The sequence below is a fragment of the Scyliorhinus canicula genome, chromosome 9, assembly GCF_902713615.1.
Source record: "Scyliorhinus canicula chromosome 9, sScyCan1.1, whole genome shotgun sequence".
In the NCBI taxonomy this organism is placed as follows: domain Eukaryota; kingdom Metazoa; phylum Chordata; class Chondrichthyes; order Carcharhiniformes; family Scyliorhinidae; genus Scyliorhinus; species Scyliorhinus canicula.
In genome coordinates, this window is record NC_052154.1 from 71,542,511 (window position 1) to 71,686,689 (window position 144,179).

A 144,179-nucleotide genomic window follows, 5' to 3' on the forward strand; every position below is an offset into this window, starting at 1 on the left:
TACCCGTAACCCAATAACCCCCCTTAACCTTACTTTATTAGGACACTACGGGCAATTTAGCATGGCCAATCCACCTAACCCGCACATCTTTGGACTGTGGGAGGAAACCGGAGCACCCGGAGGAAACCCACGCACACACGGGGAGGACGTGCAGACTCCGCACAGACAGTGACCCAGCCGGGAATCGAACCTGGGACCCTGGAGCTGTGAAGCATTTATGCTAATCACCATGCTACCATGCTGCAGTGGTTCAAGTAGCTGTCTCACCACTTTGAAGACAGATGAAGCAAAAGCAGGCATCAAACTGGATCAGAATGTGGAATAATGTTAAAATGACCAAGTTAACAGCACACCATCAGAATGCACACAACATTCACAACATAAATGATTTGATGGCACAAGCAGAACCATACAATTTACAGTGCAGAAAGAGGCCATTCTGCCCATCGAGTCTGCACCGGCCCTTGGAAAGAGCACCGTACCTAAGCCCACACTCCCACCCTATGTCCGTAACCCAGTAACCCCACCCAACCTTTTCTGGACACTAAGGGCAATTTAGCATGGCTAAGCCACCTAACCTGCACATCCTTGGACTGTGGGAGGAAACCAGAGCACCAGGAGGAAACCCACGCAGACACGGGGAGAATGTGTGTGGTGAATGCATTGCTGTGACAATTCACCATATGATTATCTGTATTACGCTGTTGCCTATGTGGGCTCCACCTATGGACCATTGTATGGTACTACCTATAATGTAGCATGCTGGGGCCTGTGTGGGCTCCGCCCCTGGCTCCTCCCCTTGAGGTGAGGTATAAAGAGCAGTCGTCCTGTAGGCGGCTTCCACTAGCAGACCAGTCGCAGGCAGGCACTGTTCTAGTTGATTAAAGCCACAGTTTACTTCTACTCCTGGTCTCGTGTGAATTGATGGTCGCATCAATTTAATCAACTACAACGCCACTGTGGAATCGGCCCTCAAACCGACAAGAACTCGAGCCGCAGGCCGCGGAGGCGAAAGAGATTTTTTCGCACTGGCTCCGCTGTTTCAAGGCCTACCTCGGCGCCTCCTCCTCACCTTCCACCTCCGACGAACAGGAGCTGAGTCTCCTCCATGCATGGGTGAGCCATCGAATCTCTGTTCAACTCGAGGAAGCCTTCACATACGCAGACGCCCTTGCGATGCTAGAGAGCCTCTAAGTAAGCCCCGTGAACGAGGTATATGCGCAGCACCTCCTCACCACTCGCTGCCAGCGTCCCGGGGAATCGCTGGAAGAGTACCTATGCGACCTCAAAGTCCTTGCACGAAGCTGCAATTACCAGGCCGTTACGGCCACTCAACATATGGACCTCACCATCCAGGACACCTACGTGGCTGGAGTCAGGACCAACTACGTGAGACAGCACCTACTCAAAAAAGGTGCCCTAGACCTGGAAGAGACGGCAGAATTATCCTCCTGTCTGGAAGTAGCGTTCCAAAGCCTTTCCATCCGATCACGCAACCCCATCGTGGACGACCGACCAAAGAATAACCCAGGCCTGTGCCGCGTGGCAGCCCACTCACCATGGGGGGGGCCTACCCTGTTATTTCTGCGGCCAGCCCCAACACCCCAGGCAATGCTGCCCGGCCCGGAACGCGAACTGCAGTGACTACGGGAGAAAGGACATTTTGCTAAAGTTTGCCTAGCCAGGTCCAAAAACTCTAAATCGCAGGCCCGACCCTCAGACTCACAGACCTGCAGATCCCGTAGTATGGCAGCGTGTCTGCCGGCTCCGTCCCTCCAGATGCGCCATCGGCCTCGTGTTGTCTGTGGGGGCAGCCATCCACAAGCCCGGTCAACACATGCGATTAACGGGGGCCGCCATCTTGGCCATCCTCGCCCACGCGGCCCGCCACATGCGATTCATGAGGGCCGCCATCTTGGACGCCATCTTCCTCACCGCCCGACAAGTGCGACTGACGGGGGCCGTATTCTTGGGACTGCCCCAGCACCTTCGACGACACCGGCTACCCGCAATTCTGTGTGGTCACCCTTGACCAGTCACGACCCAAACACCTCTATGATGACCGTCCGGGTAAATGGACATGAAACGCCCTGCCTCTTCGACTCCGGGAGCACAGAGAGCGTCATTCATCCGGACATGGTAAGACGCTGCTTGCTCCCAATCTTCACGGTGCATCAAACCATCTCCCTCGCCTCTGGGTCGCACTTGGTGCAGGTCCGAGGGTGCACTACCGCAGCCCTCGCAATACAGGGCGCCGAGTACGCCAATTTTAAACTATATGTGCTCCCAGACCTCTGTGCTCTTCTTCTATTGGGACTGGATTTCCAATGTAACCTCAGGAGCCTCACCCTGAAGTTCACCGTTTATAGCCTCGCGACCCTAAAGGTTGACCCTCCCCCTCTCTTTGCAAACCTCACCGCCGACTGCAAACCAGTTGCCACCAGAAGCAGGCGGTACAGCATCCAGGATAGGACTTTTATCAGGTCCGAGGTCCAGCGACTCTTGCAGGAGGGAGTCATCGAGGCCAGCAATAGCCCCTGGAGAGCTCAGGTGGTGGTCATCAGGACCGGGGGAAAGAACCAGATGGTTGTAGATTACAGCCAAACCATAAACTGGTACACGCACCTTGATGCATACCCCCTTCCCCGGATCACAGACATGGTTAACCAGATCGCACGCTACCGGTTGTTCTCCACGGTGGATCTGAAGTCCGCGTACCACCAGCTCCCAATCCGCCGGAGGACCGCCACTACACAGCTTTTGAGGCAGACGGTCGCCTCTTCCACTTCCCCCGGGTCCCCTTTGACGTCACGAACAGGGTCTCAGTTTTCCAAAGAACGATGTACCGAATGGTGGACCAGTATGGGCTGCGGGCCACATTTCCGTACTTGGACAACGTCACCATCTGCGGCCATGATCAGCAGGACCATGATGCCACCCTCCAGAGATTTCTCCAAACTGCCCAAACCCTTTAACCTCACTTACAACAAGGAGAAGTGCGTTTTCCGCACAACCAGACTAGCCATCCTTGGCTACGTCGTGGAAAACGGGGTCCTAGGATCCGACCCCGACTGTTTGCCCCCCCTTCTGCAACTCCCCCTTCCCCACTGCCCCAAGGCCCTGAAAAGGTGCCTCAGTTTCTTTTCATATTACGCCCAGTGGGTTCCCAACTATGCGAACAAAGCCCGCCCACTAATCAAGGCCACCAACTTCCCACTGGCGGCTGAGGCCTGCCAGGCCTTCAGCTGCATCAAGGCAGATATTGCCAAAGCCGCGATGCACACGGTGGGCAAGTCCGTCCCCCTCCAGGTGGAGTGCGACGCATCAGAGCTCGCCCTCGCCGCTACCCCCAATCAGACAGGCATTGAGGAGGTCAGGGCCATGACCGGGGACTGCCCAATCTGTGTGGAGTGCAAGCCGCACTTCTATCAACCGGATAAGGCCCACCTGGTAAAGGCACCCGGCCCTTTGAGCGCCTCAGTATCGATTTCAAAGGGCCCCTTCCCTCCAACAACCGCAACACATATTTCCTCAAATCATCGACAAGTTCTCCCGCTTTCCCTGTGCAATCCCCTTCCCCGACATGACCGCGGCCACCGTCATTAAAGCCCTACATAGTGTCTTCACCCTGTTTGGTTTCCCCACAAAGGTCCACAGTGACCGGGGCTCGTCGTTCATGAGCGACGAACTGTGTCAGTACCTGCTCAGCAAAGGCATCGCCTCGAGCAGGACTACCAGTTATAACCCCAGGGGAAATGGGCAGGTGGAGAGGGAGAATGCGATGGTCTGGAAGACTGTCCTCCTGGCCCTACGGTCTAGGAATCTCCCGGTCTCCCAATGGCAGGAGGTCCTCCCCGATGCACGCCACTCTATTAGGTACCTCCTTTGCATGGCCACAAACGAGAACCGCCATGACCGCCTATTTGTTTTCCCCAGGAAATCTACCTCAGGGGCCTCACTTCCGTCCTGGCTGAAGACACCAAGGCCCGTCCTGCTCCGCAAGCACGTCAGGAGCCATAAGTCCGACCCTCTGATCGAGAGGGTCCAGCTCCTACACTCCAACCCCCAGTACGCATACATCGAACACCCCGACGGCCGACAGGATACGGTCTCCCTCTGGGACCTGGCACCCACAAGTTCCACTACCACCGCCACCCCAACTTACACCGCCCAACCTACGCTGACAAGCACCCACACCCCCTCCCGCCTGTCATTCCCCCTTCACCGACCCACAGGAATGAAGCTCCAGAAGACACGGAGTCCATGTCTGTACCCGCACCAGTGACTTCACTACCGATGCCAGCACGGACGAGTTCGACGCCCGGGCCAGCGGCGACACCGGAGCTTCGGTGTTCACAACGCAAAATCCGTGCGCCGGACAGGCTGAACTTATGAACCTGTCACCCCCGCCGGACTTCATTTTTTTAACAGGGGGTGAATGTAGTGAATGTACTGCTGTAACAATTCGCCATATGATTATCTGTATTATGCTGTTGCCCATGTTGGCTCCACCTATGGACCATTGTATGGTACTGCCTATAATGTAGCATGCTGGGGCCTATGTGGGCTCCGCCCCTGACTCCACCCCTTGAGGGGAGGTATAAAGAGCAGTCGCCCTGTAGGCGGCTCCCACTAGCAGACCAGTCACAGGCAGGCACTCTTCTAGTTGATTAAAGCCACAGTTTACTTCTACTCCTGGTTTCATGTGAATTGATGGTCCCATCAACGTGCAGACTCTGCACAGTGACCCAAGCCGAGAATTGAACCTGGAACCCTGGAGCTGTGAAGCAACTGTGCTATCCACTGTGCTACTGTGCCCCCAATAGAGGTAATTGGGTATGATTTCACTGCCACTATGGAGATGTGGTTGCAAGGTGACCAAGACCAGGAACTGACTTTTTAAGGATATTAATAATTTAGAAAGGATAGACAAAAAGGAAGAGGAACTGGGATAGTACTGTTAATAAATGATGTGATAACCAGAGCCCAATTGAGTGGGTTCTTTCTGGAGGTGGAAGACAAATGTGAACGGTGCCAGGGAGGCCTGGCCAACCACACACACATGTTCTGGGCTTGCCCAGGTATTGGACAAACCTTTCAGAGGCAATGTCCAGGGTTGTGGGAGTGAGGATGGAGCCATGTCCAAAAGTGACGGTCTTCGGGGTTTCAGATCAGCCAGAACTCTTCATGGGGAGGGGAGCTGACACCCTAGCCTTTGCCTCCTTAAACACCCGCCGGAGAATCCTGCTTGGCTGGTGATCGGCAGCACCACCCAAAGCTGCAGACTGGCTGTCTGACCTGACAAAATTTCTCCAACTGAAGAAGATGAGATTTGCCACCCGGAGGGGGTTGAAAGAGGGTTTCCACAGGATGTGGAAGACGTTCATTAACTTGTTCCAAAATCTATTTGTATCCAGCAGTAGAGTAAGGGGAGGGGGGGAGGGAAGAAGGGGAAGACACAAATGAGTTACGGGACAAGGAGGAAAAGGAAAGGGGGGAGGCAGGGGGCAGCACGGGGTGGGGGGGGGGGGGGGCGAAGGCACACAAAGAAAATGGGAGGGACAAAGGACAAAGCCACAGGGCACTTTTGAGAGAACAAGCTGAAGCCCAAACTAGACTGTAAATAGACATCTGTAATTACGTGCTCTGGCCATACTGGGGATGGTAACATATGTATGCCGACTAATGGGGGGTCACGGCCACAGTGTGAGGGAAAACAATTGCCTGTAAATATATATGCTGATTTCTATTTGTCTTTTTTTTCTTTTTCCCTCTTTGGTGTGGTTTTGTAAGATATAACTTATGGATAGTGAAATAAATAATGTGAAAAACCAATAACACTTTAAAAAATAAATAAATAGATGATGAAATTAGTACATTATTGAGAGATGATCTTAGATTGAAGGGTCAAGATATAGAAGCAATTTGGACAGAGCTAAAATAGCAAGGGACAGCAAATATTGGTTTACAAGCCACCAAACCATCATGGTAATGTTGGGCACAGTATAAATCAGAAAATTAGAGCTGCATGTAATATGGGTAATACTGTAATAATGTGCAATTTCAATTTACATATAGCTGGATATACCTAATTAGTACAAATGCTGTGGACGATAAATTCCTGGAGTGTGTATAAGATGGGTATCTGGAGCACTACATTGAAGAACCAACGAAGGATTGGACTATTTTAGATTTAGTATTATTCATGAGGAAGGGCTCATTAATAACCTTCCTGTAAAGGAGCCTTTTGGAAATAGTGACCATAATATGATGGAATTTTGCATTGAATTAAAAAGTGACTTGGTTCGTTCTGAAACTAGAGTCTTAAATCTGAACAAAGGAAGCTATGAAGATATGAGAGGCAAGTTGGCTCTGGTGGATTGGGAGAATGCATTAAAAGATTTGACAGGAGGCAGGCAATGACCCGTAGTTACATAGCTGACAACAAATATGCATTCCTCGAAAACCAAAAAAATCCAACAGGAAAGGCAAATCAACCATGGCTAACAAAATAAGTTAAATATTGCATTGAATCAAAGGTTTATGTAGTTGCCAAAAACATATAAGCCTGAAAATTCAAAGCAAGTTAGGAGCCAACAAAGGAGGGCGAAGAAACTAATGAAGAAAGGGAAAAGAGAATATGAATGCAAGCTAGCGAGAAACATAAAGGCAGATTGTCAAAGTTTCTTTAGGCATGTGAAAATGAAAAGATTCGCAAGGACAAATATGGGCCTATTTTATGTAGAGACAGAAAAATGCAGATTGGAGAATAGGAATACGATGGAGAAACTAAACAATTACTTTATTTGTCATCACAGAGCATGATACAGAAAATGTCTCCGAGATACGAGGGAACCAAGGACCTGGTGAGCTGCATCATAGTGTTGAAAGAGGTAGTGATAGAGATAATGAATGAGTTGGCAGCAACCTTTCAAAATTCTATTCATTCTGGAAAGGTTCATGTGGGCTGGAAAGTAGCAAATGCTACCCACTATTTAAGAAGTGGGGGGCTGGGGAGGGAGCGGAGATAATGAAGAACTACAGACCTGTTAGTTTGTTGTCAGCAGGAGAATAAAAGTTTGAATATTTCATAAAGATGTGATAACTGGGCTTTTGGAAAATAACTATATGATTGGGCAGGGTCAACATGGATTTAAGAAAGGCAAATCATATTTGACACACTTGTTGGAGTTTTTTCGAGAATGTTACCTGTAATAGAAATAAAGGAGAACCAGTGGATGTGGTGTATTTGGATTTTCAGAAAGATTTTGATGAGGTCCCACACAGGAGGTTAGTAAACACATTTTGTGCACGTGGCATTGGGGGTAATGTACTGGTATGGATTGATAATTGGTTATCTGACAGAAAACAGGGAGTAAGAATAAATTCTCATGATGGCAGGCTCTTATTAGTGGGGTACTGCAAGGGTCAGTGCTCGGGCCACAACTGTTAGCAATCTGTAGAAATTACTTGGACGTAATATTTCAAATGTAATATTTCCAAATTTGCTAATGACACAGAACTAGGTGGGAATGTAAGTTGCGAGGAGTAATGAGTATGAACAAGTGTGAAGACATCCACTTGGGTAGAAAAAAACAGAAAGGCAGAGTATTTTCTAAATGGTGAGAGACTGGTAAGTGACTTGGGTGTCCTTGTTCAGAGTTACTAAAAGCTGACATGCAGTTGCAGCAAACAATTAGGAAGGCAAATTGTATGTTGTATGTGCAGGTAAATTGTATGTGCCGGGCCATCTCCCTGCCCTGCGCTCAACACTGGAACACCTAGATAACAAAGATACATATGTCAGACTCCTATTTATTGGCTACAGCTCAGCCTTCAACACCAATATTCCTACGAAACTTATCTCCAAACAGCGTAGCCTGGGCCTTGGCTCCTCCCTCTGCTACTGGACCCTGAACTTCCTAGTCTCACACTAATATGCAATTTTCGAGGTACGCGAGGCATTGGGATCTACCTCCCTTGCTTTGGAAACGTTGGGCTAGCGCCATTCAGTACTTGTCTCCACAAATGGGGACCAGATGGAACGGCACTCGTGGGGGTCTCTCAGTGGATCGCAAGCCTCCAGGTGCATGCCCTTTGGGCAGGTTGGTATCCTGGCATTGCTGCTGCCACTTGGGCAGCCTGGCACTGCCATCTGGGTGCTGTCTTGGCACTGCCATCTGGGGGCTGTCTTGGCACTGCTGAGATGCCCAGATCGCACTGCCAGCTGGAAGGGACACGACCAGGGTGCCAGGTTGACACTGCCAATGTGCCAAGCTGGCATTTCTGTGCACTGGTGATTAGACCGGAGGTGCCATGTGCGGGTTTAGAACATAGAACATACAGTGCAGAAGGAGGTCATTCGGCCCATCGAGTCTACACCGATCCACTTAAGCCCTCACATCCACCCTATCCCTGTAACCCAATAACCCCATCTAACCTTTTTTGGACACTAAGGCAATTTAGCATGACCAATCCGCCTAACCTGCACGTCTTTGGACTGTGGGAGGAAATCGGAGCACCCGGAGGAAACCCACACAGACACGGGGAGAACGTGCAGACTCCGCACAGACAGTGACCCAGCGGGGAATCGAACCTGGGACCCTGGTGCTGTGAAGCCACAGTGCGAACCACTATGCTACCATGCTGCCCTATTGATGTTTGGGGGTTGTTGGGGGGCGCGGAGGGGCAGGGACCCCATGGTGCATTGGGGCTGGGGGGGTTGGGGGTTATGTTTGGGGCATCAGAGATCAGGATGCCATTTTTGAATGGCATCCTGATCTCTCGCGGCACGCAGAAGTTCCGATGAGCAGAGCTCCTCAGTTCACAAAACGGGCCATGTGCAGCCATGGTCGCGCATTCCTCGCTGAGGCCACTTATCTAACATGGGTGGCGTTTTATAGCCATGTGTTTCTCGGTGCTGCGAACGACGGGAAACATGCAACATGCAGAGGGCAGCAGAGCAGAGCTACTGATCAGCTGTTCTGGGGAAATTTGCATACGTGCAGTGCGGTCAGCCTAATTTGAAGGTGTACCTGCGAAGGAGACCCGAGGAGTTTGAGTGAAGGCAAGCATCCAGCAGAGGGCAGCAGAGCAGAGCTACTGATCAGCTGTTCTGGGGAAATTTGCATACGTGCAGTGCGGTCAGCCTAATTTCAAGGTGTACCTGCGAAGGAGACCCGAGGAGTTTGAGTGAAGTCAAGCATCCAGCAGAGGGCAGCAGAGCAGAGCTACTGATCAGCTGTTCTGGGGAAATTTGCATACGTGCAGTGCGGTCAGCCTAATTTGAAGGTGTACCTGCGAAGGAGACCCGAGGAGTTTGAGTGAAGGCAAGCATCCAGCAGAGGGCAGCAGAGCAGAGCTACTGATCATCTGTTCTGGGGAAATTTGCATACGTGTATCCTCTAACCAAAAAAACCCCCACGGTCGTTGGGAAGCGGGAGCAGGGGCCTGTCGTGAAGGTGAGTGAGTGCCTTTAAATTTGCTTACCTTTCAGCGGGAGCAGGGTTTGAGGGAATATCAGGTAAGCTCTTCCTTTCTTTTTCTTGTTTTTTTTTTAATCTAGAGGTGATATCAGGGAAGGCAGTACAATGCTCCTCCTGCAGAATGTTTGAGGTGAGCGATGGTGTCAGTGTCCCTGCTGATTTCATCTGTGGGAAGTGCACCCAACTCCAGCTCCTCAAAAACCGTGTTAGGGACCTGGAGCTTGAGCTGGATGAACTTCGGATCATTCAGGAGGCAGAGGGGGTCATAGATAGAAGCTTCAGGGAGGTAGTTACGCCAAAGAATAAAGATAGATGGGTGACAGTGAGAGGGGCTGGGGGTAAGCAGTCAGTACAGGGATCCCCTGTGGTCGTTCCCCTTAGTAACAAGTATACCATTTTGGATACTTGTGGGGGGGACGTCTTACCAGGGGTAAGCCATGGAGTACGGGCCTCTGGCACGGAGTCTGTCCCTGTTGCTCAGAAGGGAAGGGGGGAAAGGAGTAGAACATTAGTAATTGGGGACTCAATAGTCAGGGGCACAGATAGGAGATTTTGTGGGAGCGAGAGAGACTCATGTTTGGTATGTTGCCTCCCAGGTGCAAGGGTACGTGACGTCTCGGATCGTGTTTTCCGGGTCCTTAAGGGGGAGGGGGAGCAGCCCCAAGTCGTAGTCCACATTGGCACTAACGACATAGGTAGGAAAGGGGACAAGGATGTCAGGCAGGCCTTTAGGGAGCTGGGATGGAAGCTCAGAGCGAGAACAAACAGAGTTGTTATCTCTGGGTTGTTGCCCGTGCCACGTGATAGTGAGACGAGGAATAGGGAGAGAGAGCAATTAAACACGTGGCTACAGGGATGGTGCAGGCGGGAGGGATTCAGATTTCTGGATAACTGGGGCTCTTTCTGGGGAAGGTGGGACCTCTATAGACAGGATGGTCTACATCTGAACCTGAGGGGCACCAATATCCTGGGGGAGGAGATTTGTTAGTGCTCTTTGGGGGGGGGGGGGGTTTAAACTAATTCAGCAGGGGCATGGGAACCTGGATTGTAGTTTTGGGGTACGGGAGATTGAGAGTATAGAGGTCAGGAGCACAGATTTGACTTCGCAGGAGGGTGCCAGTGTTCAGGTAGGTGGTTTGAAGTGTGTCTACTTCAATGCCAGGAGTATACGAAATAAGGTAGGGGAACTGCCAGCATGGGTTGGTACCTGGGACTTCGATGTTGTGGCCATTTCAGAGACATGGATAGAGCAGGGACAGGAATGGTTGTTGCAGGTTCCGGGGTTTAGGTGTTTTAGTAAGCTCAGAGAAGGGGGCAAAAGAGGGGGATGTGTGGCGCTGCTAGTCAAGGACAGTACTACGGTGGCGGAAAGGATGCTAGATGGGGACTCTTCTTCCGAGGTAGTATGAGCTGAGGTTAAAAACAGGAAAGGAGAGGTCACCCTGTTGGGAGTTTTCTATAGGCCACCTAATAGTTCTAGGGATGTAGAGGAAAGGATGGCGAAGATGATTCTGGAAAAGAGCGAAAGTAACAGGGTAGTTGTTATGGGAGACTTTAACTTTCCAAATATTGACTGGAAAAGATATAGTTCGAGTACATTAGATGGGTCGTTCTTTGTACAATGTGTGCAGGAGGGTTTCCTGACACAATATGTTGACAGGCCAACAAGAGGCGAGGCCACATTGGATTTGGTTTTGGGTAATGAACCAGGCCAGGTGTTAGATCTGGAGGTAGGTGAGCACTTTGGAGACAGTGACCACAATTCGGTGACCTTTACGTTAGTGATGGAAAGGGATAAGTATACCCCGCAGGGCAAGAGTTATAGCTGGGGGAAGGGCAATTATGATGCCATTAGACATGACTTAGGATGTGTAGGTTGGAGAAGTAGGCTGCAAGGATTGGGCACACTGGATATGTGGAGCTTGTTCAAGGAACAGCTATTGCGTGTTCTTGATAAGTACGTACCAGTCAGGCAGGGAGGAAGGGGTAGAGCGAGGGAACCGTGGTTTACCAAAGAAGTGGAATCTCTTGTTAAGAGGAAGAAGGAGGCCTATGTGAAGATGAGGCGTGAAGTTTCAGTTGGGGCGCTTGATAGTTACAAGGAAGCGAGGAAGGATCTAAAGAGAGAGCTAAGACGAGCAAGGAGGGGACATGAGAAGTCTTTGGCAGGTAGGATCAAGGAAAACCCAAAAGCTTTCTATAGGTATGTCAGGAATAAAAGAATGACTAGGGTAAGAGTAGGGCCAGTCAAGGACAGTGGTGGGAAGTTGTGTGTGGAGGCTGAGGAGATAAGCGAGATAATAAATGAATACTTTTCGTCAGTATTCACTCAGGAAAAAGATAATGTTGTGGAGGAGAATGCTGAGACCAGGCTATTAGAATAGATGGCATTGAGGTGCGTAGGGAAGAAGTGTTGGCCATTCTGGACAAGGTGAAAATAGATAAGTACCCGGGGCCTGATGGGATTTATCCTAGGATTCTCTGGGAAGCCAGGGAAGAGATTGCTGAGCCTTTGGCTTTGATTTTTATGTCATCATTGGCTACAGGAATAGTGCCAGAGGACTGGAGGATAGCAAATGTGGTCTCTTTGTTCAAGAAGGGGAGTAGAGATAACCCCGGTAACTATAGGCAGGTGAGCCTCACGTCTGTTGTGGGTAAAGTCTTGGAGAGGATTATAAGAGATACGATTTATAATCATCTAGATAGGAATAATATAATTAGGGACAGTCAGCACGGTTTTGTGAAGGGTAGGTCATGCCTCACAAACCTTATCGAGTTCTTTGAGAAGGTGACTGAACAGGTAGACGAGGGTAGAGCAGTTGATGTGGTGTATATGGATTTCAGTAAAGCGTTTGATAAGGTTCCCCACGGTCGGCTATTGCAGAAAATACGGAGGCTGGGGATTGAGGGTGATTTAGAGACGTGGATCATAAATTGGCTAGTTGAAAGAAGACAGAGGGTGGTGGTTGATGGCAAATGTTCAGAATGTAGTTCAGTTACGAGTGGCGTACCACAAGGATCTGTTCTGGGGCCGTTGCTGTTTGTTATTTTATAAATGACCTAGAGGAGGGCACAGAAGGTTGGGTGAGTAAATTTGCAGACGACACTAAAGTCGGTGGAGTTGTAGACAGTGTGGAAGGATGTTGCAGGTTACAGAGGGACATAGATAAGCTGCAGAGCTGGGCTGAGAGGTGGCAAATGGAGTTTAATGTAGAGAAGTGTGAGGTGATTCACTTTGGAAAGAATAACAGGAATGCAGAATATTTGGCTAATGGTAAAATTCTTGGTAGTATGGATGAGCAGAGGGATCTCGGTGTCCATGTACATAGATCCCTGAAAGTTGCCACCCAGGTTGATAGGGTTGTGAAGAAGGCCTATGGTGTGTTGGCCTTTATTGGTAGAGGGATTGAGTTCCGGAGCCATGAGGTCATGTTGCAGCTGTACAAAACTCTGGTACGGCCGCATTTGGAGTATTGCATACAGTTCTGGTCGCCTCATTATAGGAAGGACGTGGAAGCTTTGGAACGGGTGCAGAGGAGATTTACCAGGATGTTGCCTGGTATGGAGGGAAAATCTTATGAGGAAAGGCTGATGGACTTGAGGTTGTTTTCGTTAGAGAGAAGAAGGTTAAGAGGTGACTTAATAGAGGCATACAAAATGATCAGAGGGTTAGATAGGGTGGACAGTGAGAGCCTTCTCCCGCGGATGGAGGTGGATAGCACGAGGGGACATAGCCTTAAATTGAGGGGTAATAGATATAGGGCAGAGGTCAGAGGTAGGTTTTTTACGCAAAGAGTGGTGAGGCCGTGGAATGCCCTACCTGCAACAGTAGTGAACTCGCCAACATTGAGGGCATTTAAAAGTTTATTTGATAAGCATATGGATGATAATGGCATAGTGTAGGTTAGATGGCCTTTAGTTTTTGACTTCCCATGTCGGTGCAACATCGTGGGCCGAAGGGCCTGTACTGCGCTGTATCGTTCTATGTTCTATGTTCTAAACGCGCTTGCAATAGGATGATGTTCCCTTTTAATTGAATCGCACCTTATGTATGCACAGCATATGCTTTGGTGGCTTTTTCAAACCATTTTTTCTTGTTTCCAATACACTTTGCATTTTGAAGATTCCAGACCTGCCGTGCATCATGTGAATAACCTTCTTGTTTCAACTTTCCAGTCAACTTTGCATGAATCCAATCAGTAAGGATCCAATTACTTCAATGGTTTTCATGAGTACTTGAACCATGTGTTGTGGTAATGGCACAAACCAATCATGGAGAGGGTGACAGATCTGATTCCTGGCCTAGAAGGAATTAGTTATTCCAGGCTGAATGCTGACAGCGCTATAATTGCCACTCGGGATGGAGAAATAAAAATATGCTTCTCCCCCACCCCCACCTCTGTGCCCCACCTGACTGGTATAGAGTGACTCCTACTGGATGTGACTTGTACGTCTGACAAGAGAGGACAGATTAGACAGGGCTGGTAATCCCTCCATGATGTATGTTTGGATAGAAAGTAAGAAGTCTTACAACACCAGGTTAAAGTCCAACAGGTTTGTTTCAAACACGAGCTTTCGGAGCACGGCTCCTTCTTCAGGTGAATGGAAAGGCTTGTTCCAGAAATGTTTATATAGACACAGTCAGAGATGCCCCGGAATGCGAGCACCTGCAGGCAATCAAATCATCAAAGATGCAGAGAGAGAGGTAACTCCAGGTTAAAGAGGTGTGAATTGTCCCAAGCCAGTTCAGTCGGTAGGCCTCTGCAAGTCCAGGCTTGTTGGTGGGGGCCGAATGTAATGCGACATGAATCCCAGATCCCGGTTGAGTCCGCATTCATGCGTGCGGAACTTAGCTATAAGTTTTTGCTCAGCAATTTTGCGTTGTCGCGTCTCCTGAAGGCCTCCTTGTAGAATGCTGACCCGGAGATCAGAGGCTGAATGTCCTTGACTGCTGAAGTGTTCCCCAACTGGAAGGGAACAGTCCTGCCTGTTGATAGTCGCACGATGCCCGTTTATTCGTTGTCGCAGTGTCTGCATGGTCTCGCCAATGTACCACGCTTCGGGACATCCTTTCCTGCAGCGTATGAGGTAGACTACATTGGTCGAGTCGCACGAGTATGCGCCGCGTACCTGGTGGGTGGTGTTTCCACGTGTAATGGTGGTGTCCATGTCGATGATCTGGCATGTCTTGCAGAGATTACCCTGGCAGGGTTTTGTGGTGTTGTGGTTGCTGTTCTGAAGGCTGGGTAATTTGCTGCAAACAATGGTTTGTTTGAGGTTGCGCGGTTGTTTGAAGGCCAGTAGTGGGGGTGTGGGGATGACCTTGGCAAGATGTCCATCCTCGCTTCATCCAGACGCACGGAACAGCCATGGGGACCAAATTTGCACCTCAATATGCCAACATCTTCATGCACAAGTTTGAACAGGACTTCCTCACCACACAGGACTTTCAACCGATGCTATACACCAGATACATCGATGACATTTTTTTCCTTTGGACCCACGGCGAGACATCACTGAAACGACTACACGATGACATCAATAAGTTCCATCCCACCATCAAACTCACCATGGACTATTCTCCAAATTCAGTTCCATTCTTGGACACACTCGTCTCCATCAAGGACGGTCACCTCAGCACCTCGCTTTACCGCAAGCCCACAGATAATCTCACGATGCTCCACTTCTCCAGCTTTCACCCGAAACACATTAAAGAAGCCATCCCCTATGGACAAGCCCTCCGTATACACAGGATCTGCTCAGACAAGGAGGAGCGCAACAGACACCTACAGATGCTGAAAGATGCCCTCGTACGAACGGGATATGGCGCTCGACTCATTGATCGACAGTTCCACCGCGCCACAGCAAAAAACCGCACCGACCTCCTCAGAAGACAAACACGGGACACCACTGACAGAGTACCCTTCGTCGTCCAGTACTTTCCTGGGGCGGAGAAACTACGACATCTTCTTCGCAGCCTCCAACACATCATCAGCGAGGATGGACATCTTGCCAAGGTCATCCCCACACCCCCACTACTGGCCTTCAAACAACCGCGCAACCTCAAACAAACCATTGTTTGCAGCAAATTACCCAGCCTTCAGAACAGCAACCACAACACCACAAAACCCTGCCAGGGTAATCACTGCAAGACATGCCAGATCATCGACATGGACACCACCATTACACGTGGAAACACCACCCACCAGGTACGCGGCGCATACTCGTGCGACTCGACCAATGTAGTCTACCTCATACGCTGCAGGAAAGGATGTCCCGAAGCGTGGTACATTGGCGAGACCATGCAGACACTGCGACAACGAATAAACGGGCATCGTGCGACTATCAACAGGCAGGACTGTTCCCTTCCAGTTGGGGAACACTTCAGCAGTCAAGGACATTCAGCCTCTGATCTCCGGGTCAGCATTCTACAAGGAGGCCTTCAGGAGACGCGACAACGCAAAATTGCTGAGCAAAAAACTTATAGCTAAGTTCCGCACGCATGAATGCGGACTCAACCGGGATCTGGGATTCATGTCGCATTACATTCGGCCCCCACCAACAAGCCTGGACTTGCAGAGGCCTACCGACTGAACTGGCTTGGGACAATTCACACCTCTTTAACCTGGAGTTACCTCTCTCTCTGCATCTTTGATGATTTGATTGCCTGCAGGTGCTCGCATTCCGGGGCATCTCTGACTGTGTCTATATAAACATTTCTGGAACAAGCCTTTCCATTCACCTGAAGAAGGAGCCGTGCTCCGAAAGCTCGTGTTTGAAACAAACCTGTTGGACTTTAACCTGGTGTTGTAAGACTTCTTACTGTGCTCACCCCAGTCCAACGCCGGCATCTCCACATCATGGATAGAAAGTGTTCAGTGTTATGTGACCCAGTGAACAAGGTCCAAATGTATAGACTTACTCAGTCGTCCAGTTCAAAATTGCTGATGTAATGTTGGAACATTTTTTGGAGTGTGTTTCTTTGAAAGGATTTTTACACTTAAACCTGGTTGGCTTGTTTTTGTAAAGTTGAAGGACAAAGAATCAGAGAACGATGTAGCCAAAGAGAAAATGTTGGAAAATCTCAGTAGGTTTGGCAGCAACTGTAGGGTGGTAAAAGAGCTAACGCTTTGAGTCCTGATGACCCTTTGTCAAAGCTAAAAGACAGAGAACGTGGGAAATATTTATACTGTGGAGTGAGAATAAAAGATAAATTATAGCCACAGAAACCCAGGGAAACGGGGTGCTAATAGCCACAGAAACCAAGGGGAAAGAGTGCTAATGGTAGTCCCCAGAGAGGACAAAATATGTGAAAGGCCAAACAGCAGAGAAACTAACATCAGAGGCTAAACTGTGACAGATGGAGATGTGGGCGGGGGAGGGGGGGGGGGGGGGGGGAGAAAGGGAAAAGCAAAGAGGAGAAATGGTAAGGAAAGATGGATAAGATGGGGGGGGGGGGGTAAATATATATAAAGTAAGACAAGAAAGAAAGAAATGGTAAAAGACAGTTAAAAGGAAATGGGATGAAAACAAATGGGTCGAGGTGGGGTAGAGCTAACCATCGGAAGTTGTTGAATTCGATGTTGAGGCCGGAAGGCTATAGCTCCAATGTTCCAGTGAAGCTCAATGCAAACTGGTTCAGCATGCAACAGCCTTCCGGTCTCAACATCGAATTCAACAACTTCAGATGATTGTTCATTTTCATTCCACAGTATAAATATTTCTCACTTTCTCTGTCTTTTAGCTTTGACAAAGAGTCATCTGGACTTGAAACGTTAGCTCTTTTCTCTCCCTACAGATGCTGCCAGACCAGCTGAGATTTTCCAGCATTTTCTCTTTGGTTTCAGATTCCAGCATCTGCAGTAATTTGCTTTTATTAGAGAACGATGCAGTACAGAAACAAGTCCATTTTGTCAGTGGTGTTTGTTTGAAAGAGTTATTAATTAGTTCCACTCCAATGTTCCTTCCCCTATAATTCTGAAAAATGTTTTTCTTCAAGTGCTTGTCTAATCCCATTTTGAGTGCTACTATTAAATCTATTACCACAACCCTTTCAGTGCCTTCCAGATCACAACTCACTGCTTAAAAATATATTCTCCTCATTTCCTCTCTGGCCTAAGATCTGTAACCATGTGTCGCCTGGTTGTCGACCTTTGTACAAAGTCCTGGTGAACTATCTTGTAAATGTGTTACGGGTGTGTTTGGAACATTAACGCCAATGTAACTGTTAATGTTGTTGGAGTCTGAAGTGCAGTTTTTTTTCCAAGATTCAGCAACACAGACCACTCCCACGGGTGGGGTCTTGCTTGTGGCGAGTCAGTGGATGTCATTATCCAACCAACTAGCAAAGTCTTCTGTGGCTAACCCTGCTAGGGATCGCACAGAAGATCCTAAACTCATGTACATTGGGTACCTGGTTCCTCATGACCTGTCCTGACTTCAGAAGGCAATAAACATTCCACTCGATGGTGGGAAGAAACTGTTTTTTGGCTGTGTGGATACTGTATCTGGAAGAATGTAACTCTCATGGAAAATAATTATCTTTTCTGCCACAGCAAGAGGCCAAACTTGTCTCCTATTTGTTCACATATGTCCATTGTTGTGGGATTTTTCATTTGATACATTGTATGCTGTGCAACATTGAGGTGTGATAGACAGCTGAGGAATTTGCAATGGTGAGTTCGTTCATTGGAAATGTTGAGGCAGAATCCAGTCCCAGTAGAGAGAAACATCCCTTCACTCTGCCACCTAAAGGTCCTACATGAAACGAGCATTCCAAACCAGCCACCAACAAGTGTTGGATTCTTCGATTTTGAGCTTATGTCCGGAGCATGTGTCTAGTACTACGACCAAAAAGACGGCGGTGCCCCGCACGATGCTCCAGCCAATGAGGGGCTAGCAGCCGCGCCACATGAAACCCCCAGCTTTGCCTGTGATACAGACAGAGGATTGCTGTGCATGCGCATGGCGGTGACCTGCAGACCACACCCCACCAGTTGCCCCAACCCAAGCCTCCTGAGCCATCGAAACGGCTCCCCCCCCCTCAACTGTGGTGCTGCTGGACACATCCGCAGCCGCCACACAAGGTCCCTGAAAACCGAGAGCACAAGTGATTCATGCCGTCGGGAAGTCGGCCCATTGGGGGCAGAGCATCGGGGGAGGGCTTTCAGGTGATTTCCTGAGGCTGTCCCAACAGCGTGCGGTGTACTCACCAATGAAGCCGCTTTGGAGGGGAACGAGCATCTGAAAAACAGTGCCGCCCTGATTTCCAAATGGATTCTCCAGCCAATCGCCGAATGCGATTTTGGCATCGGCAATTGGAGAATCTAGCCCTATGGCTAAGCTTACAGCTATGTTAAATGAATAACCTTACTCCAGGAGTAAAGATGGCTGAAGTAAGAGATGAAAAATATAAAGGACTGCAAGTAGGAGTGAGGATACTCAAATTTCCCTGAAATATCTGGCGGAATTATCAAAATACAGGTAATTTTAAAATAGGAGTGATTTCGCCCCCTCTTTCTTTTGTGCCTTGTAGGTGAAGTCAACAGTTATTCAGCTTTGTTTCAGAATATAACTACATTCTGTTGGAGCTTTCAGTTTACAAGATAACATGTTGATTTCTGATTATTTTTTACATGCTACAATTTATTTTGTATCAAAGCTATTATGAACATTTGCACCAATCAAATAATGCATCCCAGTATCACTTGTCACCATGTCCAGTCAATATTCATCTTCAGTGAATGCTTAACCTGGACTTGTCAAATTAAGTTTTCTCATAAGAATTAATATAATTTTATACCATTAAAAGCACACTGGACATTCCACAAAGAACACATAACAGGAAATTAAATTAAATTGCGTGACATCGGAGCAAACACCAAGACGTAGAATCATCCACAATACAATCAGCCTACACTTGGAATATAGTGTTCAATTCTGGTTGCCACACTACCAGAAGGATATGGAGGCTTTGGAAAGGATACAGAAGAGGTTTACCAGGATGTTGCCTGGTATAGAGGGCATTGGCTATGAGGAGAGGTTGAATAAGCTCGGTTTGTTCTCACTGGCACGACAGAGATTGAGGGGCAACTTGATAGAAGTCTACAAAATTATGAGGAGCATGGACAGAATGGATAATCAAAAACTTTTCCCCAGGGTGGTAGAGTTAATTACTAGGGGAAATAGGTTTGAGGTGCGAGGGGCAAAGTTTAAAGGAGATGTGCGAGGCAAGCTTTTTTACAGAGGATAGTGGGTGCTGGAACATACAGCCGACGGAGATGGTGGAAGCAGGAACAATAGTGACGTTTAAGGAGTGTCTTGACAATTACATGAATAGGATGGGAATAACGGGATAAGGACCACAGGCGTTGAAAAGGTTTTAAGTTAAACGGGCAGCATGTTTGGTGCAGACTTGGAGGGCCGAAGGGTTTATTCCTGTGCTGTACTTTTCTTTGTTATTTGTACATGAAGATAAACATAACAGATATACTCAACTAGGCTTCCACTACAATTCCTTCCAAAAGTATATCAGAATCAAAGAAAAAGACCATAGGCTGGAAATCGCATCCGGCGCCGGGGCGGAGAATCCATTTCCGCTCATGGAATCGTGACTGGTTCCACGATTCTCCGGCCTCTGAAAAGTACGCTACGCCGCGTATCACCTACCTGTGGCCATTGCCAAAGGCCCACCCTCCAATTCTCTGCCCCCGACCGCCTAAAGTCCCGATGGCGTGGATCTAATATGGTCCTGCCGTTCGGGATACTCGCTTGGTGGCTCCGGACTCAGTCCGCGGCCGCCATGGTCGGGGGCGGGCCGATCAGAGCGCAGGAAGGCGGCCTCATACGGGACCGGCTAATTTTGGGCATGAGGTCCGGGTCGGGTGCGCGGCACATCGGAAGGTCCAATTCCTTGGTCTGAGTCTGCCATGGAGCACTGCGCGGCCGCTAGAGGCCACTGCCATGTGCATGCGCGGTCTCTGACCCGGAAGTGCGGAGGCCCGTATCTGCAGCTAAAGCTGCGAGCTTCCCGACAGGTCCCTGCTAGCCCCCTGCAGGACCCTATCCTGGTGAGGAGGAAGAAGCTGCAGACGCAGTTCGATCTGTTGTCCACGGGAAAGGCGGTGAGCCAGTTGCTGCGTTCCAGTGGGGAGTCCTTTCTGAGTGTGAGGAGAAGGCCAGCTGTCTGTTCACTCATCAGTTGAGGCAGCAAGCGACCTCCCAGGAGATTATTCAGGTTAAAGACACGAGTGGCAGCATGGTTTCCACCCAGATAATGTTAATGCTGCGTTTGAGGCTTTTTACGAGAATCGTATAGGTCGGGGCCCTCAGTGGGGGGGGTTGGACATTCGACATTTTTAGATGGGTTGGAGATTCCAGTGGTGGGGACGAGAGGCAGGAGGAGTTGGAGGCCTCTTAGGCCCTAAGGAGATTGTGATAGGCATTGTGCAGATGCAGACAGGTAAAGCTCCCTTCTGTTGAAGAAGGATAAGGATCCCACGGAGTGTGGGTCATACCAGCCTATTTCGCTGTTAAATGTGGATGCCAAGATACTGGCCAAGGTGTATTAACTCTTACCAACTTTTACAGATGCACCATAGAAAGCATCCTATCTGGCTTTATCGCAGCCTGGTATGGCAACTGCTCGGCCCAAGACTCTTCAGGGAGTCGTGAACACCAACCAGTCCATCACACAAACGTGCCTCCCATCCATTGCCTCCATCTACACCTCCCACTGCCTGGGGAAAGGGGGCAGCATAATCAAGGACCCCTCCCACCCAGCTTACTCACTCTTCCAACTTCTTCCATCAGGCAGGAGATACAAAAGTGTGAGAACACGCACGAACAGACTCAAAAACAGCTTCTTCCCCGTTGTTACCAGACTCCTAAACGACTCTCTTATGGACTGCCCTGATTAACACTACACCCTTGGTGGTGTAGTCCCAGTGAAAATATGGAATCAGTTGAGGAGGCATTTTAGTGTGGAAGGGAGGATGTTTGTGCTAACGCCACTGTGCAAGAATCATGGGTTTGAGCCCGGGGGGGAGTGGATAGTGTATACAGGAGGTTGAGGGAAGTGGGGCTGGTCAAGGTGAGGGATCTGTATATGGAGGAAGGGTTTGCCAGTCTGGAGGAGCTGCCGAGGGGGAGTGAGTTAAAGTATTTGCAGGTTAGGGACTTTGCGCAAAAGATCTGGAGGGGGTTCCCTAGGTTGCCGGGATAAACCCTGCTGGAGCTACTGCTGCTTCGAACCCAGGTCTTCAGCGCCACAGTCCCAGTGCTAACCACTGCGCCACATGCCGCCATTTGGTGGCAATATTTGGGGTTTCAGAGAAGCCAGAGCTCATGGAGAAGAGGAAGGACATGTCATGGTCTTCACCTCTCTGATTGCACAGTGGCAAATGTTGCTGGAATGGTGGTCGGCACTGCCACCGGGGGTAGCGCCTTGGTTGGGTGACCTGCATAACTTCCTGCGATTAGGTATGAGTTCAGAGACTCTTCAGGGGAGTTTGAGGAAAGGTGGGGGATGTTTGTGACCGTGTTCGAGGGGCTGTTCGTTGTGGGGGGGTGGAAAAGGGGAACAATCTGTACTAACTGTATAGTTGATTGTTGGGAAGTATATTTCCCAGTGTGTTTATTCGCTGTTACCTGTTTTGATACATGTTTGTAATAAAAAACACTACATCCCTGCATGTTCATCTGATGCCGATGTTATATAGTTCCACTGTGTACCTTGTATTGCCCTATTATGTATTTTCTTTTAATGTACTTAATGATCTGTTGAGCTGCTCGAAGGAAAATACTTTGCACTGTACCTCGGTACATGTGACAATAAACAAAATTCAAATCCAAGTATTGCGGAGGATCAGACAGACTTTGTTAAGATCCGGCAATTGTCAGCTGATAATCCGAGGCTGCTGAATGTTGTTCTCTCCCTGTCCGTTGGGCCCGGGCCGGGGGAGATTGTGGCTTTGGCTGCCGAGAAGGCAGTTGATAAGGTGGAGTGGAGGTACCTTTAAGAAGTTCTGGAGAGATTTGATCTAGGGCCAAAATTGATTTTGTGGGTACATTTATTGTACTGGGGTCCCCTCGGCTCGTGTTCATACCAACGCCTTTAGCTCAGGGTGTTTCCAATTGAATAGGAGGACAGGAAGAGGGTGTCTGATTTCCCCCCTCCTATTTAAGTTAGGGATTGAACTTTAGCAATTCAGGGTTTTGGGTAAGTGGAAGGGGGAAAAGAAGGGCGGGGTGCAACATAGGGTGTCCTTTTATGCTGATGATTTGCTGTTTTATGTTACGGACCTGGTTCACATTATGGGTGGAATAATAGAGCTACTGAGGAGCTGTGGCTCTTTTTCAATATGGAACCGAGCCAACTTGGGGGTGCTGCCTTTTTGCCTGGCCAACTGTAGCTTCAGGTATCTGGGTATCCGGGAGGCCCTTGATTGGGCCCAGCTCCATAACTTCAATTACGCAAGTCTGGTGAGTAAGGTGAAATCCTATTAGCAAAAATGGGATAACTTTACCCTGTCCTTGGCGGGTAGACTGCAATCTATTAAAATGAATATTCTCCCAAGGTTTTTGTTTCTTTTTCAATGTCTTCCTATTTTTCTCCCGAAATCTTTTTTGTGAGGGTTAGTAGGTTGATCTCATCCTTTATATGGGTGGCAAGACTCCGCAGATCTATAGAGTGGTTCTTCAAAGGGATAGGCAGTCAGGGGGTGTAGCTTTGCCAAATTTGTTTTATTGTTATTGAGTGGCCAATGCTAAGAAGGTACTGGGGTGGTACAGTGATTATGTTCCATATGGGGACAGATAGAGGCAATGTCGTGTAGGGGATCTAGTTTGGGTACACTGGTGACGGTCTCGCTTCCGGTTTCTCCGACAAGGTACTCCTTGAACTCGGTAGTCACATCCACTCTGATGATATGGAGACAATTCAGGTAGCACTTGGTTCCGTATTGAGGATGGCCCGTATTAGCACCAATCAATTATTTGAGCCTCTGAGATTAGATGCCATGTTTGGGGGGTGAGGACGAAAAAGACTTGAGAGATTTTGGAATTTGTCTGTGGAGGGACAGATTGCCAGCTTGGAGGAATTGTTGACAAAGTTTGGGTCTTTCCGTCGAACTCTCAGGTACCTCCAGATACGGAATTTTGTACGACGGCCTTCCCAACATTTCCTGCAAAGCTGATGTCCCTGATGGTGAAGATCCTCTTGCAAACGGGGTCGGAGGAGAGTAGCATGGCTGGGATTTACAGGCGGATTCTTTCAGAGGATTCGGACCCTGTGGAGGAGATGACGGAGAAGTGGGAGAGGGAGCTGGGACCTACAGTGGATGATGTAATGTGAATGAGGTCCTTCGTAGGTTGAACTCCACATCTTCATCTGCGCGGCTTGTTCTGATCCAGCATAAGGTGGTGCATAGGGCACACCTGACCAACGCTAAGATGAGTGGCTTCTTTCAGGATGTGGAGGACAGGTGCAAACGGTGTTCCGGGGGATGGCCAGCCACACGCACATGTTCTGGTCTGGTTCCAAACTGATAAGCTTTTGGGTCTCCTTCTTTAGCACCATGTCAGCGATTCGGAATATTGATCTGGAGCCTTGTCCTCTCGTGGCCATTCTTGGGGTGTTGAACTCACCGGGGCTGCAAGCAGGGATAACGGCAGATGCCCTCGCCTTCGTCTCATTGATTGTCCAGAGGAAAGTTCTGCTGGGGTGAAGGTCTTCTACTCAGCCCAGTGCTTTGGGTATGGTTAGGTGACTCAATGGTGACTTGTACCTGGAGAAAGTCAAGGACACCGTTAGGGAGTTGGTTGAGCAGTTTTACCAGAGATGGCAGCCATTCAGTGGCGACTCTAAGGAATTGATCACCGCCAGTTGTATGGGGATGGGTGGGCGTTAGGTGATGGGAGTGGGGGGGAGGGGGGGGGGGGGGGGGGGGGGGGGAGGTTGTTTTTTTTCTCCCTCCCCTTTGTGGATGAGGTGTGTACCATTGGTGGGGTTTTTGTTCTGCTGGTTTCGTGTAGCATCTTCTGTGGGTAATGTAGGTTTGGTTACAAAATTTATTGTAAATGGAAAATCTTTAAAAGTCACCTTTCACACAGAAGGTACAGTGACTCCATGTGCCAGCCAAACAAAATGTAGCCAAACACCCCTTGGCATAGGGCAGCATCAGAAATCTGCTGCCCGGACCAATCTCTAGATGGAAAAACTGTAAAATTGGAATCCAGAAATGGACTCAGGTAAGATCATTTAAACTCTAGGCTTGATGCAGATGACCACACCTCACACAAACATCTTTAAAGAATCTGATGGAATTGGCGATTGTTCACTATACAATTGCAAAATGCTTAAAGTGTTAATGCAGACTTATTTACTGCAACATGCTTTTCATAAGTACAGCAATAAATATATATCTCACTATAATAAAACCAGAATGTTAGCTCCGTCTCTAAATAGCATTTAGGAAACCATTCAATGTGTAAAATGAAAAGCCCCATAATGGGAGGAATCGTCTCTCTTTGCCAACGGGTTTAGATTTCACTGGAGAGGAAAGGTTTTGGGACTTGTATGTCGAGTAAAGGTTTGCCAGCTTCAGGGAGCTGTTGGAAATATTTTCAGATTTGTGATTTTCCGCACAAGGCTTTTCCCTCTTGGCACCACCCTCCTTCTTCCTCCCTGTTGAAGAGGATTTTGTCTTTAGCCGCGTCTAGGGGGGAGAGCACTTCATATATTTATGGTCAGATCCTATCAGCGGAATCAGCCCAGTTGGATGAGGTGAAGGCGAAATGGGAAGGTGAATTGGGTCCTATTCTGGATGATGAGGTGTGGAGTGAGGCTCTTCACAGGATCAACTCCACGTCCTCTTGCTCTCGGCTTAGTCTGATCCAGTTCAAGGTGGTGCAAAGGGCCCATTTGATGAAGGCGAGGATGAGTGTTTTTTTCTCTAGGGTGGAGGACACGTGTGAGCATTGTTCTTGGGGGCTGGCTAACCACACTCGTACATAGAACATATAGTGCAGAAGGAGGTAATTCAGCCCATCGAGTCTGCACCGACCCATTTAAGCCCTCACCTCCACCCTATCCCGTAACCCAACAACCCCTCCTAGCCTTTTTGGGCACTAAGGGCAATTTATCACGGCCAATCCACCTAACCTGCATGTCTTTGGACTGTGGGAGGAAACCGGAGCACCCGGAGGAAACCCACGCAGAAACGGGGAGAATGTGCAGACTCCGCACAGATAGTGACCCAGCGGGGAATCGAACCTGGGACCCTGGTGCTGTGAAGCCACAGTATGTTCTGGTCTTGTCCCAAATTAGTGAGCTTCTGGGTCTTCTTCTTTAGCGCCATGTCGGAGATGTCAATCTGGAGCCATGACCGCTGGTAGCCATGTCCGGGGTATCAGACTCGCTGGTGCTGCAGATGGGGGTGAAGGTGAGTGAAGGGTGGAGCTCCTGGTAGGGAATGTAGGGAGGCCTGAAGAGGGGCTGGGCCCTCAGGGACCCCATAATGAAAATGGAACAAAGGTACATAGCAAGCACGTTTAGCCGCGGTTTCCCAGCACTCGCCAGCACACAAAAAATATTAGCTTGGCACCTTGGCAGTGCCAACCTGGAAGTGCTCCAACCAGCCAGCAGTGCCACATGAGCATCTTGGCAATGCCAGGCTGGCACCAAGGTTGCACTGCCAGGGTGCCAGTGTACAGGTGGCACCAGCAGTGCCGGGGTGCCACCCTGCCCAAAATGCATGCACCTGGAAGCCTCCAATCCCCTGGGAGACCTCCACAATTGCTGTTCCGTCTGATCCCTGTTTCTGGAACAGGTACCAAATGGCACTCACCCAAGGTCTCCAAAGCAAAGGAGATTGATCCCACGCCTCAGGTAACTCGGGAATTTGCACATTAAAGTGAGACTAGCTATCGCGCATTAATATGCAGATTTGCTAAAATGTTACATTGCAACATTTCGTGAGATCACATTATATCTTGCGAGGCGTTGCAAGTTGGGTAGATCCCAGGAGCGGGGTCCCCCGGCTACTATTGGCCACGTTCCGCAATGGCAAGATGCTTTTCAGCTGCAGCGTGGCCATAGAATCGGTTCTTAGAAACCTTTCCGTTAGATTGCGTCCAATGAGTTTGGAGGTGTGGGAAGTGGGGAGCATTTCAATGAGTGTGAGTGTACTGGGTGGGGACCTTGCCACATTCCCACCTCTGCCCGATTATGTCCAGGGTGGGAAAGCTTATAAGGCCTTTATGTGGACAAATAATTTCCTGCTGGAAACCTGAACGGCAAATGCTTGTTGGGTTTCTGTGGTGAATGTATTGCTGTAATAATTCATCATATGATTATCTGTATTACGCTGTTGCCCATGTGGGTTCCACCTATGGACCATTGTATGGTACTGCCTATAATGTAGCATGCTGGGGCGTTTGTGGGCTCCGCCCCTGACTCCACCCCTTGAGGGGAGGTATAAAGAGCAGTTGCCCTGTAGGCGGCTCCCACTAGCAGACCAGTCACAGGCAGGTACTCTTCTAGTTGATTAAAGCCATAGTTTACTTCTTCTCCTGGTTTCATGTGAATTGATGGTCGCATCAGTTTCGTTGTGGGCTGCCAGGGAGGGTACCTCGTTCAAAAGCACTCGGTACTTCCCTTCCCTCCAAACCGCAGCTCCCATTACCCCCATCCCAACCTGTCTCACCTTTGGCCGTGGGTACTTCACTGATCTCTGGGCATGTGGTGGGTGCATTGCTGGTGCTGCCACCACTCCCAGTGGTACTGCCTATGATTGGTTGGGTCGGGGGAGGATTGGGGGAAGCAGATTTCCTTCCCTAATGAACATCCATGAGCAAGTTGGGTTTTTACAACAATCCAAAAGTTTCATGCTCACCGTTGCTGCTGATCCTGGCTTCTTAGTTTGGATTTTATTTAATTTACTGAATTTAAATTTCCCCACGTGCTGTGGTGAGGTTTGAACAGGCATCTCTGGATTATTGGTCCATTAACATCGCGACTATGCTACTGAACCCAACATCTTAAAGACAGCATCCTGTGGCAGTGCAGCACTCCCTCAGTACTGCAGTGAAGCATTGGCCCAGATTTTGGGATCATGCCTCTGGAATGAAATCTAACCCTCAAAATCTGACGCAGAGGCAAAAATGTTACCCAATGGCAGCCTGGTCAGTTATCCTGCAAGGAAAGACCGAAAATAAGATCAGTATTGTGGAAAAAAAACTTTTAAAAGTCATGCAACCAAGACAGGAAATGGATGCATTTGCAATCTCGCAGTGAAAGTCCTATCTTTCAGTTTAGAATCAGTGATGGAGTCCTTTTGACTACAGAGACTTCAGGGACTCTCCTAGACCCATTTGGGAGTTCTCCAGTATTTGACTCTGTGGGAAAAGTGCATTTAAAACATTTCTTTAACTTTTTGCGGTTGGCAGCATTTTACTAAGTTCTTTAATTAGAAAAAAGCAGCTGGTTCCAGTGAGTTCCAACTGGGACAACCTCTGACAAACTCATAATTACTTCAACTTACTTTATTGGGAAAATGTGCTCAGGGCTGTAAATCCAACTCTGACGCACAAGCAAAATGCTGTGGATGCTGGGAATCTATAATAAAATTGGAATCAAAGAATCCCTACAGTGCAGAAGGAGGCCATTTGGCCCATCGTGTCTGCACCGACTCTCTGAAAGAGCACACTACCTAGTGTCAGGCCTCCACATTATCCCGTAATCTAGTCACCCCACCTAACCTTTTCGACACTAAGGGCAATTTAGCATGGCCAATCCACCTAACCTGCACATCTTTGGACTTGGGAAGAAACCAAAATCACACCTGGAGTATTGTGTGCAGTTTTGGTCTCCTTATCCAAGGAAGGATACACCGGCCACAGAGGGAGGGCAGCAATGGTTCACCAGGCTGATCCCTGGGATGGTGGGATTGTCCTATGAAAAAGGATTGATTCTGGGCCTGTATTGTCTCGAGTTCAGAAGAAAGAGAGGTGATCTTATTCAAGTGTACAAATTCTTACAAGGCTTGCTGGGATAGATGCAGGAAGGATGTTTGCCTTGGCGGGGGGGGGGGGGGGGGGGGGGGGGGGGGGGGATGATCTAGAACCGAGGGACACCGTTTAGCAGAAGGGGCAGGCCATTTAGAACAGGGACGAGGAGGAATTTGTTCACTCAGAGGGTGGTGAATCTTTGCAATTCTCTACCCCAGAGCAGACTAAGTCATTGCCAATGCTCCAAACAGAGGTCAATAGATTTATAGTGCGTTCATGAGGAACGTGACTTCTACTTTGAAATACCAGACGAAGTATGGACTTTTATTGAAGAAAAGAGGCTGGAGGCGAATTAAAAGACACTGAAGCTTTGGAGAAGTACTGTGGCGGTGATTTGTTGTGCTGGGCTGTATAAGTATAAGTAGTGCTTTGTGTAATAAGGGGCTGTTTGGATGGCTAAAGGTAACTTTGTCTTGCAGGGAGCTGGTTAGAGGGGGGATGGTCTTTGGGGTTGGTTCTGTTTTTAGGGTGTTTTTTTTTCTAAAGTGGCTGTTTCTTCACTTTTTTTTCTGATGTTTGTTTACTGGGGAATGTGATGCTTTTAATATGTTTGTCCAAGTGGGGGGAGAGGGGAGGGAACAATAGGGAGACAGACTGCTTGATGCAAGGGGCGGACACTATCAACTCAGCATGGGCCAGCTGACTTTCGGAAGCGCAGTGGGGGGTGAGCAGGTGTTAAGCTGGAGCTTGACTTGAGGGGGTTGGGTTTCTAGTGTTGCTGCTCAGGGTGGAGGGAGAGGGGGGAGATGCTTTGCTGACAGGGGAGGAACTGTTACTAGGGGACAAATGGGAGGTTGGGAATGGTGAATACCCGAGGGGGGGCTCGAGGAGGCGGAGGGCGTGAGTTAGAGGCTGGCCTAAAAAGGGTGATGGCTAGTTGGCGGGGTGGGGGTGGGGGTGGGGGGGGTGGGGGGGGGGGGGGGTGGGGGGGGTTGGGCTGGAAGCCCCCGACCAGGCTGATTACATGGAACGTGAGATGATTGAATGGGCCGGTCAAGAGGGCTTGTGTGTTTGCGTGTTTGAGGGGGCTGAAGGCGGATGTGGCAAAGCTACAAGAGACACACCTAAAGGTTACAGACCAGATGAGATTGAGAAAAAGGTTGATTAGCCAAGTATTCCACTCAGGGCTGGACTCAAAGACCTGGGGGGCAGCGATATTGATCAACAAACGAGTGGCATTCGAGGTAGGGAGAATCATGTCAGACAAGGGAGGTAGGAACATAATGGTGAGTGGGAAGCTGGAGGGGATGTGGGTGGTACTCGTGAACATATGCGCTCCGAATTGGGATGATGTTGAATTAATGAGGCGGGTTTTAGGTAAGATCCCAGACTTAGAGCCACATAACCTGATCATGGGAGCAGACTTCAACACAGTCATTGATCCGGCATTGGACTGGTCAAAATCCAGGACGGGGAGGCGGCCGGCTGCGGCAAAGGAATTGAAGGGGTTTATGGAACAGATGGGGGGATAGACCCATGGAGGTTTGCACGGCCAAGGGCGAAGGAATTTTCCTTTTTCTCACATGTCCATAAGGTATTCTCTCGCATCGACTTTTTTATTCCGAGCAGGGCGCTAATACCAGAGGTGGTGGATACTGAGTACTTGGCAATCGCAGTGTCGGGTCATGCCCCACATTGGGTGGATCTACGGGTTAGTGTGGAGAGAGGGTAACGTCCACTGTGGAGACTGGATGTGGGGTTGCTGGCAGATGAGGCAGTCTGTGGGCAGGTTAACAAGTCCATCCAGAATTACCTAGAAACAAATGATATGGGGGAGGTCTCTGCAGCGACGGTTTGGGAAACTCTGAAGGCAGTGGTCAGAGGGGAATTAATTTCGATATGAGCCCATAGAGAAAAGGCAGAACATTGCTGAGAGGGATAGGTTAGGGGAGGAGATACTGCAGGTGGACAAGAGATACTCGGAGGACGCGGGGCTACTGAGGGAGCGGCGGAGTTTGGGCTGTTGACCACAGGGAAAGCGGTGGAACAGTTCAGGAAGGCAAGGGGGGGGGGGATTTATGAGTAAGGGGTAAAGGCAAGCATAATGTTGGCGCACCAGCTCAGGAAAAGGGAGGCGGCCAGGGAGATAGGTAAAGAGTACTGGTGGGAATACTGTCCTGGACCCAGTGGGGGTGAACGAGGTGTTTAAGGGCGTCTATGGTAAATTATATGAGTCGGAACCCCCGGCTAGGGTGGCGGGGATGAGGTAGTTTTTGGATCAGTTGAGGTTTCCGAGGGTAGTTGAGGATCTGGTGGAAGGGCTGGGAGCCCCAATTGAGATTGAAGAAATAATCAAGGGGCTGGAGGACATGCAATCGGGCAAGGCCCTGGGGCATGATGACTACCTGGTGGAATTCTAGAAGAGGCTTTCAGAGATATTGACTTTTGGTGAGGACATTTAATGAAGCAAGAGAGAAGGGAGTCCACCCCCCAACAATGTCGCAGGCCTCGATTTCATTGATCCTGAAATGGGAGAAGGACCTGGAGCAATGTGGGACATACAGGCCAATTTCTCTACTGAATGCGGACAGCAAACTGCTGGTTAAGATCCTGGCCACAAGCATAGAGGACTGTGTCCCGGGGATGATAGGGGGAAGACCAGATGGGATTGTAAAGGGCAGGCAACTCAAGGCCAATGTTTGAAGGCTTTTGAATGTTATTGTGATGCCCTCAGAAGGAGGGGAGGTGGGGGTGGCGGTAGCGATGGATGCGGAGAAGGCTTTTGATCGGGTGGAGTGGAATTACCTGTGGGAGGCGCGAGGAAGGTTTTGGTTTGGTGAGGGCTTTATTGACTGGGTGTGGTTGCTCTATCAGGCACCAGTTGCGAGTGTGCGTACGAACCGGCGAAGGTCGGGGTACTTTAAACTACACCGAGGGACGAGACAAGGGTGCACCCTCTCCCCGTTACTGTTTGCTCTGGCCATAGAGCCATTGGCCTTGGCGTTAAGGGGCTGGTTTAGCTCACTAGGGGCTGGTTTAGCTCACAGGGGCTGGTTTAGCTCACTAGGGGCTGGTTTAACTCACTAGGGGCTGGTTTAGCTCACTAGGGGCTGGTTTTGCTCACCAGGGTCTGGTTTAGCTCACTCGGCTAAATCGCTGGCTTTTAAAGCAGACCAAGGCAGGCCAGCAACACGGTTCGATTCCTGTACCAGCCTCCCCGGACAGGCGCCGGAATGTGGCGACTAGGGGCTTTTCACAGTAACTTCATTGAAGCCTACTCGTGACAATAAGCGATTTTCATTTCATTTTCTAGGAACTGGAAAGGGCTGGTTTGGAGGGGGGGTTGGTGGAGCACTGTGTCTCGCTTTATGCAGATGACCTGTTCTTGTATATATATTTCAGACCCGTTGGAGGGGATGGGGGAAGTAATGCAAATCTTGGGGGAATTTGGCAATTTTCGGTTATAAATTGAACAAGGGAAAAGCGGGATGTTTGCGATCCAGGCAAGAGGACAGGAGAAGAGACTGGGAGAGCTGCCGCTTAGAATGGTAGGGAAGAGCTTTCGGTATCTGGGAATCCAGGTGGCCCGGGAATGGGAGGCACTGCACAACTTAAACCTACCCCGACTGGTAGAACAAATGGAAGGGGACTTTAAGAGATGGGACATGCTCCCGCTATCACTGGCAGGGAGGGTACAGACTGTGAAAATGACGGCCCTCCCCAGATTTCTGTTTGTCTTTCAGTGCCTCCCCATCTTCATCCCAAAGGCCTTTTTAAAATGGGTAAATAAGGTTATTTCGGGCTTTGTGTGGGCTGGTAAAACCTCGTGAGTGAAGCTGGAGCGCAGTCGGGGGGAGGGTGGGTTGGCGCTGCTGAACTTCTGCAATTACTACTGGGTGGCTTACATAGCCATGATTAAGAAGTGGGTTGTGGGGGAAGGGTCGGCATGGGAGAGGATGGAGGTGGCATCATGTAAAGGCACCAGTTTGGGAGCACTGATAACGGCACCTCTTCCGTTCTCACCGGCCCGATACTCCACATGTTCGGTGGTGGTGGCAGCTCTGAGAATCTGGGGGTCATGGAGGAGATACAAGAGTGGAGGGAGCATCGGTTTGGACCCCGATTTACAATAATCATCGGTTTGTACCCGGTGGTAGACGAGATGGTGGGTTCCAGAGATGGCAAAGGGCAGGAATTAGAAGGATGGGGGATGTATTTATAGATGCAAGCTTTCCCAGCTTGAAAGCCTTGGAGGATAAATTTAAATTGCCAGCAGGAAACGGGTTTAGGTATTTGCAGGTGCAAGACTTCCTGAGAAAACTGGTGCCAGCCTTTCCGCTGCTGCTGCCACGGGGAATATAGGATAGAGTAGTTTCCAGTACCTGGGTCGGAGAGGGGAAGGTTTCAGATATTTACCAGGAGCTTTAGGAGACGGAGGAAACTCTGGTGGAGGAACTTAAGGGCAAGTGGGAGGATGAGCTAGGAGGAGAGATAGAGGCGGGGCTTTGGGTGGATGCCCTAAGTAGGGTTAATACCTTCTCATCATGTGCCAGGCTTAGCCTGATACAATTTAAGGTAGTCCACCGGGCACACATGACAGCGGCTAGGATGAGTACGTTTTTCGGGGAAGAGGATAGGTGTGCGAGGTGCGCGGGAAGCCCAGCATATCATGTCCACATGTTTTGGGCATGCACGAAGCTCAGGGGGTTTTGGCAGGGTTTTGCTAAGGCAATGTCCACAGTGCTAAAAACACGGGTGGTGCCAAGTCCGGAGGTAGCGATCTTTGGAGTGTCGGAAGAGCCGGGAGTTCATGGCGAAAGAGGCTGACGTCTTGGCCTTTGCCTCCCTGGTAGCCCAGCGACGGATCTTATTAATGTGAAGGGATCGAAGCCCCTGAGTTCAGAGACCTGGGTTAGTGACATGGCTGGGTTTCTTAGTCTCGAGAAAATTAAGTTCGCCTTAAGAGGGTCAATGGTAGGGTTAACCCAGAGTTGGCAGCCGTTCGTCAACCTTCTCGGGGAAAATTAAAATGTCAGCAGAAGCAGAATTCTAAAAGTGGGGGGGGGGGGGGGGGGACTGTTTTTGTTCTTATTGATGGGGGTGTGAAGATTGGGATGGGGTGGAAATGCTTATTGTACCATGATTATGTCGCTGTTATTGTTATTATTATAAAAACCTGCAAATACCCTAATAAAAATATTTTTAAAAAAAGTATGTTTAGAGAAAGACAGATTTTTAATCAGTAAGGGAATCAAGGGTTATGGGTATAAGGCGGGAAAATGTAGTTGAGGATTATCACATCAGATCAATCATGTTCTCATTGAATGGTGGAGCCGACTTGATGGGCTGAATGGCCTATTGCTGCATCTATATCTTATGGATCCTGGGTTCAGAAACTGAACTGGACCTGTCATATAAACACTGTGGCTATTAAAACTGGTCAGAGGTTAGTTACTCACTCTGGGGTGAATAATTCACTTCCTGACTCCCCAATGCTTTTCCACCAGACACAAGTCAGCAGTGTGATGGGGAGTACTCCCCACTTGGATGAGTACAGGTCCAACAACACTCAAGTCGTGTGGTACCATCCAGGACAAAGCAGCCCACTTGATTGGCACCTCAACCACCACATTAACTTCCATTCCCTCAACCACTGGCACACAGTTGGAAGCAGTGTGTACCCTCTACAAGACGCACCGCAGCAACTCACCAAGCCTCTTTCAACTGAGTCTGCAAACCTGAGTCTTAATTCCACCTGTTCAAAGGGGCATGTGGACATCATCATGGCCAGGTATCTACTCCAAATCATATTCAATCCTGACCTGATGAAATGTCACACAGTTCCTTCATGGTGGCTGGGTCAAAACCCTGCAATTCCCCATAACTGGACATTAAAGAGGTGGGGGTGGGATGGCAGGCAGCACCCGTTTCCTGGATGTCGGCTCTTTCTCCACGGGCGATGCAGTCTGCCCTCCACCACACAGTGGATTGAAATTCGTTACATGGTGGCGTGCAGTGTATCCATCTGCACTGGGACCTTGGTCTGTAACTTCTGGCTAGTGGCGGGAAGCCATGGGCTGCCAATTTCAATAGAGAAATCTGCACACTTACCTGGGTCAGATGATGCGTCCAACCTTCCTTTCTCTTCAGCAGGCTCCAGCGCGGCCCAGGAGTGCAGCCCTGCCTCATTATGACGTGGCCAGCTTGGGAACATCCGTTGAGGGCAGACATTTAAACAATAGATTTAGAAAGGAAACAACAGACAACTTTGTTTACATAGAACATAGAACTAAGTGTTTTAAAGATATGTAGACTTTTTTTGCTCTTTCTTTTAAACAGACATTACAATTGTTGATGCTTTTAAAGTAATTTTAATTTTTTTTATGATTAAAGGTGATTTTTTTTAAGTGACCATCGGCTTGGTTATTTGTTTTAAATCTGTGAAACGGTTTAAATCTGCACTATATCATTATATAACTTTACGTATTGCATGCTTAAAAATGTTCGTATGTTTTAGATTATGGTCAAAGAACAAAGAATAAAGAAAAATACAGCACAGGAACAGGCCTTTCGGCCTTCAAAGCCTGTGCCGACCATATTGCCCGTCCAAACTAAAATCTTCTACACTTCCGGGGTCTGTATCCCTCTATTCCCATCCTATTCATGTATTTGTCAAGATGCCCCTTAAACTATCGTCCCTGATTCCACCACCTACTCTGGCAGCGAGTTCCAGGCACCCACTACCCTCTGAGTAAAAAACTTGCCTCCTACATCTCCTCTAAACCTTGCCCCTCGCACCTTAAACCTATGCCCCCCTAGTAATTGACCCCTCCAGGGTAGGTTTTAAGCCTATGTGACCAATTTCATCAAATTGGGCCCCCGCACCTTAAGGGGGCCCCGCGCCAGCGGCGACAGAGTTACCGTTTGAAGCCTTTTCTGTATTCTAAGAGGAACTATAGGGTAGTTTTTACTTTTGGGGAACGCACCGCATTACCGTCGACAAATCCTTCAGCCCTGCGCCGCCAAATCCTTCTGCCCGGGTAAGTAAGTTTCAAAATTTTAGTATATCAAGCATTTAATGTTTTTTTTTGGTTAAAGACGAGCATACTACACGAAATATAAACATACATAAATTTTTACTTTTGTAGAGTAGGGGCCCCGCCATCACTTTTCTAATTGGGCCCGCAATTCCTAGCACCGGCCCTGGACCCCTCTACCCTGGGAAAAGTCTCTGTCTATCCACTCTGTCTATGCCCCATATAATTTTGTAGATCTCTATCAGGTCACCCCTCAACCTCCGTCGTTGCAGTGAGAACAAACCAAATTTATTCAACCTCTCATAACCTGGTCATAAGATTTTAAAAGCGCCCCAGGGCTTTTTGCTGTCTCTGTCCTTGTAACATCTGATTTTTAAAAATTCATGTTTATAGAATTATTACAGTGTAGAATAAGGCCATTCGGCCTATCAAGCGCGCACTGACACTCCGAAAGAGCACCCTACCCAGGTCCACGCCCCACCCTATCCCCACCTCACCGTTGGACACTAAGGGGCATGTTATCAAGGCTATTCCACCGAACCTGTGCATCTTTGGACTGTGGGGGGAAACCGAAACACCCGAAGGAAATGGCGGCGGTGGCAAAGTGGTTAGCACTGCTGCCTCACAGTGCCAGAGACTCAGGTTCAATTACAGCCTTGGGTGACTGTTTGTTGAGAGTTTGTACATTCTCCCTGTGTCTGCGTAGATTTCCTACAGGTGCTCTGGTTTCCGCCCACAGTCCAAAGATGTGCAGTTGATGTGGACTGGCCATGCTAAATTGCCCCTTAAGTGTCCAGGGATGTCCAGGTTATGTTCCGGGAATAGGGCAGGGGCATGGACCATGGCAGGGTACTCTTTGAGAGGGTTGGTGCAGATTTGATGGGCCGAATGGCCACCTTCTGCACTGTAGGAATTATATGGTTCTGTTCCATAGTTCTAGGAAACCCCCATGCAGATACAGGGAAAATTTACAAACACCACAGTCACTCAAGGTCTAAATTGAACATGGGCCCTGGTGTTGTGAGGCAGCAGTGCTAACTAGTCTGCCACCGTGTTATTTGTGTTAAATATGTATCTGCCTTCTTTACTTAAATTATCGTATTCATTCATAATTATGCCATAATTAAATGTTGTGTTATGATGTTTCAATAAGACATTGTAGAAGCTTGTAAAGTTTAATGTAAAAGATTTAACAAAATTTATTTTATAAATACAAAACATTGAAACCAGTTAACATTTAACTTTATCAGTTGTGGCCGCATTCCTGGCCTGGAGGTGGGGGGCTTGATCATGGAGGGGGGACTTCAATACGGTGCTGGATCCCCTACTGGATTGTTCTAGTTCAAGGACAGGCAGGAGGCCAGCGGCGGCCAAGGTATTGAGGGGGTTTATGGACCAGATGGGAGGAGTGGATCCCTGGAGGTTCGGGAGGCCGAGGGCTCGGGAGTACTCCTTTTTCTCCCATGTGCACAGGGTTTATTCCCACATCGATTTCTTTGTTCTGAGCAGGGGACTGGTCCCGAGGGTGGAGGAGGCCGAATATTCGGCTATCGCGATTTCGGACCATGCTCCGCATTGGATGGATCTGGAGATGGGGGAGGCGCGGGACCAGCGCCTGCTTTGGCATCTGGACGTGGGGTTGTTGGCTGATGAGGAGGTGTGTAGGAGGGTTCGGGGATGTATTGAGAGGTACCTCGAGGTCAATGATACTGGGGAGGTCCAGGTGGGGATGGTGTGGGAGGCTCTGAAGGCAGTGATTAGGGGGGAGCTGATCTCCATCCGAGCCCATAGGGAGAGGGGGGAGAGGGAGAGACTGGTAGAGGAGTTGTTGAGTGTGGATAGGAGGTATGCGGAGGCCCCGGAGGAGGGATTGCTGGGGGAACGGTGTAGCTTGCAGGCCAAGTTTGATTTATTGACCACCAGAAAGACGGAGACACATTGGAGGAAGGCGCAGGGAGCGGTCTATGAGTATGGAGAGAAGGCGAGCAGGATGCTGGCGCACCAGCTGCGTAAGCGGGACGCGGCTAGAGAGATTGGTGGAGTGAAGGATAGAGATGGGAATGTGGTGCGGCAGGGGGCAGAGGTCAATGAGGTCTTTAGGGACATAGAACATAGAACATAGAACAGTACAGCACAGAACAGGCCCTTCGGCCCTCGATGTTGTGCCGAGCAATGATCACCCTACTCAAACCCACGTATCCACCCTATACCCGTAACCCAACAACCCCCCCCCCGCAAACCTTACTTTTAGGACACTACGGGCAATTTAGCATGGCCAATCCACCTAACCCGCACATCTTTGGACTGTGGGAGGAAACCGGAGCACCCGGAGGAAACCCACGCACACACGGGGAGGACGTGCAGACTCCGCACAGACAGTGACCCAGCCGGGACCCGAACCTGGGACCCTGAAGCTGTGAAGCAGTTATGCTAACCACCATGCTACCGTGCTGCCCTTTTTTTTTTTTTTTCTTTTTTTTTTTTCCCTTGTAGCAAAACCAAATACTTTATTTTCATCCAAAACACTGTTTTGTTCCTGTCTGTCGTATCATCGCCATTTTCTTTTCATAAGCCAGCTTCCAGCTTTCACAGCGCAAGTGAAATTAACAGTAACATAATTAAACATTTTTCAACCAAAGATTCCTCTATTGTTTCCCGGACTATGAATCCACATTTCCCTGATCGATTATGGTCATTAACCCCCATGCCTCCATTCGCAAAATGCATTTCTCGTAATACACACAGTTGTTTCTCATCCCCTTCCTCCTGACTTGCGAAGCGGTTCCAAAAAATGTTATCAGTCGTTATTCACGCGCAGTTCATACTGTTCAAAGTTTTTCTGGAATTGCAAAAGGGACTTTTCAACTTAAGACTGATTTTATAAAGAAGTTAATTTTGATGCCAGGTAATGTGGAGATCCCAGAGCTGCATCTATAGGGACTTCTATAGGGAACTGTACCGGTCGGAGCCGCCGGCGGTGGGAGGGGGAATGGAGAATTTTTTGGACAGGCTCCGATTTCCAAGGGTGCAGGAGGAGCAGGTGGAGGGACTGGGGGCGCCGATCGAGTTGGAGGAGCTTGTCAGTGGGATTGGCCACATGCAGTCGGGGAAGGCACCGGGACCGGATGGGTTCCCGGTTGAATTTTATAAGAAATATGCGGACCTGCTGGGCCCCCTGTTGGTCAGGACCTTTAACAAGGCATGGGAGGGGGGTGTTCTGCCCACGACGATGTCTCGGGCACTAATCTCCCTGATCCTGAAGCGTGATAAGGACCCCTTGCAGTGCGGTTCATACAGGCCGATTTCACTGCTGAATGCAGACGCCAAGTTGCTGGCGAAGATCTTGGCCACTAGAATAGAGGACTGTGTGCCAGGGGTGATACATGAAGATCAGACGGGTTTTGTGAAGGGGAGGCAGCTGAACACTAACGTGCGAAGGCTGCTTAATGTGATAATGATGCCGGCAGCAGGAGAGGCGGAGATTGTGGTGGCATTGGATGCGGAGAAGACCTTTGACAGGGCTGAGTGGGGGTACTTGTGGGAGGTGTTGGAAAGGTTCGGGTTTGGGGTGGGGTTTATTAAATGGGTGAGGTTGCTGTACGAGGCCCCGATGGCGAGTGTAGTGAGAAATGGGAGGAGGTCCGAGTACTTCAGGCTCCACCATGGGACGAGGCAGGGGTGCCCCCTGTCCCCCTTGCTTTTTGCGCTGACAATAGAGCCTCTTGCCATGGCTCTCAGGGAGTCGAGGAGGTGGAGGGGTTTGGTGCGAGGGGGGGAGGAGCACCGAGTGTCGCTGTATGCGGACGACTTGCTGTTGTATGTAGCAGACCCGGTGGGGGGAATGCCGGAGGTGATGGAGATTCTTGCTGAGTTCGGAAGTTTCTCGGGATATAAATTGAACCTGGGCAAGAGTGAGCTGTTTGTCGTGCACCCGGGAGATCAGGAAGAGGGGATTGGTAGGCTCCCGCTAAAGAGGGCAGTGAGGAGTTTTAGGTACTTGGGGGTTCAGGTGGCTAGGAGCTGGGGGACTCTGCACAAGCTCAATTTTACTAGGTTGGTGGAGCAGGTAGAGGAGGAACTTAAACGGTGGGACATGCTGCCGTTGTCGTTGGCGGGTAGAGTACAGTCCGTTAAAATGACGGTGCTCCCGAGGTTTTTGTTTTTGTTTCAATGCCTCCCCATTTTTGTTCCGAGGGCCTTTTTTAGGAGGGTGAACAGCAGCATTCTGGGATTTGTTTGGGCGCATGGGACTCCGAGGGTAAGGAGGGTCTTTTTGGAGCGGGGCAGGGATAGAGGGGGGCTCGTGCTGCCCAACCTCTCTGGGTACTATTGGGCGGCTAATGTCTCGATGGTACGCAAGTGGGTAATGGAGGGGGAGGGGGCAGCATGGAAAAGGATGGAGATGGCGTCCTGCGGAGGAACTAGCCTGAAGGCACTGGTAACGGCTCCTTTGCCGCTCCATCCAGCGAGGTACACCACGAGCCCGGTGGTGGCGGCCACCCTCAAAATTTGGGGGCAGTGGAGGCGACACAGGGGGGAAGTGGGGGGCTTGGTGGAGGCCCCGTTGCGGGGGAACCACCGGTTTGTCCCAGGGAACATGGATGGCGGGTTCCTGGGGTGGCACAGGGCGGGCATTAGGAAGTTGGGAGACCTGTTTATTGACGGGAGGTTCGCGAGCCTTGGTGAACTGGAGGAGAAGTTTGAGCTCCCCCCGGGGAATATGTTCAGGTACCTTCAGGTCAAGGCGTTTGCTAGGTGACAGGTGGAGGAGTTCCCTTTGCTGCCCCCGTGGGGGGTAAGGGACAGGGTGCTTTCGGGGGTGTGGGTCGGGGATGGGAAGGTGTCTGACATCTATCAGATAATGCAGGAGGTGGGGGAGGTGTCGGCAGAGGAGCTGAAGGCTAAGTGGGAGGTGTTGCTGGGGGAGCAAATTGAGGAGGGGACATGGGCGGACGCCCTGGAGAGGGTGAACTCCTCCTCTTCATGTGCGAGGCTTAGTCTCATCCAGTTCAAGGTGCTGCACCGGGCCCACATGTCCGGATCTAGGATGAGTAGATTCTTTGGGGGCGAAGACAGGTGCGTCAGGTGTTCGGGGAGTCCAGCGAACCATGCCCATATGTTCTGGGCATGCCCGGCACTGGAGGAGTTCTGGAAGGGGGTGGCGGGGACGGTGTCGAGGGTGATGGGATCCAGGGTCAAGCCAGGTTGGGGACTCGCGATATTTGGGGTTGGGTGGAACCGGGAGTGCAGGAGGGGAAAGAGGCCGATGTCTTGGCCTTTGCGTCCCTAGTAGCCCGGCGGAGGATCTTGCTGCAGTGGAAAGATGCGAGACCTCCGAGTGTGGAGACCTGGATTAATGACATGGCGGGATTCATTAAGTTGGAAAGGGTCAAGTTCGCCCTGAGGGGGTCGATACAGGGTTCTTTAGGAGGTGGCAGCCTTTCCTCGACTTTCTGGCTCAACGATAAGGTACTCGGTCAGCAGCAGCAGCAACCCGGGGGGGTGGTGTGCCGGGGGGAGGGGGGGGGGGGGGGGGGTTTAGGGGGATAGTGTTTAAGTTAATTTGCTTATTGTGAATTTATTCTGTTGTTTATTGGGGTTGGGAGGTGATGGGGGGTTTGTTATATGCGTTGTTACGGGTGCCGGGGCGGGTTTATTATTATTATTGTTATTATTGTATTGTTCATATATATTTTTCAAAAAATTTCAATAAAATTATTTTTTAAAAAAAACTTTATCAGTTGAACAATGACATAAAACTACAACAACTGTTACAAATTTATTGTAATAAAATATATTTTCTCACTTAAACACAATGGTTTCATCTATTTATATAAAATTATATAATCTTTATTGTCACAAGTAGGTTTACATTAACATTGCAATGAAGTTACTGTGAAACGATTGGATTGGACTTGTTTATTGTCACGTGTACCGAGGTACAGTGAAAAGTATTTTTCTGTGAGCAGCTCAACAGACCATTAAGTACATGGGAAGAAATGGGAATAAAAGAAAATACATAATAGGGCAACACAAGACATACAATGTAACTACATAAGCACTGGCATCGGATGAAGCATACAGTGTGTAGTGTTAATGAGGTCAGTCCATAAGAGGGTCATTTAGCAGTCTGGTGACAGTGTGGAAGAAGCTGTTTTTGAGTCTGTTCGTGCGTGTTCTCAGACTTCCGTATCTCCTGCCCAATGGAAGAGTGAGTAAGCCAGGTGGGAGGGGTCTTTGACTATGCTGCCCACTTTCCCCAGGCAGCGGGAGGTGTAGATGGAGTCAATGGATGGGAGGCGGGTCCGTGTGATGGACTGGGTGGTGCTCACGACTACTGAAGTTTCTTGCTGTCCTGGGCCGAGCAGTTGCCATACCAGGCTGTGACGCAGCCCGATAGGATGCTTTCTATGGTGTATCTGTAAAAGTTGGTAAGGGTTAATGTGGAGATGATGAATTTCCTTAGTTTCCTGAGGAAGTATAGGCGCTGTTGTGCTTTCTTGGTGATAGCGTCGACGTGGGTGGACCAGGACAGATTTTTGGAGATGTGCACCCCTAGGAATTTAAAACTGCTAACCATCTCCACCTCGGCCCCGTTGATGCTGACAGGGGAGTATACAGTACTTTGAATCCTGAAGTCAATGACCAGCTCTTTAGTTTTGCTGGCATTGAGGGAGAGATTGTTGTCGCTACACCACTCCACTAGGTTCTCTATCTCCCTCCTGTATTCTGACTCGTCGTTATTCGAGATCCTGCCCACTATGGTCGTATCGTCAGCAAACTTGTAGATGGAGTTGGAACCAAGTTTTGCCACGCAGTCGTGTGTGTACAGGGAGTAGAGTAGGGGACTAAGTACGCAGCCTTGCGGGACCCCGGTATTGAGGACTATTCTGGAGGAGGTGCTGTTGTTCATTCTTACCGATTGTGGTCTGTTGGTCAGAAAATCGAGGATCCAGTTGCAGAGTCCTAGGGATTGGAGCTTTGATATGAGTTTGGCTGGGATTATGGTGTTGAAGGCAGAGCTGTCGTCAATAAATAGGAGTCTGATGTAGGAGTCCTTGTTTTCGACATGCTCTAGGGATGAGTGTAGGGCCAGGGAAATGGCGTCTGATGTGGACCGGTTGCAACGGTATGCGAATTGCAGTGGATCAAGGCGTTCTGGGAGTATGGAGGTGATGCGCTTCATGATCAACCTCTCGAAGCACTTCATTACGACTGAAGTCAGGGCCATCGGACGGTAGTCATTGAGGCACGTTGCCTGGTTCTTCTTTGGTACCGGTATGATGGTGGTCTTCTTGAAGCAGGTGGGGACCTCGGAGTGGAGTAGGGACAGGGTAAAAATGTCTGTGAATACCTCTGTCAGCTGGTCCGCGCAGGCTCTGAGTGCATGACCAGGGATCCCGTCCGGGCCCGTCGCCTTCCGAGGTTTCACTTGTAGGAAGGCCGATCTGACTTCGGAAGCCGTGATGGTGAGTATGGGTGAATGATGGGCTGCTGGGGAACTCTACAGCGGATTGTTGGTTACCTGCTCGAACCGAGCATAGAATACATTGAGTTCATCGGGGAGGGGTGCTCTGCTGCCAGAGATACTGCTCGGCTTCGCTTTGTAGCCCGTTGTGTTGTTTAGGCCTTGCCACAACCGCCGAGAGTCTGTCTGTGACTCTAGCTTGGTTTGATATTCTCTCTTGGCAACTCTTGGAAAAGACCCTTGTCGCCACATTCCGGCGCCTGTTCCCACGTAGATACAGGGAAAACGTGCAGACTCCACACAAACAGTGACTCAAGCCAGGAAGCGAACCTGGCACCCTGACGCTGTGAATCAACAATGCTAACCACTGTGCTATTACGACGCTCAAAGAGAGGGAGGGAAGAGTGAGGGAGGGAAGAAGGGAGGAAGGGGAGGGGTTTGACATATCAATCATTGATGTGACCTCAACGTTCGAAAGCAGCAGCTGCCGAAGTTCAGTGTCCAGGCACAAATTTCCTCTGACATTGTTTTGGGATGTCCTTTGGCAGTACACTCTTCGGGGTGGGTGATTGATTCGCTGCAATACCTGTCAGAGAGATAGTTCACATTCGCTTACAGGAGGCTTGCATATATCAACTAAGGCATTAAACTTTATTAAAGCATTTGAAGTAACCACTGAGGCTTCTAAGGACGAGCACTACATCAGGTAGACTTGGATTGTACACTCAGCTTAAAATACATTGCAAACTCCAAATGTACTTTAGCTCTGAATCAGCTGGGAGGATAAGTCATGTTAACATTAGTGTCCTTGAAAGAGTCAGTAGAACCAGTATTGAAGCTATGATCATCCAAAACCAACTCTACTAGGCCGTCCATATGCGTAGGATGTCAGAGTCCTGACTGTCAAAGCAAATCTTCTTCACCCAACTCAAGGAAGGATCCCGAACAAGAGAATTTTGATTTGATTTATTATTGTCACATGTATTAGTATACAGTGAAAAGTGTTGTTTCTCGCATGCTACACAGACAACGCATACCGTACATAGGGAAGGAAGGAGAGACTACAGAATGTAATGTTACAGTCATAATTGGGATGTAGAGAAAAGATCAACTTAATACGAGGTAGGTAGATTCAAAAGTCTGATGGCAACAGGGAAGTAGCTGTTCCTGAGTCGGTTGGTATGTGTCCTCAAACTTTTGTATCATTTTCCTGACAGAAGAAGGTGGAAGAGAGTATGCCCGGGGTGCGTGGGGTTCTTAATTATGCTGGTTGCCTTTCTGAGACAGCGGGAATTATAGATAGAATCAATGGATGGGAGGCTGGTTTGTGTGATGGACTGGGCTACATTCTCAACCTTTTGTAGTTTCCTGCGGTCTTGGGCAGAGCAGGAACCATATTAAGCTGTGATACACCAGAAAGAATGCGTTCAATAGTGCATCTGTAAAAGTTGGTGAGAGTCATAGCTGACATGCCAAATTTCCAGGACAAAGGAAGTTCTTCAAAGATACCTTATATGCTTACCTCAAGAAATGGAACATAGATGTCAATGCATGTCAATGACTTTTGCTCAGAAGAAACCTACTTGGATGAACCTCCTGATTGAAGGGTCACAATTCTTCGAGAACACCCAACGACAAGAGGTGTCCCCAAAGGGAGAAAAGGAATACCTGTGACCTAGCATCCAAGGACCAATCCCACCTTTTGGAAACTTCAGCCAAGTGAGTGATTGATGATTTGGCTCTAGGATTGGGCTCATCAGCGACGCAAGGACCCAGAGAGCCCATGACCAATTACATTGAGTATCTTCGGTGGACAATCACACCGGTTAGGAATAATCACCGCATTCTATCCATTATACTTCCTTTAATGGAATTAATTTCCTCCTGACAAATCAAAGTTAAAAAAAATAACTTTCACCTTCTGTGACTTCAAACTCACTTTATACAATAAAGAACGCTTTTAATGGAATTAACAGTGTGGTAAACCACTATATTGTATTGTACTGCTGTATTGTTACATGCCTGGGCTTGTCTCTACTGGCTCCCCCTGTGGCTCCTCCCCTCGGGCTGATGTATAAAAGGTGGCCAACCTCCAGCCCTCCCCTCATTATGGGACCGTCTCCAGGTGTCTTTAAGCTGATTAAAGCCAGTTTTTCTCCTGACACCTTGTCTGTTGTCAATTGATGGTACATCAAACAGCCTTGGGACAAAGGAAAGTTTTAAAAACATACCTTCCTTTTACTTTATTCGCATTTTGAACAAATCAATAAAAGCTTAAACACTAAAAATATATGATGTGGACATGCCGGCGTTGGACTGGGGTGAGCACAGTAAGAAGTCTTACAACACCAGGTTAAGGTCCAACAGGTTTGTTTCAAACACTCACTTTCGGAGCACTGCTCCTTCACTCAATCACCTCACCTCAGGAAGGAGCAGTGCTCCCAAAGCGAGTGTTTGAAACAAACCTGTTGGACTTTAACCTGGTGTTGTCAGACTTCTTACTGTACTAAAAATATAAAGCATTAACCAACCCCCAAAAATGTCTCCCGATGCGTGGTGCCTCTGCTGGACTGAAAACTACCAGTGCTGACAAAGAGGTGTAAAAACTCACCCACACGCCGGTTAAGTGGCCCAAGATGGCGCTGCAGCTGGATGCTTCTGAATGGTTCATTTCCGCCGCTCCAGCGCGCGCCTTCAAGCTGTCAAAACAAAGAGCGGCCGGCAGTTTGGAGACGGCGCGCGCTCCCGGCGCGCATGCTCAGCGCGGCGGCCGGAGAGGAGGTCACGGCACTTTGCTCCATGGCTCTGCGCCGCGTTCTGCACTGGCAGCTCCCGGCCCTCGAATACGCCGCAACCTGCTGGCGAAAACACCGGCTGCAACCCCAGGTACAGGGTGGACGGGAAATCCGGACCAACGACCGCGGTGTTCGTCATTCAGCCCCGGCAGTACGTAACTGGCTATAGCCGTGCTTTCTATCCCGAGGGACATTAACCGAACCACCCTCCCAGGTCCCGGCAAAGATGTCTTAACCTCCTTAAATCCGGGAGATTCTCAGGCTACTGTTTTGTAACTAATGCAAGTTTAATTGCTTCATTTGATGTGTAATCCTTCATTTACAATTAAAATCACAATCACAGGGCGCGATTCTCCGCACTGACGACGGGGTGGAGAATAGCGGGCAGCGCAAATTTTTACGGCGATGCTGGTCCGACGCCCTCCTGCTATTCTCCGAACCCCACACAAACTCCGAGTCGCCATTCCCGCCAAACGCCTCTATTACGCCCCCTACACGACCAGAATCGCTACTTATTGCCCCCCCCCCCGCTATTCACCGGCCCGGATGGGCCGAAGTCCCGACTTAATCGCACACTGTTTACACGGCGTGAAACACACCTGTTTTTTAAGTTCGTCAACCAGTCGTGCTGGCTGACGACAGCTTGGAGGAGGTTAGCGCACCGCTCAGCGCACCGCTCAAGTCTGGCCACAACGGGGAAGGCATCCCTGAGAACGGGAGGGGGGTCCAGAGCGGGGGGGGAGTGGGGGAGACGGAGGGGGGAGTGGGGGAGACGGAGGGGGGAGTGGGGGAGACAGAGGGGGGAGTGGGGAGACGGAGTGGGGGAGACGGAGGGGGGAGTGGGGGAGACAGAGGGGGGAGTGGGGAGACGGAGTGGGGGAGACGGAGGGGGGAGTGGGGGAGACGGAGGGGGGAGTGGGGGAGACGGAGGGGGGAGTGGGGGAGACGGAGGGGGGAGTGGGAGTGGGGGGGGGTGTTAGGTAGAGAGTGAGCGAGTGAGCCGTCCAACCCCGTAACAAAATGTCTGCCACCATGCCATGGCGTGCCGGTCACAAGGACAAGGCCGCTGTTTGCCCTGTGGCTTACGGCCACAGGCCACTGACGCACCCGTGAGGAGGACATAGTTTACTGGCCGTTGGATGCAGAAAGTGACCAGGGGTTAGGCTGCCCGCGTGTCAGCAGCGCGTCCAGGCTACCGGGACACACAGGTATCCCGTGGCTGGCGGCTGCCGAGTTGTCGACTAACCTCCGTCTAACATGTCCCGTTTCTCTGCCCCCACCACCCTTCTGTAGGTTAGCACAATGTCTGTGAACAGAACGGCTATGTTCTGCGCAGTGGTTGGGGCCGCTGCACTGCATTTGGCGATGCAGCAGCATCCACACCCACAACCCGCAGTGGATGCAGGGCCAGCTGCAGCAGCAGAGGGAAGGGCCGAGGAGTTGCCAGTCGTCGAGCAGCATGGTGAGGAGGAGGAGGAGGAGGAGGAGGAGGAAGAGGAGAGAGTGAGGGTGCAGTCACGGCGCCAGAGGCGACGACCAAGGCCGAGGGTGTACCGGGTCCGGGTCTCTTTCCTAACAATGACGGACATCACCTGCAGGAGGAGACTCCGGCTGCGTAGGCGGACGGTGATACATATCTGTCACCTCGTGGCGCACCTCGCCCCACGTGGAACGGGGGGAGGACACGCGATCCCGGTTGCCATCAAGGTGACGGTCGCTCTTAACTTCTATGCTACCGGCTCCTTCCAGTCTCCGAGCGGCGACCTCTCCGGGATCTCCCAGTCATCGGTGCACAGGTGAATCCGGGATGTGACCGACGCCCTCTATGCCATCGCTGACATCTACATCACCTTTCCCGAGGACGAAGCAAGTCAAGACTCACGAGCTCGTGGATTTGCCAGCATGGCCGGGATACCGAGGGTGCAGGGGGCAATCGATTGTGTTCATGTCCCCATGCGCCCGCCTGCAGGGGACAGGGAGGTCTTCACAAACAGGAGGGGGACATACTCCATGAATATCCAGGTGGTATGCGATCCCCACATGAGGATCATGAACATCTGTGCAAGGTTCCCAGGGAGTGTGCATGACTCCTACATACTGGCGCAGTCGTTCATCCCTGCCGTGTTTGAGGGACGTCCCCCCCGGCTGAGGGGCTGGTTGCTAGGCGACAGGGGTTATCCGCTGAGGTCTTGGCTGATGACGCCTATACGGAGGCCTCAGACCAATGCGGAAACACGATACAACGAGGCCCATGCAGCAACCAGGGGTGTGGTGGTGCGCTGCCTTGGCCTCCTGAAGATGAGATTCAGGTGCCTGGACCGCTCCGGAGGGGCCCTGCAGTACCAGGCCGAAAGGGTCGCTCGCATTGTTGTGGTCTGCTGTGCGCTGCACAACATCGCGATGCAGAGGGGAGATGACCTGCTGCATGAGGCGGAGGGAGAAGCCAGTGGCAGTGGTGCCAGCACAGAGGAGGAGGAGAGGAGGAGAGGAGGAGAGGAGGAGAGGGAGGAGGAGGCTGGCGGAATGGTGGGCGCAGCACGCAGACACGACCCAGGTGCTGGTGATGTCCAGGAGGCGGCACGACGGATCCGGCGAGGACGGCGGGCATGCGACGCCTTGGTGGCAGCACGGTTCACGCGTCGCATGTGACGTCCCCGCTGAACACCAAACCACCACCTGCATCGCTAGTCGTGCAGAGGGTCAACACACAACTGCCACCACCACAGCCGCCCCCCCCCACCACACCCTCTCAGTGTACAGTGCTCCACTTCGATCTCACCCTTACCACTGGGTCCAGACGGTATGGCACAACATTGATGGCTGTGTCAGCGGGTGTGATCAGTGCCATGTGGAATGATGACAGCCCGCTCTGTGAAGAGCTGTGAGCTCAGAATCGTTAGAGAGAGTCTGACCCATGGCAATAGCTGAACCATCCACCTTGGTGGCCGCTGAGATCGTCACGGACACTCTATCACGTGCCCGCGTGGGCTAGCTGTGGGAGGCGGTGGGGGGAGGGGCAGGGACTGCACACCCGGCACCGATGTTTCACCGCTCGTCAACCCCAGCGACACTCGGTCACCATCACGATTCCTGTGGCTGTGGAACAATCACACGGTATTACAAGTAAGGTGGAACAGTGCGTTTAATGTTAACAATAATTTACAGGTGCCCTAGCCCCTACAACTAAACTGTGCCCTTCACCCGTGCCAACTTACTCAGTGTCTATCTTAGTTGCCTTACGGGCCCTACCACTACGTCTAAGTGATTCCCCAGATGATACAGCAGGAGTGGAGGAGGACTGCTGCGAATCGCCCCCTTCGACTCGTTTCCCCTTCGGCAAGCCTTTCCTGGGGCGACCCGGCCTTGATGGGCCAGGCTGCTCTGCGGGCGTCTCGGGTGACGTTGTGCCACCCTGCTCTGCCTGCTGCCCACCCGATGCACCAGGGATGGGACGGGGGGAGGCCGAGAATTCCGGGACGTCCTGTGATGGAGTTAATGGGACGGGCCCCGAAACCTCCTCCTCCCTCGGGGAGCCCGGTGGCCCCCGGGCCTCACTTTGGGACAGAGGTGTGAGCGGGGAGGTGCCCCGTCGTGCCGCCGACACCTGGCGATGCCAGTCCTGGAGGCCTGCAACGGTATCGACCAGGATCTGAAGGTTTGCAGACACGGAGTCCAGGGAGTTAGACATGCCCGCCAGGGACTGTGCGACCTCAACCTGTGAGTGCACGACGCCATCCAGCACATTTGTCAGGCGGTTGATGCTCTCGGCGACTGACTGCTGCGACTGGGCCATGACCTGGTGAGACTGGGCCAAGGCCTGCAGGGCGCCGGCAATGTCGTTTTGCACATTGCTGCCTGTGAGAGGGCAACCCTGTCCAGGGCCGAGGATGACGCGTGCACATTAACCCCAACGCCTTGCATAACCCGACCCATCGCAGAAACCGTTTCACCTATTGCCTCCACCGCGGATGCCACCCGTGCGGTGTCGGCCTGGGTCTCTGCCATGAGCGGCACCACTCCCTGCTCGTGGACGCGGTTCGACTCCTCTAACAGCGTCTGCAGAGTCTGGAAGACAGCCCTCATCCCGTCATTGTTTCCCTGGGTTTCTTGAGGCATCGGCTGTGCGGGTGGGTTGAGAAACTCCAGGAACTCCGAAAACGTCTGGGAGCCAGCTGCGTGCTGGGCCTGGTCTGGCCTCCGCGAGTCCGGGCCCTCGGTTGCTCCGACCTCCACCTGCTGTACCTGCTCAGCTGTGATGTGCGAACCAGACTGTGATCTAGGAGACTCATCACTAAATAGGCTCGCCGGGGTGAGTGTCTGTGGGATGATGGATGGTGTGGGAGATAGCAGTGCCGCAAGCCCGAGGTTGTCGCAATTTAGCGCCTCCTCTATGGTGTGGGGCCGCTCAGAGTCCGGAGGGTTATCGCTGGCCATTTCTGTGGCTTGTGGTATCACCACCCTCTGGGCGTCCTGCTCCGCAGATTGGGTTGGGGAGGATGGGACTCCCCGCTGATCAGGCGCCCTCTGTCGTTCGTCCCCAGGTGAGGTGGGGGCAGATGCCTGTGTCCGTCTGCAGCCAGACGGCCCTGGTCGTTCGGCATCACGTCCTAGGGAAGAGAATGAGACAGGTTATTTAGATTTGCTCGACAGGTTATTTAGATTTGCTCGGCAGGCTGCTGGACAGTCCCAGTGGGCAACGTGTGAAGGGACAGAGGATGGGGGAGGTGTCCAAGTGGGCAGGGTGTGTGAAGGGACAGAGGATGGGGGAGGTGTCCAAGTGGGCAGGGTGTGAGAAGGGACAGAGGATGGGGGAGGTGTCCAAGTGGGCAGGGTGTGTGAAGGGACAGAGGATGGGGGAGGTGTCCAAGTGGGCAGGGTGTGTGAAGGGACAGAGGATGGGGGAGGTGTCCAAGTGGGCAGGGTGTGTGAAGGGACAGAGGGTGGGGGAGGGGTGGGTGTTTGTCAAGGAGGGTTGTCTCACTTGCTGCAGATCCGCCAACCTTGCATAGCGCGACTTCCCGGGTGCCAGACCCCTCCACAAGGTCCAGTGCCCTCAGCTCAAATGTGGTGAGTGGGTGCAGGTTGGGCGAACCCCCTCCAGTCTTGTGCCGCTCACGGGTGTTGTGAGCGGACTTGGCCTGTTGGGGGAGGGGACATAGGTATATCGTTACAATACAGCAGGTATCAGCAGTCCGTTCAGATACTGGCACAGTTTGGGGGTGAAGTTGTCATAAGACCATTGCATCTCTCCACGGAGGCCAGAGCGCTGGGTCTGTGACAACTTTGTGGACCACCCTCAAATAATTCTGCCCCAATCCCCCTCTCTCTTCCCCCCCCCCCCCCCCCCCTGTGCCAGTGGGGCAGGTGGGTGATTAAGTTAAGGGGGGATGGATGGTTGTGACCAGGGGGCACCCTCTTGGCACTTACCCTGGCAGCCCTGGTGAGGTCGTGCAGCTTTTTCCTGCATTGCTCTGCAGAGCGAGGGGTCTGCCCCACAGCACTAACGGCAGCAGCCACCTCACACCAGGCCTGGCGTACCGCGCTGGCAGGTTGGCGATGCCCTCTACGCGGGCAGATGATGCCCCTCCTCTGCTCGACGGCATCGAGCAGTGCGTCCACATCAGTCTCTACAAACCGAGGGGCAGCTCTCGTGGGCTGCGACATCATGGCCGACAGATTCTGTGCTCGCCCGCGTCTTTTTACGGCGTCGGGCAGCGTCACGTGGGCGTGTTCGTGTCGTCGCCACGTTGCTTCGTAATGGCGCACGTAATTGACGCGGCCGCGTTCCTAGCCCATTTCCCGGAAGTGAATACGTCGGGAAATGGACCCTTCCCGACCGTCGTGAAACGCGGCCGTTTTTCCCGCCGATTTCGCGATTTTTCGAGAGTCGGGAGAATCGCGCCCACAGTTCTTATCAAATGTTTTTTCAATATCCATGGACGCCACATTCACTGCATTTTATTTACTTTCAAATAATTCTATAAGGATTGCCAGGAATAGCCAAGCTGTTCGCGATCTTATTTACTATTCTGATAAACTCCCTAACTTGGGCAGTATCACCCTCCCATTGCCCTTGGTGGCTGATTATCCTTTCAGCTTGGAGTTACCTTAACAGTGAGCCAGTGTATGAAGGTGAGATGAGAGCGGGGCATTCTGAAAGATACATTCAGGAAATATTTGTATAAGACAAGTCATTTTCAAACTTAGGGTCCTAAACTGTGGGTGACTCGCAGGTGGATGTCGGGAGGGTCAAGGGGCCATCCATCAAGGCATTCCCGACCGTGACTTTTTAAATGTCAGCCATGACCGGCTTTCTGAATGTCGGTTGTCCTGAGCAAGAGTGCCCCATCAGCAGTGTGCAGTTCTGGAGCCCAGCAGGGCAGACTGTCTCCCCCTGACGTGTTATTCACCCTGGGGTAACACAGACTGCAACACAATGCAGTTAAATGATAAAGCACACACCCAATGTAGGCATTGGTTCAATAAGATTTATTAAACTTCAGTAAGTAAACTATCACTCACTATCTGGACCAGGCTAGCTGTGATCCACGTGTAGAAGGTGTTGAATGATTTGTGCACCCTAACTGTCACTACAGTTGTCACCAGTGGAAAGAGGCGGAGTGCTGATGCCTCCTGAAATGAAATGAAATGAAAATCGCTTATTGTCACGAGTAGGCTTCAACGAAGTTACTGTGAAAAGCCCCTAGTCGCCACATTCCGGCGCCTGTTCGGGGAGGCTGTTACGGGAATTGAACCGTGCTGCTGGCCTGTCTTGGTCTACTTTCAAAGCCAGCGATTTAGCCCAGTGTGCTAAACAGCCCCTGTGCTTTATAGTTGGAAGCCCCCCCCTGCTGTTCTGACTGGTGATTGGTTGTGTTCTGTTCTGTATGTTGATTGGCTCACCTGGGTGTCTCACTGCCTGCTTTTACCTCGTGATGTGCATGGGTGCATATTATGACATCCCCCTTTTAAAAAAAATTGTAGGCTGCCTAGAGCATATGCGACATATTTACAAAAGTAACTATTTACAGCAATTGGTGAGTGAATGGATATGTACATGTAAGGTGTCTAGCATGCAGAAACATAACAGCATATATACAAAGGGACTATTTATAGGTCCAGTCGTTGGGGCTGTCATCGGATTCTTTTGGACCCCCTGAGAGGTGGAGGTGGGCACGATGGTGTCTTGACAGGTTGGCATGCAGCCAGATTGTTGGCCTTGTGGAACGAGGTGTCCGGATAAGGAAGAACGACACCTGGGAACGTGCGATCCGGTGGTGGGCAGGCAAGTGTGCGTAGTGCCCTTCTGTGGCGCCTGACAATGGATCCATCAGCCATGCGAACCACAAACAACCTGGGAGCAGCCTGTCAAACAACAACAGCTGGAGCTGACCAGCCTCCACCAGGCAACTTGATGCGAACAGCGCCGTTCGGAGAGAGCACGAGCAGATCAGTAGCATGAGCATCATGTGTCAGCTTTTGTCAGGTTCTGATCTGCCGCATCTTTTGCAGCACTGGGTGATCCAGGTCGAGTACATGAATGGCCGGAACAGTCGTCCTCTGGATCCGTGACGGGATCAGGTTCCAAATGCAGCAGCCCTTGCTGCACACTTCGAACGTGTCTGCGTTGGAACTGGGATCAATGGCCCCCCATCGGAGGTGCAGATCTGCACAAAGCAGCATAATGGCCATGCTTCTTGCAGTTGAGACATCGCCTGCCTCTTGCAGGGCATTGCTGCTTTAAATGGGTGGTGCCGCAGTTGGGGCACGTCATCACGTCCATGTTGTGACGCTCGGTGCGTTGTCATGTGCACAGTGCAGTCAGCCGCCGCTCGCACCTGCGCAGTGTTGTCTTCGGCAGCTTCGTTCTCCCGACCATGGTGCGCATGCGTGGGACCCCTGGAAACGCGGGCGAAATGGCCGCCTTCATCGATGCTCAGGCGCCGCATTCGGGCGATGGACTGTATACTTTCAGCCTCGTGGGAGGCAAGTTGGTCCTGCTCTGCCAACTTAAGGCGGGAATAGCGACACTTCGCCTGTTTGTCGACTTTGCACGTCTCAATGCCTACTGGCAGTGTCATATTTTTTATTTTTAGGAGCTGCTCCCGCAGGGTGTCGGAGTGGATGTCAAACACTATCTGATCCCTGATGAGGGAATCAGCGGTGTCCTGTCGTTGCAGGATTGCACTAGAATGCGCAGGTGAGTGAGAAAAGACTGGAAAGACTCATCCTTAACCTGAAGGCGCTGCTGGAAGACATAACGCTCAAAGCTTTCGTTCATTTCGACCTCAGCGATTGTCGAATTTGGCTAAGACGGTCTGGAACTTGGTCTTGTCTTCACCGTCGGCAAAAATAAGTGAACTGAAGATTTGGATGGCCTGGTCGCCCGCACTCGACAGTAGCAGAGCGACTTTTCGGGCATCGGACGCACTTTCGAGGCCTGAGGCCTCAAATGTATTGACTGAATTTCTGCTTGAAGACCCGCCAGTTGGCGCCAAGGTTCGCAGAGATCCGGAGCTGTGGAGGTGCTGGATCTTTTCCATGCCACTGGAAGGCAGTTGCTGGTCGTCAGTGAATTTTATTTTCTAAGGTTAATTACTTAGAAGCAGTAGTCACTCCTGGTATCATGTCGTGTTATTCACCCTGGGTAACACGAACTGCAACATGATGCAGTTAAATGATAAAGCACACACCAAATGTAGGTGTTGGTTCAATAAGAATTATTGAACTTCAGTAATGAGAAACACAGATGTCTGTGGGTTGACTCTCTACTCCTCTAAGTAAACTATCACAAACTATCTAGACCAGGCTAACTATGATCCACGTGTAGAAGGTGTTGGATGATTTGTACACCCCGACTGTCACGACAGTTGTCACCAGTGGAAAGAGGCAGAATGCGTATGCCTCGTGTGTTTTATAGTTGGAAGCTGCCCCCCCCCCCGGTGTTCTGACTGTGATTGGTTGTGTTCTGTTCTGTATGTTGATTGGCTCACCTGGGTGTCTGTCACTGCCTGCTTTTAGCTCGTGATGTGCATGGGTGTATATTATGACAGACGTTACCTGGGACCTTCCTGCCTGGAATGGTGACAGAGAGCAGGTCATGTGCTGTTGCTCGTTTTGGTGAGTGTGCTTTACACTCAATTGGCTCTGTTTTATAACCTTGCTCTAGAGTCGCCAGGTATCTTTATGATACCACCACGAGGTTTAAGTTCAAGTGCTGATCAATAACTCAATACACCAGTTAGTAAGGTTCAAATCAAAACACATTTATTATATACACAGTCAATCGCTACTCATGCATAAATACTACAAAACTAGACTACTTCTACCGCTAAAGGCCAATACTTAGCTTTTGGAAAAGGAACCCACTGGGTCAGGGAACAATGGCCTCTTGTTCGGTCCTGAGACTGCAAGCTTCCAGCTGGTATGGACTAAGGTTTAGGAGCGCCTATCTCGTAGCGTGCGTTGACTGGACACTTGTTGGTGCAGCTGCTAGGCAGGTCTCTGTCAAGGGTTGTTTCGAACTGCTGGGAGACCGTGCCAAAAAGGACGATTTAAACTTGGGGCCTCTAATTTATAGGCCCCAGGGGCTTCGCGCCCTTTTGGGCGGACCCCGTACCTGACTCCAATCGATTGAATCGTGTACCAATCGATGGGTTTGAATTCCCCAATACTGGGGCTGTTTCCTGATCGCTGGGTGGTCCTTGGGTGCTCGTTAGCATCTTTTGTCTTGGACTCCTGCTGGCGCCGAGGAGTCTGGCTTTACCTTGGTCACCCTTAATTGTATCTATTGTGCCCGGGAATTGCTCATTTAATATGTATGGCTGCTGGTTTCAGTGCTGTCTGCTTTCTGCAGGCCGAATACACAGAAGAACTCTGCAAACTGCTTGTTTTCTGATACTGTCCATTTTCCCCTGCATTCTTTGCGAATCTCCATTTTAACTCGGGAAGTGGCCAACCCAGGTGGCTACACTGCCCCATACACTGATGTCACGTGCCCTGGGCTGAAGATAAATTCCTCCATTTTGTTAGCAGCAAGCAACAGGCCTGCAGAATTTAAAATGGATCGGTTTGTAATGAGGAAGAGTGGGCCAGAGACACAAACGGGCCAGACTCTCACAACAGAGAGTGGCTCAGAAGAATCCACAGCAGGCCAAAACCGTGTTGGTGTGAGGTCCAGGGCCTCTGGTGAACAGCCCATTAAGAAGAAGCTGAAATCTGGAACAAAGCAGTGTAAAGATGTTTTTTTTAAGAGATGGCTTTATTAATTGTGCCAATGTAAATCCAGACCATGGGCGGAATTCTCCGCTCCCGGGAAAAATAGGGAAGGCCGTCGTGAACTCGGCCGAGTTTCACGACGGCCTCGGCGGCCGCTCCTCTCACCGTATTCACCCCCACCTGGGGGGCTAGGAGCGGCACTCCGTTATTCTCGGCGGCGCGCCGCGAATTACGCAACGGCACGCCTATGTGACATTGGCCGCGCATGCACAGGTTGGCTGGCTCCAACCCGCGCATGCGCGGCTGACGTCACGACGGCTGCCGGCTCAAACCCGCGCATGCACAGTTGCCGTCTTCCCCTCCACTGCCTCGCAAGACATGGCGGCTTGATCTTGCGGGGCAACGGAGGGGAAAGAGTGCGTCCCGTTGAGACACCGGCGGACGTTCGGTGGGCACCAATCGCGGGCCAGTCCCCTCCCGAGCACGGCCGTGGTGCTCACTCCCCTCTCCGCCCCCCACAAGCCACAAACAGGCCTTTGGCGCCCATGTTCACGCCGGCAGCGACCAGGTGTGGTTGCCGCCGTCATGAAACGGTCGCGAATGGCATGCCGCTTGGCCCATCCGGGTCGGAGAATCGGCGGTCGCCGTGAAAAACGGCGACCGCCGATTCTTCCGAGCGGGGGGGTGGGAGAATCGCGGGGGGCGTGAAATGAGTCGCCCGGCCCTCCCGCGATTCTCCCACCCAGCGTGGGGAGAGGAGAATCGCGCCCCATGTGTGTTACATGCAGACAAATACTGGAAAATGAAAGTTTAAAACCCTCAAAACTTCAAAGGCATTTGAGGACTCTTTTGATTTTTTTTCTCCAACGGCTGCAGTGAGAACTTAAATCGTCAGCTTAGTTCCTTAGCAGAAATGTAACATTGAATGACAAAGCAAGTGAGATTGTGAGGACCAAGCAGGCTCATCTGTCGCATTAAAGGTAAATTGAAATGGTGGTCGCGAAGGTCGGCTGGCGTGGGTCCAAAAGGATGGCCAGTGGTAAAAATGGGTCCCGGGCAAAAACGTTTGAAAAACATGTGTAAGCAATCCCCAGTTAACACTTTACATTGAATTGGCAACAGTCGGGAGACAGTGGAAGAGGGTAGGTGAAGATATTTGTGTTGTGCTGCTTAAAACGAGTGGATTGTATCAAGATCGAGATGAAATGAAATGAAAACTGCTTATTGTCACGAGTAGGCTTCAATGAAGTTACTGTGAAAAGCCCCTAGTTGCCACATTCCGGCGCCTGTTCGGGAAGGCTGGTACGGGAATTCAACCGTGCTGCTGGCCTGCCTTGGTCTGCTTTCAAAGCCAGCGATTTAGCGCAGTGTGCTAAACCAGCCCCTAGATCTGAAAAATATGGAGTTGGCACTGTTACTTGTAAGTTTTTATTTGTTCTCCTGAAGGTGCTACCTGGACTATGGTTCAACAGATGCCAGTTTCGTACCTTTACTAAAGTGTAATTTGTCATGTGAGCAGAGACGATGACTCCCAGTAGGCTGTTCAGCTTGGGGAGCATCGCAGCTGTCTCTGATTGTTATGGGCAAGGGCTTAGAAACTCCAAAGTGTATTATGAAGCTCACCTGACCTCGAACTTTGATGTTGAATTTGGCTATTTAACATATATAAAACTCTTAGCAAGAACTTATCAATTACAAAAAATACACAAGCTACAATTATCTATGTATATAACTTTTAATGAATCCCCCCTAGTAGCTGTTCTAATTCAATATAAAATTCAATAAAACCAAAACCCCTTTCAAGGGCATGGCCCAGGACACTAATCTCACTTGAATGGGACTGATCCTTTCCCTGAGATTCTGGTCCAGTTTCCAACCAGCAGATTCAAAACTCCTTCAGCAAAGCAACAGTAGCTTTAAGGTTACCAAGGCAGTTTGCCACACCCACTGCCACACCCAGTGTGCTTTCAGTTCACTGGAACAGCTTTAAAATAAAACAGGGAAAACTCCTTCAGCTTAACAGTGCCTTTCAACATATATTCCTCATCTTCATGCTTCATCTTCTGCAGTCCACACGAATAATCCAAAACTTAAACTCTGTTTTGTTATGCTCTTGACATAGCATAAGCTGCTTCCTTGATGTGCACTCTGACAAAGGAAGGTTCAGAGGAGATAGCTTTAACACATTTATTAAACAGTTAACAATTTTCCTACTTGGATTCGACTCTCCTGTTAATCCTGCTATAGCTACTCAGACTGACTAACCAGTCTGCTACAATCCACGTGGGGGGTGTGATGTGTTTCAATTAACCCTGTCTGTACTCACTGTCTCCACGTGAAAGAGAAAGATCATGTGTGCTGTGTCCTTATATATGGGTGTGTGTAATGCCCTCCTGTGGTTGTATCACCTGTGTATGTGTCTTGAATGCCCATTGGTCGTGTCCTATCTTACTGACCTATTGGTTGAATGTCTGTGTGTCATGATGTCTCTGGTACTCCCTCTAGTGTCTATCTAGATGTAGTGTGTTCACATTAACCCCTTGTGTATTTACAAAGATGCATATCACCACAAACCCCGTCTCACCTGACAGCCACAGCCCAGCTCCAACCACAAATATCATCACTGAAGTTGTGCTGCAAGATATGTGGTAAAACAAACCCTTTCTTAAAGGGACACTCGCAAGACACTGATGCAGACTTGTGAACCACTATTTAGAGAACCAAGAGTGGAAAATGTGGCTGATTTCCACCCCAGTTTGGTTCTTGGGGGTTATTTGATGGCTGACAGGATGGCCATCCACTAAATGAATCACGGTCTGTAAATCCCAGCAGTTTCAAAGTTCGCAGTACATTCACCAACTGTTATATTGGAGCATTGGTGGTTTGAAAGTGCAGAGAGAATTACAGAATCGTATCTCAGGAAAGAATATTGTGAATCAGTTGAGAAAATATTGGAAAGAAAATGCAAGCACTGCCAGCTAGTGATTTTTGAAAATAATTTGCCAAATGTTTTGTTCTCACTCCTCAGAGGGGATTGCATCGTAATATAATTGAGGCTCTGCAAGTAGCAGCAGGGTCTGAAAACGTTTCCACGACAACTGCTGTCCGGGAACAGCATGGAAAAGATGAATCATACCAAAGGTAAGAACTTTTGGTTGGAGGATACTGTAGTTTAAAGTCCCTCTAAAGTCACCTCAACATGATTTGAACATTAAAAGGCTTCCATTAGGATCTTGCTCATTCCCTTACGATGCTCTGGAAGGTCCCGCAGAGGAAAGGGCCAGAAAATCCAGCCTGTTGTGTTATACACAGAGATTCACAACATATTGTAATAAATTTTAGTTTTAAAATGTACTATATTCCTTAAATCTAACCTACTCTAAGGAAATTAATTATTCAAACATGCACCATGTGCATTTATTTTTATATTCATATATTGAAAGGCTGCTTCTCAGTTGTGTTCTGGGACCAGAGGCAAGATTTGGATATTTGTTTATGCGGCAAATTATTGAGATCTGAATGCACAGACGGAAATGGTGGTGGTAAATTCAATCATAGACAATACTTTATTAAGGCATTTATCATTTTAACAATTTTAATAATCCGGTATCAACTAGAACAAAACAATATAACCAATACCCCCCCGCGCCCGCCGTAACAAACCGTAGCCAACATGGCTTACACAAACAGGACCCCGCCCCGCTAGCTGATAGCTTAATTTTCTCGAAGAAAGCAATGAACAGCTGCCACCTTCGAGCGATCCCCTCAAGGTGAATTTGATTTTCCCGAGTCTGAGAAATCCCGCAGTGTCGCTAACCAATTCCCCCGGTTTTTGGGGTTCCGAGTCCCTTCATCCCAGTAGGATCCGTTTCCGGGCCACCAGGGATGCAAACGCCAGGACGCTGGCCTCTCTCGCCCCCCCTGGGCTCCCAGATCTTCCACCTCTGGACTCGGAACTACCCTCACTTTTAATACTTCTGACATGATGTCAGCAAACACCTGCCAGAAACCCCTCGGCCTCGGATCAATCATAACTTTCAAAAGAACGGCAGCACGGTGGCCTAGTGGTTAGCACAACCGCCTTACGGCGCTGAGGTCCCAGGTTCGATCCCAGCTCTGGGTCACTGTCCGTGTGGAGTTTACACATTCTCCCCGTGTCTGCGTGGGTTTCGCCCCCACAACCCAAAAATGTGCAGAGTAGGTGGATTGGCCACACTAAATTGCCCCTTAATTGGAAAATAATTGGGTAATCTAAATTTAAAAAAAAAACTTTCAAAAGAAAATCGGATAAATATTTTGCGGGGGAGGGGGCGGGTGGGAGAATTCAAATGGCTATGGAGACTGAGCTAGGAAATGGGACTTCTTAAAATTTGTTTTACAGGCTGGTAGCACAGTGGTTAGCACTGCTGCCTCACAGCACCAGGGCCTGGATTCAATTCCGGCCTTGGGTGACTGTGTAGAAGTAGTATGTTCTTTCCGTGTTGCGTGGGTTTCCTCCAGATGCTCTGGTTTATTCCCACAGTCCAAAGATGTGCAGGTTAGGTGGATTGGCCACGCTCAATTGCCCTTGGTGTCCAACGTGATTTTGAAAACTCACCACTATTCTTAGAATTCCCCCTATCCCAAAAAGGGCCGACATTCTAAGTGGTGAACAGGGATTCTCACTTCCTGACTCCGATGCAGGCTTCGGTGAGTGCTATTCAGGTCAAACAATATTTTCAAGTTATCCCCCGGTATAACCCATACCTTCACCGAAGATTTTATCTACTTACCACTTAGTAACATCGATGTCCTGGGTCCTGCATTGCTAAGTAAGTAATGTAGACTTTAGGAATAATCACTTTTTCAGTTTAAGTTATTTTATTATTATATTTTTTCTTTTAAAAGCTGAAAACACTTTCTTTACAGAAAGGTAAAAAGATCTTGCTTCTGGATCCTGCTGGTTGGTTGAAGGGACCTTCAGGCCCACCTTGACAATCAATCTTCTTTAACGTCTGGTCTTCTTTAGATGTATTTGCCGGTTAGCTCCGTTGCTGTGTCTTGTCGATCCCATGTATTGAGCTACAAGAGCTAGCTCTGCTAGCTATCTCTCAGCTGACTCTGACTCCTGTTTAAATTCTAGTCTTCCTTAGATATATAGCTGTTTAAGCTCGGCTGCTTGTCTTGTCTTTCCCATGACCGAGCTGTGAAAGCTGAATATGCTTCTCTCCTCTCTCTGAGTTCTCCTCCCCTTCCCTTATTCTGGTTCTACTCCCTGGGTTTATATTCTCTTTCTAACAATTATTAAGATTTTATTACCTTATTGTCAATTAACTTATTTCTACTTTGATTGTTAAAAAGTATCCTTGATCTAAACATTCTAATCCAACTAAGTATTCATTTTGGGCATGGCCTCACCTCTCAGATCTGATTACATTGTCCTTTGTGACGTTCAAAGTTCCCTTGTGATATTCAAAAAATGCTTTGGTTTCAAGAGGTGTTACTTTTAATTTCTGTCATTTGAATAGTTTAATTTTCCAATTGTCCCCAGCTCATAACTTTGCCTTTGATTTTGACTTTAAATTATGTTTCTGATAGACAGGTTGTCTCCAATTTTCTTTAATTTACTTGATGTTAGTAGAATTTCACACTTAGAATTGAAACCAAATTCAACTGAACATCATCCATCCTTTCCAGCTGTTAACTAAGAGAGTTAATTTCAATGAAGGTGTGAAACCTTTGCTTTTAACTGTATGCTAAAATTTCACTTGGTTATGACTTGAAAGACCTGCCTGTTTTAAACATTCGTCACTTAATTCAATTGAAACTCTCATCCATGCTTTTCCAGATGCTTCCTAAGATAGTTCAATTCAATGAAGGTGTGAGCCATTGTTTTAGCTTAATACATGAATCCTGTGTGTTTGCTAAGCCTGCTTGTGAGAAATAATCTGCATTTTATAATCCTGCTGTTTGCAGCTGCTATTAACCTTTTGTGGGATCTTTCCCTGTATCCTCTCATGTTTCTCTCAGACCAGATATTGCCAGACTTCCATGTTTCAAATGACACATTTTTCTGTATTTTCAAGAACAAACGGTTAGGTAGGACTACGGGAATAGGGTGGCAGAGTGGGCCTAGGTGGTGGGCTCTTTCATAGGATCGGTGCGACTTGATGAGCTGAATGGCCTCGTTTTTTACTGAAAGTTTCTATTCTGTGAGGATGTGGGTATTGTTGGCTAGTGCTTTGTATGTTTCCCTTTATCATCTTCCATTGACATAGGTTGCAAGGTTTGCAGTGGTCAGTGAGTGACCTTGATGAAGCCAGGCTTGAGGTGCCAATCATTTGACCAAAATGCTGCAAGTGTACCAATATCAAGAGTGTGAGCTCCATGGCTAGTTGTTTCAGTGAAGGAAATAGACCCTCATCTGTTCAAATCAAAGCTCACATTGACCGGGTTAAAGCTGGTTTTATCTTGCACCAGACCTGCAATTGGGGGTACCAATTCCTCGTAACAAAAGCAAACTTGTTGCAATTCATTCAGGTAGGTGACCAGTGTTTTCTCCAGACCATGTTTATTGCTCAACCAACATCACTAAAACAGATTATCTGGTATTTCTGTTTTGTTAGTGAGTTCCTGCTCTATACAAATTGGTTTGGGACATTCTGAGGTCATTAAAGGCACTAACTAATTGTAATCCTTTCTCCTGCTCTCACAACTGTTTTAAGAGGCTGCCCTGTAACTTGAAAAATGGCCCAAGCCGATTTTGCGTTTGATATATTTCAGGCATTCATGAGAAGCAAGGCATTAGTTTCTGAAATGAGATCTCGCTGCCCTATTTTAAGGCCTTCCAAATGGGTGCAATGAGGGCCTATGCCTGTAGCTTCAGGATCATTTTTCTTATGGTTTAAAGGGTCTTCACAACAACATCTTGCCATTATAAAACACCCTTTAATACGAGTAAAACCCCCTAAGGACACCTAGCAAACGAAAATATCGGAACAATCAAGTGATGCCTTCAAAGAGAAGAGATTTAGGGGGGTTTTCAGGTTGAGGTTTAGCCTGCAAATTCTGTAATATCTATACTGGGGCTAACCACATAAGGGCTTATCAGATTGTGTATCCCTGAAGGCAAAAAATATTTTATTTCCTCTTAAAATGTAATATCTGTCAATATATTAAATTGGATTGACAAGATAGCTTTGATTCGTATTTGGAGTATTGATCTGCAGAACCCACGCAACATAATCCACAATATTCCATTCTGTGTGAAGGTGCAAACCTCCTGACGCAGTTGTGTGGCCACAGAATGTGGAGCAAGTGAGCAGAATGGCTAGGATCTGCTTTGAGAATAATGTCCCCATCATCCCTTTTGGTACAAGCACAGGGCTGGAAGGAGGAGTCCTCGCCATGAAGGTAGGTGCAGCTATGTTCTCAAAAACAAAAATCCTTTCCCCGCTTTCAGGTTCATGGTAGCTCATAAAGCCCTGATGTGGCATTATGTGATTGTTCAAGATTAAGGTTTTGTTTTCTATGGATTGTTTAGGTGCTAAAGAGCCCCCAAGAGTGGTCAAGCTGGGTCTGGGTCTCCAATGCTGGCTTGCCCGGGTTTGGTTGATGAACGCCATTTTGGTAAAGGAGTTAAAGCTAGTGCTAGAAATAGCGTCCCAGAGAATTGATGAAGAGATCTGATTGCCGCTGAACTTGCCAGCTGGCTTTCATTAAATAGGCTGCATTGCCTTTTACTAGATAGTACATGAACTATTGTCCTCAATAACGAGATAAATGAGTCTTTTGCTGAGGATTTTGAGTCCGGATGTAACTTTCAGTGTTCACTTGATGCTGCAGATTTGAAGTGGACTTTTAAAACACTCCGGATACCCTCTCTGATACTTTGCCAAAACCTCACCAATATTCTGTCAACGTTTATTTCAGAAATTCAATGTGAGGAGAAAGAGCATGTGCTGTACGACTTTAACTTGTTGGACATCCTGTAGGAATCAGCAGGCGAATGGCTCGGTCATGGCCATCTTGCTTGGGATCACTTTGGGTCTGCAGGAGGAATGGGAGGAGGGCAGGCAGAGCAGCCACAAATGCTGCGGGGAAAGGGGAGGAAGCAAGAATCTCATCTGGACTTCCACCACTAAGATCTCCAGTGCTGCCTCTGAGAACCCATATGAGTGCCTTGGTCCCTGAGCAATCCTGAAACATGCCATTATGCATTCCCATGGAAATAGTGCTTGGGATTCATGTATACTGCTGTGTGGAAATTGCTTTAAATAAGGGCTTGAGTACTAAACTTGCAGCCGTCTGGTTTAATGCCTCCAGGCAAATTCGATTTAAGGTAAACAGCAATCGGGCCCAAAATTGTGTGTTAAAACCAGACTTTCAAACAGACATGTCTCATTCACATAGCCTCCATTTCCCCCTTTCATTACAACATTCCACAGAATCACCTGAGTTCCATTACTGATCCTTAATTGTTGAATTGTAGGATTTGTTTCTAACAGTTTTCTATCATTAATGAGTGCGGTAGTGTAGTGGTTATGTTACTGAGCTAGTGATCCAGAGCAGTGTTCTTCAAACTTTTTTTCCGGGGACACATTTTTACCAACCGGCCAACCTTCGGGACTCAACCTAGCCGACCTTCGTGACCCACACCGGCAGACCTGCGCTAACCCACAATTTTCTCTCGCCTTGTTTGCTACTGACAAAAATGGAGGAAATGGTTTTGGGTCCCTTTGGCCCTCGTACACGCTCCTCCAATGGAACCTGTTGGATGAAGGTGAAGCCTTCCAGTGTCGGAAAGCATGGAGTCTCCATCTGTCCAAAGTTCTTCATATTTTTCCTGTAAATTTTTATCAAATAATGGCCTGAAAGGGTTGTCCCGTCCATGACCTGGTACCCCATGTCGAGTAGAGGATCCCACACCATGGTTCTCCACCCTCCGCCTGTTTCCATTTGCTGTGCCAATTAACCTTCCAGTGGTCATAAAATTGGCTCGAAGGGGCAACATGTGGTTAATGTTGCAGCGTCACGACGCTGAGAACCCGGTTCGATCCCGGCTCCGGGTCACTGTCGTGTGGAGTTTGCATATACTTCCCGTGTCCGCGTGGATCTCATCCTCACAAGCCAAAGATATGCAGGGTAGGAGGATTCGCCAAGCTAAATTGTTCCTTAATTGGGAAAAAAATCAAGTGGGTATTCTAAAATGTAAAAGCAAAATCGGCTCGGTGTGACTCAGCCAGAGGGCCATATGGACACGTGACTAAGGTCATTGCAGATGTGGGTTCAGTGGTACCCAGTGGAGTGCTCCGCCTCCCTCTCCGTGCTTCACCTCAGTTGCTGCGCCCCTCGCCGTGCTCCGCGTCCCCTTGCCGCGCTCTGCCTCCCGCGCCGCGTTGCTCTCCGCCTGCTGCGCTGCCCTCCGCCTACCGCGCCGCGCCCTACCTGCCGTGCTGTGCCCTGCCTGCCGCGCCCCACCTCCCTTTCCGCGTGCCGCGAACTGCTTGCTGCGCTCCGTCTCCGTCTCCTGCGCTGCGCCTCGTCTCCCGCACCGCGCTCCATCTCCCACGCCCCGCCTCCCACTTCGTCTCCCGCCTCTCGCACCGCGCCTCCCGCGCCGCACTCTGCCTCCCACATTGCGCTCCGCCTCCCACGCCGCTCTCCGCCTGCTGCGCCCTGCCCCGCCTTCCGCGCTCCGCCTGTCACGCCCAGTCTGCCTTGCGCCGCCTCCCGCTTCGCCTCCTGCGCCGCGCTCCGCCTGCCGTGCTCCGCCTCCCGCTTTGCCTCCCTCGCTCCGCCGCCCGTGCTCCGCCTCCCGCGCTGCACCCCGCCTCCCGCACCGCGCCTCCCGCTCCGCACCCCGTCTCCCGCGCTGCGCCGCTCCACACCCCGCCTCCAGCGCCGCCTCCCGCGCCGTGCTCCGCCTCGCGCGCCACACTTCGCCTCCCGCGCCGCTCTCCGCCTGCCGCGCCCACCCCGCCTACCGCACCCCACCTTCCACGCTCCGCCTGTCGCGCCCAGCCTCCTGTGCTGCGCTCCGCCTGCCACGCTCCGCCTGCCGCGCTCCGCCTGCCGCTCCCACGCCGCGCTCCAACTTCCGGGCACGCTCCGCCTCCCGCGCCTGTACAGGCTTCAGTCATGCGTCTATATGGCTCTCAGTCCAGTTGTAGAAAAGGAATAACTGTTGAGTCCAACTCAACCATGTCCCTTACATATGGAAACCTTTTTGGGGATGGGGTGGGGAGACTGGGCATACACTTACTGGATAATGAGCAGAACCAGCTTTCAGAAAGCCTTTTCAGTTTAGGAGTGAAGTGTACTGGCAAAGAGAGATTGGTGACCGGGTTTGGGATTTAACATAGATTAATTTCTCCGTGGCAAAGTGAGGTTTTTGACTGCCCATTTAATGCCTGCAATAGCTGCATTTCCTGAATGTGGAATAGTATGCAATGCAAATCACTCTGGCTCTGAATGCAACCATGACACCAGGCTCAAGGGAGGTGAGTGACTGGAGTTAATCTGGCCATTACTTTCTCTGTTCTTATGAGTATTTACTTTCTTCTCAGGGAGGCGTGTGCTTCGACCTCACAAAAATGGATAAAATTGTGGAGCTGAATACGGCAGACTTTGATGTGACAGTTGAACCAGGTGTCACCAGAAAAGGCCTCAATGACTACCTTCGAGGCAGCGGCGTCTGGTTTCCAGTTGGTAAGTTTGGTGTAACTGATCCCAAAATACTGACCTTTGGGGCCTAGCAGAGGAAACTTGACCTCATTGCCTTGTACGGGTGATAGCAATCTGTAAAACTGATATAATGTTCCAATGACCCGCCTTCTCACTCCCACCCCCCCTCCCATCGAGCCTCCTACCCTTCATAACAGGAAACGCACTTGGGCATGTGACTCTCCTCTCTTGAGGAGTTCACGCCTTAGTGCTAATAAATGGGGGCAGTGGGGGAGGGAGGAGCCCTCAGGCTGAATCAATACAGTTCCAAAAAACAAATAGCAGGGCAGAGAGTAAAGAAATAGTCAGGAACCCAACTTCAAGAACTGCGGCTAATGGCAAAACTACAAGAAGTAGAAAAAAGTAATAGACAAACGAATAAAGCATCAGTGCTGGAGAACTGAACTTTTTTGCCCTTTTTTTGGTTCCCTGGGTTGTTTCTGCTTGGAAACGTATCTTCGTTATCTAGGTACAGTTCCCTCCTTTATTTAAATATCCAGTAAATATAAGGATAAGAAAGCTTCGAGGAGTAACTCGTTGATTTGAGTCTGAAGCTTCTCGAGGCTCGATGGCAAGTAAGATGGCGGAGTCGGAATATAACTCCAACCAGTCCACTAACGGCCGAGGTCCTCACCAATATCGTGCAGAGAGAATTTGATGGTCAGGGACAAATTGTGTCGGAGGAGCTTTGAAGATCAATCGATTGGGGCCTTGGCCCCTATTCGTGTGGCTCTGGGAAAAACTAACGAGATCCTCAAAGTCCAGGGAGCCACGGTCAAGGGTATGGAGGTGGCTTTGTCAGCCCATAGTGAACAGATTGCCGTACTGGAAATTATTCCACCCGGCTGAGAATAACATTCGAGGAAAGAGATATTTTTTTGATGTGTCGGGAGATGCGGATGCTTTGTTAAAAGGCATCAGTTTTGTGCGGTGTGATGTTATTCAGCCTCTATCGACGGGCATGCATTGGTTGTATTTATTGTTCTTGTTTTTTTAACTTGTCCGTGTTGGGTTTTTGTTCTTTATATTAATATATGGTTAACTTTTCTTTTTTTTAAATGAAGGAAGAGGAAGAAGAAAAGTTGTTTGGTGTGACTTGGAGTCGTTGTTGAGGCATGCAAGTTGAATGGGGTTTTCGTAGTCTTCTATTTATTTTTCCTTTTCTTCAGTGGGAGTCTCCCTGCTAACTAGGGAATTAGTTAACAGGAGTGGTTTTGAAGGGTTCACTTCAGCTCATTAGTGTTTTTAAGAAACTGAGCTTGGAGTTTTTTTTCTGTTTGGTTTTGTTTAATGTAGGTTTTAGTTGTACAGTATGTTTCGGTTTGCCTCGCTCTTATTTTGGGTGTGGTTACACTCAATGGCGATGGCGTTGTTAGGATGAGGGTAGTTTACTGATGATTCTGTCGGTTTTTCTTTGTCCAGTTTTCTGACTTGGTTCGGTGGTCATCTTGGGTGGATATTTTTGTTTTACCTTTTCAGTATCCCTTGATTAATATATTTTGGTGGAAATGGCTGACTCTGGATTAAGGGGGTTGAGAGAGCTCCCAATCCATTTGGCCACCTGGAATGTGAGAGGTTTGAATGGCCCGTTGAAGAGATCAAGGGCAGTTGCCCAGCTGAAGAATTTAAAATCTGATTTTTTTTTGCAGGAGACCCACTTGCAGGTCAGGGATTAGACCCCACCCAGTGTCCACCCTGGAGGTTAGATACTATTCTGTCAGCTGTTAAAAAAAAATTGTGAACTATATCCATGGCTATAGACTACTATATAAAATCAAATAGGTCTGATTCAATCTCACAATTCACATTGTGGGAGATTCTTAAGGTGGTCCTCAATCTCCTTCAGGACATATGTGTTGAAGACGGCTAGGTTGGAGTAGCAGAGGCTGGGAGATTCCATTCTAGAGGTGGATCACCAGCACTTGCGTGATCTTATTCCGGAGCTATTGACAAATAGGAAACAATTGTAGACCCATGTGAGCTATTGTCTACTGGCAGGGCGGTACGTCAGTCACAATGCTCCAGGGGTACTTCTGAGTATGGGGAGAAGCCAGTCGTCTTCTGGCTCACCAACTCAAATGGCAGGCGGCCTCTCGGGAGATCACTCGGATACGCGAGTTGGACGTTTCCGCCCCTCCCCAGGTTAATGCAGCGTTGAGATGAATAAGAAGAGCGAGTTGGACTCCTCATTAAGCCTCAACGAGATTTTAAAATTTATTGGGCTATTGCAGTCTGGCAAGGCCCCTGGTCTGCATGGCTTTCAAATTGAATTCTACAAGAAGTTCTCAGAACGCTTATGCCATTATTAATAATAATATAATAATCGCTTATTGTCACAAGTAGGCTTCAATGAAGTGACTGAGAAATGCCCCTAGTTGCCACATTCCGGCACCTGTTCGGGGAGGCTGGTACAGGAATTGAACACGCGGCTGCCTTGTTCTGCATTACAAGCCAGTACGGGAATTGAACCCACGCTGCTGCCTTGTTCTGCATTACAAGCCAGCTGTTTTGCCCACTGCTAAACCAGCCCCATATGGACATGTTTAATGATTTGTTATCCCGGAAAATACCTTCAGCTCCTTCTTGGGTTTAAAAGTCAATGTTTCCCAGTTAACCCCCATGGGAGGTGAGTTCAATTGGGGATGTTATCTGTTTGCCTTTCTAGGACAGGTTTTTGCTACCTGAGGATACCTGCTACCTGGGCCCATAAAAGGGCTTTACTTCACAACTTGAACTACACGTGTTTGACTGCACGAAACAGGTTTGCAGGGTTGGAATAGCCTTCCTCTGTCCTTTGGCGGATAGGGTTCAGCCTATTAAAATGAATGTGCTCCTGAAGTTTTTATTTTTCCTTCAGTGTCTTCCCGTTGTACTCCCCAAATCCTTTTTTATCAAGGTCAATAAATTGATATCCTCTTTTATTTGAGCAGGTAATAGTCCTAGAATCTGCAACATTCTGCTACAAACGGACAGTCGAAGGCTTGGCGCTCCCCAGTTTATTGTTCTGTATTTGGGCTGCTAACATTCAGAAAATACTGTTGTAGATTAGTAATCCTGAATCTATTTGGGGACAAATGGAGGCTTGTTCCTGCTCTGTTTCTTCTACTCTTGCAGATAGTCACTGTACCATAGCCCTTCTTCCCTGCTAGATTTTCCTCAAACCCAGTGGCGGCCTCCTCTCTTAGGATATGCAAACAGTTTAGACAACATTTTAAGCTCCTTTCCCTTTCTTCACTAGCTTCTATTTGCAACAATCACCGTTTCCTGCCATCTGGGTTGGACCCAACATTTAAATCTTGCACAGTGAAGGATCTGGAGTGGTTTGGGGACCTGTTCATGGAGGGGAGTTTTGCCAATTTTAGGGAGTTAACTGATAAATTCCAGTTGCCCAACTCCAGCCTGTTTCAGTATTTTCAAGTTCGTGATTTTACATAAGGTTTTTCCTTCCTTTCCTCTGGCACCAACTTTTTCCTTGATGAGGAGGTTTTTGCCAGCTCGACCTGGCAAAGGGTATATTTTGGATCTATATTGCCATAGTCTGTCATTGTATTCTGCTCTGTTGAAGCGATGTGAGGACGAAATGGGAAAGTGAATTGGGCCCTATTCTTGATGGTGAGGTTTGGAGCGAGGCCCTTCACAAGGATAAGTCCACGTCATCATGTGCCCAGCTCAGCCTGATTCAGTTTAAAGTCCTACACAAGGAGCACTTGACTAGGGAAAGAATGACTGGGTTCTTCCCAAATGTTGAGGATAATTGTGATCGTCGCCTTGGCCTGGCTAGCCACATGCCTATGTTCCGGTCTTATCCCAAACTTGTCGGCTTCTGGGCTTCATTCTTTACTACCATAATCAGAGAAACTCCATGTGGATTTAGAACAGTGTCTATTGCTGGCCATATTTGAGGTGTCTGATTCTCTGGTGATCCAGTCTGGGTAGAGGTGGATATTGTCGCCTTAGCTTCGTTGATAGCCCAGAGGTGAATATTTCTTGGTTGGAGGTCTCCCACTCCATCCAGTGCCTCTGCCTGGTTGGGTGTCTTGATATCAATCCTGCATTTGGAGAAGGTCAAATTCACCATCAGGGGCTTGGTGGAGAGGTTCTACCTAAGATGGCAACCTTTTATTTCCTTTTTTAAAAAGTTAGTCACCATCATTTGTTAGTGGGTTTGGGTTAGGTGTTTAAGCTAATTATGGATTGTGTCTTTTTGTTTTATCTTTATATTTGATTGTGATTTTTTTTCTCTTGTTTCTTTTGTTCTGATTTGTATTGATTATCATGAAAATATTTAAAAAGATAATGGGAAAATAGTAGAACAATTATTTTCCCTCTGTATTTACAGTTGAAAAGGAGGATAACTTGCCAGAAGTTCTTGAAAAAATTATAGTTGATGGAGGACAGGGACGTAATACAATTAACGCAAGTACAGCATTAGTAACGAGGAGATTAATGGAACTAAAGAGTGACAAATCTCCAGAATCTGACGGTTTCCATCCGAGGGTGTTAAAGGAAGTAGGAGAGCACATTTTGGATGCCCTAACTATAATCTTCCAGAGTTCCCTAGATTCAGGAGTAGTCCCTCTGGATTGGAAAATTGCACAAGTCACTCCCCTTTTTAAGAAGGGTGAAAGGGGGAAACCGGGGGATTATACACCGGTTATCTTAACATCTGTGGTGTGAAAATTGCTGGAGTCTATAATCGGCGGTAGGGAACTGAACATTGTGAAGAAATTCAGTCAATCAGGGAGAGCCAGCATGGATCCGTGAAGGGAAAGTCATGTCTGACACATCGCATTCAATCTTTTGGATGGCAGGAGAGTAGGAATAGGGTAAGTGCTCTAATTGGCAGGATGTGACTAATGATGTACCACTAGAATTTGTGTTCGGGCCTCAATTATTCAAATTATTCATTAATGATTTTGATGGCATAGAAAGTCATATGTCCAAATTTGCTGATGATACAAAGTTAGGTGGCATTGTAGATCGTCGAGCTGATAGCATAAAATTGCAGAGAAATTGACAGACTAGGTGAATAGGCAAAGTTGTGGCAGATGGGATTCAGTTAAAGCAAGTGTGAGGTTATCAGTTTTGGACCAAAACATGATTGAGCAGAGTACTTTCTAAATGGGAAGAGGTTTATTGAGACCAGATTTGGAGCATGGTGTACAGTATTTGCCTCCTTATTGGAGCGCAACAGACACCTACAGATGCTGAAAGATGCCCTCGTACGAACGGGATATGGCGCTCGACTCATTGATCGACAGTTCCACCGCGCCACAGCAAAAAACCGCACCGACCTCCTCAGAAGACAAACACGGGACACCACTGACAGAGTACCCTTCGTCGTCCAGTACTTTCCTGGGGCGGAGAAACTACGACATCTTCTTCGCAGCCTCCAACACATCATCAGCGAGGATGGACATCTTGCCAAGGTCATCCCCACACCCCCACTACTGGCCTTCAAACAACCGCGCAACCTCAAACAAACCATTGTTTGCAGCAAATTACCCAGCCTTCAGAACAGCAACCACAACACCACAAAACCCTGCCAGGGTAATCTCTGCAAGACATGCCAGATCATCGACATGGACACCACCATTACACGTGGAAACACCACCCACCAGGTACGCGGCGCATACTCGTGCGACTCGACCAATGTAGTCTACCTCATACGCTGCAGGAAAGGATGTCCCGAAGCGTGGTACATTGGCGAGACCATGCAGACACTGCGACAACGAATAAACGGGCATCGTGCGACTATCAACAGGCAGGACTGTTCCCTTCCAGTTGGGGAACACTTCAGCAGTCAAGGACATTCAGCCTCTGATCTCCGGGTCAGCATTCTACAAGGAGGCCTTCAGGAGACGCGACAACGCAAAATTGCTGAGCAAAAACTTATAGCTAAGTTCCGCACGCATGAATGCGGACTCAACCGGGATCTGGGATTCATGTCGCATTACATTCGGCCCCCACCAACAAGCCTGGACTTGCAGAGGCCTACCGACTGAACTGGCTTGGGACAATTCACACCTCTTTAACCTGGAGTTACCTCTCTCTCTGCATCTTTGATGATTTGATTGCCTGCAGGTGCTCGCATTCCGGGGCATCTCTGACTGTGTCTATATAAACATTTCTGGAACAAGCCTTTCCATTCACCTGAAGAAGGAGCCGTGCTCCGAAAGCTCGTGTTTGAAACAAACCTGTTGGACTTTAACCTGGTGTTGCAAGACTTCTTACTGTGCTCACCCCAGTCCAACGCCGGCATCTCCACATCCTTATTGAAGGACAGGTGTAAATGTGTAGGAAGCAGTTCAGTGAAGATTTACCAGACTCGGTACCATAATCGGTGGATTATAAGGAAAGGTTGGACAGGAGACCTTGTTTCCTGGAGTTTAGAAGAGTAAAAGGCTACTTGATTGAAACATATAAGATCCTGAAGAGTCTTGAAAGTCTGGATGTGGAAAGGATGTTTCGTCTTGTGGGAGAATCCAGAACTGGGGTCATTGTTTACAAATAAGTGGTCTTCCATTTAAAATGGTGATGTGGTGGAGTCTTTGGAACACTTCTTGAAAAGGTTGTGGAAACAGAGAGACAAATTCTCCTCCTTCCCAGCCGAGTGCTTCTTGGTGGAGAGCCTTTTCTGGCAGTGGGATTCTCCGTTCCATTGGCTGGCCACTGGGATTGCCCATTGTAGCCATCCCACGCTGCTGGGAACCCCACGGACAAGGGTGCACTGCTGGCAGAACGGAGAATCCCACCAGCAGAAAATTCACTCCAGAGTCTTTGAATATTTTTAAGGCAGAGGTGGATGGATTCTTAGTAAGTCAGGGGGTGATAGGTTAAGTCAGGGGGTGCTAGGTTATCGCGGATAGGCAAGGTGCAAATTTGAGGTTGTTATCTTATCAGCCATGACCTTATTAAATGGCGGAAAAGACACGGGAGGTGGGGGGGGGGGGGGGGCTGAATGGCCTACTCCTGCTCTTTGTAGGTTCATATGCTCAATCCTACAGCCGGATGTAGCACTATTCTGTAATACATTTAACACTTATTTCACAATCCTCCATTATTATGTGTAATTAGTGTGTATTGTGCAATTGTGGTTTCCTGTTTATATAAAGCGAGCACTGAATCAGAGAATTGCATCATAGAATTCCTACAGTGACTTGGTTATATGATCGGGACTCACCGATCGGCGGGCCGGTCTCTCTGTCGGCAGGTCTCTGACGCCGGTCACGCACTCGTTGATGGCGCCCCCTAGCACATGGCGCCCCGGGCGACTTCCCGAGTTGCCGGTACCTTGAGCCGGCCCTGATTGTTGGTTCAAGTCCCACTCATAACATGAGTGTGCAAGCTTGGCTAACACTGGTACAGTGCTGATGGAATACCGTACTGTTGGCAAGGTACTATTTTCAGCTTTGATTTCTTTTTTTCTGAAGTATTTTTATTCCAAATTTTCAACATTTTTACAATTTACAACAAGCACAAAAACCCCCAACAAATTAAGCCCTGCACGCCCTCCCTCTGCAGTCATGGGTAACCAACTCCCCAAAGTGCAAAATGAACAAACCACAACTATTGTAGAACCCATCACCTGCCCCAGAGGAAATTTCACTTTCCCCAGGGCTAAAAACCCCAGGTCCCCCCGCCACACCGAAGCACAGGGTGGAGAAGCTGACCTCTACCCCCAACAATACCTGCCTGTGAGCAATCAGCGAGTCTAAGATACCTGCCCCTGCACCCATCTGTAACTCCAGCTGGTTTGACACCCCAAATATGTCTTCCAGGGGACAGGGTTTCACATCAACATGCAGAACCCCTGAAATGGTGATGAAAACCTTCCTCCAAAACCTTTCCAACTTCGAGCAGGGCCAAAACATATGTACATGTTTCGCAGGGCCCTCCTGCATCGCTCACAGACATCCTCCACCACCCCTCGAGCAGCTGACTCATTCTAGACTTTGTAAGGTGGCTACACTTCAGATGTTTCAGCCCAGCCTTGTACATGTAGTCAAGGCTTTTACCCTCTGCAGCACCTCACACCACAATCCCTCCTCCAGCGCAGCCCCTATCTGTTCCTCCCACTTTGCCGTAACCCTTTCCATGGATGCCCCATTCTCCTCCAAAATCCTGACGTGAAATTTCCGGAACCTCGCATCTCACCTCCCTGGCTCAAACACATGATTTCCTCCTAATTGCCCCCAACCCCGCTCCTAAAATGCTGCCAAAACTGCATCCAAATCTTTAGCATGGTCACCACCACTGGATTTACCGAGTACTTCCCTGGGGCCATCGGGAGCGGCAGCCTCCCAATTCTCTCAATTCCCAACTCTCAATTCCGTTTCTGAACCTTATTGTCCCACCCTATAATACAACATCAAATTCAGCAGGCTGAGATCCCCTGCTTGCCATCCCCTCTGCAGTATCACTTTCCCTATCCTTATTCCTTATTTCAACCACTATTCATACCTCCCAGTTCCATTGGAACCTGTTCGACTAAGCTCCAATAACCGCAGCCCCTCCCCCCACCATACTATTGTTCACTAGGCAACCTTTGTTTGCTAGAGGGGTGGCCCTGCCAGAGCCGCTCCTCCTCCCCATCCCCTCCTCAGTAACCCGGCCCCACATGCCCAAAACCTATCTCTCTCAAACCAAGAAACAAAAATGGAATCACAACCATAAGGAAAAACAAAAACACATGTAAATAAATCCCTTCCCCATTTAAGAGACAGAAGCAAAACCCTAATCCAAGTAGAAAACCCTCAATAAGAAAACATTGCCCTTCCCCACCAACCAAGTCCAGATCCCAACTTTCATCTCAGTCCGAGTTCTTCAGCCTTTGGAAAAAAAAAATTTTGAGTACCCAATTCATTTTTTCCAATTAAGGGGAAATGTAGAATGGCCTACCCTGCACGACTTTGGGTTGTGGGGGCAAAACCCACGCAGACATGGGAGAATGTGCAAACTCCACACAGACAGTGACCCAGAGCTGGGATCGAACCTGGGACCTTGGCGCACTGAGGCTGCAGTGCTACCACTGCCCAACGAGCTGCCCTCCAGCCCTTCAACCTTAACGAACAGCACCACTGTCACAAAATAAAAGTCCCTTTAAGTTATGAGTCACTCTCAGCTTCACTGGGCAGACCACTTCGAACCTCACTCTGCTGCCCTACATTGCTGCCTTGACCCGTCCAAAGATCGCCTGCCTTCTCTCCAACTCTGCCATCGTGGTACCAACTCCTTCCCACTTCACATCTCGTCTCTGGTTCGGCCAGCTCAAAACCTTCTCCTTCACGTGTTAGCTGTGGAAGCAGACCATGATCGTTCTTGGTGGCTCATTCACTTTGGCCTGAGCAACCGATGTGACCTGTCCAACTCGTGGCGGGAGGGTTCTTGCCTCTCCCCATCAACTCAACAAATATCTTTGCAAAGTACTCGGTCGGCCTTGAGGTCTCCATCCCCTTGGTCGGTTCCGCAATCCTCAATCTAGCATGGCCAATTCACCTAACCTGCACATCTTTGGACTGTGGGATGCAACCGGAGTACCTATGAAGACACAGGCAGAACGTGCAAACTCCGCACAGTCACCCGAGGCTGGAATTGAACCCGGATCCTTGCCTTTGTGAGGCAGCAGTGCTAACCACTGTGCCACCCAGCCCGTTATCACCATCCTGTTTGTGGAAGCTTGCTGTGCACAAGTTGGCTGCTTTTCCTCCAACATTACTAAAGTATCTATTTTGAGATTTTTCCAAGTACTGATCAGTTAGTCTGCAGTCATTGGGTATTTACAGAGCACATGGCTTTGGTCTCTTCATGTCCAAAGTGTTACATTAACTTTTATCTCATTTGTCATAATAGTACTGAAACATTTACCAGCTGAGATTAATGCCTACCTGATTAATTTTTCTTTAAAAAGACAAATAGGACAGCACGGTGGCGCAGTGGGTTAGCCTGTTGCCTCACAGCGCCGAGGTCTCAGGTTCGATCCCGGCTCTGGGTCACAGTCCGTGTGGAGTTTGTACATTTTCCCCGTGTTTGTGTGGGTTTCACCCCCACAACCCAAAAGATGTGCAGGCTAAGTGGACTGGCCATGCTAAATTGCGCCTTAATTGGCAAAAATGAATTGGGTACTCTAAATTTATTTTAAAAATTAGTAACTCTTCCTTGCTTGCTTTTACTATAACTCAACCTCAGCCAGCATTAAATTATCATCAAACTTGTAGTCCTTTGCGAAATAAAAATGCAAAAGTTCTTCTGCCAGTTGTTTTGTGTCAAGAGGGGTGAATAATCCGTGGTCCACTGGCATCGGAACGTCATGCAGAGGTCAAACTCAGTACTGTCTGGATAATAACAGAAAATTCTGGATAAATTCAATAAGCGGGCAGAGGAGTGAGCTTAGGTGGGAGTGAGCCTAGGTGGGGTAATTTTTCAGAGGGTTGGTGCACACTCGATGGGCCCAATGGCCTCCTTCTGCACTCTAGGAATTCTATGCTTCTAAACCTGGCAGCATCTTTGGAGAGAGACCTGCTGAGTTCATCCAGCAGCTTCTGTTTTCATTTCAAAATTCCAACATATGCTGTATTTTGCTATTAGGCTGGATAATAGATGAACCGTTTGAAGTTTCAGAATTGAAATGAAATGAATGAAAATCGCTTGTTGTCACAAGTAGGCTTCAATGAAGTTACTGTGAAAAGCCCCTAGTCGCCACAGTCCGGCGCCTGTTCGGGGAGGCTGGTACGGGAATTGGAAACAGAAAAGCAGCTGCTGACCGATGGTCTTGATTTCAACTCTCAAAGGATCAAGTGAATTATAACGTATAAATTTGTAATGATGCACTTTCAGAGATTTAATTTGTGAACAACAAAGGATTTATTCACAAAGATCTACAAAAGCAGTAACATTCCTGCAGCTAGTCCTGGAATGTCTCTGGCAGCAGCGCACCCCTCCCCGATGAACTCAATGCATCAGCAGCGCACCCCTCCCCGATGAACTCAATGCATTCTATGCTCGGTTAGAGCAGGTAACCAACAATCCACTGTTGAGTGCCCCAGCAGCCCATAACGCGCCCATACCCACCATCACAGCTTCCGAAGTCAGATCGGCCTTCCTGAAAGTGAACCCTCGAAGGCGACGGGCCCGGATGGGATCCCTGGTCGTGCACTCAGAGCCTGCACGGACCAGCTGGCAAAGGTATTTACGGGCATCTTTAACCTGTCCCTACTCCACTCAGAGGTCCTCACCTGCTTCAAGAAGACCACCATTGTACCTGTGCCACAGAAGAACCAGGCAAAGTGTCTCAATGACTACCGTCCGGTCGCCCTGACTTCAGTCGTAATGAAGTGCTTCAAGAGGTTGATCATGAAGCGCATCACCTCCACACTCCCAGAACACCTTGATCCACTGCAATTCACATACCGTCACAACCGGTCCACAGCAGACGTCATTTCCCTGGCCCTACACTCATCCCTAGAGCATGTTGACTACAAGGACTCCTACATCAGACTCCTATTTATTGACTGCAGCTCTGCCTTCAACACCATAATCCCAGCCAAGCTCATATCAAAGCTCTAAAACTTAGGACTTCGCTCCTCACTCTGCAACTGGATCCTCGATTTTCTGACCAACAGACCACAATCAGTAAGAATGAACAACAACATCTCCTCCAGAATAGTCCTCAATACCGAGGCCCCACAAGGCTGCCTACTTAGCCCCCTACTCTACTCCATGTACACACACAACTGTGTGGCAAAATTTGGTTCCAACTCCATCTACAAGTTTGCTGACGATACGACCATAGTGGGCCGGAACTCGAATGTCAACGAGTCAGTATACAGGAGGGAGATAGAGAACCTAATGGAGTGGTGCAGCGACAACAATCTCTCCCTCAATGCCAGCAAAACTAAAGAGCTGGTCATTGACTTCAGGAAGCAAAGTACTGTACACACCCCTGTCACCATCAACGGGGCCGAGGTGGAGATGGTTAGCAGTTTCAAATTCCTTGGGGTGCACATCTCCAAAAATCTGTCCTGGTCCACACAAGTCGACGCTACCACCAAGAAAGCACAACAGCGCCTATACTTCCTCAGGAAACTAAGGAAATTCGGCATGTCCACATTAATCCTTAGCCACTTTTACAGATGCACAATAGAAAGCATCCTACCGGGCTACATCACAGCCTGGTATGGCAACTGCTCGGCCCAGGACCGCAAGGAACTTCAGAGAGTCGTGAACACCGCCCAGTCCATCACATGAACCTGCCTCCCATCCATTGACTCCATCTACAACTCCCGCTGCCTGGGGAAAGCGGGCTTACTCTTCCAACTCATTCTTCCAACTTCTATCCAACTTCCATCGGGCAGGAGATACGGAAATCTGAGAACATGAACAGATTCAAAAACAGCTTCTTTCCCGCTGTTACCAGACTCCTAAATGACCCTCTTATGGACTGACCTTATTAACACTATACCATGTATGCTTAATCCGATGCTGGTGCTTATGCAGTTACATTGTATACCTTGTGTTGCCCTATTATGAATTTTCTTTTATTCCCTTTTCTTCCCATTTACTTAATAATCTGTTGAGCTGCTCGCAGAAAAATACTTTTCACTGTATCTCGGTACATGTGACAATAAATAAATCCAATCCAATCCAATTGGAATAAACCTACCAGACTCGCCCTGCAACAGTTTAAAGGCGATCCTTTATAAATTTGATGTCCAGCTTTTGGCTAATGACATTAAAGCTCCAGGAATAATCAAGCCAGGGATGAACATTGCACATAGAACACTAACACGCTGACTATTGACAATCAAAGATGGGAACAGCCTTGCTTTACCAGCACCAATGGCAGTTTGCATTTATACAGTGCCTTTAATTGCCCAAAACATTTCAGGAATATTATCAAACAATAATTGACACTGGATCACATGCGGAGGTATTAGCGACCAAAAGCTTCATCAGAGAGGTAGGTTTTAAGGAGCATTGTCAAAAATGAAAGTGAGGCAATGACGCTTAGAGCGCCAAGGGGTTGACGGGTTAGTGCGGATGGGTGGGGGGGGGGGGGGGTGTGTGTGTGGAGCATAGGCTCTCGCTGTATGTGGACGATCTATTGCCCTATATATCAAACCCACTGGAAGGTATTGGGGGGATTATGGGCATACTGGAGGAATTTGGGCAGTTCTCGGGGTACAAATTGAACATGGGGTAGAGTGAGGTTTTCCCGATCCATGAGAGGAGGTTGGGTGAGTTGCTGTTTTAAGGTAGTGGGGGGTGAGTTTCAGGTATATGGGCATTCGAGTGGCGCAGGGGTGGGAGTAGCTACACAAGTTGAATTTGGCCCGGCTGGTGGAGCAAATGAAGGGGAATTTTAGGAGGTGGGACGTGCTTCCACTGTTGTTGGTGGGACGGGTGCAGTCTGTGAAGATGACGGTACTCCTGAGGTATCCTATTTGTGTTCCAGAACCTCCCGATATTTATTCCAAAGTCTTTCTTTTAGGAGGGTCAGTGCACTGATTTTGGGATTTGTCTGGGTGGGTAAAGCCCCACAAGTAAAGAAGGTGCTGCTTGAGTGGAGATAAGGACCGGGAGGGGTCCATGGTCAGGTAGTGGGGGAGGGGTCGGTATGGGCGCAGATGGAGGCAGCCTCTTGTAAGGACTCGCGCTTGGGGGCACTTTTGACAGCACCTCTCCTGTTCTCGCTGACCAGGTACTCCAGAGGTCCGGTGGTGGTGGCAGGCCTGAGGGTGTGGGGACAGTGGCAGCAGCATCTTTGGCTGGGTGGGGCCTCGGTTTGGGCACCGATTTGCGGGAATCATAGGTTCGCTCCGGTGGGCTGGATGCGGGGTCCGGGGGTTGTGATAGGTGGGGATTGAGCGGCCTGGGGACCTATTTGTTGGGGGCAGCTTCTCGAGCTTGGAGGGGTTGGTAGAGGAATTTGAGCTGCCTGGCGGGAATGGGATGAGGGATTATGTTTGGACGTAGGTGCCGTCCTTTCCCGAGCTGCCACCCCCGGGGCTGCAGGACAAGGTGGTGCCGAAAACACGGGTGGGTGAGGGCAAAGTGTCAGCAATCTATAAAGACCTAATGGATTGGGAGGTCACCCTGATAGGGAAAGTAAGTGCAAGTGGGAGGAAGAGCTGGGAACGAGGCTGGGCTGTGGGAAGAGGCTCTGAGGAGTGTGAACGCATCCTCTTCGTGTACGAAGCTTAGCCGTATTCGGTTCAAGGTAGTTCACAGGGCACATATGACTGTGGCCAGGATGGGTATGTTTTTTGAGGGGGTGAGGATAGGTTTGGGTGGTGCGCGGGTGTGCCAGCGAACCATGCTCACATGTTTTGGGCCTGTCCGAAGTTGGAGGGATTCTGGCGGGGGTTTGCTGACATGTCTGAGGTGCTGAGAGTGAAGGTGGTCCTGAGTCCAGAAGTGGCAATGTGTGGAGTGTCGGATGACCCGGGAGTCCAGGGGGCAAGAGAGGCCAACCTTTGGCCTTTGCCTCCTGGTAGCCCAGGATGGATCTTATTGGAGTAGAGGGACTCAGGATCGCCCGAAACTGGGGGTTTGGGTAAGTGACCTCGCGGAATTCCTCAGGTTGGAAAAGATCAAGTTCGCCTTGAGAGAGACTGGAGGGGTTTGCCCGGAGATGGCAGCTGTTCATCGACTACTTTGAAAACAGTTGAGATGTCAGCAGGAGCAGGGTGGGGTTGTTGGGAGTTAAATAAAGGAGGTGAGGGAGTTGGAGGGCAGTGTCCGGGAGAAGGGACGGTGGAGTGTTATATATTTATGTATTTGGTGTGGGTGTGTGTGTCCCGACTGGGATGTTGCTCTGAATTCTGGAACTTCATACAAGAGGAGGGATAAAATTAAAATGATTGGATGATGAGGGTTCTTCAGGTGACTCCAGAGAAGACTCTGATTTGTTTTACAGATCCAGGTGCTGATGCCTCTCTGTGTGGAATGGCTGCCACCAGTGCCTCGGGTACAAATGCGGTGCGATACGGGACCATGAGGGAAAATGTGATAAACCTGGAGGTGGTGCTTGCAGATGGCAGGATAATGTATACAGCAGGACAGCAGCGAAGGTTTAGGTATCAAAAGCAGTTTATCCCTCAAATACCAGTTCTTTTTTTATAAACATTTTATTGAGTTATCAACTATGAACAATATTATACATTTTACTAAAAATATACACACGCTTTAGATTTCAACAATAACCTACCCCTCTACCTTTCTTCCCCCAAGCCCTCCAGGTCCTTTAAAGAAAGAAATGAACGGCTGCCATTTCTGGTAGATCCTCCCCACTGACTCTGATGGTATACTTGACTTTCTCCAGATGCTTGACCGATATTAAGTCTTCCATCCAGGGTGATGCCTTGGGTGGAAAGGAGGATCTCCAATTGAGCAATATCTGCCTCCTGGCTTTTAGGAAGGCGAAGGCAAGAACATCCAACCTCACTTCTGAGTAGAAAGACGGGGAGTCCGAAACCCCAAATTTTACAACCAGCGGACACGGTTTTAAGGTTGTCTGCAAAATTTTGGATATTGTGTCAAAAAATGAGGTCCAGAATCCGGCAAGCTTGGGCAAGACCAAAACGCTTGCGTGTGGTTAGCCGGTGTAAGTGAACAGCGGTCACACTTATTCTTCACATCCTGAAAGAATCTACTCATCCTTGCCTTTGTCCATTGTGTTCTATGTAGCACTTTGAACTGAACTAAACTACGTTGGCACAGGATGAAGTGGAATTCACCCTGTAGAGGGCTTCTCTGCAAATCTCACTAAGCACAGAGCCTAGTTCCTCCACCCATTTCACATATACTCTATTCAAAGGGGCAGGATCCAAAGATAGGATGAGGCTGTACAGATTTGAAGTTGACCCTCTCCCCTGCTGTGCCGAGGTCAGTACTTTTCCAGCAGGGAGGAAGAGGGAGCCCGGGTGAAGGACGAAAAAAACTTATGCGCAATCCCGATTTTGAAAAAAACGGAAAAGTGTATCTGTCTGTGTTGAGAGTTTTCCCAAGGCTGGCAAAGCTTCCATATCCGAATAAATCCCCAAACTGCACCAGGCCACCTGTTCTCTAGGACCTGAACGATGGGTCCAAGCTCAAAGGCACAAAGAGATGGTTGTCATATATTGGGGCAAGTGAGGACAGTAAGAGTAGATTGAAGTGCTGCCGAAACAGCTTCCAAACCCTGTGTAATGAAGTCACCACCGAGTTTGACGAAAGACCTACTGGGGAGAAGGGCAATGGGGCGATAATTATGGTGTGTAGGGAGGAGGTTGTGGCACAAGGCCATGGCGCAATTCTCCGACCCCCACGCCGGGTGGGAAAATAGCGGGAGGGCCTCCTGTTATTCTCTCCCTCCCCCACGCCCGACCCACGCCACGAATCACGGCGAGCGGCGATTCTCCTGGGCCGAGCTGCCGGGCCTTCACGCCCGTTTCAACATGGCAGCAAACACACCTGCTCGCTGCCGTCGTGAAACGGGCGCCAGATACCCGTTTGGGGCATCTGGGGGGCCCGATTGGCACGGCAGTACCATGGCCGTGCCAAGGGGGGCATAGGCCCGCGATCGGTGGGCACCGATCGCGGGCCGTGCATCCGTAACGGACGCACTCTTTTCCCTCCACTGCCCCGCAAGATCAAGCCGCCGCGTCTTGCAGGGCGGCTGAGGGAAAAGACGGCAACTGCGCATGCGCGGCCGATGTCATCGGCAGCCGGTGTGACGCTTGACGTGCGGCCTTGACGACCGTCGTCAAGGCCGCGCCGCCGTGACGCGCGGGGCCGCGCTCCTAGCCCCGCCCAGGGGGGAGAATCGGCCCTGGAAGTGGGCGTGAAGGCTGCCGTGGGTCACGGCCTGTCCCACGGCAACCTTCACGATTCTTTGCATTTGCGGAGAATCTCGCCCCATGCCTCTAATCTACTCCAGTTTGATTTCAGATAATGATGTGGAGACACCGGCGTTGGACTGGGGTGGGCTCAGTAAGAAGTCTTACAACACCAGGTTAAAGTCCAACATGTTTGTTTCAAACACTAGCTTTCGGAGCACAGCTCCTTCCTCAGGTGAATGAAGATGTATGTTCTAGAAACATATATATATATATAGACAAAGTCAAAGATGCCAAACAATGCTTAGAATGCGATTGTTTAGAATTGTTTGGCATCTTTGACTTTGTCTATATATATGTTCCTGGAACATACCTCTCATTCACCTCAGGAAAGATCAGTGCTCCGAAAGCTAGTGTTTGAAACAAACATGTTGGACTTTAACCTGGTGTTGTAAGACCTCTTACTGATTTTAGATAAGACAGCCATTGTAAGGTTTTCTGCATGTTGGCAGCTCAGTAATAAAACAGGATATTCGGGAGGGCCAAGCCTCCTGGTCCTCTGTCTCTGAAGCAGATCACTGCAAACTCTGGGACTCTTACTTGTCCTGACAAACGCCAATATTAATTTGTGACTGTAATACAACATGCTTTGGTTTAAAAAAAAATGGGGATATTTTGAAATAAAAACAAATCTTGCTTTTAATTTTGCTGATGAGCCTTGAAAAGTTCAGATTGTGGAGTAAGTCCCAGTTATGTGCCACATGGATCCCCAGATATCGAAAATTAGAGGGCGACAGCCGAAACAGCATCAAACCAAGCTGAACCCCTCTGGCCATATAAGTTCACTGGGAAACACTCACTTTTACTGATGTTTAATTTATAGCTTGAGAATGTGTCAAATCTTGACCCTATACTAAAAGTTAAGAAACTTCATTAATATTATTCAAAAACAAGAATTTCACATATAACAATCCCGTGGTAATAACCACAATATATAAGAACAATATATATAACACTGGTAAAATGAGAGAAAAAAGGGAACACTTCAACAGTAATAACTTTACAGTGTAAATCAGACCAGTAAACAACAATGATATAACTTCTGAACATACAACAATTTGACTTTTAAACAACAATAGTGAAAGACTTATACAGAATTCAAACCCAGTTTCTTAACAGTAGTATTTGCCTCTCCTGGGGATTCGGAAGAAGTGTTCCTTTCCATCGACCGAGACTCAAAAGGTGGACTGGGTAAAGTAGCCCAAACCTTCTTGAATAGGGTAGATTTTGCCCCATTAAACACGGCTCTTTTCTTCGCTAATTCTGTGCTAAGGTCCTTATAAAGGCGGATCGAGTGACCCCTCCCCCCTAACGACGTGGTGCTCCTGGCCCATTGCAAGATCTGCTCTTTGACTTTGAACATCGCCCAGGGCGGGTTTCTATGCATGAGGTCTTGGTCGCAGTATGTGATGAGCCCTGTCCAGCTCCTGGAAAGGGAGGGGAGGGTGGGGGGGGGGGGGGGGGGGGTGGTTTAAGCACCTTCGCGCCCGACATTTTAAAGAGCATGTCGGCTATGAATTCTGTGGGGGTGTTGTCCTCCATTCCCTCCTGCAGACCCACAATGCAAATGTCTTGCCTTCAAGACCTGGTCTAAAGGTCTTTACCTTATTTATGTCCAGGACCAAAAACATGTTCTAGTGCCATGATCCGCTCACTGTGGTCGGTGACAGCCACCTTCATATTCTGGACCTTGTCCCACACTTTCAATTTTTTTTCATCCACTCTAACTTGCTTGAGATTTGAGTTAGGGACTTGTCCACTGACATTTTTATTTCTCCAGCCAGGCCCCGATGGTGTTTTTTTGATTCAGCTGCCACAATACGACTGATGGCCCCAAGGTTGCGTGAGGGGGAGGGGTGCATGCCGCCGCCATTTTGTCTCCTGCCGACTCCAACGAAGCCCGAGTCTGAGGAGCTCATTTGGCTCTCCCTTTCTTGTTCTTGTTTTTTTCGGCATGTTAAGGTACTGGGTGTTCCCCTGATCTTCTGTTAAAAAATGTTCCTGCTAACGCTACTTAATTATGCGCTGGTCGGGTCAGAGCATCTCCCGGTACATATCCTCTGCTTACCTTCCCTGCCGAAGTCCCAAATACCAGTTCTTATTATGACTTTTAAAATAAATTTTTATTAAAATATTTTATTCAGGCATTTTCATAAAAAACAAACTGAAGCAGAGGCAAAGTTGTATACATCATTATAAATAATCAACCCTCACTGCCACCACCCCCCCCACCCCATCTCCCCTTTTGCTGACTCCTCAATCCTCCTTAAAGAAGTTAATGAACGGCTTCCACCTGCAAGCGAACCCATCAACCGACCCCCACAGGACAAACTTGATCTTCTCCAGCCTCAGGAATTCAGCCAGGTCACTTGCCCACACCCTGCTTTCTGCAGCTCCGATTCCCTTCATCCAATTAAGATCCGTCTCCGGGCTATCAGGGAGGCAAAGACCAACACGTCAGCCTCTCTCGCCCCCTGGACTCCCTGGATCTTCTGACACCCCAAATATCTCTACCTCTGGACTCGGGGCCACCTTTACACTTTGGTGGACATCATGACCGCATACCCCTGTCAGAACCGCTTTAACTTCGGACATGCCTAAAACATGTGGATGTGATTCGCGTGCCTCCCTGCACACCGCCCATGCCTCCACCTCCTCAAAAAACCTACCCATCCGTGCTACTGTCATATTTGCCTTGTGAAGTACTTTAAACTGAATAAGCCTTGGCCTAGCACACAACGAGGATGCATTCACCCTCTGCAGGGCCTCAGCCCACGTCCTGGCCTTCACCTCCCCTCCCAGCTCCTCTTCTCACTTCCGCTTTATACCCCACCAGGGCCCCCTCCCAATCCATCAGCTTGTAGACCTCAGACACTTCCCGTCCCCTATCTCCCCCTGCTACAGCACATTGTCTTGCAACCCTAAGGGTGGTAACCCAGGAAAGGACGGCGCCTGTCTCTTCACAAAATCCCGAACTTGCAGGTATTTGAAACCATTTCCCCATGGCAGCTCATACTCTTCCTCCAGGTCCTCTAATTTCGCGAAACTCCCCCCCCCTACAAAATATTATTTTACATTATATTTTATAACATTGTTAGGTGAGTTGGGGCTTTGGGGGTGTCCGGTGGTCAAGTTGAGGGGCCGGGAGATCGGAACACCTCTCCTGCACTGGGGAGTTCCAGCGAGCAGAGCTCCTAGTGCAGGAAACGGGACTAAGTGCGATCTCGGCAAGGCATTCACTGCTGACGCCCCAGATTGCAATAGAGTCCAGTTAGATAGCGAATGTTTCTCAGCACTGTGAGCGCTAGGGAAACCCCCCCCCACCCCGGGTTAAATGAGCTCGACAAGTAACTATGTTGTAATTTGGTTAGATCAGGCCCTTGTTTCTAAGTATCACTTGGACGTCAACCATAGCTAAGTTGGTGGTTCAAGTTCTTCTCCAGAGACCTGAGCATGTGCTGTAAGTCTACACACCGGTGCAGTACTGAGGGAGTACTGCACTATCTTTTGGGTGCGACACTAAACCAAGGCCTCATCTGCCCTCTCAGGTGAACATAAAAAAATCCCAATTTGATGAGGAGCAGGGGACTTTCTCCCCCATAATGTCCTGGCCGCTTATCCCACAAACCGTAACTAAAATCAGTTCACCCCATTAGTTATTGCATTCCAATTAGTCTGGCTTTGCTACACCACCCTGTCTTTCCTAGATTGCACTCTTGCTGCACTTTAAAAGCACCTCATTGGTTGTGAAGTGGTTTGGGATCCGCTGAAAGTTGCTTTATAAATACAGGTGTTTACTTGTTCTACTTCAGTCAGTGACTGATCTCAGAGTGTAACAAACTCATGTAAATGATGCAAGTGAGTCTTCACGGTGAGTACTCGCACGACTCAAAGCCTTGACTTTCCCAGTGCGGGTACAGTGTTCAGTCTGTCAACATGTTTGGCCAGCGCGGAGAAACGTGACATTGAGCTAATGAAGGATAAAACATGATAATACTCTCTGCTACAGGAAGACGTCTGCTGGTTACAACCTGACCAACCTCTTTGTTGGCTCTGAAGGAACTCTGGGAATAATCACCAAGACCACGCTGCGTCTCTATGGAATCCCAGAAGCCATGGTTTCTGCAGTCTGCTCATTCCCAACAGTAAAAGCAGCCACGGATTGCACTGTGCAAATATTACAGTGTGGCATCCCCATAGCAAGGATAGGTAAGCTTAATATTTAAAATATAATGTTCTACCTAAAGTACTAATAAAAAGAGTGAGAATCAGAAGATGGGAATGAGTGAGATTTCTGTTGTGTTCAATTTGCAAATAAGCAGGATGGATAAAGGCACCAATTAGTTATTTTATCTTTCATCCTGGAGTGGTTTGATCCATCCATGGTCTCTATGCGGGCGGCACGACCTTTAGATGAGTAGAGCCCGGTTTATGCAGGGGTACAGTGTCACTTGTACACAGACGAGATATGACTTGTACACGGGTACGGGATGACTTATACACAGATGTGCTATGGCTTATACATGGGTGTGATTCAGTTTGTACACGGGTGCTGTTTGAATTGTACATGGGTGATGTATGACTTATGCACAGGTGCACTATGACCTGGGCGGGGTTCTCCAGTACGCCAATGCATGTTTCTCGGCAGTGCGCTGTTCGCTGGCGACATCATTATCTCTTCCCGCTGACTGTCAATGTGATTTCCTACCATAAACATCCCACGCTGGCGGGACTGCGCCACCAGTGGGAAAAATGAATCGCAAAGACTGGAGAATTCTGGCCCTGTATGAAGGTGCAGGATGAATAGTGTTCGCAGGAGCCTCTGCAAAGCGCAATTTAAATGGTTCACCTGACAAAGAGATTGGATTTTGAGTTGGATGGGGCCAAGTGTCTTTAGCTTTTCAATGTTAGTTATCGATGTATAATGGAATCTACAATCAATGTGCTAGAGGAGGTGGTGGCATAGTGGTATTGTCACTGGACTAGTAATTCCGAGCCCCAACGTATCGTCCTGGGGAGCCAGGTTCAAATCCTACCACAGCGGATGGTGAAATCTGAATTAAATAAAAGTTTGGAATTGAAGTCTAATGATCATGAAACCGCGATTGATTATCGTAAAAAAACAATCTGGTTCATCAGTGTCCTTTTATGATGTGGAGATGCCGGCGTTGGACTGGGGTGAGCACAGTAAGAAGTCTTACAACACCAGGTTAAAGTCCAACAGGTTCCTCCTCAGGAGGAAGGAGGTGTGCTCCGAAAGCTATTGATTTGAAACAAACCTGTTGGACTTTAACCTGGTGTTGTAAGACTTCTTAAAATGTCCTTTTAAGGAAGGAAATCTGCTGTCCTCATCTGGTCTGGCCTGTATGTGACTCCAGACCCACAGCAATGTGGTTCACTCTTAAAATGTCCACTTAGTTCAAGGGCAGTTAGGGACTAACAATAAATGCTGTTATGTGAAACTTTTGTTTACAACAATGTCGCCAAATTAGTATCTTCTATTTTGATGATAAATTAGCTTTTTTTAAAAAAAAGCAGCAGCATCACTTTACTGTAGATAAAAAAAGAACAGGAATGGAAAAGTACCCCAGGCACAGTGAACAGCAAATGATCTTCACAAGGTGGGTTTTTGTTTGGAAATGACTGCTGCATTGTTGAATATGCTGGTTAGGTCTGGCATACAGAACAGTAACTGTTCAAACAATTGGACCGCAAAAACAACTTACATTGGTGTACAAACATCTATTCCTCAGAGTTTCTGGACGATGTGATGATGGATGCCTTCAACAAATACAGCAAACTGAGTTATACTGTCTCATCAACATTATTCCTGGAATTTCATGGCACTGAAAAAGGTGTGGAAGAACAGATCGAGGCCGCAGGTAGGCTCCCGGTCTCTTTTTGGAATTTTCCTCTCTCTATTTTCTCTCTCCATCTCTTTCCACACCCACCCCATTTGCACAAGTTGGATTTCTTTTTTTGCAGCCATTGACCCTGACATGGCCACTTTACCTCCATCATTTTATTTCACTGACAAATCAGAAAAACATGTCAGCAACATTAAAGGGAAGTGATGTTGTGAGATGAAAGACCATAGATGGCCTTTGTACACAAGGCAGAAATGGCATCCATTGTCTCGACTATAAGAACAGAAAATGGCTTGGAAAAGGTTCAGACTTCTTTCTACCAAGCCCCTTAACAGAATCTCCACCCTGCCCTTTCATGGTGCATTTACACTGCATGTTTCCACACTGCTGTGAACTGAGTTGCACTTAACATCAGTGCTGAAATGCAGTGTAAATTCAGAGTGAGGACCCTTTTGAATGAGATTCCTGAATATGCTTGTCTCACCTCGCTTCTGCTGACATTGTGCTGTGACGATTAAGTGCAGCATGAAGAATGTGGGTGTTCGTGACCACCTTATGAAACTTTTGTTATCTTGATTCCAATGTTATAGAGCACCAAACTCTAAAAATTTTCATTTCTAACATCGTTCTGTCATTCATTGGAACATAGGACCAGCTATGATCCATTCTGCCCCTCAAGCCTGTTCTGCCACTATTGCTTAACAATAATCTATCTTTTCTCTAAATTTCAGTTTTCCCAAATATTACTGCCTTTTGGGGAAGAGAGAGTTCCAAATTTCCGTCACCCTTTGCATGAAGAGGTTCTTCCTCGCACCATCCATGAGGCCTAGCTCTCACTTTGAGATTATGCCTCCTTGTCTGGATTTTTCCACCAGAGGAAATTGTTCCTATTTATTGGATTAATTCTTTTAATTATCTTAAACACTTCAATTAAATCACCTTTTAATCTTCTATATTAAAGGAAATAGTCCATGCGGCCTCTACTTGTATTTAAAACCATTTTTAGTCCAGGTGCAATACTGGTAAATCTGCACTGCATCTCTTTTCAAGACTAAAAACGCTTGCGGAGATGTGGTTCCCAGGTCTGAATGTAATACTCTAGCTGGGATCTAACCAAAGATTTCGATGCAATAATCCAGCTGGGGTCTAATCAACGATTGGCACAGCTCAATTATATTTTCCATTCCTTTATATTCCAGTTTTCTTGAGGTAAAGGACAGCATTCCCATTCATCTTTTCAACTATTTTTGTACATATCCACTAGCTTTTAGTGATTTATTTAGTTTGATCCCTAAATCACTTTTCCCATCACAGTTCTTAGCTTCCCACCATTAAAAAAATTCTGTGGTCAATTTCTCAGATGTGAAGTGGGTGCCGTTACACTTATCCACATTGGAATCTATCTGTCACTGTTCTGCCCACCCATTTGCGCTGTTAATAGCCATTTACAACCTGCTGCTTCCATCTACATTATTTACTGTGGAGGTTAGTGTGTTGTTACTCGTGTCTTAATAAAGCTCGTAGTCTCAAATGTGGAGAAGATGCTTTATTGTGAGTTTGTTCTCTCTTCAGAGCTGTTTCCTAAGGTTACCTTCAGTGCTCCCAGCTGGTGTGGGTGTATGTGTCCTGCTTCCAGTTCTGCTCTCTGTGAAGTGTCCTCACTTCCTGTCCCCGTCTATTTATATGGCTCTCCCGTGCCCCCTCTAGTGTTTGCTCAGTTGTATTGCATCTAGTTAACTTGTGATCACCACATCCCCCTTTTTCTCTTTACATATTTTCTGTACATCGTTAAAGAAAATTGTACATCCTGTCCCGGTGTATTTATAGCTCTCCCTCTGGTGTTTGCTCAGTTGTTTTGTATCTAGTAAATCTACGATCACCACATCCCCCTTTTTCTCTTTATATATTTGCTGTACATCGTTAAAGAAAATTATAGAAAACAGTTACTTATGATATGCGTATCTATACAGGTGATGGTGCTATTGCATATTGTACAAAGCCAATGTAGTTATATGTCCAATCTTAATAAAAACATTTATGAGTCCAAACTTGATGAATTTGTTCAGAGCTTTTTTTTTTCTTTTTGTTGTTGATGACGTGGTGATATTGATATTGCAAGTCCGCTGTGAATGTTGTTGGTGTTCCTTGTTATTTTAAGTACCCAATGCATCATCCCGAGGTGTTTGCATGGTCACCTCACTGATGTTGACTGGCATGGACTTTTTTCTGTGCTTGTGGTGTTGATTTATTGTCTCATCCGCCTTGGATGCTGGTGTGCTTGCTCGTTCTGGAGCAGACGTGAGTTTGTGCGATTCGTTGTCATCCCATGACATGTTTGTAGTCTTGTCATCGTTTTGCAGTGCGCTGTGGCATTGTCCTTCATGTGCCGAGTAGTACCATTGTGTACAAGTCGTTGTTTCATTGCTGTTGTTTCTGTCGTTCCTGTTTTTGTTGTTTTCGTTGCCGTTCGTGTTGCTGTTTTTGTCGTTTCTGTCTTTGGTGTTGTCGCTATCTTTGTTCCTGACTTTGTTGTTTTCGTTGCCGTTCTTGTTGTCTCTGTCTCTGTCGTTGTCGCTATCTTTGTGCCTGACTTTGTTGTTTGTCTTGTCGCGCTTCAGGTTGCTTTTGTTCTTTCTGTTGTCGTTCTCGTTTCTGCTGTGCTTCTTGCTATTGTTGTTGGTCTTGTCGCGCTTCATGTTGCTTTTGTTCTTGCTGTTGTTTGTCCCGTTTCTGCTGTGCTTCTTTTGACTTTTGTTTTTCTTGTTATACTCTATTCGTGTCCCGAGTGGATAATTTGAGTCATTGAGCATTTCGTCTCGAGAGTGGTGCGAATGATCTGATGTTGCATCGGTGCAGGTGACCTCAATCATTTGTGGAGAATTGGATTCCTCATCTTTGCTTTCTTGGTGCTCCTCTTCCGGAGTCAAATTCTTCTCGATTTCATTTGACGCGGTGTCTCTGGATTCTTGGCGCTCCTCTTCTGGAGTCAAAACCTCCATGATTACAATTGACGTGATGTCTGTGGACTTCTGGCGCTCCTCTTCTGGAGTCCAAATCTGCATGATTTCAGTTGACGTGGTGTCTCCGGACTCTTGGTGCTCCGCTTCTGGAGTTGAAATCTTCATGATTTCTGTTGATGTTGTCTCACTGGACTCCAGGTGCTCCTCTTCTGGAGTCAAAATCTGCATGGTTTCTTTTGGCTTGGTCTCTCTGGACTCCAGGTGCTCCTCTTCTGGAGTCAGAATCTGCATGGTTTCTTTCGGCGTTGTCTCTCTGGACTGTTGGGTGGCCCGACTCTGTGCTTCTGTACAGACAAGCTGAGAACTGTCAGTCTCGCTGTGATCCTGTACGTCGAGTGCGATCACCTTGTTACTGTTTTCGCTCTGTGCTTCGGTACAGACAAGCTGAGAACTGTCAGTCTCGCTGTGATCCTGTACGCCGAGTGTGATCACCTTGTCACTGTCTTCGCATGCAGTGGGTAGAGGTGCATTGTCTTCTTCTTGTTCATGTGAGCTTGTTAGACTTTCATAGTCTGCTTGTGGTTGCTCAGATACGGCAGGTTGACCTTCATGGTCTTGTGCATGCATGGTGTCAGTGGTTAGATGTACGTTGTCTTCTTCTTGTTCCTGTGAGCTTGGTAGACTTTCATAGTCTGCTTGCGGTTGCTCAGATACAGCGGGTTTACCTTCATGGTCTTGTTCATGCATGGTGTTCGCCAGGGAGTGTTTGCTTGCATCCCTTTTGGAGTCTTTCATCACTCGCACTATGGAGCCTGTCATCGCTCGCTCTGTGGAGTCTTCCTGTGCTCTCTGTGTGGCGTCGTCTTCGTCTAGGGTATTGCTGTCATCCAATGTATCGACGAGCTGCCATGGCATCATGGTGTTGGATTCATCTACCATGAGTAGAGTCGTGTTGAGCTTTGCAACGGTGTCGCTGATGCTGTGATCAGCATGTCCAAATAACTCCTCCATGTCTGAGTAGTATTCTTTGAAACCCATTTCATCTTCGTTGGCTTCTTCTACCACGAGTTGATTCGTGTTGAACTTTGCGACCGTGTCGCTGATGCTGTGATAAGCATATCCGACTGACTCAGCTGTGTCTGAGTAGTATTCTTCGAAAACCAAATCATCCTGGTTGGATTCTTCTACCACGAGTTGATTCGTGTTGAACTTTGCGACCGTGTCGCTGATGCTGTGATAAGCATATCCGACTGACTCAGCCATGTCTGAGTAGTATTCTTTGAAAACCAAATCATCTTGGTTGGAGTCATCTACCACGAGTTGGTTCGTGTTGTGCTTTGCGACCGTGTCGCTGATGCTGTGATAAGCATGTCCGACTGACTCAGCCATGCCTGAGAGGTAATCTTCGAAAAACAAATCATCTTTTGTTGTTTCGGAATTCTTTTTGTTCTCTTCACTTTGGGTGGTGCAGACTGCTTTTTTCAGGGTGTTGTGCAAGTTGTTTTTAACTGTTGGTTTAAGTTCAGGAGTTTTTCTGTGTTCTAAGGCAAGAAAATTTGTGTTTACCACTTTAAGTGTCTCGTTTTCAATTTTCGGGCATTTCCCTTTTAAGTGGGCGTGGTCGGGATGCTCAGACGTCATGACGTCACGCGCAGGAATGCATTGCGCATGCGCAAATCGGCCTTCTTCCTTCACTGTGCGGTTTTGTTTCCATTGCGCATGCGCGGCTTGCGCATGCGCATTACGATCCGCGACCGAAACTTTTTTTGACTGCGCATGCGCGGCTTGCGCATGCGCATAACGATCGGCACCGCGATATTTTTTAAACTGCGCATGTGCGGCATCCGGTTCCGGCGCATGCGCATAACGATCGGCACAGCGATATTTTTTAAACTGCCCATGCGCGGCTTCCGGTTCCGGCGCATGCGCAGACGCAATTTGTAGTTCTTTGCTTACCGGAGACTGCAAAATGTGCTCCGACGCCATTTTTTCGCGGATTTCAGCGATTTTTCTGTCCCATCTGGACTGGATTTCTAAAAGTTGTAAGTTACCTTCTCTTCCCGATCTGGACTGGGTTTCAGCGTTTTGGCTTTGTGATAAATTCGTGTTATTTCTTCTTTTTGATCTGTACTTTTCATTCGCGATTTCTTGTTCTTTTCGTTATTTTTTAAGTTTTGCATCACTCAGTCTCTGTGCAGTTTGGACTCTGAGCATGTCTTGCTGTTCAAATTTCTCACAGTACTCTTCAAATTTGTTTAGTAACGTTTGTAAGCTGTATCTGTCTTCATCTTTTGAGTATTTAAATCCATTATACACGTTCCTATTTACAGGCCCTGCGGTGAGAATTGCTATTTTAATGTTGTCGGAGGCTTCTTGTACCTCATTAGCTACGAGATCCAAATCAAACATTTGTTTAAACCTTTTCCAGACACCTCTTTCATTGCCAGTCAGGTCTAGCTGCTCTGGGTATCCAAGCCACATCCTCGAATTAGCGATGTCTTCCCAAGTCAAATGTCCAGTAGGAGATTTCCATGCCATTTTGAGCTTTCTGTGTCTGCCACTGAGTTGTCCTGTAGTAAGCGTCTGAAGCCACTCCTGGGTACCATGTGTTGTTACTCGTGTCTTAATAAAGCTCGTAGTCTCAAATGTGGAGAAGATGCTTTATTGTGAGTTCGTTCTCTCTTCAGAGCTGTTTCCTAAGGTTACCTTCAGTGCTCCCAGCTGGTGTGGGTGATGTTGTCTCACTTCCAGTTCTGCCCTCTGTGAAGTGTCCTCACTTCCTGTCCCCGTCTATTTATATGGCTCTCCCGTGCCCCCTCTAGCGTTTGCTCAGTTGTATTGCATCTAGTTAACTTGTGATCACCACAGTTAGAATACCCACCAAGTCAGGCAGTGTGTGTGGAGAGTGAAACAGTTAACGGTTCAGGTTGATGAACCTTTGTCAGAGCTGGAGGAAGTTAGAGCTGTAACAGGTTTTAAACAAGTACAGAGGCAGGAAAAGGGAGAGGGACAGGAAGATCAAAAGGGAAGGTTTCTGTCGGGTGGAAGACAGGAGAGATTAAGCGACAAAAGGAATGATGGTGTAAGGGAAAAGACGATTGGTGTATTGGGACAGGAACAAAAGCAAGCTATGGGTGGAGAGAAAGTGCGAATGGGAAATTGCAGAATCCTCACTAATAGCTACAGTGGGCCTCACGGTAGCATGGTGGTTAGCATCAATGCTTCACAGCTCCAGGGTCCCAGGTTCGATTCCCAGCTGGGTCACTGTCTGTGTGGAGTCTGCACATCCTCCCTGTGTGTGCGTGGGTTTCCTCCGGGTGCTCCGGTTTCCTCCCACAGTCCAAAGATGTGCGGGTTAGGTGGATTGGCCATGCTAAATTGCCCGTAGTGTAAGGTTAATGGGGGGATTGTTGGGTTACGGGTATACGGGTTACGTGGGTTTAAGTAGGGTGATCATTGCTCGGCACAACATCGAGGGCCGAAGGGCCTGTTCTGTGCTGTACTGTTCTATGTTCTATGTTCTATGTTGTCTGAAGACATGAAGTGCGAATGGGAAATTGCAGAATCCTCACTAATAGCTACAGTGTTGTCTGAAGAAATGAAGTCAGAGGTTAAAATGTGAAATTGTTGAACTGAATGTTGAGTTCTGTAAAGTATTGTAAAGTAGTGAATGCATTCGATATATGGCTCTCTGTTCCTTCATCTATGTCACTTATGCAGTGAAATGTTATGGCCCCAGTACAGATCCCTGGAGAAACCTACTGGACCCATCCTGCCAGTCTGATTTCGTACCCATTCTCCCATCTCTATCTCCCAATCCAAGCTACCGTACTTTCCGGACTATAAGCCGCGACTTATTTCACACGTTTCGAACCTCGCGGCTTATACAACGACGCGGCTTATTTATGGATTTTTCCCGCTTTCTTTTCACTAAACCAATGAAATTGCGTAACGGGTCAAGGTAAAACAATGTAACTTTTTAGTTTACTGTTTAGATTAAATCGAGCGCGCTCAAACATCCCATCATTCTGATTACGGTAGTCATTTTGTCACCCTCATCATGGCAAAGACACGGAGAAATGCATATGATGCAGCTTTCAAGTTGAGGGCGATCGATCTGGCTGTTGGGAAAGGAAATAGAGCTGCTGCACTAGAGCTTGGTCTTAATGAGTCGATGATAAGACGTTGGAAACAGCAGCGTGAGAAATTGACTCAGTGCAAAAAGACAACTAAAGCTTTCAGAGGGAAGAAAAGCAGATGGCCCGAACTAGAAAATGAGCTCGAAGACTGGGTCAACATGCAGAGAGCAGACGGCCGAGGTGTTTCAACTGTACAGATCCGACTGAAAGCCAAAACAATCGCCACCGCAATGAAGTTTGAGAATTTTAGAGGTGGACCATCGTGGTGTCTCAGATTTATGAGACGTAAAGGCCTGTCCATCAGGGTACGGACGAGTTTGTGTCAGCAGCTCCCTCCCGACTACGAGGAAAAAATTTCAAACTTCCGCAAATTCACTGATGCAATGATAGCAGAGCATTCCATTGGCCCACACAATATCATAAATATGGATGAGGTTCCTCTGACATTTGACCTACCTCTCACTCGGACTGTCAACAGGAAAGGTGAATCATCCGTCATGCTGAAAACAACTGGGCATGAAAAAACGCACTTCACCTGTGTTCTGAGTTGCACGGCATCGGGAGAAAAGCTTCCACCGATGGTGATTTTTAAACGCACGACGATACCAAAAGAAAAATTCCCTACAGGAATTGTTGTGAAAGTCAACAAGAAAGGATGGATGACGGAAAGCCTAATGCATGAATGGCATACGGAGTGCTACGGCAAGCGACCGGGAGGATTCTTTCACAGGAACAAGGCATTGCTCGTTTTGGACAGCATGAGGGCCCACATAACAGATTCTGTGAAAGAAGCCATCAAGAGGACAAACTCAATTCCAGCTGTGATTCCTGGGGGCACAACAAAGTATTTACAGCCACTCGACATCAGTTTAAATCGTGCATTTAAGGTGGCGCTTCGTGTTCAGTGGGAGGCTTGGATGACAAGTGGGGAGAAATCCTTCACTAAAACGGGCCGCATGCGAAGAGCAACTTATGGTCAAGTCTGCCAGTGGGTCCTGACAGCGTGGAGCATTGTTAAAAAATCCACTATCATCAACGGGTTTCGAAAAGCTGGATTGCTGCGTGTTGAAGAGGGCAGCATGAGCTCAGCGGGAAATTTGCCTCCGGATGAAAGTGATGAGAGCGACAATGAAAACAATCCAACATCGGATGAAGCAATTCTGAGGCTATTCAACTCTGACACTGAAGGAGATGACTTCAGTGGTTTCAGTGCACAAGAGGAGGATAGTGACTCTGATCACCTGGGTTGGTGATATCTTGATTACGATCAGTAATAAAATACTTCTTTTTACACATGATTTATTTATTTTTAATGTTTCAAACTGATGATTCTATGTTAATCTTAAGAGCTTAATCGGATTGATTTCGCTCCACAGTGACCAATGACTTTCTTGGTAGGCTATTCTTTACCGCTAATTTTTTATTTTTGTTACAAGCCGTATTTCGTTAAAGCCTGTGTAAAGCTCATTTGTTTCAATGTACCGGTAAGCACCTGCGGCTTATATACGTGTGCGGCTTATTTATGTTCAAAATAAAAAAAAATTTCAAAATCAGTGGGTGCGGCTTATAGTCAGGTGCGCTTTATAGTCCGGAAAGTACGGTAATCGTTTGCCTCCATTTCCACGTACTGTGATTTTAGTTCACAGTTTCTTAATGTGGATCCTTGTCGAATGTCTTCTGGGATTCCATTCAAATGACACACTGTTACCTATCATGCTAATTGCCTCCTGAAAACATTCAACTTTAGAATTAGAATTAGAACAGTACAGCACAGAACAGGGCCTTCAGCCCTCGATGTTGTGCCGAGCAATGATCACCCTACTCAAACCCACGTATCCACCCTATACCCGTAACCCAACAACCCCCCCCCCTAACCTTACTTTTTAAGGACACTAAGGGCAATTTAGCATGGTCAATCCACCTAACCCGCACATCTTTGGACTGTGGGAGGAAACCGGAGCACCCGGAGGAAACCCACGCAGACACGGGGAGGACGTGCAGACTCCGCACAGACAGTGACCCAGCCGGGAATCGAACCTGGGACCCTGGAGCTGTGAAGCATTTATGCTAACCACCATGCTACCGTGCTGCCCCCTTTAATGAACTTAGTTCATTAAATATGATGTAACTATTACAAAATCCATGTTTGCTTTGTTTTTTTAAATTTAGAGTACCCAATTATTTTTTTTCCCAATTATGGGACAATTTAGAATGGCCAATCACCTACCTGGAAACTCCACACAGACAGTGACCCGGGGCCGGCTTCGACCCCGGGACCTCGGCGCCATGCGGCAGCAGTGCTAACCACTACACCACCATGCTGCCCTGTTATCTTATTCTAATCAGCTCATAATTGTTCATGTGTTCAGTCACTCTGGCCCTAATATCAGATTCTAGTAATTTTTCCAGAATTTGTGATAGAATAATACACCGAAATGTTCCTAATTTGTCTCTTGTATCCATCTTAAGCAAACGGGTGGCATCTAAGGGAGAATTTTCGAAATGAGAGCGTTTTGGAAAATCATGACCCAGCAAAAATTTCCTGACCTATTTCTTTCAGTACGGTATTGGGGATTGGCTTCTAATAACATTAGCTTCTCCTTCACCATTACAAAAGATACTGAATCTAGCTAGTTCTCCCTTTGATTCCCAGGCTTACTTCCTCGTTTCTTTCGCCCACTGCAGAATCCTCCCCTTGTCCAGATATCTCTGCATTTGTGCAACCATCGTTCTCGACTGATCACGCACCTTCGGCGACCTCCTCAGCGCCCTGTGCGCTCGATCCACCTTGGGGGGGGGGGGGTCAGTCAAAGACCCCCCCCCCCAGCTTCCCAAGCATGTTCGCTACATACTTAGTGGCCTACGTTCCCTCACTGCCTTAGGCAACCCCATAAACTAGAGATTCTGCCTCCTTAACCGATTCTCCAAATTGGCCACTTTCTCCCTCAGCTTCCTTTGGCTCTTGCCACCAATGTAAACTTTGCCTCCAACAAGGTCAGCCACTGACTCTTCTACTTTTTGGAGTGACACGCTACGTTCCTCCAACCTCTGCTTAATTCTCTCAATGGCTGCCCGAATCGGACCTGCCATCTTAGCCAGGCCCTCTGCAGCTTCCTGCGTTTGCTACCGGAACTTTACCATCAAAATCGCCACCAATTGTTCTGTGGACCACTGAGTGGACAACAATGCCACAAGAGTTTCCCTCCATCTTTCCTTCAACCGCACTCCTTGAAAGCTGGTTTGACTGTTGCCCTTTACAGTTGCACTCCTTGTTTGACAGGGCTGACATAATCCTTAACTCTGTCTGTTCCTGTACTTTGTACCACCAAATGCCCCCACCGGAAGTTGCTCTAATTCCAGATTTTTATTGAATTCAAATTTTACCATCAGCCATGCCCCATGGCACATTACCCTGGGTCTCTGGATTTATAGTTTAGTGACAATGCTACTGCACTGCCACCTCCCCAAAGTGACAACCTGTGTCTCTCATTAAACGACCCACATTCCCCTTAGCGAAACTCTGTCCTTAATGTATTTGCAAAAACCTTTAGAATTTTCCTTGACATCTCAGAGGCGAGTAATCCTGCGGTGAGTAACTCATCTCCTGACTCCCCAAAGCCTGTCCAGTATCTGCACGACACAAGTCAGGGGTGTAATGGAATACTCCCCACTTGCTTGGATGAGTACAGCTCCAACAACATGAAGCTTGACACCATCCTGCACAAAGCAGCCCGCTTGATTGGCACCCCATCCACAAACATTCACTCCCTCCCCCACTGACACACAGTAGCAGCAGTGTGTACCATCTTGGAAGATGCACTGCTGGAACTCACCAATGCTCCATCAGAAGTACCTTCGAAACCCATGACTACAACCACTTAGAAGGACATGGGTAGCAGCAACCACATGGGAACACTGGGTGGCACAGCAGCGCAGTAGTTAGCATTGCTGCCTCACGGTGCCGAGGACCCGGGTTCGATCCCGGCCCCGGGTCACTGTCCATGTGGACTTTGCACATTCTCCCCATGTCTGCGTGAATCTCACCTCCACAACCCAAAGATGTGCACGGTAGGTGGACTGGCCTTGCTAAATTGCCCCTTAATTGGAAAAATTGAATTAGGCACTTTAAGTTTAAAAAAAACACACATGGGAACATCACCACTCGAAGTTACCCTCCAAGCCATTCTCCAGCCTGACTTGGAAATATATCGCCGTTATTTCAATGCTCCTAGGACAATATCCTCTCTCACAGTACTGTGGGTGTACCTAACCACATGGACTCCAGCGATTCAAGAATGCAACTCACCACCAAGGACAATTAAGGATGGGCACTAAATGCTGGTCTGGCCTACGACGCCGACATCCCATCGGGCAGCACGGTAGCATTGTGGATAGCACAATTGCTTCACAGCTCCCAGGTTCGATTCGGGCTTGGGTCACTGTCTGTGCGGAGTCTGCACATCCTCCCCATGTGTGCGTGGGTTTCCTCCGGGTGCTCGGTTTTCTCTCACAGTCCAAAGATGTAGGTTAGGTGGATTGGCCATGATAAATTGCCCTTGGTGTCCAAAATTACCCTTAGTGTTGGGTGGGGTTACTGGGTTATGGGGATAAGGTGGAGGTGTTGACCTTGTGTAGGGTGCTCTTTCCAGGAGCCAGTGCAGACTCGATGGGCCAAATGGCCTCCTCCTGCACTGTATATTCTATGAAATTCTATCCCAGGAGTGAATAAAGAAAGAGTCCTCACTTTGACCGGATGTGATGTATTAGTCACATGACTTGTAGTCAATCTGCAAGCAGCAGTGTTAAAAATCAGATATACAAAACAGAGTCAACACTATATTTTTCTGTTTATAAAGAACCCACATTATTGTTTTACCAATCCTTGTGTACAATTGGCATGTTCACGTTGAAGAGACAAAGAACATAATATATAGGTGAGAAAAGCCCACCCAGGCTGATTAGTGGCCTGACAGCTGCTGCAGGTGAGGTGACCAATCAGAGGTGAGCTCACCACTGGGGGCTTCCACCCCCAGTGTATAATTCAGCCTTTCTTCCAGAAAACTGACCTGAATTCTCTCAATTCACTGCTTTTGTGACTTGAGCTGTTCTGCTTCTCCTGATCTCTGTAGAAATGAAAGTCTCTCATTATAACGACTCTGTTTTGGAACAAGCTTCTCTGAGTTCCATGTTTATTTATCCCACTATTTGATCCCAGGTCTCTAGCCAGCTATAAACAACTCCCATCAATGTCCGGCCTCCTTTTCCATTCCTCAATTCTGTTCATAGAGCCTCTGCTTCCAAATTTAGTGCACTATGTTAAAAAAATAATTCTGATAATCTTTACTCTGGCTTGAGGTTTCTTAATGTAAACATGCAGAGATGGTTTTGCCTTTGTATCCTCATACTCTCTAATTGGAGAACAGTGAAAGGATTTAGAGGCTGATCCAAAGTTTTTACATTCTGCCAGGTTGGTCACTCAGCTGCTCTCCCGGAGTCCCGCCACCCGAGTAAAATCTCCGGGCTATCAGGGAGGCAAAGGCCAAAACATAGGCCTCTCTCACCCCCTGGACTCCTGGATTTTCTGTCCCCGAATATCACCACCACTGTACTCGGGACCATCTCCACCCCCAGCACCTCGGAGAATACGTCTACGAACCCCTTCCAGAACTCCTTCAGCCCTTCGACATGCCCAGAACATGTGGACATGATTTGCGGCATCCCTGCACACTGCTCACACCTATCCTCTATCCCCTCAAAGAACCTTTAAACTGGATGACGCATTCTTTCTCTGCAAGGCCTCTGCCCACGTCTCGGCCTCCACCTCCCATCCTAGCTCTTCCTCCCACTTGCGTTTTATGCCCCCCACCAGCGCCCCCTCCGAATCAAAGAACAAAGAAAAGTACAGCATAGGAACAGGCCCTTCGGCCCTCCCAGCCTGTGCCGACCGTGCTGCCCGTCTAAACTAAAATCTTCTGCACTTCCGGGGTCCGAATCCCTCTATTCCCATCCTATTCATGTATTTGTCAAGATGGCTCTTAAACGTCACTATCGTCCCTGCTTCCATCAGCTCCTCCGGCAGCGAGTTCCAGACACCCACTACCCTCTGTGTAAAAAACACTTGCCTCATACATCTCCTCTAAACCTTGCCCCTCGCACCTTAAACCTATGCCCCCTAGTAATTGACCCCTCTACCCTGGGAAAAAAACCTCTGACTATCCACTCTGTCTATGCCCCTCATAATTTTGTAGACCTCTATCAGGACGCCCCTCAACCTCCGTCGTTCCAGTGAGAACAAACCGAGTTTATTCTACCTCTCCTCATAGCTAATGCCCTCCATACCAGGCAATATCCTGGTAAATCTCTTCTGCACCCTCTCTAAAGCCTCCACATCCTTCTGGTAGTAAAACGACCAGAATTGAACACTATACTCCACGTTTGGCCTAACTAAGGTTCTATATAGCTGCAACATGACTTGCCAATTTTTATACTCAATGCCCCGGCCAATGAAGGCAAGCATGCCATAAGCCTTCTTGACTACCTTCTCCTCCTGTGTTGCCCCTTTCAGTGACCTGTGGATCTGTACACCTAGATCTCTCTGACTCTCAATACTAAATTCCATCAACTCCTTATAGACATCGGACACCTCGCCCCTATCTCATCCCCCGACGTCACTTTGTCTTGCAACCTCAGGGGCAGCAGTCCTGGAAAAGATTGTACCTCTCTCCTAACAAAGTCTTGAACCTGTAGGTACCTAAAACTGTTCCCCCTGGGCAACTCGTACTCTTCCTCCAGGTCCTCGAACTTTGCAAATTTGCCCCCATGAACAGAGAGGCACCCTCCAGGCCCAAATGCTGCCTCCATTGCCCCCATATCCTTTGGGCTGACACTACCACTGGGCTCCTGGTGTACCTGACCGGCGCGAATGGCAGAAGCGCCGACAACAAAGCCCTCAATCATGTTCCCCTACACTTCCATCCGACCCCACACTGACCCCTCCCCCATTGCCCATTTCGTAACCTTAACAGTATTTGTTGCACAGTCCTAATTCATCATGTTCTGTAGCGCCAGCCCGACCCCCCTGTTCCAGAAAAGCTCTCTTAACCCGCAAGGTCTTCCCCATCCACACAAACCCAGAAATCAGCGCTTTGACTTTCTTAAAAAACGATTTGGGGACGAAGATGGAGAGGTTCTGGAACACGAGCAGAGACCTTGGCAGCACCGTCATTTTTACTGTCTGCACCCACCCTGCCACTTCTTGAAATCTACTTTCATCTGCTCCACCAACTGAGCCAGGTTCAATTTGTGCAGCTGCGCCCAGCCCTGTGTCACTTGGATACCCAAATATCTGAAGCTCATCCCACCACCTTGAACAGCAATTCCCCTAACCTGATCTCCTGCTCTCTAGTCTCAACGTCCAGTCTCAATCGAGAACACCTAGCTCTTCCTCATATTCAACTTGTACCCCAAAATCACCAAATTCCTCTAAGATTCCTATGATGCCTCCGATACTGCCCAACAGGTCTGAAATATACAGCAACAGGTCGTCTGCATACAATGAGACCCTGTGCTCAATGCCCCCTCCCCACCCCCTGCTCAATCCCTCTCCAGTCCCTCGATGCCCTAAGTGTAATTGCTAGTGGCTTTTTCGCCAAGAGAAAGAGCAACGGGGAGAGCAGGCACCCCGATGCAGCCCAAAATGCCTCTAACTCACTTGATTCGTCCGCAAACTCGCGACCGGTGCCTTATACAGTAACCGGACCCACTCTACAAACCACTGCCCGAACCTGAACCGCTCCAACACCTCCAGCATGTACTCCCACTCCACCCAATCAAACGCCGTCTATGCATCCATCGCCACCACTACCTCCACCTCCTGTATCTCCAAACGCATCATGATTACATTAAACAGCTTCCTGACATTCCACTTCACAAAACACGTTGATCTTCGCCTATCACCCACGAGAAGCAGTCCTCGATTAGCGAGGCCAGCACCTTTGCTTGACGTCGACATTCAGTAACGATATCGGGCAGTATGACCCACACTGCTCTGGATCCTTATCCTTTAATACCAGGGAGATGGAAGCCTGCGACAACGTAGGGGGCAGTTCCCCTCTCTCCCTTGCTTTATTATATGCCCTCACCAGCAATGGCCCCAGGTCCGATCCAAACTTTTTGTAAAACTTCCCAGCCTGCATCATTTCCATATTGTCCATAACCTTCCTCAACACAATTGCCCCACCACCTTTCCAGTAAACATTTGCACAAACTCCGGCACCTCCATGTATCACCTTTCCACCTTCAAAATCCTGTCCACCAGTCTTACCACCTCCACCTGCTCTGCTTTCTCCCTGTGTGCTCAATTGAAATGAGCTCCCCACTAACCACCGCCTTGAGTGCCTCCCACAGCGCGGCGGCATGACCTCCCCCATATCGTTTAGCTCCACATACAGCCGAATGGCAGCTCACACCCACTTGCACACCACCTCCTCAGCCAACAGCTCACGTCCAGCCTCCACTGCAGGCGCTGGCCCCCTCCACCGCCAGGCCACACGCAGATCCATCAAGTGTGGCGCGTATTCCGAGACCCAAATCAACAAATACTCCAAGTTAACCACCCCCACCAGCACCGTCTTATCTAGCACAAAAATATCAACCCGATGCACATGGGAGAAGTATGAAAACTCCTTCGCCCTTGGCCTCCAAACCTCCAGGGGTCCAACCCCACCCCCCATGTACTCCATAAACCCCTTCAGCTCATTCACCACTGCCGACACCCTTGGGACTCGACTGGTCGAAGCTTGGTTCCATAACCGTGTTAAAATACCCCCCATAACCAACCGGTGCGAGTCCAAGACGGGAATCTTCCCTAACACCGGTCCCATAAAATCTATATTATCCAGTTTTGGGGCTTTGTTTACCCGAACCACTGGCATCCCCTCCAACTTACCATGAACCGCCTCATACACCTCCCCATTCACCAACGTCGCCAGCCTCATATCCAGCCCTGAATGAAACACCTTTCCCACTAATCCATTCTTCAACCTCGTCTGGTCCCCTATCTTTAAGTGCTTCTCCTGCAAAAAGGGCACGTCTGCCTTCAAACTCTCTAAAGTGTGAATATGCAGCCGTTTAACCGGCCCATTCAACCTCCTCACGTTCCACGTGACCAGCCTGGTAAAGCGGCTCCCTGCCCTGTTCCACTGCTGATCAGCCATATAACTTTTGAGCCAGCCCCAGCCTGTGTCACGCAACCCTTCAGGCCCTTCCCTCGGCTATCCACCATCATCGATCCCTTTCCAACTGCGCCAACCTCACCCCTGTCAGTAATCCTCCTCCCACCCCTCCCCAACAAGAATTAGCCCCATCACCCCCCCCCCCCCCCCCCCCCCCCCCCGGCTTCCTGGCAGCCCACCACTAGCCCACCCACTTAGCATGGTGGGCTAAGGCCTCCAACCTCCCTCAGCTCTCTACCCTAAACCATACATCTTTAAGAGTAACAAGAGGTGCACTCACCATCGTTGTTCGCCCGTGAAAAGCATGCCCTCCAAACGACCCACCATCAAAAACTTTAAAGAACACACAAACTCCTCCAAAGTTCAATGCCCTCACTCTGCTCTCAGTCCATTGTCCCTCACAAACTCCATCGCCTCCTCTGGCATACCTAAGTAACACTCTTAACTCTGGAAAGCCGCCCACAGATGGGCTGGGTACAACACTCCAAACTTCACCCCCTTTTTAAAGAGAGCAAGCTTCGCCCGATTAAACCCTGCTCTACTCTTCACCAGTTCTGCTCCCAGGTCCTGGTACACCCGCAGCTCGTTCCCTTCCCATGTACATTTCTTGGTCTGCCTCACCCATCGAAGAATCCTCTCCTTGTCCAGAAAGAAATGCAACCGCACCACCATCGCCCTTGGCGGCTCACCCAGTTGCGGCCTCCTTATCCGCGTCCTGTGCACTCAGTCGACCTCCAGGGGCTGGTCAAAGGCCCCCTCCCCCATCATTTTTTCCGGCATCTTTGCCACTTACACCCCAGCCACTATACCTTCAATGCCTTCAGGCATCCCGACAATCCTGAGGTTTTGCCTTCTGGAGCGATTCTCCAGATCCTGCACCTTCACCCTCCGCTTCTTCTGCGTCTCACTCCCATCTCCACCACCAACGAGTCCAGCTGCTCCTCGTGCTCCCTCATCACCTCCTCCACTTTCTGGATCGCCAGGCCCTGGGACTCCAGCCTCTTCTCCACTCTCTCAATCCCGACTTAACCGGTTCCTCCACCTTGGCGAGGTCTTCCAGGGCCTCTTTCCTCGACTGCCAAAACTTTTCATTGAGGAATTCTGTCAACTGCTCCGTCGACCATTGGGCTGTCAGACCAGCCCCCTTGCACTCCGCCATCTTATGCTGAGGCGCACCACGAAGACTCTCAGATGCAGTGCAATTAAATTAAATGTGAAGTTTGGTGTGAAAAACTGAAAGGAAGAGTATTATATACATGGTATATATTGGGAAGTGTGGATGTACTTAGGAATCCAGTTGTCCTTGTACACTAGTCAATGAAAATGGAGAGGTAGGCTAGGCAAACAATTAAGAAGGCAAATGGTATGTTGGCCTTCATTGAAAGAGTATTTGAGTTCAAAAGTAGGAATGCATTCCTGCAGTTTACAGGGCCTTGATGAGACCACACTGGGAGTATTGCATGCAATATGGTCACTGATATCAGGGTTGGCGGGACTGTCCAATGAGGAGAGATTGGTTCTACTGGACCCATATTCACTGGTGTTTAGAAGGATGAGAGGAGATCTGATTGAAACACAGAAAATTTTAATAGAAATAGACAGACTGGATGCAGGGAGGATGTTTTCCCTGATTGGGGAACCGGGGACGCAATCTCAAAATATGGGATAGACCATTTGGGACTGAGATAAGGAAAGATTGTTTCACTTAAAGAGTAGTGAACCTGTGGAATTCTCTATCATAGAAGGTTGTGGAGGCCAAGTCACTGAATGTATTTAAGAAAGAGATAGATAATTTTTTTAGATTTTAATTGCATCAAGGGGTTTGTGGGGAAAGCGGGAATATGGCATTGAGATCGAGGATCAGCCATGATCGTATTGAATGGCGGAGCAGGCTCGAAGGGTCGCCTGGTCTACTCCTCCTAATTTCCATGTCTCCTGACAATGGAACACTCCAAAACGTTTGAATTATTCCATTGGAATTTTTGATCTAAATTTCGTAAAACAATTTTTGTCAACCATTGTAAGCATGGACAATCCTTTTTCTTTGAAGATGCTATGAAGGAAACCTGAAATGTTTTGTTCCGATTTCATCCACTTTTCATTAGAAAAGCTATACAACCTTGGTCATAGCCATATCTCATTTATACTTATTCATCCTGAATGTCACATAAATACGACACTGGCGATTCAAATGAGGTTTTGATTTTTAAGCATACATCACCACCTGCTCCTACAAAATAATTGAAGAATGAATTACTGAAGTAAATGTGGGTTAATGCTGAAATAATTTTTTTCCTATTTTATAATCCTTTTTCATTTGTTTTATATCTCTACAATGTTTCCTTCACTTGAGCTGGGTTGCAGAAGACTTTGTTATACTTTTAATATTCAGTTATATGAAGCCCCTCCATAATATTCATCGTTGGTAAACGGGATTTCTTTACATTATGTTGATAAGCATTGAGAGGAAGTGGGGGTGAGCCGATGGGTAAAATAGATTTTTAAAAACACAGCTATTTTCCTAGCAAGTCAAACTGCAGCGACACAGGAAGGGGATAATACCAGCGGCACTAAGTCACCACACTGCCATCTGTTGCTGCTTACAAACATAGAGCAAAATAAAATATTGTTTTGGTACTGATCCAGTGTCCACATCCATTGTACCAGTGGCTTTATTGTTCAATGTAACCCCCTTCTGGGCTGGCAAAACTGTTCAAACTGTCTGAGGCAGGTTTACACTGGAGACTACCATCAACAGGAGACTTCCTGTCCCATTAATGGAACTTTTACAAGGGTTTGTAAATTTATCTAAAGCTGTGATTGGGGTCTGGATGTATTTAATGATTTTGCTTTTTCTCCTGTTAATATAAAGTCAAACAGGGCAGTAAAACTACTCTTCATCCCTTCATTCAGTTTGGTATTTCTGCCCATATTTCTTTGTTGGATTGCCACCCTGATTGATTTTGGTTCCCTTACAGAGGAAATTGTGAAGATGAACAGTGGCTCCGAATTTGCTTGGGCAAAGGATCAAGAAACCCGGAACAAACTGTGGCAAGCACGACACAGTGCGTGGTACGCTGCTCGGGCCCTGTACCCAGGCTATGAGGTAAGGTGGCTCTGGCCTTTATTTCAAGAACTTCAAACAATCTTTTCAAACTAGTTGCACTAAGAGACAAAATCTCCCTCATTCCGAAGGGGTACTCAACAGATGTGTGCGTCCCAATATCTAAGTTACCTGAAATCATTGTGGCTACGAAAGAAGACTTGGTGAGGTCAAATCTAACAGGTTAGCTGTAACTAATGATTGTATTTAACTGTGATTCCTGCATCTGCTGCCGGACTTTACGTCTTCAGCTGGGATCGGTGTGAGCCATTGTTAGGGCAGCACAGTGGTTAGCACTGCTGTCTCACAGTGCCAGGGACCCAGGTTCAATTCCAATCTTCAGCGACTGTCTGTTGTGGAGTTTGAACACTCTCCCTGTGTCTGTGTGGTTTTCTCAGGGTGCTCCGGTTTCTTCTCACAGGCCAAAGATCTGGAGGTTAGGTGGATTGGCCATGCTAAAGGTTGGGTGGAGTTATGGGGGTGGGGGAGTGGGCTGAGATAGGGTGCTCTTTCAGAGTGTCCGTGCAGACTCAATAGGCCGAATGGCTTCTGCACTGTAGGGATTCTATGATTCTATGTTGGTACTCAATGTCACATTGGATGCTGTATGTTCAATCTCCTGGGTCAGTCTGTGACTTTATTCCAGGAGATAATCTGTTAAATAGACTGACTGAAGACTCTGAGTACAGTGCAGAATATGGGAACTTCTGCTTCTCAGATTGTTGCTCATTCCTACCACATTTGCACATATCTGTCAGGTACTCACAGAATGGCATTGGTGATGAAATATGCAGTGCAGACTATCTCACTGCCTCAGGAGTGGGAGGCATCATAGCGGATACGTTACAATGAGAAGTGATTGTCAGCCACAATTGCACATTAGAATCTGTGAGACCTAATACCTGATTTATTTTTTAAAAGAAACTTACATTGACCTACATAGTAATAAATAAATGGGAAAAAACATAGAAACGTAGCAACTTCCCCCTTCCCCATTATTTTAATGATAGACAATTGAGAGCAGATTTTCTAGAGCAGGTACACTGAAACTGTTCCCTCTGGTGTGGGAAACCAGAGCAAGAGGGCTTCATTTTAAAATTAGACCTGGGCCCTTTCTGCCCGATATCAGAAAGCACATTTTCCACAAATAGGGCATTGGAAATCTTGAATGTTTTCTTCAAAAAGGGATAACTAAAGCTTCCCAGACTGAGATGGGTAGACTTTTGTTAGTTAAGCACAAGTTGAGCATCCCTTATCCGAAATTCAGAAGACATTCTGAAACCTGCATTTTTTTTTCGAGCCTCGACATGAAGTCACGAGTGGGAAATCCCACAAGGCTCCAGGACGATGCTCAGTTCCCAAGGTGCATCTCACATGCTCAGTTCCCAACGCGTGCTGCACATGTGCAGTACCCAACGTTCTGCACATGCACAGTAACCAACATTTCCCACATGCGCAGTTCCCAGCGTTCCCCACATGCGTAGTTCCCAATGTTCCGCACATGTGCAGTTCCGGGCCTTCCCACACGGGCAGTTCCCAACGCGATGAAAATGCGCAGTACATTCCGAAATCTGATACGCACTCACCTCCAAGCATTTCGGATATGGGGCTGGCTTCTCGAATTCTGAGGCTATGTCTTCACGCCGGTGTGGGAACTGTGGCGTTTTACACCAGAAAAATGGCTTAAAACGGCCACCGATTCCCCATTGTGTTGGTGGATAGCATGCTGGCAGTATAGAGCACTCAGCTCTAGCTGCCTATACGGTCCAGGGAATTGCTGGGTCCGTGGCCGCGCATGCACACGGCGGCGGCCGCGCCGTGCTACATGACGGAGGCTGCTCGCGGACCCACCCCATGAAATAGTGCCTCCCATTTAACCGGCTTGCGCACCCCAGACCACCCCCCCACAGTGCCCCCAGCCCCATATAAAGTCCTCCCTGCCCGCAAATAGGCCCTCCCCGACTGCCGCGGTGCTGGACTGAGTCCACAGCCGCCACGCTGAGTTCCCGATGGCTGAGACTACACGCGACTGACGCTGTCGGGAACTCGGCTGTTCGGAGATGGGGCATCGGGGAGGGGCCTCAGTTAATATCCTGAGGCTGCCGATACGTGGCGCAGCGTACCCGAAGCATCGCGAAAGTGGTTCTGCCCCCAATTTGGTTGTGAACTGTGATCCTGCCCAGGGGTTTTTCAATCTGTAGTATCCATAGGTAGATAGAAAAATGGGAAGAAGCTTAAGGTAATTATCATGATTTAACTGAATACTAGAGCGAACTGAGGCTGAATTGATTAATATTTGTGTGTTTTAAAGGGAATAACAAAAGGAAGAAGTGCTTAGACTTCTGACCGCCATGGTTTAAACTGTGGCTCCTTTCAGTAACTTTTATTCCTAGCTTATTGGATATGATTAAATGTGGTTAGGTCTTCAAATGGGCATTTTTAAATGCATAATAAAAACAAAATGCTGGGAAAACGCAGCAGATCAGGCAGCACCTGTGGGGGGAGAAACAGAGTTAACGTTTCAAGTCTGTCTGACTCCTCTTCAGAGCTTCTTCAGTTTCATACGGACTCGAAACGTTAACCTCTTGTTTCTCTTTCCACAGATGCTGTCAGACCTGCTGAGTTTTCGCAGCATTTTCCGTTTTTATTTCGGATTTGCAGCATCCGCAGTATTTTGCTTTTATAATTAAATGCATTCTTGTTTTCTAGAATCTGTTTATTGAATCTGTTATGAACCACCTCATCATTTGTTTTGTTCAACTCAAGGACCTATTGTCGGCCACGTAGGAGATGGCAACTTCCACTGCTTAATGTTTGTGAACCCAGAGAGTGAGGATGAAGGGAGGAGAATGAAAGAGTTCACGGATAGATTAGCCAGGTACAGCGATATTGTCTTCCAACATATGAATATTGATTTTTTTTTTAAATGTATTTTATTACAAACATGTATCAAAGCAGGTTACAGCCAATAAACACCCCAGGAAACATACTTCCCAACAATCAACTATACAGTCTGTACAGAGTTTTCCCCTTTTTCACCCTCCACCCCACCACCCAACCCCCTGCGATGGACAGCTCCTCAAACACGGTAACAAACATCCCCCACCTTTTCTCAAACTCCCCTGCTGAGCCCCTTAACTCACACTTTATCTTCTCCAAGCACAGGAAGTCGTACACGTCACCCAATCAAGCTTCCTATCCCCGGTGGCAATGCCGACTGCCACTCCAGCAAAATTTGCCGCCATGCGATCAGAGAGGCGAAAGCCACAACATCAGCCTTCCTCCTCTCCATGAGCTCCGGCGTCTCTGAAACCCCAGATATCGCCACCAAAGGGCCCGGGTCCACCTCCTGCTCCACTACCCTGGCTAAGACCGCGAACACTCCCGCCCAGAATCTTCCCAATTTTTCATAACCCCAAAACATGTGCGCATGATTCGCTGGCCCCTGCCCACACCTCTCACATCATCTGTTACCCCCTGGAAGAACTCATTCTCGCCAGAGTCATATTCACCCTGTGCACCACCTTAAACTGTATCAAGCTCATCCTTGCACAAGAGGAGGTCCCGTTTACCCTCCGCAGTGCCTCACTCCATACTCCCAATTGATCTCCCCTCCCAACTCAGCTTCTCATTTCTCCTTGATCTTCACCACCCGCCCACCTCCCTGTTCCCCCAGCCACTTTTATATATCCACAATTCTTCCCTCTCCTTCCACATCCGGAAGCAGCAGTCATTCCAGCAGTTGTGTATCTCTGCAATCTAGGGAACCCCCTCCAGACCTTTCGCGCAAAAGTCCCTAACCTGCAGATAACTGAACTCTATTCGCCTTGGCAGCTCTACCCTCTCCCTTAGCTCCTCCAGACTGGTGAATCCTTCCTCCAAATACAGATCCCTCACCTTGACCAGCCCCACTTCCCTCCACCTCCTTTATACACTATCCATCCCCCCCGGATCAAACCCACGATTCTTGCACAGCAGCCTTCGCACCAACATCCCTTCCATCCTAAAATGCCTCCTCACCTGGTTCCATATCTTCACCGTGGACTGCACCACTGGGCTTGCTGAATACCTACTCGGAGCCATTGGCAACGCTGCCTTCACTATAGCCTTCAAACTAGATCCCTTCAAGATTCCTTTTCCATCCTAATCCACTCTCCCCCTTCTCCTTCCCACCAGTGCCACATCTTGTCCACATTCGCCGCCCCATTGTAATGAAGCAAATTCGACAACGCCAACTCCCTTGCTGCCTCTGCCTCTGTAGCAGGATCCTCCCCACCCTCGGCACCTGCCCCTCCCATACAAAGACAGAGATGATCGTGTCCACTTTCCGAAAAAAGGCCTTTGGTATAAAGGTCGGGAGAGCCTGAAAGATAAACAAGAACCTTGGCAGAATATTCATTTTCACCACTTGGACCCTCCCGGCCAACGTTAAGTGCAGTGTATCCCTCCTAAGATCCTCCCTGGCCTCCTCCATCAGCTTTGTTAAGTTCCCTTATGGTGCCCCGTCCATTCCCTCGCTACCTGAATCCCCAAATATGCAACAATAGTATCGGCAAGGTCAAATCTAAATACAGGCAGCAGATGTTATTGGCCTATTTTAACTCAATCATCTTTAGCAATAATAAAAACTTTGCAATTCTGTCAGGTCATCCAACTGGCTCTTAAGTTTATCAAAGCCTTTTGCCTCCTTACCCTCCCTGGGAGCCCATTTCAAATGTTGGTCACTTTTTGCATAAAAAGCCATTTCTAAATTAATCTTTTGCGTATTTTAAGCTATGCGCCCTATCCAACTGTCATAATTAATTATCTTATGCTAAAGATTGACCTTATCTGTACTATTTTAGATCTTTCTCTCACACACAACTTGCATTTATACAGCATCTTGAAGGTAGTAAAACATCTTGAGGCACTTCACAAATAAATTGGCAAAGAGCTAGAGAAGGAGATCTTAGAACAGATAGCTAAAGCTTGATCAAAGGTGCAGGTGAAGGAGGTAGGAGAGGTGGAATGCAGAGATATTTAGAGAGGGAATTTCAGAGCTTAGGGCCTAGACAATTAAAGGCATAGCAGGTGGGGCAAAGACAATCAGAGACAACTAGAGGCTAGCGCTGGAAGAGTGCAAGGTTTTCGGAGTATTGTGATACTCTGGACCAGCATCCTGGTTCTATACGCTATCCAAAATAGGACACAGCACTTAAGGTGATTAGAACACTGTTTATATTCTATTTATTTAGCAATAACTCTCTTTGCTTTGTTTATTGATGAACCTGTGATTTCACAATTCGCACCGATTCGATTAACACCCCAAATCTAATGGTTAGAGTACATAGAATGATCATCAGTCTTTCTAACTTTGCAATGGTATTAATTTACTTATTAAATTTTATCTGACACTGTTGGCCCATAAGGGCAGCACGGTAGCATTGTGGATAGCGCAATTGCTTCACAGCTCCAGGGTCCCAGGTTCGATTCCGGCTTGGGTCACTGTCTGTGCGGAGTCTGCACATCCTCCCCGTGTGTGCGTGGGTTTCCTCCGGGCGCTCCGGTTTCCTCCCACAGTCCAAAGATGTGCAGGTTAGGTGGATTGGCCATGATAAATTGCTCTGAGTGTCCAAAATTGCCCTTAGTGTTGGGTGGGGTTACTGGGTTATGGGGATAGGTTGGAGGTGTTGACCTTGGGTAGGGTGCTCTTTCCAAGAGCCGGTGCAGACTCGATGGGCCAAATGGCCTCCTTCTGCACTGTAAATTCCATGTAATTCTATGTAATTTATGTGTTTTAGTCAACTTCTCACACTCAAGGTGCCCTCCTCAGGCTATGAAGCACTTTCCTGACCTCATCCTGAGTGACAATCCCCTAAAGTGAGTGTTGCACATTCCCAAAGAATTTTTTTCCATTACTTCAAGCTTTCTTAGAAATCTCTGTTTCATTGATGTCAAAACGAGCATGTTTGCTCGGATTGTCTCTGTTAATGTAGAGCCTGTTACCATGGTAATTTGCCCCTTCATCAAATGGAGAAAACTACAATCAGATTCTCTCAGTGAATGCTGAAAGAGGTTGAGTAGCTCCATAATAACGTTGCATCTACCCAATTCAGATACTTCAACCAGTTTATTTACTCAAAAGGTTTTACCCAGATGTCTTTAATAGCAAGAAGAATGAAGCACAACACAAGTATAAAATTCAACCAATTTTATTGAACAATCACAATATTAACCCTTAGATAATCCCACACAAAATACTAGAAATAGCCAAGATTCGGTTATACTATCCGCAAAGATGGTTGAACCGTGGTCTGATTCCCTGAGTCTGTCTGGTCCATCATCACAAAGGCTAGTCTCGCTGGCAGCTTCCTGCCTTCCTTCCTTGGTCAGTCTTCTGGATGGTCGCGGTCTCCTCCAAAGGTTGTCAAGAGGATGACAGTTTGGCTATCATCTCCGGTAATTGCATTCGGGCAAAACAATTATTGCATCTGCTCTATATACTGCGACCAATCATCAACATCTGCGTCAAACGCCTCAAGCTTCCAGATGTGTGGCATATCTACGGCTAGTATGACAGACTCTAGATGCCTGTGCAGAGGGGGCCGAGTTTGAAGGAAATGACGCCGCCTGCAACTCACAACAGTGTTAGGTTCAGAAGCAGTGACCACACAGTAGTGTATGGGAAAATAACACAAATTTAATAAACACAAATACTCATTAGAAGTTCACTCCCCGAAGGCACTTCCGCGCCCCGACCCACCTCCAGGTCAGGGTTTTTATATCTGGGTTGATCCCACCTATTGAGGGCGCCCCAGCCTCATGGCAGGGAAGTTCCTATTCTTCAAGGGTCACAGAGAGCCTGATACATCCGGTCCTGTGACTCTCGTGTACGTTATAATAGTGTGCCTAGCATTGTTCCTCTGGTTGGGCGGGGCCTCAGAGCCAGCAAACCCAGCGACACGGCACCCCGATCAGCGAGAACACTGAAATCCCTCCCAGCCCCTCACGACCATGGAGGATCCCCCACACAATCTTTGGAATGACCGCACCCCCCCAGCACAGATATAACGGGAGACGAACCCCCCCCCCCTCCCCCCCCCCCCCCCCCCCCCCCCCGCCGGTCCATGCGTCCGCTGGTGCACACCCCTCACCAACCACAACCTCCACCACTCCTCCACCACACAAAAGGTGATGGCCCCCACCTCCAATGGAGAAGGATTTCCCCCTTCAGTGCCACCTGCCACTACAAAGATGCCAGGGGAACTGCTCAGTCTTGGCCCTCAACCCAGGGGCCTTCAGGACTATCACCCCCCGGCATGGTCATTGTGTCCAGTTTTCGATTTCAAAACCAGGAGTGAATTGCACCAGCATGGCGTAACGGCCCCGCTGGTGGGCCACATCACATAGGGCTGGAAGGTACGGCATGAAGCCATTTAATTACATTTAAGTTAGGGCGGCACGGTGGTGCAGTGGTTAGCACTGCTGCCGCATGGCACTGAGGACCCGGGTTCGATCCTGGCCCCGGTTCCATGTCCGTGTGGATTTTACTCATTCTCCCATGCAAAAAAATTGCATTCATATTTCTGGGTGTGAACCTGATCATGTCACCAACGGGTGGCCCTCCCGTGATATTAACGGCCATAATAGGATTTGTGCGTGCATCGAATGGATCCAAAAAAAATCACACCCGTAGAGTCGTACAGTTTTACGGCACAGAAAGAGTTGAATGGCCAAAATATGGAATTGTAACTGGTTGTAAATCTGTAACTAAAATCTAGAGTCATTCAAGCATGTACCGAGGTGGTTGGAGGCATTTCTATGAAGGGATAGCTAGGTAGGTCAAATAGACCATCCCGCTGGAGAGAAAACATCCCACTGGGGAGAAAACATCAGTATCGGTGATTAGAAAATGGATAGGAATATTTAGATAATCTCTGTACACAGATAAAGTTGCTCAGTGCACTGACCCATTGCGCTGCAGAGATGAGTTCCCGATCTCATCAGGGAGTTGTCAGGGAGCAGACTTTCTCACATGCATCACCCTGCAGCCACGAGAAGGGCTGCATTGTTCAAAACTGTGACTACTTTTTCAGTCACATAACCAGTTACAGGTTGGTGTGGACGAAGGTTACAGAAAGTATTTGAGAAAAATAAGTTTTCGTTAGTACTGCTGTCTCAGTTCCAGGGTCCTGGGTTCAATTCTGGCCTCGGGTGACTGTGTGGCGTTTACACTTTCTCCCCGTGTCTGCGTGGGTTTTTTTCCTGGTGCTCCAGTTTCCTCCCACAGTCCTAGGATGTGCAGGTTAGGTGGATTGGCCATGCAAAATTGCACCTTAGTGTCCAACAGTTAGGTGGAGTTACTGGGTTATGTGGATCGGGTGGAGACATGGGTTTAAGCTTATGTAGGGTGCTCTTCCCAAGGGCCGGTGCAGACTCGATGGGCCGAATGGCCACCGGCACTATAAATTCTATGATTCTATGAATTGGCATCTACCCTTCAAAGACTTGAGTGGCATTTATGTTAAAAGAACGGAATAAAAACATTTTTCATTTTTTTAAAATAAAATTGACAATGTGCATCTCTGCCAGCCAGGGAGCAGGCAATATCTCCAAAATCGGACGTATAGATACAGTATACAAATGTTACAGTCTTTTGGAAAAGGGCGGAACAAGTTCCTGAGGGAAAGTGACTCCATTGGATTCAGAGTTTCTTGTATTGCTTTACTGGAACCAGTTTTGCCGTTTTTCCTGAAATGAGTTGCCTCACCTTGGTGTTAACATTATTAGATGTTAGTGGAGGAAGTGTATGAGAGTGGCAGCGTCTGCAGAGGAGGATCAGTGATGGGCAGGACCATCTTTCACCATCCTGATTTTACTATACATTCGCATTTACGGGATTCACAAGTGTAACATGGAGAGATGTTCAGTCTTTGTAACACACTTAACATTCGTGCGTACATTGGGAAAGCTGACAACTGAGCAGATCACGTGGAAATCCATGATAGAGCACCCTGGTGTTTTGTTGAATCTCTTGTTATTTATTGTGTGAATGTAGTGAGGTAATGATCTATGGTTCTGTAAAGATCACTGTACTAAATATAGCTAGAGAATGAGGTTGCCTATTGAGAACTGGTTGTGCATTTTGAAGGTAAAGAATTGCTCGAAGATATTTATAACAGCTCCATGGCAACTTGTTGTCGAGACTCACCTAGTCTGGCTGTGAAAGAGAAACTGCTTTGGACCAAAAATGGTGGAGAATATTTTTCAGAATACGGCAACTAAACTTAGAAAATAATGGTATTCTGAGGTATTTTCAGAGATTTCTAAACAAAATGCTCTTTTGGGACTTATGCAATACTATGCCAGTTGGAAGGATGGGAACAGTGTGTAGCCAATCCACTGTTTGGTAAGAAATCTTGATACGTGTTGATTTGTCCCCTGTTTCTCAGTCCATGGGTCTGTTGGGAACTGACAGAGTTGCCTTTCTAAAGATTCAAATAGATTTGTGTGAAAGTTAATGCTTTATCCTTAAGCTACTTAAGCTGCAGCACCAGACAGAATGGGGAAATACTGTACTGTAATAGGTTAGCTGGCTAATTGGACTCTTCCCCTTCTTTCTCCCACAGAAGAGCTCTGGCCATGCACGGTACCTGTACTGGGGAACACGGCATAGGCGTGGGTAAGCGACATCTCCTGACTGAAGAAATTGGTGCTGTCGGCATGCAAGTAATGAGGGAAATTAAGGCTGCGTTAGACCCGAAAGACATCATGAATCCTGGCAAAGTGGTGTAGAGCACTCGAGTGAGGGTATGCATGCCCCTTTTTCTGTTCAAAGATCTCCACTTCACTATAATTTGCAAGTATGAGTGTCATTGGGAACAATGAACGGAAGTTTAAAATCTCCTTAGAAAGGAAATGCGTGAGGAAGTTTTACAGGGTAGTGTTACACATCAAGAATGAGTACTGGACATTAGATTTGAGAGAAAACACATGTGCATGACAAATAAAGGTTACACCAGTTTTAACTTGAGTAATTTATCAATTGATTTGCTGAAAATTATCTGATTCCTTACAAATGGAAAGCTTGTTGGATATAAATTATAAAATATACTTGAATCAAAAGGTAGCAAGGAGCACTTGAAAATGAATGCAGAATCCATTGAACATTTTATAAAAAGACGAAATGAATCATCGGCTCTGAAATTACTATTTCATATTTTTTAGTTTAAAACTTCCTTCAGTAAGGATATGTGTGTCACGTAATGATTATATTATGATAAACGTGACTAATAAAACTGTTATCTCCAGTGGTGTCTTTCTTATATCTTTGGTGAAAATGCAACTTCCATGAGCAAACAGGAGCCATCATATCCTATCATAGGGAAAAATATTACTTTGGGGACACTCTCCCTTTAAAGAACATCTTGGCCAAGTGGAGCTCCAGCTTCCTTTCTGGTTAGAGTACAGCATGGGTTCAAGCACTACCATGTCAGGAAAAGGATTGAGGATTGGACTGGGCGGAAGCTTTTATAACTGTAGTTTGAGTAAACCGCAGTTTAAGTTTCATACCTTAATCAGTCCAACGTTCTTCCTCATTTGCTGAACATTCAATTGCAATTAGAAATATACCAAGTGGACATCTGGTGACGGGGATAAGTCACACATCAGGTGGTTATCCTCCTAAGAACCCCAAATTAGGCTCTTTTACTCAAAATAGCCCAAAAACATGGGGGAAGGTATTCCCTCACCCTATCTAACAACAGCACAAGAGAAGATGCCGAGCAACAGTAGCTCCAGAGGCCATAAAGAGACAAAAAGTGTCGGAAACCAGGAGAAACAAGCGGTCGAGATGTCGTACACATGAGGCGACAAAAGTGCCGACCACACCAGACTGAAAGAGACCGGCAAATCGCACGGAGGGTGGATGGAGGAGTTCCTCTCCAGGGAACTAAGTGAGCTCAGGGTAGAGGTAAAGACGATATTCAAGCTACGGTTAAGGTGACGATTGTGGAGACCGTGGCCACCATGCATGTGGCCTTGGACAAGGCAGAGAGGCAACTGGAGGCCCAGGGGAGCACCATCAAAGAACTAGAAAAAGCCTCAAACAGATCAGAATGACCGGATCGATGCCCGAGAGACGGAAATAGCGAGGTTGGTCACGTCGCAGGGAAGACTGAAAGGGTGATCAGAGGACCCAAGAAAACTGGTCACGGCCTGTTGGAAGGGATCGAAAGCAGGGATCCCATGGATTATGTGGCCTAGATGTTGGAAAGGGACAACTTGCTCAACCTGCCAGAAATAGACAGAGCCCACTGGTCGTTCCAGCCGAAACCCAAGGCTGAAGAGTAGCCAAGGGGGATAATCGCCAAAATGCACCGGTACTAGGACAGGGAAAGAATCCTGCGCCGGGCCAGACAAACCAGGACCTGAAACTGGGAAGGGCACAAGATACGGATATATCAGGACATTGGAGAAAACCTGGCCAAGCACCGGGCGGAGTTCAACAGGTCGAAGGTGGCCTTGTACAAGAGCAAAGTGAAGTTTAGGATGCTGCACCCGGCTAAACTGTGGGTCATATTCAAGGGCAGGGACCACTGCGGATGCGAACAAATTTGTCCAAGAAATCAGGCTGGAAAATCAGCAGCAAAGACAGCAGTGAAAAAATCACCCAAAAGGACTGAATTGACCTGAGAGACACTTTGCACGTGACTGCACTGCCTCGCTCTGAATACGGGAACCAAAACATAGGAAGGAAGGGACGAGGGCAGCAGAGCACAGGAGAATTTGAGGAGGATAGAAGGAGGTGAAACGATATAGTGGGTGGGCGAAGGGTAGGCACATAACCGATCCCAGGAAGGGGGCCACCACACTGGTGGGAAAGCTACTGCCAAGTTGTATGAGCGAGGGAGGGGACCACGCCGCATCTCCAGCAGAAGGAAGAGCGCCTGGCAATGGGGACAATGCACAACACCAATGTGGGGGCAGTTGGGGCGGTAAACGGGGAAAGGAGAGTAGAGAGGGAGACAATAATAGGAGTTGGGGGGAAGACAAGGGGGGTAAGAATCGGGAAACATACGGACAAGGATAGTAAGGGCTTTAGGCTGGCTACAACAGACCACATGTGACTTTGAACACAATGGCACTGCAATCAGCCACCTTGGCGGGTCCCGAAAAAAAGGGAAACCTTGGGAGTGCAGGGTCTCATCCACATATGTACACATATTTGGCGGCCATGTTGAGTGGCTCTTGGACAAAGGGAAACCCTGCAGTTCAGGGGCCCGGCCTTATAGTGAGTACAGTGACCTCGGCCATTTTGGATGGCCCCCAAAAAAAGGGGAAACCCCGGAGTGCAGGGGCACATCCACAAGGTAAGCATGGTTGGTCCCGCAGGAATGGGGGGGGGGGGGGGGGGGGGGGGGATCGGACAGAAACCCACCATCAGAATAGTCACCTAGAACTTCAGGGGACTCAATGGCCCAGTGAAAAGATCCAGAGTCTTTGCCCAACTGAAAAGTATGAAAGCTGACATAGTCTTCCTCCAAGAGATGCACCTGAGGAAGAAGAACTGACTGAGGATAAGGAAAGGGTCGATGGAACAGACTTACTATTCCTGCTACAGGGTGAGAGCAAGGGGGTAGCCATACTGTTAAATAAGAGGCAGATGTTTACTACGATGAAGATGGTTATGGATCCAGGGGGAAGGTATGTCATGGTCAGAGGTTCCCTGGGCGGGGCTAATGTGTAAGCGCCCAACTGGGATTACACGGACTTTATAAAGAAGACCATGGCGGAAATCCCCAACAGTGACACACATACTAACTTATCATTGGAGGGGGGGGGGGACTTTAAACTGTTACAGGACCCATGGACAGACAGGTCGAACCTCAAAACATAGAGGACCTCTAATATGGCAAAGAAACTCGGCACATTCATGGAGCAGATGGGTGCAGTAGACCCGTTGAGGTTCAACCACCCAGGGGAGGAGTTCTTCTCCTTCTCCCAGCTACATTCTGTATACACCTGGATTGACTTCTTTGTAGTGGGGAAATCGGTGCTTCCTGAGTGTCAATCGCGAATCCAGCACTACTTCTCATTAGAATCTATTGTCTTCCACGTGGCGCCAGTGCTAGACCCTTAACAGTAGCGGAATCGGTCCAGGTATGGCACCAGATTTTCTGTCGTGAAAGTCCACAAATTCTGCAATGGCATCAACTCTTAGTTGCAGAAACGGTGAATCCTGCCCATCATATTCGAAAGACACGCGTTTAATACTACAAATCAAAAGTTTGATGAATCAATTCAATCCTACACAGATATAAATATCCTTGCAAAAAAATGTGCGCCTGGCACCCTCAACAACGAGCTTGTCAGTGATCGTGTTGTGTGTGGGGTCCATAGTGGTCTTGTTCACAAGCAACTTCTTCGCGAGAAAGATCAAACATTGCCATCAGCCTCAACTGTCAGAAAAAAGCAGCAAGGTGTTAATGCGGAGAACAGAAGTTGTTGCAGTAAAAGAACATGTCCTGCGCCTACTGTTGTGGCGATCACACACAGAACGGAATGTTTGGCATTTGGTAAACACTGAAATTAATGTGGCAAATGGTACTATTATAAGGTCCAGAAAGGAGTCCACACCAAGCTGAACAGGTTGAATCAAAAGGAAAAAGGTTTAATGCAAAAGAACAAGAGTACAGAGAAGTTACTCTATTGCAGGAGCCAGCTCATAGTTCATGGTCCTCCGGTTTTATACAGGATTATAGTGTCCCATGACCTGTTTAACCCCAGGTTATGACAGGTACCATGCCTCCAGACACATTGCGGTTGGTTACTCCTCCAAGATTCGGCACACGAACAAGATAAACAAATTGGTGCTCAATCAGAGCAACTAAATCACTGAGCCTCCAACAACACTATTGTGAGAATGTCAACACCATCACAGAGAAGGGTGAGATTTTCACCACCTTAGAAATTGCCTGCAGCAACACAAAACTTAAGTAAAGTTTGACACTGGAGCAATGTATTGCCCCGGCAAATGCTGCAGGAACTAGACCCATATATAGCACCAGACCCCAAACCCAGGTGGCCTCATGGCCTGTGGTGGAGAAACCATCCACTTGGAAGCTGTGGCCATCCTCCATCGCACACAGGACAGCTTCAGGTTTTATATTGTCGAGCAGAAGGTAAAGACATTGTTAGGTCTTTGGGACAGCTCATACTGGGGCTAATCCATCTTAGTCCAGATGTACAACCTCTGCAACACCAGGCCCCAGAATTGATAGAACATCCTATTAATTTGCAACATTATTGGTAAGCTACCTGAAATATACAAAATGAGGCTAGAAGATTCGATACCACCAATAGTCTGTGCTCAGACAGGCAGTGTGGTGGTGCAGTGGTTAGCACTATTGCCTCATGGCGCTGAGGACCCAGATTCGATCCCGGTCCTGAGTCACTGTCTGTGTGGAGTTTGCACATTGTCCCCCATGCCTGCATGGGTCTCACCCCCACAATCCAAAGATGTGCAGGGTAGGTGGATTAGCCATGTTAAATTGCCCCTTGATTGGAAACAAAATTAATTGAGTATTCTAAATATATTTTAAAAATAACAGTCTGTGCTCAGAACAGTAAGTACCCTTAGCCATGAAGCAGTAGGTAGTCGATGAGCTGCATCAGATTACGACACTGGTCTCCCATAGACGAGGCCACAGAGTGGGTTTCAACAATGATAGCTGTAGTAAAGAAAGATGGCAGAGTCAGGATGTGCATCAACCCAGTTCACCTAAACAAGGCACTACTCAGACCTTCTCACTCTATGAAGACGGTTGAACAGGTTATAGCTGACATCCCCAATGCCAATGTTTTCAGCCATGATGTGGAGATGCCGGCGTTGGACTGAGGTGAGCACAGTAAGAAGTCTTACAACACCAGGTTAAAGCCCAACAGGTTTATTTCAAACACTAGCTTTCAGAGCACTGCTCCTTCCTCAGGTGAATGTTTTCAGCATCAGTGCAAAATGTGGGTTTTGGCAAATCCTGCTGGATGAAGAATACGCGAAACTCACTACATTCATGTCTCCGGTAGGCAGATATCATTTTCTTCATTTGCCCTATGGGATCTCCACTGGCTGAGATGTCTTCCAATGTTTCATGGGACAACTATTTGAAGGCCAACCCTGTGAAATCATCGTCAATGACATCCTGGTCTGGGGTCATACAATGCAAGAACACGATGCACATCGCTGTCTCGTCCTCGACAGAATCAGGGCAATACAGCTGATGCTCAACCTCACTTAATACAGTTTCAGAGTCAACCAGGTTCCCTGCGTGGATCACCTACTAACAGCTAGTATTATGAAGCCAGATCCAGACAAGACCAGAGCCATACGACAGATGTCCATCCCTGTGGACATGCATGCTTTACAGTGTTTCCTTGGCATGATAAATTATCTTCCAATGTTTGTTCCTTGCTAGTGAGGTCACTGGACCTCTATCCCCTCCACCAGGATGTCGAATGGTGTTGGCAGGAGTACCATATTGTATTCAACAAACTCAAGCGGGCACTCTCAGCCCTGCCAGTGCTACAATACTTTGACATTCGAGCACCCGGACTCCTATCAGCAGATGCTTCCCAGCACAGACTTTGATGGCCAATCCACCTAACCTGCACATCTTTGGACTGTGGGAGGAAACTGAAGCACCCAGAGGAAACATACACAGATAAGGGGGGAACCTACAAACTCCACACAGACAGAGGAAGAAATTGAACCCGGGTCCCTGGCGCCATGAGGCAGCAGTGCTAAACTTAGTGCCACTGTGATGCCTCGATAGAGATAACTTTTATCGTATCTGTTTCCACCACCTCCCCTGGCCACATGTTCCAGGCATTCACCACCCTTTGTGTAAAAAAAACTTGCATCACACATCCCTAAATTTTCCCCCTCGCACCTTAAAACTATACTCTTAGTAATTGACTTTTTCACCATGGGAAAAAATGTCTGACTATCCACTCTGTCCATGCCACTCATAATTTGCAAATCTCTATAACCTCAACCCCCGTTATTCCAGTGAAAACAGTCAGAGTCTATCCAATCTTTCCTCCGCTTATACCCTCCAGACAAGGCATCATCCTGGTAAACCTCTTCTGTACCCTCTCCAAAGCCTCCACATCCTTCTGGTAGTGTGGCGATCAGAATTGTATGCAATATTGCAAATGCGACCTAACTAAGATTCTGCACAACTGTGGCATGACTTCCCAATTTTTATCCTCGGTGCCCCGACTGGTGAAGGTGAGCATGCTGTATGCCTTCTGTTATGGGCCAGGGTTTAGAGAGTTCACCTGACACAACTTTGAATAGATTGTGGTTATGGAGAGCACACGGCCCTACTCTGCAGGTGTGATGCAACAAAAATCTCCAGTACTTTTAAATTAAAACACTTTATTTATGAAACCAGTTAACAGTTTATAAACCCACAGTGAACATCTTAACAACTATCAACACCAATAAATCCCCCAAAGAATACAGTACTCTCTAAGTAACTCTTAATCTTTCCTTGCAACATCCATGAGACACCAAGAAATCCTCCTTACAGAAAGACATCAGATTTAACTTCACTACTGAGAACAGTTACCACTTTGAAATCACCAAATGAACATTTATAAGCTTGCAGAGATTCATACACATCTTACAGTGATTGCAGCTTTTCCAAATCTAGAAATGAAACTAAACACACCCTGTAGCTGCAAGCCCAAAGTGAAAGTAAAAAGCTGACAGACAGCCCAGCTCCACCCACACTCTGACATCACTGATAAATACCCATTTCTTAAAAGTACATCTACTACGGATATTTTTATAAACACCCATTTCTTAAAGGTACTCTCATATGAAACCTCCCCCCAAGAAAGAAAAATAAACCATCAACTTCAAGATGGTTTCATTTTTCACCTTTTCGCTTTCCTTTAAGAAATATGGACAATTAATATGTTTTTTTTAACATGCAAACATCAAATAATAACATAGTCCATTTTTGGTTCTTTTTCCTCCAACTGGAATCCATCTCGATTGACAGTCTCCTTGAACAAAAAGGTCTTTACACGATCCATCCATTTTTCTACGCCTCGGCATTTCTCTTTAAAGTCTGATACTTTAGTTCAATCTGATCACAGAGTCCCTTGTAATTCTCCAACAGAGGAGCATTGGTTATCACAGCTTTCAGGCAGTCAAATGCCTGTTGAAACTCCACTGTCTACTGAAATTTTCAACGTTTCTTCACCAAGTCCATCAGTGGAGCAACCACGCTGCAAATATTTGGCACAAATGCTCGATCAAAGCCACTCATGCCAAGAAATTGCATTATTTCCCTTTGTCTCGAAGGAACAGACTCCTCGATAACTTTTCTTTTCACATCCCGTGTGACCATTCGACCCTGTCCGATTGTATGGCCAAGGAAAGTGACTTGGGCTTTTCCAAATTCACTTTTGGCTAGGTTTATCAGCATACCCGCCTCCTGAAGTCAATCGATTAACTTCATCAGATGTTTTAAATGTTCTTTCCATGTCTCCCTGAAAATTACCAGATCGTTGATGTATACGGCACAATTGGGTAATCCTGAAATGACTTTGTTAGTTAACCATTGAAATGTGGCTGGGGCATTTTTCATGCCAAATGGCATAACTTTGAATTGGTATATACCACCTGGAGTCACAAAAGCTGAGATCTCCTTCACCCTATCGGATAAAGTTACCTGCCAGTAACCTTTAAGTAAATCAAGTTTGGAAATAAAAGCTGATTGTCCCAGTTTCTCAATGCATTCCTCCATACATGGGATAAGATAAGAATCCGTTCTTGTAACTGTATTAACCTTTCTATAGTCCACACACGACCGTTGGGTCCCGTCTGGTTTAGGTACCGTCACTATGGGTGAGCACCATTGGCTGCAACTCACTTCAATTATGCCATTTTTAAGCATACTTTCAATCTCTTTGTTAACCTGTGCCAATTTTGAAGGATTAAGTCTATATGGGCGTTGTTTGATTGGAACAGCATTTCCCACATCTGCTTCATGTATAGCCATTTTAGTGCTTCCCAACTTATCTCCACAAACTTGCCCATGTGATAGCAACAACTTTCAGGTCAGTCCGTTTTTCCTCTGGAAGGTAACTCAACAATTTATCCCAATTTTTAAGAACATCCTCGTTCTCCAATTTAATTTGAGGTATGTCAAATTCAAAGTCATCTGGATTTGGTTCGTCACTTTGAGTTAGAATCATTAAAACCTCCTTTTTCTCTCCCTTTCAAAGTACCTTTTAAGCATATTCACATGACATACTCGGTGAGTCTTCCTTCTATCTGGTGTTTTTACCACATAATTCACCTCACTTAATTTCCTTTCAACCTGAAAAGGTCCACAAAACCTTGCTTTTAAAGGTTCACCTACCACTGGTAACAATACTAAAACTTTGTCTCCAATGGCAAAACTACGAACTTTGGATTTCTTGTCCGCTACCCGTTTCATCACATTTTGTGCAACTTTTAAATGTTGTCTAGCCAATTCACCTGCTCTATTTAATCGTTCCCCAAAATTTGACACGTAATCCTATAATATAATTTTTGATTTCTCACTCACCAATTTTTCCTCAATCAATTTAAGTGGTCCTCTTACCTCATAACCAAAAATTAGTTCAAAAGGACTGAATTTGGTTGATTCATTAGGTGCATCCCTAATTGCAAACAGTACAAATGGAATTCCTTTATCCCAATCCTCTGGGGATAATCTTGACAATAAGCCCTCAACATTGTCTTTAATGTGTGATGCCACCTTTCTAACGCTCGCTGCGATTCTGGATTGTACACAGTTGATTTAAATTGTTTTATTCCTAAACTATACATAACTTCTTTGAATAACCTTGAGGTAAAATTCGATCCATCATCCGATTGTATTTCTGTGGGTAATCCATATCTAGTAAAGAATTTAAGTAACTCTTCCACAATCTTTTTAGCTATAATATTACGTACTGGAATGGCCTCTGGAACCCTAGTAGACACATCTATTATAGTCAAAACATATTGGACGGGATTCTCCGACCCCCCACCGGGTCGGAGAATCGCTGGGGGCCAGCGTTAATCCCGCCCCTGCGGTGTCCCGAAGTCTCCAGCACCGGAGATTCGGCGGGGGCGGGAATCGCGCCGGTCAGCGGGCGATTCTCCGGCCCGCGATGGGCCGAAGTCCCGCCGCTGTCATGCTGGTCCCACCGGCGTGAATCAAACCACCTACCTTAACAGCGGGACCAGGCGGCGCGAGCGGGCTCCGGGGTCCTGGGGGGGGGGGCGCAGGGCGATCTGGCCCCAGGGGGTGCCCCCATGGTGGCCTGGCCCGCAATCGGGGTCCACCGATCGGCGGGCAGGCCTGTGCCGTGGGGGCACTCGTTTCCTTCGTCATGGTCTTCACGATGGCGGAGGTGGAAGTGAACCCCTCCCCTGCGCATTCGTGGGGATGACGTCAGCAGTCGCTGACGCTCCGGCGCATGCGCGGACTTCCGCCGGCCGGCGAAGTCCCTTCGGCTCCAGCTGGCATGGCGCCAAAGGTCGTTCCCGCCAGCTGGCGGATCGCCAACCACTCCGGCGTGAGCCTAGCCCCTCAATGTTAGGGCTTGGCCCCTAAAGGTGCGGAGACCTCCGTACCTTTAGGGGCGGCCCGACGCCGGAGTGGTTCATGCCACTCCATCACGCCGCGACCCCCCGCCCCGCCGGGTAGGGGAGAATCCCGGCCATTGATTCCCACTTTTTGTTTCAGGAAGCGATCCTACACAATCAATTAGGACCCTTGTAAAAGGTTCCTCAAATGCTGGAATGGGTGAGGTTTCCCTATCACTTGACATGTGTGTCATGATTGACAAAATTTAACTACATCTTTATGTAGTCCAGGCCAATGAAAATGTTTTTGGATTTTAGCTTGAGTTTTCCTTATTCCCAAATGACCTCCCACTGGTACCTCATGTGAAACTCGCAACACCTCCTTTCAATACCCTACCGGCAATACTACTTGAAGAACTTCTGCCCACTTTTCACCCTCCTGAATATGTAAAGGTCACCGTTTCCTCATCAAGACAGCACTTTTACGGTAATAACACTCTGGTATACTCTCAGATTCCTCTTCCGTATATGCTTTCTGATACGTCCATTTTATTTCTATATCCTTTTGTTGTAACTCCACCAATTTTCCTGAACTGAAAATATCCACCTCATCCTCCACCTGTTCTTGTTCTTTTTCAACCATCTGATCAAAAATCATTTCTGATAATTGCACTTCCACTTCATCTTCACTCTTTGATTTCTCCTCTTGTCTTAACCTGTGACTTTGCGACCTTGTTACTACACAATCCGGAAACATTCCAGGATATTCGTCCTTCAACACTTCAGTTGTCTGATTTTCCACTGGCTTATCAACCACAGTAGGCATCACTCCCACCTGCCATCCAGCTACATCATTACCCAAGATAAACTGTATTCCTGGACAAGATAGTTTTTCTATTACTCCTACTACCACTTCACCACTCTTTACTGGACTTTCCAATCTTACCTTATATAATTGAACACTACTCCTCTCACCCTGAATTCCACATACTACCACCTTTTCTGGCAACATTCTTCCCAGACTACATAACTCCTCATCTCTTACCATTAAAAATTAACTAGCTCCCGTATCTCTTAAAATTGTGACTTCTTTGCCTGCTCCTCCTGATACACGAGTAATCTTTACCCACACAAGTAAATTCTTTAAAGACATCTGGCACCTTCTTATCAATCACCTCGTGATCAGGCTGTACAATCTTTTGCACCTCCTCCGCATCACTTGAGCTTTCCTTTACCACTTCAACAAACGCCACTGTCTTATCCTGTTTTACCATATCAGCCTTCCCAGTGCTTTTCTTCAACCACCAGCACTGTGACTTTACAGGGCCTAGTTTATTACAGTGAAATCATTTGAAACTTTTCAATTTCTTTTCCTCCCTCTTGGATTTCTTTTTTAACCTGAGGTACACACTCCTTATTATCTCCCATGAGATCACCTTTGCCTTTACCACTTGAGTATTTTTCATGTCCCCAGTTTCTATCCGTCACAGGCTGAAACTGATGTCAGAAATCAAGCTTTGATTTATGAACTAATTCATAATCATCTGCCATTTCTGCTGCTAATCTCGCAGTTTTAACCCTCCACTCTTCCACATTAGGGGCGGGATTCTCCCCTACCCGGCGGGGCGGGGGGCCCCGGCGTAGGGGAGTGGCGGCAACCACTCCGGCATCGGGCCTCCCCAAAAGTGCAGAATTCTCCGCACCTTTGGGGGCTAGGCCCGCGCCGGAGCGGTTGGCACCACGCCGACAGGCGTCAAAACCGGCACCAATGGCCTTTGACGCCCGGCGCAGGGGCTGGCCGAAAGGCCTTCGCCGGTTCGCGCATGCGCCGGTGCATCTGCTGCCGCCATGGTGGAGGCCGTGGCGGCGGCGTAAGAAAAAGAGTGTCCCCACGGCACTGGCCCTCCCGCCAATCAGTGGGCCCCAATTACGGGCCTGGCTACCGTGGGGGCACCCCCCCGGGGTCCGATCGTCCCGCGGCCCCCCAGGACCCCGCGGGCCTGCTCGCGCCGCCGACACAGAGGTGGTTCAAACCGCGGCGGCGGGAGAGGCCTCCCAGCAGCTGGACTTTGGCCCATCCGGGCCATAGAATAACGGCAGCACAGAAACACGTAGCCTCCCGCCGGCCCCCGCCATTCTCCGCGGCGGGCGGCGGGATTGACGGCACGCCAACTTTTTGCGGGCGGGAGAATTCTGGACATGGTGGGGGCGGGATTTTCGGCGGCCCCGGGCGATTCTCCGACCCTGCTGGGAGTCGGAGAATTTTGCCCGAGTTCTCGTTGCATCAGGAATTTAATTTTTAATCTCCTCCAAAAGTATAATTTCTCTGAGAGCTTCATACGTTTGGTCTATTTTCAAAGCCCTTATCCACCTATCAAAATTACTCTGTTTGATTCTTTCAAACTCCATATATGTTTGACCAAATTCTTTCCTTAAATTTCTAAATCTTTGTCTGTAGGCTTCAGGCACTAGTTCATATGCACCTAAGATGGATTTTTTCACCTCCTCATACGACCCAGATATCTCCTCGGGTAGTGATGCAAACACTTCACTAGCCCTACCTACCAGCTTTGTTTGAATCAGTAATACCCACATGTGTGGCCATTTCATTTGTTTACCTACCTCTTCAAATTACATGATGCTTTTACCTCCTTCTCATCAAACCTTGGCAATGCTTGGACATATTTAAATAGATCCCCACCAAGCCTTCGACTATGACTCTCATTCTCACTATCCTCATCACTATCATCCAACTGTACGTTTCCCTTTACGTCTACCAATTTTAACTGATTGTCATGTTTCATGGGTATTTTCTGAAGTTCAAACTCTCTCTATCTTTTTCCCTGATCCGTATCTCCCTTTCTCTTTCTTTTTGTTCAGCTAGGGCTATTCTTTCTGTTTTCCTTTCTTCTCTCTCTTTTTTCTCTCTATCTCTTTTGTATTCAAGCTGCTTTAATTTTTTATCGTGTTCCATTTGTTTAATTTGTACCTGAATTATTGCCATTTCCAATGAGTCAGACTGTATCTCAGGCAATTTTAAATGCTTAGCCACCGCCATAATTACCTCATCTTTTCGCATTGTGTCAGGTAATGTTAACTGCAATGTTTTTGCCAAATCTAAAAGCCTGTTTTTAGTCTCTGTCCGCAAGGTACTGCGTGACCGTCTCCACCCCCAAAAACTCCAGAGCCTCTGCAAGAACCATTGTCCACAACACACTCCCTATTTAAACTGAAATACCACACCTGAAAAGCAACCACAATATGCTCACCCCTCAGTGTCTTTAAGTTCACAAAGCCAACTTAATAGATAGACTTTTATTCCCCCCCCCCCCCCAATTTGTTATGGGCCAGGGTTTAGAGAGCCCCAAAGTGTATCATGGAGTTCACCTGACTCACAACTTTGAATAGATTGTGGTTATGAGGAGCACACGGCTCTACTCTGCAGGTGTGATGCAACATAAATCTACAGTACTTTTAAATTAAAACACTTTATTTATGAAACCAGTTAACACTTTATCAACCCACAGTGAACATCTTAACAATCATGAACACCAATAAATACCCCAAAAAATACAGTACTCTCTAAGTAACTCTTAATCTTTCCTTGCAACGTCCATAAGAAAAAAGAACCCTCTTTTCAGAAAGACACCAGGTTTAACTTCACTACTGAGAACAGTTACCACTTGAAATCACCAAATGGACATTCATAAGCTTGCAGAGATTCATACATGTCTTGCTGTGATTGCAGTTTATCCAAATCTAGAAATGAAACTAAGCATACCCTGTAGCTGCAAGCCCAGTGAAAATAAAAGCAGACAGACAACCCAGCTCTACCCACACTCTGACAACACTGATAAATACCCATTTCTTAAAGATACATTCACTACAGATATTTTTATAAACACTCATTTCTTAAAGGTGCTCTCACATGATACTTTTTTAGTACCTATCCACCTGCGTTGCCACATCCAGTGATCAGTGGACCTGTAAACCCAAATCTCTGCCTGTTAATATTCCTAAGGGTTCTGCCATTTGCTGTATAATTCCCACCTGTATTGGACCTTCCAAAATGCATGACCTCTGTCTGGATTAAACACCATCTGCCATTTCTCTGCTCAAGTTTCCAACCGATCTATATTCTACTGTATCCTCTGACAATTCTCTTCATTACCCGCAACTCCATCAATGTTTGTGTTGTCCGCAAACTTGCTTATCAGACCAGCTAAATTTTCCTCTAAATCATTCATGTATACTCCGAACAACTAACGTGCCAGCAATGATCTCTGCAGTTTACCACTAGTCACAGCCTTCCATTCAGAAAAGCACCCTTCCACCACCACCCTGTCTTCTATGACGAAGCCAGTTCTGTATCCTTTCTTGCAGGCTCATCTCTGATCCCGTGTGATTTCACCTTCTGTACTAGTCTGTTATGAGGGACCTTGCCAAAAAAAATGCTGTCTTGACAAAAACGTTTTTTTTCCTCCCAAGATTTGTTGTTACAGCTGATGTAGAACTTTCACTTTCTCTGCCTCTGCTTTTCCAAAGACTTGTCGGATCCAATTATTTCAAAAACATCTGACTGTCTTGCAAATTTGATGGATCTACAAAATTTCCATTCCATGCATTCTCTCCTTGCTTTGACAGTTAACTGTTTCTTTTTAATTCCATCGGATGTTCTGTAATGGAAAGTCTGTTTTCTGTATAATTCAGCAGGAAGAAGAGACGGGTATATGTTTTACAGGTAATGCTGCTTGCAATGGGCCTGTACAATTTTCTCTCCATCCCTCTTCCACTCATGTCTACTGCTAACAGCAAATTCTCACTTTTGCCTCTGGCAATTAAACATCACTGCCCTTGTGCAATCCTGCTGCCAATTTGTTCATACACTGCTGATTCTTTTTTTCATGAGAATCCTGTCCTTCCATTGCAGCGTGTAACATGTTCTGTCACTTTTCCTACTTTATACTGTTACCTGATTTGACATATTGTAATCCTCGTTTGGCCTTAAGTGATTTATTTTAGAGCTGTGTCAGTCATCAGCTAGGTCAAAACCTCATAACTTGGGTATTCTTCGTGTTTTGTTTAGTGACAGTAACCACAGCAGCAGGGTCTTTTCAAAGATGACTTTGAAAGTAATATATTTGAAATATAGACAGAATTTCCGTGCTGACATGGGGGTGGGTGGGCGCAGGGGTTGCGAGTATGGAGGAGGCGGGCGTGTCATTTTGTGTCTGCTGGCACTTAACCACCCGCAGGCCATTTTCCTAGGGACAGGATCGGACAGAAGGGCTACCCACTTGTAAGGGATAGGTAGCCAATTAAGGTAATTGGCCAATTGGACTGCAGAGTGGTTAGCACTGATGCCTCATGGCACCGAGGACCCGGGTTCGATCCTGGCCCCGAGTCACTGTCCGTGTGGAGTTTGCACATTCTCCCTGTGTCTGCGTGGGTCTCACCCCACAACCCAAAATATGCACAGGATAAGTGCATTGGCAACGCTAAAAAGCCCCTTAATTGTAAAAAAATTATCGGGTGCTCTAAATTGTCCAGTGCCCCTGATGTTAGGATCCTGACCCAACCTCAAAATCCTGCCCCACACCTCTCCTCCACCCAATCAGGACCTCTCCCTATTTTTTAAGTTGCCCCTTTTGCCCTGGCTTTGTATTTGTTTAAGAATTGTTTATCTCTAACATCTTCCACTTCTGATGAGAAGTCACCAACCTGAAACGTTAATTCTGTTTCTCTGTCCACTGATGCTGTCTGGCTTGCTGAGTATTTCCAGAGCTCTCTGGGGTTTTTTATTCACTCCACCCAAAGGTGTTTGTGGTCTGTTGGGTCCACTGTTTGGAATGGTTCAATCCTGCAATCTTTGTAATAGAGTTGTGATCTGTCCACAACCACAACACATTTCTGCTTTTTCATGCAATTGAGCTGATCAGGGGAGTGGCTGGACTCGGATGAGCGGAATCAAAGAATGATGGTAGTGCTGGTGGCAGGACGGCAATTCAGAGATCCAATCTGTATTGCAGTACAGAACACTTGAGCTGGAGATTTCATCCCCTTATCTATAGGGCTAAAGGGAAAGAGTGGATGAGTGGACTCATTGGATAGCCAACAATTGGCCAACTGGTTTCCTTCTGAGCTTGGCAAATTTCAGCTTTCATCGTATGTTAATTCACACTCTTTTATTAGGCTTTTAAAATCCGCTTAGAAGCAGTAAATCATTTGCCTGACAGTTCACACATTGAGACCCAACAGCAACAGCACAATTTTGCAATAAATCTGGGGCTGGATTCTCCGCTTCCCGACGCCGAAACCGCGTTTGATGACGGGGCGAACAATCCGTTTTGGCGCACAAAATCGGGTGCGGCGCCATTTCTTCAATTTTGTGCCCACCGAAAATCATGCCACGCTAAGTATCCACTGCCCCAGGCCATTACCTGAGGCCCGCTCTGCAATGCTCCGTCCCCGACCAGCCAAATTCCCGACGGCGTGGACCTCTCATGGTCCCACCTTCTGTGATCCTCGCTTGGCGGCTGCAGAATCAGTCCAGGGCTGCCACAGTCTGGGGAGGTCCGATCACTCGGGACTGGGGGCAATGTGTGCGGGCGGTGCCCGAGTGGCCGATGCGGGGCACTATTTTGCTGGTCCAGGTCCAAGGGCTGAGTCCACCATGGAGCACGCCGCGGCTGCTCGAAGCCGCTGCCATGGGCATGCACAGCCTCTGACCTGGAGGTGCTGTGGGCCAAATCGGCAGCTAGAGCTAGACTCTACAACGATTAGCTAGACTCTACAACGATTGCCTGGTAGCCCCCAGCAAAATGGGGAATCTGTAGCCTTTTGACGCCAATTTTCCTGGCGTAAAAGACCAGGGCTGGATTCTCCGAAAATGGGGCTATGTCCCCACGCCCACCGGAAAATGGCGCGAATCACTCCAGACTTTTTTCGAAAAGTCCGGAGTGATTCTCCGGAGTCCAGGGGGATAGCAGGGTCTCGGTGTTCTCCCTGCCGCTGCTGCTGCCGATACAGCGCGCTGCACATCCGGCCGATTTCTTGCAAATAGCCCGTCTCCAACCTCACGTCCATGTAGCGTGGAGCATGGTCGGAGATTAAGATCACAGAGTATTCCACTCTTACTATCCCTGGAAGCACCGCTTTCGCCACTATAATGAAGTCAATCTTTGCATACCTTGTGTACCTGGGAGAAGAGAACTCCTTCTCCCCTGGGCATGTGAACCTCCATGGGTCCTGATGTACCATCAATTGGACGGGAGGCACGATGAAGGTCCAAACTTAGGCTTTAATCAGCTAGTTGTTAGCCCGGTGGTCGACTACAGAGAAAGGCCGACCGCAGGGAACTCTGGGTACTTATACCCCGCCTCGGAGGCGGGGTCTACCTGCCTCTCGACAAATTGGCGAGCAGTCACATGACTAGTCCCAGCCAATCAGACGAGAGGCACATGACCAACCAGAGCCAATGGGAAACCAATGCTCTGCACCAATGGCAGTGCTCCCATTCATACCACCACATTCACCCCTTGTGGAGAAAGAAGGTGGGGGGGGGTGTCGTAAGGGGAAGAGAGAGGGGGGGGCGAGGACTGGTGGTATGAGTAGAGACAATCGAGAAGATGGGGCTGCCCACTGGCTCGTGGCAAAATGAACAAAACTAAATACAGTAGGATGCAAAAAAAATTACAATAGAGTCCAATAAAGTCCCATGGTTGCATCAGATGGACACGATCAGCCTGTCGGGTGCCCGTGGTGTTCTGGTGACGTTGGGCCGATGGTCGTCCTTGCCTCCGGGAGCGTCGGTCGTAGATGTGTCTCCGTACCCCGGGCCGGTGGTGGAGATGCTGTAATCGGGGAAGAGGGAGTCTGTGCGCTGGGTCGTGGGGGCGCAGGGGGCGCTGGGGGGGAATTGGGATTGGGGGAGGTGTTGATGTAAGGGGAGAAGATGGATAGGAGGGCCTTTATGACGGTTGTTGTGGTCATGTCGGGACAGGGGATGGCGAAAGGGAAGCGGGAGTACTCATCAATAACACTCAAGAAATATGTGTTGCGGTTGTTGGAGGGGAGGGGACCCTTGAAGTCTATACTGAGACGTTCGAAGGGGCGGGACGCCTTGATCAGATGCGCTCGTTCGGGGCGGTAGAAGTGCGGGTGGCACCCGGCGCAGACATGGCAGTCCCTGGTGACGGTCCTGACTTCCTCAACGGAGTAGGGCAGGTTGTGGGTCTTGATAAAATCGTAAAAACGGGTGACCCCTGGATGGCAGAGGTCCGTGTGGAGGGAGTGGAGGCGGTCAATCTGCGCTGTGGCGCAGGTACCGCGGGATAGGGCATCTGGAGGCTCGTTGAGCTTCCCAGGACGATACAAGATATCGTAGTTGTACGTGGACAACTCGAACCGCCACCGCAAGATCTTGTCATTCTTGATCTTGCCCCTCTGTGCATTATCAAACATGAAAGCTACTGACCGTTGGTCTGTGAGGAGGGTAAACCTCCTGCCGGCCAGATCGTGCCTCTAATATCGCACAGCTTCAACTATGGCCTGTGCCTCCTTTTCCACCGAGGAGTGGCGGATTTCGGAAGCGTGGAGGGTCCGGGAGAAGAAGGCCACGGGTCTGCCCGCTTGGTTCAGGATGGCCGCCAGAGCTACGTCAGACGCGTCGCTCTCGACCTGGAATGGGAGGGACTCGTCGATAGCATGCATCGTGGCCTTCGCGATATCCGCTTTGATGCGGCTAAAGGCCTGCCGGGCCTCCATCGACAGGGGAAAGGAGGTGGACTGGATGAGGGTCGGGCTTTGTCGGCGTAGTTGGGGACCCACTGGGCATAATATGAGAAGAAGCCCAGGCAGCGTTTGAGGGAGTTGGGGAGAGGAGTTCCATCAGAGAGTGCGTGCGTTTGGGATCGGGGCCTATCACTCCGTTACGCACTACGTAGCCAAGGATGGCTAGGCGGTCGGTGCTAAACATGCACTTATCCTTATTGTAGGTTAAATTAAGGAATTTCGCGGTTCGGAGGAATTTTTGACGGTTGATGTCATGGTCCTGCTCGTCGTGGCCGCAGATGGTGACGTTATCGAGATACGGGAAGGTGGCCCGTAAACCGTGCTTGTCGACCATTCGGTCCATCTCCCGTTGGAAGACCAAGACCCGATTTGTGACACCGAATGGAACCCTGAGGAAGTGGTAGAGGCGCCCATCTGCCTCAAACGCGGTGCACTTGCGGTCACTCGCGCGGATGGGGAGCTGGTGGTACGCAGACTTAAGATCCACCGTGGAAAAGACTTTGTACTTCGCGATCCTGTTAACCAGGTCGGTAATACGGGGGAGAGGATACGCGTCCAGCTGCGTAAACCTGTTGATGGTCTGACTGTAATCAATGACCATCCGGTTTTTCTCCCCAGTCCGAACTACCAGCACTTGGGCTCGCCAGGGACAGTTGCTGGCCTCGATGACTCCTTCCTTAATGAGCCTCTGGACCTCGGGCCCAATGAAGGTCCAGTCCTGGGCACTGTATCGTCTGCTCCTAGTGGCGACAGGTTTACAATCTGGGGTGAGATTAGCAAACAAGGAAAGGGGGTCCACTTTGAGGGACGCGAGGCTGCAGACAGTAAGGGGTGGAATAGGGCCGCCGAATTGGAAGGTCCAGCTCTGCAGGTTGCACTGGAAATCCAGGCCCAAGAGTGCCGGAGCGCATAGACGGGGGAGAATGAGGAGTTTGTAGTTTTTGAAAACCCTCCCCGGACCGTGATGTCCGCTATGCAGCACCCGGTGATCTGGACGGAGTGTGAACCTGAGGCCAAATCGATCTTATGCTTGACTGGGTGGATGGGGAGCGAGCAGCGTCTTACCGTGTCAGGGTGGACGAAACTTTCCGTGCTCCCGGAGTCCAGTAGGCATTTTGTCTCATGCCCGTTGTGCTGGATCGTTGTCGTAGTCTTGGCGAGCGAGCGTGGTCGCGACTGGTCGAGCGTGATGTAAGCAAGTCGTGGCGAGAGTTCCAGATCATCCTCGGTGGCAGAGTAATCGCTGGCAGGGCCTTCCGTGTTGGCCCAAGATGGCTGCGCCCAGGCCCCGCATGTGGAATGGGGGCCCCAAGATGGCGGCGCCCAGGACCCCCACGTGGAGCCGGGGCCCCAAGATGGCGGCGCCCATGACACGCACGTGGCATCTGGGACCCAAGATGGTGGCGCCCGTGGGAACCTCGTGGCGGCTGGGGGCAGTGTCAGCAGCGTCTGCGGGCCAGTCAGGGCAGCCGGGAGCGGGGGTAGGGAGGACCGTGGGCCTGTTGCGGGGGCCGGGAGGCGGGCCGGAGAGGTCGGTGCGCGGTGCTGGGCCCTGGGAGGGCCTGGGGGGGGGGGGGGGGGGGGGGGTGGGGGGGGGGGGGGGGGGGGGGGGGGGGGGGGGGGGGGGGGGGGGGGGGTGACATGCAGTTGCTGCACGGAACAGCAGTGACCGACTTGATCTGACAGACCACAGCGTAATGGCCCTTCTTCCCGCAGCTCTTACACAGAGCGAAGCGGGCCAGGCAGCGCGGGCGGGGGTGTTTGGAGAGGCCGCAAAAATAGCAGCGGGCCTCGTTAGCTTGTCGGAGCATCCCGCAGCGCAGGCCTGGGGGGGGTCGGGGTCAGCGGAGGACGGAGGTGGCGCATGCCATGAAGTCCAAGGGGTTGCCGCGCGGCCGGGGGCGTATGCGCGTGCGTTCAGGTCGGCGACCTCCAGGGAGGTTGCGAGGGTCCGTGCCTCAGCTAGGCTGAGGGCGTTCTTCTCCAGCAATCGTTGGCGGATTGAGGAGGATTGCATGCTGGCAACGTAAGCGTCTCTAATTGAAAGTTCCATGTGCTCTGTCGCAGAAACTTGGGGACAGGCGCACATTCTCCCTAGAGCCGTGATGGCCTGGTAAAACTTGTCGAGTGAATCACCAGGGAACCGTTGTCTAGTAGTCAGGAGATGCCGTGCATATACTTTGTTGACCGGCCGGAGAAAGTGTCCTCTCAGGATATCCATGGCCGCGTCATAGTCATTTTCGTCCTCAATCATTGAGTATACCGCCGTGCCCACGCACGAATGGAGGATGTGGAGTTTCTGCTCCTTGGTGGGCTTGCTGGCTACAGTTGTCAGGTACCTGTTGAAACACGCCTGCCAATGTTTAAAGATTGCAGGCGCATTTGAAGCATGCGGGCTGATGCGGAGGCAGTCAGGCTTGATGCGCAGCTCCATTTCAAATTAAATTGATGTACCATCAATTGGACGCGAGGCACGATGAAGGTCCAAACTTATGCTTTAATCAGCTAGTTGTTAGCCTGGTGGTTGACTACAGAGAAAGGCCGACCGCCGGGAACTCTGGGTACTTATACCTGCCTCGGAGGCAGGGTCTACTTGCCTCTCGACCAATTGGTGAGCAGTCACATGACTAGTCCCAGCCAATCAGACGAGAGGCACATGACCAGCCAGAGCCAATGGGAAACCAATGCTCTGCACCAATGGCAGTGCTCCCATTAATACCACCACAGGTCCACTGCCCCCATCTGTTACATAAACACGCCTAGTTCTTTTGCCATTTTTGTGGTCTTCCCCGATTTGGGGTTTGATCTGTCCGTCCGCGGGTCCTGTGCACAGTTAAAGCCCGCCCCCCCCTACATGATTAGTCGGTGCCTGTCTATGTCGGGGATTTCCACCATGGTCCTCTTTATAAATCCATGTCATCCCAGTTGGGAGCGTAGACGTTGACGGACACCGCTGACCATGACATACTGTCCCCCTGGGTCCATAACTGTCCTTGTCCCGGTAAATGCTGTCCTCTTATTCAGCATATGGCTACCCCTGTACTCACCATGTGGCCAGGTCCCCTGCGCTCCAGGATTTCCATTTGTCCAGGAGCAGTCCAACTTGGCCACCAACTATGTGTACACCTTGTGGGTGAGCCCCTGCACTCTGGGGTTTCCCTTTTTTGGGGACCCTCCAAAGTGGTTGCGAAGCCATTTTGTTTCTTGTTGCCATGTGTGGCCTGTTGTAGCCAGCCTACAGCCCTTCCCCCCTTGTCTCTTTGTTCCCCTTATGGTTCTGCTTCTCCCCCTGCCTGTTCCCTCCTCCCCACTATTATTCCCCCCACCCCCGTTTACCCCCTCTGGTGGTGTATAGGCCCCCTGTCGCCAGGAGCTCTCTACTCAGCATGAGATGCTCCACAGCACCCCCCTCACTCGTACCTCCTGCCGCTAGCTTTTCCTCTGGTGTGGTGGCCCGCCCTCCTGGGGTCGGTCTAACCCTCTCCTTTGCACACCACTTTCCTTCCCCCTCTTCCTACTCCTCACCCTCTCCTGCGCTCTGCTGACCTCTTTCCTTCCTTTTTAGCTCTCAGGTTCAGAGTGAGATGGAACAGTCCCTCACAAATTATCTTTTAGCATTTCAGTCTTTCCGGGTGACCAGTTCACCATTGCTCCTGTTGCTGCCTTCCCAGCCCGTTCTCTTAGCTGAATTCATCCACGTCCACAGGGGCTGTAAAGTAGCGTTTCCTGCCCTGAAAAGTGAACACATCAGAAATCTAAAATGGCCTTGTTAAGGACAAGTCATTTCTGACTAAGGTAGGTCAGCACGGTGGCCTAGTGGTTAGCACAACCACCTCACGGCGCTGAGGTCCCAGGTTCGAATCCCGGCCCTGGGTCACTGTCTGTGTGGAGTTTGCACATTCTCCCCGTGTCTGCGTGGGTTTCGCCCCCACAACCCAAAAATGTGCAGAGTAGGTGGATTGGCCACACTAAATTGCCCCTTAATTGGAAAAAATAATTGGGTAATCTAAATTTAAAAAAAAAATTTTTTAAATTTCTGACTAAGGTGAGGAAGAGTCTATGGATGTAACCCGTGGACTTTCGGGAGGCATTTTGATAAGATTTAACAAAAAAAAGAAAAACTAGAGTACGCAGAATGGGGAGTAGCCTTTAAACTGGTGTTGGAGAATGGTTGGGAGATTAGTGGGATAAAGGGTAGTTACTCAGAGAGGATGTGACCAGTGGTAATTTTCTGCTCAAGGTGGAGTTTTTCCGTCCTGTCCCCATCTGAGGGGTGAAATCTTTGGATGGAAAGAGGTGTAGGAATGACAGGAGAAGATGTAACTCTGGTGTGGCTGGTGGATGGTGCGTCTGATGAGATGGTGATTCATATCCACGAAGAGACAGCCAAAGACCCCCTCTTGCAGCTTGTCATGCATCAGGCCACTCCTGGTACCATGTCGTGTTATGTACTCTGGGATAACACAGGCTGCAACTGGATGTAGCTTTAACCAAAAGATACTCCAGGCCTTGAATTTGGTAGAATCTGATTTATTGAACCAGTAGCAGTTATCCACATGCTGGAGATGTGATACTGTACATACAACCTGACTCACTCTGTAGATGTTCATCAGTGGAAAGAGGCGGAGTGTGAGAGCCGCGTGCCTTTTATAGTGATATACCACACATGAGTGTCCTGCCTGCTCATTGGTCATGTCCTGTTCTCTGTGTTCAATAGCTGCCTGTCTGTGCCCGTATGTATATCATTATCTGCATGTCTGCATATCATGACAGATGGATCCACAAACTAGGAATTGGTTGTGAAGAAGGGAATTGTTGGAGCAGGAGAGTCTTTGAGGTACGCCACAGGTTAGGATGGCGGAGGGCAAAGGGCCTGTGCTGCCCGCCCAGTGGTCAACGGAGCAGCTGGTAGACTTTTTAAATGCTAAGTTCAGCCTGCAGAAAAGGGAGGCCCAGGGGGACCTGGCCAAGGTGGTAGAGCCACTCAAAGCAGCGATTGAGCGAGTGGAGCTGAGGCTAGAATCTCAAGGTCGGGCCATCCAGAAAGTGGAGGAGGTGATGGGGGTGTACGTGGAGCAGCTCGCCTCTTTGGTGGCCGAGGTGGAGGTGATGCGGGAGACCCAAAAGAAGCTGAGGGAGAAGGTGGAGGACCTGGAGAACCGCTCCAGGAGGCAAAGTTTGAGGGTCATGGGGATGCCTGAAGGCATCGAAGGAGCGGAGGCTGGCACATATGGGGCCAAAATGTTGGAGAAGCTGATGGGGGAGGGGCAGGGAGCCCCCAACAGGCTGGTCCCGTGGAACGTGAGGGGCTGAATGGGTCGGTCAAAAGGTCATGTGTGTTCATGGCTTTTCTACAAGAGATGCATTTAAAGATTGGGGACCAAACAAGGTTGAGGAAAGGTTGGGGAGGGCAGGTATTCCATTCAGGATGGGACATAAAGATGAGGGGGGTGGCGGTGCTGGTGAATAACTGGGTGGCGTTTGAGGTGGGGAGCATTGTGGCAGATTCAGGGAGAGGTTCATGATGGTTAGTGGGAAGCTGGAGGGGATGCCGGTGGTTCTGGTAAACGTTCATGCCCCAATTTGGGGTGATGTGGATTTTATGAGGCGGGGCTGGGGAGGATTCCTGACCTGGACTCACACCAGTTGACCATGGGGGGGGGGGGGGTTAACAGTCATTGAGCCCAGCTTGGACCGGTCGAGCCCGAGGCTGTTGAAGGTGTCGGCAGCGGTGAGGGAGCTGAAGGGGTTTATGGAGCGTATGGGAGGGGTAGACCCGTGGAAGTTTGGGAGATTGAGGACGAAGAAATTTTTATATTTCTCCCATGCACACAGGGTGCACTCCCGGATTGGCTTTTTTGTGGTTGATAAGGCGTTGCTGGCAGGGGTGGCCGAATCGGAGTACTTGACAATTGTGGTCTCAGACCACACACCGCACTGTGTGGATTTGCGAATGTACCGGGGGGGGGGGTGGCGCCAGTGCCCGCAGTGGAGGCTGGATGTGGGGCTGTTGGCAGATTTGTGCAAGCAGGTGAGAATTGCCATCCGGGGGTACATAGAGCTGAATGACACGAGGAGGTCACAGCCGCCACATCATGGGAAGCGCTCAAGGCGGTTGTTCTGGGGGTGGGTCATTTCAATTTGGGCACATAGGAAAAAGGCGGAACGGGGAGAGGTAGTAAGAAGCAATTCTGAGGATGGACAGGAGATATTCGGAGGCCCCCGAGGCAGGGCTGTTGAGGGAGAGGCAGAGGCTCCAGATGGAGTTTGGATTCGTGTCGACAGGGAAGGCAATAGGGCAGTTGCAGAGGGCCACGGGGTTAATATACGAGTATGAGGAAAAGGCGAGCAGGATGTTGGCCCACCAGCTGAGGAAGCAGAAGACCAAACAGGCTTTGTCAAGGGTAGGTCGCTAACATCAAACATCAGGCTCCTGCTGAACGTGATCCTGACCCCAACAGGGAGAGAAAACTCCTGAGGTGATCATCTCCCTGGACGCAGAAAAGGCCCTCGACAGAGTTGCACGTAAGTACCTCATAGAGGTACGGGAACAATTCGGGCTTGGAGCAGTGTTCAATGCCTGGGTGAAACTCCTGTACAGCGCTCCCACAGCGAGCTTACGGACAAATACCACCAACTCTAAGTACTTCCAGCTGCACAGAGGCACAAGGCAGGGATGCCCGTTGTCCCTGCTGCTGTTCACCCGAGCGATCGAACCACTCACGATTGCACTCAGGATGACGAAGAATTGGAAGGGGATCTGGAGAGGAGGCAGAGAGCACAGTCTTTTTCTATGCGGATGACCTGCTCCTCTCTATCTTGGATCCACAAAACAGCATGGAAGGAATCATGGCGCTCTTGAAAGAGTTTGGAGCCTTCT

The 144,179-nt window shown here is 48.6% G+C and overlaps 1 protein-coding gene across 2 annotated transcripts; it reads left to right on the forward strand.

The window, feature by feature from the left end:
- The first annotated feature begins 45,703 nt into the window (after positions 1-45,703).
- On the forward strand, positions 45,704-119,183 carry LOC119971413 (probable D-lactate dehydrogenase, mitochondrial). 2 transcript variants are annotated; one of them, XM_038806899.1, is made up of 11 exons: positions 45,704-45,884; positions 59,040-59,152; positions 63,262-63,403; positions 66,559-66,700; positions 81,633-81,792; positions 87,602-87,801; positions 89,346-89,474; positions 108,770-108,897; positions 108,987-109,077; positions 111,661-111,772; positions 118,503-119,183. In XM_038806899.1, exons 1-11 carry the CDS (start codon positions 45,753-45,755, stop codon positions 118,666-118,668), a joined length of 1,515 nt encoding a protein of 504 aa, XP_038662827.1. In that variant the 5' UTR covers positions 45,704-45,752; the 3' UTR covers positions 118,669-119,183. The 2 variants fall into 2 exon arrangements, with proteins under 2 accessions (XP_038662827.1, XP_038662826.1); XM_038806898.1 differs by having other exon boundaries at positions 45,726-45,944.
- Positions 119,184-144,179: the final 24,996 nt, after the last annotated feature.

Coding starts and splice junctions, on each gene's coding strand:
- LOC119971413 (XM_038806898.1), top strand. CDS start 45,753: ATGCTCAGCGCGGCGGCCGGAGAGGAGGTCACGGCACTTTGCTCCATG. Junction 89,475..108,769: donor AGAACAGATCGAGGCCGCAG/GTAGGCTCCCGG, acceptor GTTCCCTTACAG/AGGAAATTGTGAAGATGAAC. Junction 111,773..118,502: donor TTCACGGATAGATTAGCCAG/GTACAGCGATAT, acceptor TTTCTCCCACAG/AAGAGCTCTGGCCATGCACG.